Source organism: Penicillium antarcticum (genome assembly GCF_028974205.1).
Source record: "Penicillium antarcticum strain IBT 31339 chromosome Unknown utg000007l_segment0_segment0, whole genome shotgun sequence".
In the NCBI taxonomy this organism is placed as follows: domain Eukaryota; kingdom Fungi; phylum Ascomycota; class Eurotiomycetes; order Eurotiales; family Aspergillaceae; genus Penicillium; species Penicillium antarcticum.
This window is the reverse complement of record NW_026695305.1, coordinates 252,779-391,323: the sequence shown is the minus strand read 5'-3', so window position 1 is coordinate 391,323 and position 138,545 is coordinate 252,779. Positions and strand designations below refer to the sequence as shown.

The 138,545-nt window shown below is 48.1% G+C and overlaps 37 protein-coding genes across 37 annotated transcripts; 16 read left to right on the top strand and 21 right to left on the bottom strand.

The window, feature by feature from the left end:
• Positions 1–11,232: 11,232 nt before the first annotated feature.
• Positions 11,233–12,186, bottom strand: N7508_007381 (uncharacterized protein; the record flags this gene model as incomplete). The annotated part of the gene is made up of 1 exon (XM_058465445.1): positions 11,233–12,186. One exon carries the CDS (start codon positions 12,184–12,186, stop codon positions 11,233–11,235), a length of 954 nt encoding a protein of 317 aa, XP_058317847.1.
• Positions 12,187–14,751: 2,565 nt separating this feature from the next.
• N7508_007380 (uncharacterized protein) lies at positions 14,752–15,015 on the top strand (the record flags this gene model as incomplete). The annotated part of the gene is made up of 1 exon (XM_058465444.1): positions 14,752–15,015. The coding sequence occupies one exon, from the start codon at positions 14,752–14,754 to the stop codon at positions 15,013–15,015; it is 264 nt and encodes an 87-aa protein (XP_058317846.1).
• Positions 15,016–16,536: 1,521 nt separating this feature from the next.
• On the bottom strand, positions 16,537–17,184 carry N7508_007379 (uncharacterized protein; the record flags this gene model as incomplete). The annotated part of the gene is made up of 3 exons (XM_058465443.1): positions 16,537–16,637; positions 16,690–16,773; positions 16,839–17,184. Coding segments are annotated over 3 exons (531 nt in total), but the record flags the coding sequence as incomplete, so codon positions are not given.
• Positions 17,185–17,320: 136 nt separating this feature from the next.
• Positions 17,321–17,588, top strand: N7508_007378 (uncharacterized protein; the record flags this gene model as incomplete). Its single annotated transcript, XM_058465442.1, has 2 exons — positions 17,321–17,326; positions 17,364–17,588. 2 exons carry the CDS (start codon positions 17,321–17,323, stop codon positions 17,586–17,588), a joined length of 231 nt encoding a protein of 76 aa, XP_058317844.1.
• A 333-nt stretch (positions 17,589–17,921) lies between these two features.
• On the top strand, positions 17,922–18,439 carry N7508_007377 (uncharacterized protein; the record flags this gene model as incomplete). The annotated part of the gene is made up of 2 exons (XM_058465441.1): positions 17,922–18,196; positions 18,265–18,439. 2 exons carry the CDS (start codon positions 17,922–17,924, stop codon positions 18,437–18,439), a joined length of 450 nt encoding a protein of 149 aa, XP_058317843.1.
• A 695-nt stretch (positions 18,440–19,134) lies between these two features.
• Positions 19,135–19,834, bottom strand: N7508_007376 (uncharacterized protein; the record flags this gene model as incomplete). The annotated part of the gene is made up of 2 exons (XM_058465440.1): positions 19,135–19,712; positions 19,768–19,834. The coding sequence occupies 2 exons, from the start codon at positions 19,832–19,834 to the stop codon at positions 19,135–19,137; spliced, it is 645 nt and encodes a 214-aa protein (XP_058317842.1).
• A 5,021-nt stretch (positions 19,835–24,855) lies between these two features.
• On the bottom strand, positions 24,856–25,462 carry N7508_007375 (zinc finger BED domain-containing protein; the record flags this gene model as incomplete). Its single annotated transcript, XM_058465439.1, has 2 exons — positions 24,856–25,285; positions 25,443–25,462. 2 exons carry the CDS (start codon positions 25,460–25,462, stop codon positions 24,856–24,858), a joined length of 450 nt encoding a protein of 149 aa, XP_058317841.1.
• An 8,964-nt stretch (positions 25,463–34,426) lies between these two features.
• On the top strand, positions 34,427–34,709 carry N7508_007374 (uncharacterized protein; the record flags this gene model as incomplete). Its single annotated transcript, XM_058465438.1, has 2 exons — positions 34,427–34,635; positions 34,673–34,709. 2 exons carry the CDS (start codon positions 34,427–34,429, stop codon positions 34,707–34,709), a joined length of 246 nt encoding a protein of 81 aa, XP_058317840.1.
• Positions 34,710–37,654: 2,945 nt separating this feature from the next.
• N7508_007373 (uncharacterized protein) lies at positions 37,655–38,316 on the top strand (the record flags this gene model as incomplete). Its single annotated transcript, XM_058465437.1, has 3 exons — positions 37,655–37,688; positions 37,840–37,881; positions 38,090–38,316. The coding sequence occupies 3 exons, from the start codon at positions 37,655–37,657 to the stop codon at positions 38,314–38,316; spliced, it is 303 nt and encodes a 100-aa protein (XP_058317839.1).
• Positions 38,317–44,053: 5,737 nt separating this feature from the next.
• Positions 44,054–44,428, bottom strand: N7508_007372 (uncharacterized protein; the record flags this gene model as incomplete). The annotated part of the gene is made up of 1 exon (XM_058465436.1): positions 44,054–44,428. One exon carries the CDS (start codon positions 44,426–44,428, stop codon positions 44,054–44,056), a length of 375 nt encoding a protein of 124 aa, XP_058317838.1.
• Positions 44,429–45,530: 1,102 nt separating this feature from the next.
• N7508_007371 (uncharacterized protein) lies at positions 45,531–46,219 on the bottom strand (the record flags this gene model as incomplete). Its single annotated transcript, XM_058465435.1, has 2 exons — positions 45,531–45,941; positions 45,992–46,219. The coding sequence occupies 2 exons, from the start codon at positions 46,217–46,219 to the stop codon at positions 45,531–45,533; spliced, it is 639 nt and encodes a 212-aa protein (XP_058317837.1).
• Positions 46,220–46,872: 653 nt separating this feature from the next.
• On the bottom strand, positions 46,873–49,171 carry N7508_007370 (fungal specific transcription factor domain-containing protein; the record flags this gene model as incomplete). The annotated part of the gene is made up of 7 exons (XM_058465434.1): positions 46,873–46,884; positions 46,942–46,982; positions 47,020–47,577; positions 47,608–48,085; positions 48,182–48,508; positions 48,574–48,997; positions 49,107–49,171. The coding sequence occupies 7 exons, from the start codon at positions 49,169–49,171 to the stop codon at positions 46,873–46,875; spliced, it is 1,905 nt and encodes a 634-aa protein (XP_058317836.1).
• A 359-nt stretch (positions 49,172–49,530) lies between these two features.
• Positions 49,531–50,202, bottom strand: N7508_007369 (uncharacterized protein; the record flags this gene model as incomplete). The annotated part of the gene is made up of 2 exons (XM_058465433.1): positions 49,531–50,100; positions 50,149–50,202. The coding sequence occupies 2 exons, from the start codon at positions 50,200–50,202 to the stop codon at positions 49,531–49,533; spliced, it is 624 nt and encodes a 207-aa protein (XP_058317835.1).
• An 830-nt stretch (positions 50,203–51,032) lies between these two features.
• N7508_007368 (uncharacterized protein) lies at positions 51,033–53,288 on the bottom strand (the record flags this gene model as incomplete). Its single annotated transcript, XM_058465432.1, has 2 exons — positions 51,033–51,402; positions 52,180–53,288. 2 exons carry the CDS (start codon positions 53,286–53,288, stop codon positions 51,033–51,035), a joined length of 1,479 nt encoding a protein of 492 aa, XP_058317834.1.
• Positions 53,289–58,797: 5,509 nt separating this feature from the next.
• On the bottom strand, positions 58,798–59,246 carry N7508_007367 (uncharacterized protein; the record flags this gene model as incomplete). The annotated part of the gene is made up of 2 exons (XM_058465431.1): positions 58,798–59,007; positions 59,061–59,246. The coding sequence occupies 2 exons, from the start codon at positions 59,244–59,246 to the stop codon at positions 58,798–58,800; spliced, it is 396 nt and encodes a 131-aa protein (XP_058317833.1).
• A 993-nt stretch (positions 59,247–60,239) lies between these two features.
• On the top strand, positions 60,240–65,138 carry N7508_007366 (uncharacterized protein; the record flags this gene model as incomplete). Its single annotated transcript, XM_058465430.1, has 4 exons — positions 60,240–61,409; positions 62,417–62,923; positions 62,992–63,711; positions 63,759–65,138. The coding sequence occupies 4 exons, from the start codon at positions 60,240–60,242 to the stop codon at positions 65,136–65,138; spliced, it is 3,777 nt and encodes a 1,258-aa protein (XP_058317832.1).
• A 5,897-nt stretch (positions 65,139–71,035) lies between these two features.
• N7508_007365 (hAT family dimerization domain-containing protein) lies at positions 71,036–73,468 on the top strand (the record flags this gene model as incomplete). The annotated part of the gene is made up of 4 exons (XM_058465429.1): positions 71,036–71,338; positions 71,437–71,570; positions 71,622–72,907; positions 72,960–73,468. 4 exons carry the CDS (start codon positions 71,036–71,038, stop codon positions 73,466–73,468), a joined length of 2,232 nt encoding a protein of 743 aa, XP_058317831.1.
• Positions 73,469–74,055: 587 nt separating this feature from the next.
• Positions 74,056–75,480, top strand: N7508_007364 (ankyrin repeat domain-containing protein; the record flags this gene model as incomplete). The annotated part of the gene is made up of 1 exon (XM_058465428.1): positions 74,056–75,480. One exon carries the CDS (start codon positions 74,056–74,058, stop codon positions 75,478–75,480), a length of 1,425 nt encoding a protein of 474 aa, XP_058317830.1.
• A 611-nt stretch (positions 75,481–76,091) lies between these two features.
• Positions 76,092–76,287, bottom strand: N7508_007363 (uncharacterized protein; the record flags this gene model as incomplete). Its single annotated transcript, XM_058465427.1, has 2 exons — positions 76,092–76,121; positions 76,168–76,287. The coding sequence occupies 2 exons, from the start codon at positions 76,285–76,287 to the stop codon at positions 76,092–76,094; spliced, it is 150 nt and encodes a 49-aa protein (XP_058317829.1).
• A 1,449-nt stretch (positions 76,288–77,736) lies between these two features.
• Positions 77,737–78,116, top strand: N7508_007362 (uncharacterized protein; the record flags this gene model as incomplete). The annotated part of the gene is made up of 2 exons (XM_058465426.1): positions 77,737–77,820; positions 77,919–78,116. The coding sequence occupies 2 exons, from the start codon at positions 77,737–77,739 to the stop codon at positions 78,114–78,116; spliced, it is 282 nt and encodes a 93-aa protein (XP_058317828.1).
• A 2,725-nt stretch (positions 78,117–80,841) lies between these two features.
• Positions 80,842–82,111, bottom strand: N7508_007361 (uncharacterized protein; the record flags this gene model as incomplete). Its single annotated transcript, XM_058465425.1, is given in 4 exon segments — positions 80,842–81,411; positions 81,500–81,792; positions 81,882–82,012; positions 82,032–82,111. 4 exon segments carry the CDS (start codon positions 82,109–82,111, stop codon positions 80,842–80,844), a joined length of 1,074 nt encoding a protein of 357 aa, XP_058317827.1.
• A 291-nt stretch (positions 82,112–82,402) lies between these two features.
• Positions 82,403–82,663, bottom strand: N7508_007360 (uncharacterized protein; the record flags this gene model as incomplete). Its single annotated transcript, XM_058465424.1, has 1 exon — positions 82,403–82,663. The coding sequence occupies one exon, from the start codon at positions 82,661–82,663 to the stop codon at positions 82,403–82,405; it is 261 nt and encodes an 86-aa protein (XP_058317826.1).
• A 546-nt stretch (positions 82,664–83,209) lies between these two features.
• N7508_007359 (uncharacterized protein) lies at positions 83,210–83,824 on the top strand (the record flags this gene model as incomplete). The annotated part of the gene is made up of 2 exons (XM_058465423.1): positions 83,210–83,538; positions 83,665–83,824. The coding sequence occupies 2 exons, from the start codon at positions 83,210–83,212 to the stop codon at positions 83,822–83,824; spliced, it is 489 nt and encodes a 162-aa protein (XP_058317825.1).
• Positions 83,825–84,939: 1,115 nt separating this feature from the next.
• Positions 84,940–85,437, bottom strand: N7508_007358 (uncharacterized protein; the record flags this gene model as incomplete). The annotated part of the gene is made up of 2 exons (XM_058465422.1): positions 84,940–85,283; positions 85,329–85,437. 2 exons carry the CDS (start codon positions 85,435–85,437, stop codon positions 84,940–84,942), a joined length of 453 nt encoding a protein of 150 aa, XP_058317824.1.
• Positions 85,438–86,490: 1,053 nt separating this feature from the next.
• N7508_007357 (tubulin alpha chain) lies at positions 86,491–88,314 on the top strand (the record flags this gene model as incomplete). The annotated part of the gene is made up of 7 exons (XM_058465421.1): positions 86,491–86,502; positions 86,691–86,749; positions 86,809–86,962; positions 87,025–87,112; positions 87,166–87,237; positions 87,292–87,795; positions 87,845–88,314. The coding sequence occupies 7 exons, from the start codon at positions 86,491–86,493 to the stop codon at positions 88,312–88,314; spliced, it is 1,359 nt and encodes a 452-aa protein (XP_058317823.1).
• A 6,717-nt stretch (positions 88,315–95,031) lies between these two features.
• Positions 95,032–99,360, top strand: N7508_007356 (uncharacterized protein; the record flags this gene model as incomplete). The annotated part of the gene is made up of 2 exons (XM_058465420.1): positions 95,032–97,926; positions 97,978–99,360. 2 exons carry the CDS (start codon positions 95,032–95,034, stop codon positions 99,358–99,360), a joined length of 4,278 nt encoding a protein of 1,425 aa, XP_058317822.1.
• A 500-nt stretch (positions 99,361–99,860) lies between these two features.
• N7508_007355 (uncharacterized protein) lies at positions 99,861–101,054 on the bottom strand (the record flags this gene model as incomplete). The annotated part of the gene is made up of 2 exons (XM_058465419.1): positions 99,861–100,791; positions 100,837–101,054. 2 exons carry the CDS (start codon positions 101,052–101,054, stop codon positions 99,861–99,863), a joined length of 1,149 nt encoding a protein of 382 aa, XP_058317821.1.
• A 1,360-nt stretch (positions 101,055–102,414) lies between these two features.
• On the top strand, positions 102,415–104,688 carry N7508_007354 (uncharacterized protein; the record flags this gene model as incomplete). The annotated part of the gene is made up of 1 exon (XM_058465418.1): positions 102,415–104,688. The coding sequence occupies one exon, from the start codon at positions 102,415–102,417 to the stop codon at positions 104,686–104,688; it is 2,274 nt and encodes a 757-aa protein (XP_058317820.1).
• Positions 104,689–104,960: 272 nt separating this feature from the next.
• Positions 104,961–105,231, top strand: N7508_007353 (uncharacterized protein; the record flags this gene model as incomplete). Its single annotated transcript, XM_058465417.1, has 2 exons — positions 104,961–105,007; positions 105,063–105,231. 2 exons carry the CDS (start codon positions 104,961–104,963, stop codon positions 105,229–105,231), a joined length of 216 nt encoding a protein of 71 aa, XP_058317819.1.
• Positions 105,232–105,754: 523 nt separating this feature from the next.
• On the bottom strand, positions 105,755–108,436 carry N7508_007352 (ATP-binding protein; the record flags this gene model as incomplete). The annotated part of the gene is made up of 8 exons (XM_058465416.1): positions 105,755–105,904; positions 105,959–106,378; positions 106,429–106,501; positions 106,554–106,740; positions 106,790–107,621; positions 107,671–107,789; positions 107,840–107,943; positions 108,006–108,436. 8 exons carry the CDS (start codon positions 108,434–108,436, stop codon positions 105,755–105,757), a joined length of 2,316 nt encoding a protein of 771 aa, XP_058317818.1.
• Positions 108,437–109,142: 706 nt separating this feature from the next.
• N7508_007351 (uncharacterized protein) lies at positions 109,143–109,919 on the top strand (the record flags this gene model as incomplete). Its single annotated transcript, XM_058465415.1, has 3 exons — positions 109,143–109,316; positions 109,364–109,659; positions 109,706–109,919. 3 exons carry the CDS (start codon positions 109,143–109,145, stop codon positions 109,917–109,919), a joined length of 684 nt encoding a protein of 227 aa, XP_058317817.1.
• A 6-nt stretch (positions 109,920–109,925) lies between these two features.
• Positions 109,926–110,997, bottom strand: N7508_007350 (uncharacterized protein; the record flags this gene model as incomplete). Its single annotated transcript, XM_058465414.1, has 3 exons — positions 109,926–110,514; positions 110,604–110,866; positions 110,914–110,997. 3 exons carry the CDS (start codon positions 110,995–110,997, stop codon positions 109,926–109,928), a joined length of 936 nt encoding a protein of 311 aa, XP_058317816.1.
• Positions 110,998–112,511: 1,514 nt separating this feature from the next.
• Positions 112,512–113,783, bottom strand: N7508_007349 (uncharacterized protein; the record flags this gene model as incomplete). Its single annotated transcript, XM_058465413.1, has 1 exon — positions 112,512–113,783. The coding sequence occupies one exon, from the start codon at positions 113,781–113,783 to the stop codon at positions 112,512–112,514; it is 1,272 nt and encodes a 423-aa protein (XP_058317815.1).
• Positions 113,784–119,219: 5,436 nt separating this feature from the next.
• Positions 119,220–121,965, bottom strand: N7508_007348 (uncharacterized protein; the record flags this gene model as incomplete). Its single annotated transcript, XM_058465412.1, has 3 exons — positions 119,220–120,593; positions 120,647–121,366; positions 121,435–121,965. 3 exons carry the CDS (start codon positions 121,963–121,965, stop codon positions 119,220–119,222), a joined length of 2,625 nt encoding a protein of 874 aa, XP_058317814.1.
• Positions 121,966–123,818: 1,853 nt separating this feature from the next.
• Positions 123,819–124,286, top strand: N7508_007347 (uncharacterized protein; the record flags this gene model as incomplete). The annotated part of the gene is made up of 1 exon (XM_058465411.1): positions 123,819–124,286. One exon carries the CDS (start codon positions 123,819–123,821, stop codon positions 124,284–124,286), a length of 468 nt encoding a protein of 155 aa, XP_058317813.1.
• Positions 124,287–127,738: 3,452 nt separating this feature from the next.
• N7508_007346 (putative ABC multidrug transporter) lies at positions 127,739–129,312 on the bottom strand (the record flags this gene model as incomplete). The annotated part of the gene is made up of 2 exons (XM_058465410.1): positions 127,739–128,437; positions 129,310–129,312. The coding sequence occupies 2 exons, from the start codon at positions 129,310–129,312 to the stop codon at positions 127,739–127,741; spliced, it is 702 nt and encodes a 233-aa protein (XP_058317812.1).
• A 3,148-nt stretch (positions 129,313–132,460) lies between these two features.
• N7508_007345 (uncharacterized protein) lies at positions 132,461–132,673 on the bottom strand (the record flags this gene model as incomplete). The annotated part of the gene is made up of 1 exon (XM_058465409.1): positions 132,461–132,673. One exon carries the CDS (start codon positions 132,671–132,673, stop codon positions 132,461–132,463), a length of 213 nt encoding a protein of 70 aa, XP_058317811.1.
• Between the last annotated feature and the right edge of the window lie 5,872 nt (positions 132,674–138,545).

The window sequence follows — 138,545 nt, the reverse complement described above, 5'->3', positions numbered from 1 at the left end:
GTCTGGCCGACTGGACACTATCTTGCATACAAGAGCGCATATACACGTCGCATAACGTGATTGGTGTCAGACTGAGAAAATTTGGCAATGGGAATGATGATGATGATGATGTATTCATTTGCCCGATGTAGCTCGCTCTATATATATGCTGCTATGCGGGAGTGCTGTCAGGCCTGCCGACAGCTGGAAGGTGGTCACCAGCCCACTGGGCGACCGTCAGGGAACTCGCCTTGCGAGTTTCTGATCAATCGTCCTCGAATCGAAAGATGTAAACCAAACAAAAGAAATGCACAGATGCAAACATGATAAACACAAAGCCGACTTGTACGTCATTTACCCCTGGTCGCGGGTAGGACCAGGGCCCCGCTTCAACACAGCATTTCCACGCCCTCTTCTCTCCACCTGTCCAGTCTTGTTGGCTGCCGCTTGCGCGCTCGCTTGGATCAAGGGAGTACAGTGGACCTGGCACTGTACTCCTAATGGGCGCCATCCTTCTTCTTCCGTCACACTGTCTAAGGGATCATTATCTCCGCTCCTTGGTCGTCCCCTTCCTCGCCCAGAGCCGTAGGGTCGACTGTCTGAAATTGGCCTAGGAGGCCAGTCTTGACCATGAATTCGGCCACAGCCGTGCGAGCCTCCGGTCGTGTCAGGAGTTCGTCTCGACTAAGAGTAATTCCCTTGTCGGAAAGAGCGCTTCTCATCCAGTCTCGCTCGTCCTGGTGCGAGGGGCATTCCAGCAGGACGTGTGTTACTGTTTGGCTGCCAAGATCGCAGTCACACCGCGCTGTTTCGCGTCGGTTGATACGATTCAGGTAAGCCCCTAGGCCAATTCGCCCAGTTCTAAGCTGCATCAGAATCGAGCCCGTTGCTTTTCGCAGGCCCGACCAGTATTCTAGCGTCTTCTTGGTTGGTGCTTCAATCAAGCGTTTTGTCGGTCGACTGGTCGTTTCCTTGACCCACGTCCTGCCCCACTCCAGCTTCGCTTCTCTGCGGATTCGCCGTTTCGCTGCGGCTGCGAGGCATATACCTCGATCGTGAGGGTTCTGTGGGCCGTCCGGTTTTTGGGCTGCTTCTTTTGCGTGTTGGTCCACAATCTCATTGCCAATGACCCCTTGGTGCGCAGGAATCCATCTGAGCTCAACTCGGACGCATCTGCCAGCAAGCCGCTGGATCAGGCCGAGGCATCCTGCTAGATAGATCTGTCCTGACGGCATCCCCGGTCGCCTCAGCGCCTTCAGCGCTGCTTGGCTGTCTACAAAGATGACTATCCCGTTCTTCGCCTGCTTAGCCCATGGCTCTGTGCTTTCCAGAACCATTTCAAGAGCCATCTCAATGGCTCGAAGTTCTGCCGCATATACGGTGGACGTATTATCGTCTCCCATCTGGCTGTGAACATGTTGATCCTCAAGGCCCACGACCGCTGCCGCTCCGATCTTTCCATCAATTCCGCTCCCATCAGTGTACAGAATCAAGGGTCTTGCTCCTGGGTCTTTCGTCAGGATTTGGTTGTGATTGTTAACCGCAGCTTCTCTGTCCTCGATGATCACCTCTGGTGGCGCTTGCCATGGTGCCAGGACGAATGCCTTTCGACTCTCCCATCCTCTTGTCAAAGTATTCGGGGGAGCCGTAAGACATCCGCCCGCCTTCCAAGCTTGCGCCTCCATTGGTGTCCATCCAGCCCAGTCTCTCTCATCTGCCGGTCGGCGACGTAACATCGTTGGTGGGACAGCGGACTCTGGTCCTGTTCGTAGTCGAAGGGCCGTTTCTTTCACCAGTCGGTTCATGTGAACAGAGATAGGCGGTAGGTGAAGCTCGGTATTCAGTGCTTCGGCTGCCGTACTTTTGAAAGCCCCACTGATCAGGCATGCTGCCTGTTTTTGTATTGCCGCGAAAGGCTGACTGATTGTGCGTGCTTTGTAATTACTGATGAGCGTAGGTTGATACCACGCGGAAACCCCAAAGAGCATCTGCGGGATGATCACCGCTTGGTAGATCTTCCGCATTGCATAGAGTGAGGCTCCCCACGTTGAACCCGCCAAGCTTCGTAGTGCGTGGAGAGAGACGCCGGCCTTGGTCACCGCTTTCTCGCGGTGATGGTGGAATTCTAGACCCGGATCCAGCCAATAGCCTAGGTACCGCTCAGCTGTCCTCGTCGCTGTCACGGTGTGCCCTCGTAGAGACAGCGATGTGTATTGTGGGTCGACTTCCCTGGTGTTTACAAAATGCACGAGTGCATACTTCTTCGGGTCAAAAACTGATGCATGCTTCTCGGCCCATTGGTCGGCTTTGCGGCATGCCGCTCTGAGTTTCTTGATGGTTTCGCGTTCGCTGTCTCCCTTTGTCATGAAGCAAACATCGTCGACCCACCCGTTGCTATTCACACCGTTAGCGCAGTTCTCAACGAGGTCTGCGTTGTAGATGAGATATAGAATGGGTGAGATCGGTGATCCTTGAGGGATGCCTGTTGGCGTCGGGATTCGGCCGGATGTGCCCTCGGGCATACGGATTCTTGTGCTTCTATTGGTCAAGAAGGCCCTCACCCAGGGAACGAAATGTCCCAAGCGACGTTTTTTGAGGTTGTGTAGTAGACGTTCATGGGAGACGTTGTCGTACGCTCCGGACACGTCCAGCATCAGCAGAGATACCACTGGCTTGCCCTTTCCCCATGCGGTTTTGATTCGGTCGATGATGATGTGGATAGCATGATCGGTGGATATGCCCTTTCGTCCGCCTAGATGGCTACGTGGGAGCAAGCCATTGGTTTCTGCTGCGTAGCTGATCCGTCGCGCGACAACTGCCTCCAAAAACTTCCCGAGCGTGTTCAGCAACGCGACGGGTCTGAAAGATTTTGCGAGCTGGTAGTCGCTTTTGCCTTGCTTCCGGAGCACCACCGTGATTGAGCGCTGGAAATGTGACGGGTTGTAGCCCGTTTTTATGCATGCGTTGAATAACTGGACCACTGTTTCTAGAACCACCGGTATCTCGATAAGCTTGTGCCAGAGAGAGTTTGGTATACCGTCTTCTCCGGGTGCTTTCCCTGCTTTCGCTCCTCGCACCGCCTCCTGTATCTCCTGAGCGGTGACTGCTGGAAATTCGATCTGCTGTGGGTACTGGAATGAGTCTGTGTCGGATAGATCGGCTGGCGGCGGTTCGGGGAAGAAGGCAACCCGGAATGCCTCTGCTTTTCGTTCCACTGTTTCCGCGAGAGTTCCAGGTATTTGGGGATCTTGCATTTTCAGCGAAGGGGTGATACCCTTCTCGTAGGCCCCGTCTCGGTTCCTTGCCCATTTAGCCAATCGCCACATACCCTGTGGGCCATCTTCAACGACCTGCTGGACTCGGTGCCGGTGCGCTCTTGACAAGGTTTTCTTGACGAGTCGCGTTTTCTTGTTGCGTGCTTCCGAGTAGCACATCCAGTCGTAGGGGTCTTTGGTTTTCGTATGTCTGCGACGGAGGCGACGAACTTCTTTGACCGCAACTTTACACTCGTCGCCAAAGTCGGGGTTCGACCATGCGGATGGTTTTGCCCATGGGGTTGAATCCTCGATTGCTGACTGTATCACTCCCATCAGCTCCTGGCATGTGGCTTCTATCTTTTGCGGATCTGCCTGGTATAAGCCTCCTGTCTGTAGATCTCCTTCGATCTTCTGGATAAGTTTCTGATCATCAGTTGCGCTCCAGTTTCTTCTCTTCTGCTGTACGGCGACTGGTGTAATAATATCCAGCACAGTTCTGATCGGGAAATGGTCGGATGCATGTTCGATGTCATCCGCTCTCTCGCAATTGATAAGCCTGCTGACAAGGTTGGATGTGATGAAGGTGAGGTCAATCACTGACGACTGATCGTTTCGAGACCAGGTTGGTCTGCCTTGTTGGGTCGTCAACTCGAGTCCCCATTCATTGGCGATCTCTAGGAGTTGCTTGGCCTCTTGATCGGCCCTGGTCCCTGATCCTCCCCATCTCGGGTGATGCGCGTTCATATCTCCAAGGATGATGTGTTCTCCATGGGGACGTTTTGACAGCTCGTTTCTTAGATGTCTAAGGGTATTGTTGCCCGGCCTATTGTAGATGTTGTGTATGAAGAGATCTCTCCACTCTCTGCCCTGATGAGCCTTTCTGAGCTTCAGTAACTGGTAGTCCTGTGAGACGAGCTGACACGACCAAGTGCTCGGGTCAAGCCTTTTAGACACAAACAGGCATACTCCCGGTTGGGGGAGATCCGAGGCTTGGACCTGATCGTCCTGGCCTTGGGTTGATCCGCCGGCAGCTGCTTTTGGTGGGTAAATTAGCTGGAATGTTGCCGTCGCTGGTTGATGTGTTGTGTGTTGTAGTTCGTTCTTCCATGGCTCCTGCACCGCGACGACGTCCGCTGCGAGGACGTTTTTGTCTCTGAGAAACGTTGCCATCACTGGCCACGATTTGTGTACGTTATATTGAAGAATCTCAAACACTTTCATTGGTGAGTTTGCTCGTCATCACTTCGTTCGCTGGCCTCGTGCCATATTTCATCATTTGGGTCTTCGATTGTCGGTGTATCCGTCACAAAAATCGGCGGAGACGATCCGATTGGTATCGCTTGCCGCTGCCTGTATTTCAGAACCACCAATTTGCGGTATTCGGGTCCCTCCGGGTCCAGTTCCTCCTCGTCATCGGGCTCGGACGTGTTACCGGTCTCGTTGACAGTGGTGACCTCGTTGATGAATTGGGTAAGTTGGTGTTCCAGGCTATCCTGCTGAGTGTCAGGGTGGGGGAGATCGGCCGGAGTGGGTTGAATGCTGAGCCATTCATTGTCGTCTGGTTGCTCGTCCATGGTGTCGTCCGGCTCGCCTGTGCGGCGCCTTGTTGACCCTTGGCATGCTAGTGGTATCACTGTTGGTTTGGGATTCTTTGGCCTCGTTCTTGAGCCTTTTGGGCGACCAGGGCCTCTTTTGAGCTGAGTAGGCTGGATAGGCTCAGTGTTCTCCTCTGGTGATGTTTCTACTTCTATTGCTGCAGCCTCCCCGTCGATTACAGCATCTTCGAGGTTCTGCGCGGGTTCTTCCCCCCGCTGCCCCTCCGAGGCGTGTATCGACGCTTCGAGACCGTTCGACGCCATGGGGTCTGCCCTGGTCGAGGTTGCTTCTTTGCCGGTGCTTGCTGCCACTCGGAAGTGCATAGGAATGCGGTGATATGCAGGGCAGTTGGCCAGCGCTTGTTTAGCTTCATTCATCGCCGCAGTCTTCACTGGACATTCTCGACTTGTAGGACGGTGTCCCTCGCCACAGTTGGCGCACTTCACAGGTATCGCTTGCCCCTTTGTCGACGGACACTCCCAGGTCGGGTGTGCGTCGGCGCAGTGGCCGCATTTGAAAACGTTGGGACAGTGTGACTGGATATGCCCCGGCTTTTGGCATTTTCTGCATAGCTTCATCCGCCCCTCGCGGCAGAATCGTGATGCATTATGGATTTGCTTCCCCCACACGACCCCGGTGATGATAGCACGATTAGCCACAACTGGACTAGTGAACTCGATCAGAATCGAACCCTCCGCCCTTTCACCCGGACGCGTCAGCCATCCCAGATACTGGATCTTGGAGTCTTCGCCCCAGTTGTTCTGTCTGAGCAGTTCCGCTGCGACGTCGGCCATCGTCTCCGGTGTACGCTTCATCGATTTCACGGGGATGTGGTATGCCACGATGCCCCACGACGGCTCCTGGATCACCGACCCAGGCCCAAAAGCCCTCAACCATGCCGGGTGCTTGCGAAAGACCTCTGCCCCTGCAGCACTGTTAGCTATCATCGCCACGTCACCCGAGGGCAGTTTGCGGGCTGCGACAAATGAGGCCTGCTTAGCCAGTACCCCAGAATTCTTCTGTCGGGCATTTGTCGTCCTTTGTCGTTCGGCCCGTTCAACCAGATCCTTCGGCGTCAATCCTCGGATCTGCTCCCGGTTTGGCCCTACTTTGACGATGACCTCCCGATCCTCGCGAAGTTCGATTTCCGGCACACCTGGAGACGACGTGCCGTTGCTCCGGGTGTTGGGTGCCACAGCCTTGGTTAGGTCGCGTTGCCATTCTCCGGCTCGGAAGCTACGCCACGCTGCAGCAGAGTTCGCCGCGGGTGTGGATAAAGTTGTCGATAAGGTGCTCGTTGTCTTTTCGATGGTGTCGATTCGCTGGTTCAGACGTTCGGTGTCGAGGTTGATCTTGGTCAGCGCCTCGAGCACCTTGGCCATCCCCTGGCCGTCGCCCCGTTGGGCGTTAAGTGCGTACTGGCGGACGGAGCGAATATATCCAGTGACATATCGGTCTTCCGTGCCACTGTTTTCGATGTGGTTAAGCACCCTGCGGGCCCCTTCCGCGATCTCGTCCATGGATCGGGGCGGGTCCGCGAGGGCCGTGATTTTTGGTGTTCCTCTCCTGACAGGGGGCAAATTCTGTGCATTCGCACCAGTCGCAATCGCCGCTGCCATCTTCCCTATGAAGCAGGTATCAGATGGTAGCGCTTGAAGTTACGACTACGGTAAACTAATTCTTGAGGTCCTGCGACCTCTGGTTGGCTAGATATTCCAAGAAAACGTTTTTGCCAAGAAAGAGTTGTTCTGTTTCTTGTATTGCTTAGATACAAGTGAAGTGAAAGGTAGGTCAATGTATGCAAGTGAATCCAGCCTCATTATCTCAGCAATCGGGATATTCCAACAATTTCCTTACCCGCCCATGGGCAACCCACCGCGGGTTTTGGCCTTGATGAGCCCGCCCATGGGTTCTTGGCGGGTACCCGCAGGTTGCCCAAAATACCCAAAAACATGCATAAATCGTGGATAATCTTGATTAGTCATCTGGTGTAATTTTGGTCATTTATTTCTGTCACCCTTTTGAGTGGATATTACACTGAAACAATGAACGCCATCGACCTGGAAATATATATTCTCTGCATGTAGATCACTGCCCCCATCGCCCTGCTTTACACATCTGAAGGGATTACAGGCCACATTGATGATTTTATGTAAATTCATCAATTGAGAATCTGATGATGATGATGATGATGAATTCATTTGCCCGATGTAGCTTGCTCTATGTAAATGCTGCTATGCGGGAGTGCTATCGAGCCTGCCGACAGCTAAAAATGGGTATCCAGCCCTGTACATGATAGAGAGAGGCTCATCTTTTGAGCATTTCTCTGACCATATCGAATGTAGAATAAACTAAGACAAAAAGAAAGCGGGCTGCAAGTGTTCAACCACAGCCACTTGGCCCGCATGAAAATGAACGTTCCTGGTCCTCACCGCTTTCGTTGGGACCCCTGGTCCACCTCTGACCCCAGCTCTCCCCTTTCTCCACCTCCTCTTCCGCTGCCAGCAGACGCTTGTGTGCACGTTCGATTCAAGGGAGTACAGTGGACCTGGCACCGCACTCCTAGCGGGCAATATTCATCTCCTTCCGTCACACTGTCCATAGGGATCATTGTTTCTCTGTTCCGAGAGCTATTGGATCCAGCCCCTGGAACTGACCCAGGAGATTGGTTCTGATCATGAACTCTGCCACCATTGTGCGCGCCTCGAGGCGCGTCAACAATTCCTCGTGACAAAGCGTGATGCCCTGCTCAGACAGGGCATTGCGCATCTCATCGCGCTCTTCTTGATGCAACGGGCACTCAAGTAGGACGTGTGTCACAGTCTGGTTGCCCAAGTCGCAATCGCATCGTGCGGTCTCGCGCCGATTGATGTGAGCCAGATACGCATTCAGTCCGATGCGCCCGGTCCGCAATTGCATCAGGATGGAGGCAGTTGCTTTGCGTAAACCCGACCAGTATTCCAGTGTTTTCTTGTTCGGTGTCTCGATCAGCCTTCTGGTCGGACGACCGGTCTTCTCTGATGCCCATGCTCTCTCCCACTCGATCCTCGCCTCTTGGCGGAATCGACGCTTTGTCGCTGCCGCGAGGCGAATGTATCGATTGAGAGGGTCTTGTGGATCGTCGGGTTTTTGGGCCGCGTCTTTTGCGTGCTGGTCTACGATCTCGTTGCCCAGCACTCCTTGGTGCGCTGGGATCCACCTGAGTTCGGTTGTGATTCCTTTCTCCGCTAGTCGACGGATGAGGTCCAGGCATCCTACCAGGTATACTTGACCTGAGGGCATGCGAGGTCGGCGGAGCGCTTTTAGCGCAGCCTGGCTGTCGACAAAGATGACCAGTCCATTCTTTGCTTGCGCGACCCAGGGCTCTGTACTGTTCACAACTGACTCCAGTGCCATCTCGATCGCGCGTAGCTCTGCGGCATACACGGTCGTTGTGCTATCGTCGCTCATCTGGCTGTGGGCGACATGGTCTTCGAGGTCGATCACCATCGCTGCCCCCACTCTTCCTTCAATTCCACTTCCATCGGTATAAATTATCAAGGGTCGCTCCTTTGATGCCTTCACCACGATCTGTTCATGAAATGCTACTGCTGCCTCTCTGTCTTGAATGATCACCCCCGGCGGCGCTTGCCATGGTGCCAGGACGAATGCTTTTCGGTTCTCCCAGATTCCTGCCAAAGTTCCCGGGAGAGCCGTGAGGCATCCGCCCATCTTCCAGGTCTGCGCCTCCATTGGTGTCCATCCAGCCCAGACTCTCTCGTGTGCCGCTCGGCGTCGCACCATTGTTGGTGGTATACCAAGCTTCGGTCCTGTTCGTAGTCGAAGAGCCGTTTCTTTCACCAGTCGATTCATGTGGATCGAGATGGGTGGTAGGTACAGCTCTGCGTTCAGTGCCTCCGCCGCTGTGGTTCTGAAAGCTCCACTGATGAGACACGCTGCTTGTTTTTGGATGGCCGCAAAGGGCCGACAGATTGATTGGGCCTTGGTTTTGCTAACGTGCATAGGCTGATACCATGCGGAGACGCCAAAGAGCATCTGCGGTATGATTACTGCTTGATAAATCCTGCGCATGGCATACAACGAGGCTCCCCACGTCGATCCTGCTAAGCTTCGTAACGCTTTGAGAGAGATGCTAGCCTTTGCCACGGCTTTCTCCCGGTGATGATGAAATTCCAGGCTCGGATCTAACCAATATCCCAGATATCTCTCGGCTGTCTCCGTGGCTCGCACAGTGTGTTCTTGTAGACGTAGTGGGAGGTATTGTGGGTCGACTTCTTTGGTATTGACGAAGTGTATGAGGGCGTACTTTTTGGGGTCGAAGACTGATGCATGTTTCTCAGCCCACTGGTCGGCTTTGCGACATGCAGTCTTGAGCTTCTCAATGGTCTCGCGTTCACTGTCCCCTTTGGCCATAAAACAGACATCGTCTACCCAACCACTGCTAATAATTCCTGTCCCGCAGTTCTCAATGAGGTCTGCATTGTAGATCAAGTAAAGGATTGGTGATATCGGCGACCCTTGCGGGATGCCTGTAGGTGTTGGGATTATACCGGATATGCCTTCAGGCATGCGGATTCTTGTGCTGCGGTTGGACAAAAACGCCTTGACCCAGGGAACGAAGTGCCCCAGGCGTCGTTTTCTGAGGTTATGGAGGAGGCGAGCATGGGAAACATTGTCATACGCCCCAGAGACATCTAACATCAACAGGGACACCACTGGCTTGCCTTTTCCCCATGCAGTTTTGATGCGGTCAATGATGATGTGAATAGCATGATCTGTGGATATACCGCGTCGACCACCCAGGTGAGTTCGAGGGAGTAGTCCCTCCGACTCTACTGCGTAGCTGATCCTTCGCGCAACTATCGATTCCAAGAATTTTCCGAGCGTGTTTAGCAGTGCAACCGGTCTGTATGATTTGGCAAGCTGATAGTCACTTTTGCCCTGTTTCCTGAGGACAACTGTGATTGAGCGCTGGAAGTGCGATGGGTTGTATCCAGTGCGTATGCAGGCGTTGAACAGTTGGACAAGCACGTCCAGGATGACTGGTATCTCGATAAGTTTGTGCCACAGAGAGTTCGGAATGCCGTCTTCTCCTGGCGCTTTCCCTGCTTTCGCTCCCTTCACTGCTTCCTGTATCTCTTGAGCCGTAATTGGTGGGAATTCGATCGGCTGCGGGTATTGAAATGATTCCGTGTCAGAGAGGTCAGCTGGGGGCGGTTGTGGGAAGAAGGCAGTCCGGAAGGCCTCTGCTTTCTGCTCGATTGTTTCCGCCAAAGTCCCTGGTGATTGGGAATCTTGTATCTTCAGCGAGGGCGTGATGCCCTTTTCGTAGGCTCCATCTCGGTTTCGCAAAACACATACACGTCCCTTCAAATGTCCCATGAATGCATGCACCATGGGGTTTGCAACCCAAAGAGACCTCACGCGACACGAGCAATCACTCCATAAGGTCATTGGTCGCAGCATGGCCTATTGTCCTCATCCCGGTTGCACATATTTTGCAAACGGAAGGAGAGATAATCTCAAGCGCCATATTAAGAAAAAGCATCGGCTAGACTGAGCTTTGGTACTTGGGTCAGTCCAGACATTGATTTCTATGTGTATATAGCGTTCAGATCAGTTTTCTGATACGGAAATTTCTACTCGAACATCATCTTCGTGAAGTCAGCCTGTAACCATTTTGCTTTCTCCTATTATATTACGACTGATAGAGCCGAGCGGATCTGACTCGTTTGTCTAAAATATCTCCCTAAGCGAGGAGGTGCTCAAAACCCGATAAATATCAAAACAAAAAAAGCTCGACCGACCCTGGTTTCACCGGCGGTCCCTCTCGCCTTGCTGGTATTAGATTGAATTGCGACGCAGGGTTCCCCATCGAAACTCTCAATATGCGGAAGCAGTACAGCCTTTCTCAAAATCGGCTTGATCAATACACATTCGATAATTGTTGCCTAGCCCCACCGCAGAGTCTTTCGCGCAACTCAACCCTTAGGGCGTGCCACAACTGATTGAGGTTCACCATAACATGCAGCTCTTACTGTACAGTAATCATGACGGTTTATTTTTGGAAGGTAAGCAGACACCCATAAAGCGGGTTGATACCTAGGACATAAGTCGAATCGAGCCATAAGGGTGAGTAAAATTGGTGCCACCGCCCATATTCTTTGATTGATATCACTGCCATAATGCCAAGATGAGGTAAGCTATTTGGGATTTTGTCCTCTCAGACAAAGTCGTATTGTGTTTATATAAATTACGGTGCATTCTTGGAGAATGTACTCGATCTCAATTTCAGTGCTGTAAAACCACTCGGATGTCAGGTCATAATGGTGGGAAGGGGATGAGGATCAATAGTCGGGCACTGTCTCCTATTTTGATTGAACTTAGCCTGTTCTATATCCTAGTCAGAATAGTAGTAATCGTAGTCACAGTCATTGATAATGTCCCTGCAGCTGGTCGGACCGTCATCCTCCCAGCCATGGTCATCATCGTAGTCTTCAGGCCCATAGAAATCATCATCCTCGCAATGCAATGTATTATCCAGAATATCGTCATTCCATCGATTAATCGCTTCCTCAATAGACTTTCGATTCCAAGGCCCGCGGGCGTTGGACTTCGATGTTCCGTCAAATTCCGGACTTCGTGAAAGCTTGATCCGCTCTTTGGTTTCTTCCAATACATGAAGCTTCCAAAATTCCTCTCCAGGTCGATTTAGCTTAGCGCCATAAATGTTGAAAAGATCTGGCAACAAAGTAACATCTCCAACGCAGTATTTTGCGATCGCCGGTTGAATGGGTCGCTCGTTGAATATGTCGTATCGCCCGCCGAAAGCAGGATCGAAGAGTCGTCGAGTATTGCCTTTGGTAAGCCCCCATGCCTTTTTCTCCGTTGCAGAAATCGTACTGTCTTTCTCCACACATTTGTCTAGGCCGGCCAAGAAATCTTTCGGGCCCTTTCTCGTCCCGAGTTCCATTAGTTGGACATCCCTGATACCGTCAAGGGAGATTCCATAGAGACTGTACAACGCGTCTGAATCATGCCGAACATCAAATAGCACTTTCAAAATGACCGGAGATTCGAGTATGAATTTGAGAGATTTTTTGTCGCTATTGACAGTCGAAAATGCTTCTTTTCCCAGTCTGCATATATCGATGAGATATACACTCTTCCTGGAGGGCACATAGAGGGACATGATTGAGATTGAACCATGTCGGCCAAGCTGTATCCCTTCCAGGTCCATGAAAAGTGATGGAACGTCGGTCCGAAGCCCAATGACCGCCGCGTCTATGACCGATTGAAGGAGAGACACGGAGTCTACAACAATGGTTTCGATTCCAGCTGATTTAATGGACATGGTGAATTGCACGCCGAGGAGCCTGAATTCGTGCTGCGGAAACGCTGAAGGTATGGTAACGCAGAAGGAGAGTAAGTGAAGATTCAGGTGGGTGGTCACGCCCCATCTTCGTCCACTCTAAAATCCCGTGCTCAGATCCCTCGCCTCACGCATCCTCCCAACAAGACCAAGGTTCTTATTGGCCGGTCACTTGCATTGTTCGCCTCGCTGGTCGGTCGTTTAAGTATGATCAATCTCACTTGCCAAATAGCGCCCCGACTTTGTCCACATCATCCCACCTCGAGATTGACATTGCGCAAATCTAAACCCAAAAGCCTTTCTGCCACCTTTAGCTTTGCCGCTTACCTGTGGTTTGTACGCACTTAAATACTCCCAAGATTGACTCCGAACGCGGGTTCTGCTTTTTATGTGGCTGCAGGAAATGAGCCAGCTGCATATCCCTTTAGTTCAGCGATGGCTTCATGACAAACCAGCCAATGAATGCAGACCAATGTGCACGGTCAACTTTTCGCCTGCTACCCAAGCAACTCATTCCATCATCAAGGCGTATTCCAAAATACTATAAGCTGCGCATGAACCGCTTTAAGTGAACTAGTTCTTGCTAGAGCATCGAAGAGCTCCTAATCGGATATGTTACTGGATCCCTCCCCCGGGCGAGTCTGGGATCTTAGAATCCAAGGGCGCTTCTTGTTATTTTTTTTTTGCTACATCGCCTCCTTATCGGCATGATGGAAACGACATGGAATAGGTCATGGTGTATTAGTTCAAGTCTTGGAATACTAGGGACTTCGGGGACGAAAAAAGAGCGATGAATTGGAGGAGCGTTTATATGCAAACCGTGGCGAGTTCTCGTTTGTCCCAAAGCTGGATCTGTGCCTTGAGACACAATTGTCTGCGCATAAGATATCGAGCAGAGTAATGTACATGTACCAAACGTTCTTTTGCTTTATAGCCTGATCCAAGCTGCCTGGGTATTGATAGCAATATATGAATTTCTATTTTCCCAGCGCCACTCCGGATTGGACTAGTAAGCCTTGGCATTGGGTTCGAATCGAAGAGCGAAGTAGTTGCACCAGTTTTGGGACGTAGTATGACAAACAATAAGACAAACTTCAATCCGTGACGGACATTTGACTACGAGAGAAAGAGAAGCTCGGGTGAAGATTAACTGAGGTAGTATGGTAACTTGAGGGAGAGGCGAATTTGTAGTGAAGGGATCCTCAGATCTTTCGGGCCAGATCTTCTGGTGCTGGGCAGAGATATTTGAAATGTCAGTGAGCAGTACAGTACCTAAGGAAGCCGCTCCGTTGAGGAGTTGGCTTGACAACCGCGCGTATCCCACGATAGGCTATGAAGTATTTCGCGCTTTTGGCAACAGCCACCATAATCAATATGAAGCATACAAGAGTATGGGCTTTCTCTCAGGCTGATTAGTTGTGTTGACTTTTGAGGTAATTTGGAGAATCAAGGCAGGCTGGCCCTAGCTTTCTGCGACCGGTCGCTGAGGGTCCGACACCAAGGACGTCAACGTGGGAATCATCCTTCACCATATCTTCTTTCTTGAAAAGTCTTGCTATTTTTAATGTCGAGATATCGCATATCTTATCACCTCAAATTCCATCAGAAGCCTCATGGAAGTGGGGGAGTGGGGGTGGTGGTTGACTGAGTATCTGATCTATGGAAGAACCTTTACCCGGAGAGAGCTATCTTGGCAGCGGGACTGACGAATGACTATGATCGGTTGATTGGCCAGACTCAAATTGAGAATGGTTCTCAGATAACTTCAGTTACAACATTTCTAACTTACACAAGGGTTCCTTAGAACAAACAAAACAGACACACGGCCTAAGACGGCCGACAGTGAAAGCACGTTGTTGCCTATCTAAATTAAAAGACTGCCTCTGTGGTCGAGACTGGGTGTGTCACTAGGAGATTTCTATTTCTCGCAATATAAATCGAAGCAAATGCCTAAGGACTACGTTGCCGTTTCCTGTCTCGTCAAGATTATTACAAAAGATTTTGCGGGTTGTCCTGGTGTAATCTCGCAGTTCCTCTAAGCTATGGAAGAGCCGTAGGTCACTGTGCTCTCCCCTGCTGCGAGCCCAGTCAATCAAGTCAACGATATTGACGTATATCCCTCGCGCAGCCTATTGCTCGTTGTTAACAGGATGTTGCAGGAAATTTTGGTAACATCTACTACCTTTTCGCAGCCGAGACAAGTTCTCGGTAATGGTTCAATTTTCACAGCGCGGCAAAGTGAATGCCAAGCGGCAAGGTCATCCTCTGCTCCAAACCAGAGCTTGAACTCTTGACTAAGAGCTTCCTGGAACTGGTGCCAAGCTTGATCAGAGTCCTCTTCGCCTCTGCGCCAACCATAGTACCTTTGTAAAGACCAGTATGATTCACTCGGCGGTAACGTCGGATCATATACAAAGGTATCAAACGATAGGAAAAATCTGTCTAGCGGTGTTCTAGGCAGCTGGAAATGCGCGGGCGAGTCACGGAGATGCTGGTCGAGAGCGTCATGGCTGCCAAAAGACCGATCGCAAGGTTCGCAATCATATGATGGAGCATGCGCGGGTGAGTCACGAAGATGCTGGTCAAGAGCGTCCTGGCTGCCAAAAGACCGATCGCAAGGCTCGCAATCATATGATGGAGCATGCGCGGGCGAGTCACGAAGATGCTGGTCAAGAGCGTCCTGGCTGCCAAAAGACCGATCGCAAGGTTCGCAATCATATGATGGAGCATGCGCGGGCGAGTCACGAAGATGCTGGTCAAGAGCGTCCTGGCTGCCAAACGAACGATCGCAGAGCGAACACCACTTCATGATAACCCAGATTGAATAGGTTTCCAGAACAGCCTCGTAGAGGTCAATGAGACGGTTATCACTTGCTCTTAGCTACCCCGCATTGTTGAAACAAAAAATACAAAGACGCAAGGGTGCCCAACCGTACCAACCACTGACATCTTGTACCAAAGACAAAGCCTATTTGAGCACTCGAGTGGCCATGCCTCAATATATGTATTTTCAATGAAGATTTCGAATTTTGCAGCGTCCGTTGAGCTTGGAAATATACGAGCGAGCACGATTCAACCTTGACAATATGTGACTATTATCTTAAACCGCGGATCTCGATGGAAGTTGGCTACCTCTATTGGCGCCGCGCCCACCGGAGACTAACCTGTACGTCTGAGCCTGATTAATTTATAACACACAGACTCATTCATGTAGAACAAGCCATATGAGATAATATCCGACAGTTTATATATATAGAAATCTCGTGAATCGGCGTTTTGCTCCTTTGTTTTCTGTTGAGCCATCTTCTCGAGATTGTGACCTGGATACGGAACTCGTCCCATTAAAACATTGCCATTTTGTCCACATACCATCTAGGATTTTAGATGAGGCGACAAGACAGTGCTCTAGCATCGAGGGGGTTATAATTCGTCGTCGACCGACGCGAGTTGAAGGTACTCTGACACTTCCGAACCGGAGAATATTGCTGCTGATGTTGATGATTGAACGCTTTCTATATCCAGCAGTTTTGGCCGTTTGAGATGCAGTCAGTGATTTGCTCAATTTCATATCCTGAATCATTTCGAGCTTTGAGAGACGGATTTTTGGCGCCATGTTGCGAATATCTGGATGTTGGTAGATGAGAACTTCGGTAAGGCGGTGACAGACCGCCAATGGGGGATGGGAAGCGAATTAATTTGCTCACCCTTGCTCACCCCTCTGCTCAGTGAGCAGGTGAAATAATTTTGAGCTAAATTTCTGTGGAAGTACTAGGTGCCAGAAAGTGTACGTGACTCGGCGATCTCGCAGTTTCTGGGAGCTTGGAGGTCATTCTCGAAATCGGCTTAACCAATATACGCTGAGTAATTCTTCCCTTGTCCCACCACCAAGGCTTGGCCAACAAGAATATCATGGGCAAAGGGAAATGCTTCAGTATGGTCCGGTATCATGCCATGTGTAATTGCATTCTACTTTTTGACCATTGAACGGTAAACTTGGATGGTCACTGTACTATATGGCGGCATAACACAGATGGCATAATACTGCGGCTCTCACCTTGGTGCGGCTTGCGCAGTATATTATCTGCGCTATAGCCTTGATGTCGGGGCCACAGAAGGTTACTCAGCGTATATGGTCAAGGCAATTTCGAGAATGACTATACTAGTGAAGTTCTCAATTAACGAATGTTGGCTATTAGACTAATGTTCACCAAGGGCCAACGGCCCAAATCAATCTATTACTACCCACGTAGCTCTATCCTTTCTAAAGCTCTTCGAGGGGCTCTAGGGGCGTACATTACTTTATCTAGTAGTCTTAGACACTAGGTTCAAGGATCAATGCCAGGCAGCTAGAGCGTCCAAGGTCTTGCCACTACTGATAACGAACCAACTAGCTGTCCGTATCGCCATATCCATCAGGATGTACGGCACACAATCTAAAGCAATCTTAATGTTCCAACGAAGGGCGCAAAAAGGGATGAAAATTACCACAAACGGTGGCGTTCACCACAAGATCCCGTGTAGGTCCCTGCCGTCCGATAACAGCTCTCATCTTTGTTTTGTGAGGCTCTTCTGGTAAATGTCGTTCGCAAAACGAATTTTTAAGAATTTATCATCCATTGTTCGAATAAACGTACTTTCTTCACCCTTGGCAGACTTGGCGGTTTCGGATTCTTCCTCTTCTAGATGGGCGCAGGAGATTGATTCAAGGGAACAATTACAATCAGAGCTTTGGTCACATATTAATCGGCATGGTGCCAAGTCACAAGTTGAGTCCGTCACTGCGGGTTCGTCCTGTGGAACATGGTAGCCTCTGTCGCGCAATCGTGCCCACGATTCTCGCGTACTCAAAAGACTCAGTGCTCCCGGCAGAATTATGCTGCCTGGTGTGTGCTGTTCGTCACACTTGTCGTCGTCATTTTTAACGAAAGGGTTGGCTTCTGGTCTTCTACAATCCACAAAGCCACCTGAGCCCACCAGCTGCTCTTTCCATATCTCAATACAGTCATAAAATTCCAGTATTCAGGGTACCAGCCAACAGATCTCCAATCAAGAGGAGCTTTTCATAGGACATCAGGCCGTTGTTCTTCAGCGATTTGAAAGACCGCCTTCATGCACGATGGACGTAACTCTGACGTATCATCCGAAATCGATATGAATAGGGCGCAAGGGAGAAGGGCAAATGGGACTTCAGCCAAGTCACGTTCTCCCCGACTGCCCAACGAGCGGCTCGTCGGGAGACCCGTAACCAGACCCAACGGAACGCACGATTTTGTACCAAGCGATATTTCTGCGCTATGGGCAACAAGACGCACGGTCATGGCCTCAAACATGTCGACATGAATGATACGCTGCTGTTTGCGAGTGGAAATTTAGAAAAGGATTAATTCCATTGGAATCCAGGGACGTGGAAGAGGAGGTTGAAGAAAGAACATGCAGTTGCAGCGCGTGCTGCTGCCACGTCACGGATGCTGGATCACACGTATTGGCTATTCTGTGTCGAAATCCCACTGCAAGCAAAGGAAGCGCTATGCTACACTAAAGTGAAGAAAAGAGTAAGTTCCAACCAATACAGTAATTAAACTGTAACATACCGTGTTGAAAGTTTTACTCTACCCCTTACAGCATGCATTGTTTCTCTTGACAGTCTTCTACTCAGTCGAGTAACCCAGATCAAATGAACTACAACGTTCCGCTTCAAAACACCCCTGTCTAACAGAATGGACGACTTCAGCGAAATTGAGAAGGCTATTGGGGGTGTCAGTGTGGCAGTGGCAGACAATGAGGCTAACGACAATGGGACAGCCGAACCCAGCAGCACAAAGACGGTCCGGAGCCTGCAGGGCATGGTGAACACCCTCATGTCTGACAACATAGAACTTAAAAGGAGACTGAGCACAATGGAAGCCAAAGTGGCAAGTATGGATGCGGGCTTCATTAGGCCCTGGGAGAGGAGTAGCACCATGTTACCCAACGAGAGCACCGTGAGGGACAGGTATGTGAAGCAAGTCATGAATTTGGACAAGGTCAGGCCCTAAGGAAATATCCGCGCTGGCTTCATAGCCAATCCGAGCAGGTTGTATCCACGCGAATCCCCATAGCGACGACGTTGGACTTCAAGGATCAGATGATAGCCGATCAGCAAGAACAGCGAGAGAGGACGCATGAAGCTGTCGACGATGTTGAAGCTTATGTCGAGGGGCGAAACTGGTCGGTTGCATCATTCCGTCCGTTCTAAAAAGACGAATGCTGACAAGAGGATTTTATGTAGCCCATCATGCAAGAAAGCGATCACTAAATGGTGCTTTATCGAGGGCTGTTTCGACTGGTGCTTTGTGCATTCTGCTATCTGTACCGGTGCGAATGGCCAAACCACAGGTTTTTTGAAATCCAGGCTTAGGGATGAAACTGGCAACAGCACCATCAGAGAAACCACTTTTCAGGTGGATTTATGCAATTCTCCAGATGCAGGTGCAGATTGTGATATATTCAACTCTGGTAAGTTGGAAAGCAGTGCGTCATATGCAGAGCTGACATGGATTTGTTCTAGAATATTCTCGCTTGGGATGGCAAGAGGAGGAATTTATTGAGTGGACGGCAGGTCAATCACCATAGTCTGAAGTAGACCTCTTCAACTCCCACGGGACTGGTCCCTTGGGACCAGTCCCATGGGACTAAATGGGAGTGCAATGGGACCAAACCTCGGTCCCATGGGCGGGACCAAGACCCTGTCGGACTCCCATGGGACTAAAGGAAATCCCCATGGGACTAAAGTGTCAGCAAAATCGTCTCACCTGTGCCTTGCATAACTTATACAGCTTTGACTGTTTCTTTCAGTATTAGGCTTACAGCCTACGGGCTATAACTGAATGAACGGGGTCCAAGCAAACAGTACAATAACATAATAATCTGGGTTAATTCTTCGTCCAACATTCACATATAATACGTAAAGTCCTCATCCTCTCGTCTTGGACGCTTCTGCCTACTAGATACTCGTGTCTGAGTACTACTTCTAGGCAGAGGCTGAGCATCGTCATCAAATTCCGCCTCATCACCACCCTCCTGGCCCTGCTCGGGAGTACACTGTCGTCTCTTTCCCAGTGCCCGTTGAGTTAAGGGTCGTGTCTGTAACTCAACAGAAGGCTCATCCGGAAACGATAGTGATTCATCCTCTTCGTCATCACTAATCGGATCAGGAATTTGTTGAGGAAGGTCAGCTTCTTGACGCTCGTCTGCCTCTTGCCTTTCTTCAGAGGTGAGAGCTACGTCTTCTAAAGTATCGTCTTCTTTATCCTGCTTGTCGAAGCATCGGAATATCATAATATCTTGGATTGTTGCGGCATTCAGTGATCCCCGACGATAATGACAGACATCTCGAGCCGAGTTGAATACACGCTCGACGCCTGCACCAGTTGCAGGAATAGAGAAAATATCCCGTGCAACCCTTGCCAGTGTTGGAAATTCACGCTCGTGCTCTTTCCAGAAGGTTAGCGGAGCGATTTTCTTTTGGCCTACATCGCATGATAAGTAAAGACAGGTTGACAGAAAGGGTTTCGTGACGCTTACTTGTCCCAAGATACTCAGTCAATTCATCATTGGTATTTGTATTCTCTCGAGAGGAGACATCAAGCATATCCTCATCAAAAAGATCTTCCATATCATCTCTATTCGTTTGTGGGGGGTGTTGGTGCGGCCGCTGTGCATCGGAAATAGGCTTTTGGTAGGGTTCCATGAACTTTTGAAGGCATTCCTTGTATGTCTGACGAGACTCAGCGTCATCGCCATATTCTCCTCTGGAGAAGAACTGTAGCTTATGCTGTGGAGCAAGAATAGTACCGATTGCATAGAGATTTCCATGCACTTCCGCAGTTTTCCTATAGTAGAGCTTTAGCTTCTCCCTTCCTGCTTCAAGGGCATGAAGCATTGCTTGTTTCCAAGGAACTTTCTTCTTCCAGAGTCGTCGCATTGACCCCTCGAGGTGATCAAAAAGCTGGTAGTAGACCCGAAAGACATTATGAACAGTGACCTCCTTCGTTTGAGAGAGACGAGTCGTGAATGTATAGAAGGGATGTGTGATGCAGAGAAGATAATCAACTTGTCGCCATTCCTCTACGTTGAGCTTGAATTGAGATTGCGTATGTAGCTCGCAGTATTTGTCAAACGTCGTAGAAAGGCGCTTTGCGCGTCGAAGCATAAGGAATGTTGAATTCCAACGAGTCCTAACATCTTGAAGAGGAACAAGCTTTGGATCATCTGGCTGAAGACTGAGAAAGGCCTCCCTTCGCTGAGGGCTAGCATTGACGAATACCGCGAATCCACGAATCTGGCTGATTGATTAGCAATATATATATAGGGCAATACTAAAAGGACCCTAGAATTGAGTATTTGGACCCCATGGCCTTACGCTAAGCCTAATTAGGCCTAGCCTAGTAATTGTAATTCCAATGCATTAATCGGTAAAAATGCATCAGTTCTTGGCAGTGCTGGATGTCCCGGGTATCGGCGGTCATAAACCTTGGGTACTTCATTTACTATGCAGCTCTCTAATAAAATTAAGTCACCACCGTTTCTTACCAACAACCAACTGGACTCAGTAGCTTCTTGACCCCAAGATACTTCCATTTACTATGCAACCCCCTTATTAAATTAAGTACCGACCACTGCTCAATTTCCTAGAATCGCACTAGTCCTAAAAGGTCAGCACCACTAATTAATTACCCCGTAATTAGGGCATCGCCAACTCCATGTCTACGGCTTCATGCATCTCGCCAATTTCAACACATCACAACATCACCAATATAGCCGATACGAATTTCTAAAATTATTTCATCGCTCAGAAATGGCTAATCAGTCTCTATTGAAATTTTCAGCTCACAAATAGCGATACTGGCCCCGTGAGGGCGTTGCAACTATCACCATACTGTTTGTTGACATCCCTCTACCAAAACGTCGAAATGGCACCAAGAATCGGCTCCCACACCCCTGAATTCAATGAGACTGACTGGGATTCGAGTCTCGCAGGGTCGTCGGCCTCATCGAGTCGCTTCTTTACCCCTGATCCTATCGAAATCGGCCCTGAAATCGACCCTGAGCCGGCGGAGACACCTACAATCGAAGACGGGCAGCTCTTCGGGACTTTCCAGGAAGGAATTGATACGATAAATGGCATCCTCGGGCCTACTGGCTACGCAGTCGTTAAGCGCCGTACCAAATCCAACGCTACCGATGGGCTATACATCGTGGTTCTTCGATGCGACCGTGGTAGACGCCCAGACTCTAGCCGGGCGGCTTCTCCCGAGCTTCCTGTGGCGAATACGGCTTTATCTAGACCTTCTCGGCAGACATTCACGTCTATGACTGGCTGCGAGTACGGTCTGAATCTCCGCCTACAGCGGGAGACCGGTCTCTGGCGGTTACAGGTCGATCATGGAGAGCACAATCACGAACCGGGGCCTCAATCAACTCATCCTACGCTGCGCCGGCGAGCTCTCGAGCCTCATCTTGATACTCTAGATCCTCTTATACGCCAAGGGATCCCTCCACGCCAGATCATCTCGCTTCTAGCTAGCCAGGGCATTCATCTTAGGCCGGCGGACATCTACAACCGTGCTAGACGTCTTCTTCAAGAGCTTCTTGCCGGTCGGACGCCGATACAAGCCCTCTTCGAAGAGCTGCCGAAGCATGGAGACTGGATCTTACGCCATACCACTCAAGCCGACGGCGAGACAGTATCAGGCGTCTTCGCGATACATCGTACTGGCCTTGCGCAGCTTCGACAGTCTCCCTCGGTGCTATGGATGGACTGTACGTATCAGACTAACCGCTTCAATATGCCGTTGCTAGATATCATTGGCGTCAACTCGATCGGGAGGTCATTCTGTGTCGGCTTCGCATTCCTACCGAGTGAGCGCGAGGACGCGTATCGCTGGGCCCTACGCTGTCTACAAGGTATCTACGATGAATATGGCCTCGGGAAGCCTCTCACAGTATTCACTGATAAAGAGAAAGCCCTCCTCAATGCGCTCGCAGTAGCATTGCCAACGACAGCCTCGCTGCTATGCTTGTGGCATGTTATCTCGAATATCAAGGCGAAGGCTATACCGGCGGCTAGGAAACATGTGAAGGCCCTGATTGACGCCGGCGAGGTCGAGAAGGAGGCATACATCGCGTATGCCACTGCTTTTTGGCTAAAGATGCTGCAGCGCTGGAATCGAGTCGTCTTCGCTGAGACTGAGCAACGTATGAGAGAGCAGTGGCTATACTTTTGTAGCTGCTATAGTGAGCCAGTCTTCTCGAACCTCCTTACCTATATCGAGAAGCACTGGATCATCGAGTCCGGTCGGCAGGTGCTACGCTGTTTTACGAATAGCTTCTTCCACCTCGGCGAGACATCGACATCTCGCGTGGAGGGTGCTCATGCAGCTCTAAAGAAAGACCTCCAGAATTCGCGGCGTAACCTCCTTGCCCTGCTTCACTGCTTCGAGACTGTTATTCTTAGGCAATTCAAGCTCTCTCAGCAAGCTATCGCCGACGAGAAAGCGCGATCGCCGACCGTATTATCTGCTATGCGGCATCCGATCGTCCGTGACGTCTTACGGCTGGTTTCACGAAAAGCGATCGGGCGGGTCTTAAAGCTATACCATGCGCATCTTCCGGAGGATGAGGGTATACCCGGCAAGAGACCCTTCGCCGTCGGTTGTACGCCTGGCTGCAAGGCTACGGGCTATCCCTGCATCCATGACATCAAATGGGCTGACATGATAGGTGTCTCTGTCAAATTATCGCAGTTTCATACCCAGTGGCACCTCTACGAGACCGAAGCACCGCCGATCGGCCTTAGCCACCTTCTCCAAGAACCCGAGATCCTTACCAGCATCCGCGGGCGGCCTAAGGGCGCATTGAATAACCTTCCGACGTCTACGGCATCATCTACGCAGCGGGATCCGTCGCTGTTTGAGATCGTGGATGCCCAGGAAGCACGGGAGGGTCGGCGGATACAACGGGGGGGGACAGCGAGGTCGAGGACGAGGTCGAGGACGAGGACGAGGACGTGGAGGCCGAGGACGAGGACGTGGAGGCACACAACAGGTGGGAATAGCCTCGTCTATAGCCCAGGGAGCTCAGGCTACGGCCCCGACGTCGCCGGCGAGCAGTCCTACGTCGCAGGCGTCGGGAATCGCATCGACTACGTCGCCGGTGGCATCTCAGGCACTGGGAATAGCTTCGTCTACGGCCCAGGCATTGTCTGCAAGCATTCCTACGTCGCCGGTGGCATCTCAGGCACTAGGAATAGCTTCGTCTACGGCCCAGGGCGCGGCCCAGGCTCAGAATACCTGGTCCGACCGGCTCAGGAAGCGTCGGAGAGCTCTCTGAATAGCGTCAGAACGCATTGGACATATCTGTATATAGGAAATATGTCAAAATTTACTGCTTTCTCGTACGTTTTGACCACAATAGCTGGATTCCTTCAAATCTGCGGAGTTTTCAAATCAGCCTCTGTTTCCTAATTGGGACTAGTGCGATTCTAGGAAATTGAGCAGTGGTCGGTACTTAATTTAATAAGGGGGTTGCATAGTAAATGGAAGTATCTTGGGGTCAAGAAGCTACTGAGTCCAGTTGGTTGTTGGTAAGAAACGGTGGTGACTTAATTTTATTAGAGAGCTGCATAGTAAATGAAGTACCCAAGGTTTATGACCGCCGATACCCGGGGCATCCAGCACTGCCAAGAACTGATGCATTTTTACCGATTAATGCATTGGAATTACAATTACTAGGCTAGGCCTAATTAGGCTTAGCGTAAGGCCATGGGGTCCAAATACTCAATTCTAGGGTCCTTTTAGTATTGCCCTATATATAAGTATGTAGGGGGAGGGGTTACCTTTGAAAGGGTATAAGTAATATCCTGTTCACCCCGACTGCTGCGAAGGGACTGTTTTTGAGAATCCGACCAGACCCTGCCTGGGTTGTCATTTTTTGGGTTGGCTTTGATCCGACCAAGAAGATCCCGAAGACTAAGCTGAATGACATGAGCTAAGCATGGTATCCGGACAATAAGTGCCTGATTAGGTAGCCTGAGTGACTGGATAGACTCCTGGATATTTTCGATCAAGGTATTGTTGTTCGATGCGTTATCTGTTGTAATCGCTAGGACGCGATTGACAATATCGTACTTTTGAAGTAATTCCATCAGAATGGTGCTTAAATTTACACCAGAATGTGCACCATGGAGCGGCTCAAAGCCAAGCAGAGTCTCGCGATACTTCCAGTCTTTGTCGATAAAATAGCCAGTGATGGCCATAAAGGCTTGCTGAAACGGGGATGTCCAACAGTCGAGGGCAATCGAGAGCTTTGCAGTTGGTGGAAGGTCTAGGAGGACTCTTTCCTGGCCCTCTTTAACCATCGACTGGAGGCGGCGACGCGCAGTCACTGGGTTGAGTAATTGCGGCGTTGACGGGGCTAACTGCGCCAACTCAATGAGTTCCGCAAAGTCCTTATGGGCCAGAAACTGGAACGGAAGCGAAGATTTAGCAAGCAAGATCACTTGCTTACGTGCCCATTGTTCCTGAGTGAACACCCTCTTAGGCTGCTGAGGACTGAGCTGAGACTAGAGGTAATATTTTAGCCGTCGAGACTTGGAAGGATTCCTCATAGAACTCATACTGCAAACTCAAACGATTGTTGGATACCTTGCTGCTGAGACTGATCACTTGTGACTCTACGACATGAATTTGACCCGAGATGACGTTTCATGGAGTTTGTTCCATCCCCCTTCTCCTGCGGATGGGGAAGGACTTTGCCACATCTTCGACACATGACTTTTGCTTCTCCAGTAAGCTGATGAGCCACCTGGTCGAAATTATCCCAAACTTCCGAAGAATGTTTCGACTTCCAATTGATTCTCTTGCCATTGCCCTCCACGGTCGCATATTGTGTCTGAAGCCACCAAGCAATGAATTGCTCCTTTGACATATCGTTGTAAAGCACATAAATCTTTTTCCGATCGGGGCCAACCCGTCGGAGAGACTCAGGACCTGAAATCGGCTGGGGGACTTCAAACAGCGGAGCTGGTGTGTTCGTTTGATGTCTGTAGTTGAGATCGGGAGTGAATGACTGTATAGAGTCAGATGAAAGGTAAGGAAGGCTATCGAGATGTTCTTCGTAGCGGTTTGAAGGGCCAGCATCAGAAGACTGGCTACATTGATCCATGATACCGATCCCTGGGGGAGATAGAGAAGACTTACTTTGATTTCTCGCGAGGCATGATGGTATCTAGGCCACATTAGGCCTATTAAGCAAAATGACTATTTTCTCATGCTTGATGTATCACAAAGCTAGGCTCCAAAGATATGTCGCTGATTGGACGCAGCCCCTTAGTCCCATGGGGAATTCCCATTACTCCCACTACAATGCCCATTAGCTCCTACTGCAATCCCCACTAACCACACTTCATTCCCCACCAGTCCCATAGAAAATCCCCATCCTGTGGATTTGGGGGTCAGCCGCCTTCCCCAGCTGATTTCGTATGAAGTTTTCGTCCACCATGAGTTTTCTAGAGGGTTTGACCCAAGCCCTGGACAAAACTAAGGTGTGAGATTAAAGATACCCAACAATTAATAGCATCTACTAAAGAATAAAAGTAAATTTAGAGGCATAAAAATGAATGTTCCACACTTCATGGTTGTTAAAGACATAGACCAACTATCCTCTAGTGAATATATATATTTTTATGGGAACACATAGCACGATTCGCGAATTTACTTTGAAAAGCCAAGGATATGTTTGAAACATCAAAAACCGAATTTCATATCTCTAGTAGGGAGAAACTATGTAAGTCCAAGGTAGTGTCAAATAATTTCATACGGGATCAAGATGAACAGTGTGAACCCTCGCTTGCTTTTGGAAAACCAGAGTAGCGTTAGGAGCATGAGTAAGGATTTGCAAGATAATAAAACATACTTTAGCTTTCCAAGATGTCGGTATTCCTTCTGGCAGTGTTTACACTGAAGTAAAGAGACGTTGGCTGCCGCAGAAGATGAGGGATGCTGCTCAGTTTTTGATGAGGTAAAATCCACGTCGAAAACAAGATCTTCTGTTTCTAATTGCTCATCTTGAGAAAAAATTTTCTGGTTGCTGTAAGGTGGCTTGCTGCTGATGTTGCTCTCTATCATGGGTTGTAGTACTAGGATACCGGGGTTGGAATGTGGAAACGGGAAATGCACGGGGACCAGAGATGTCCGACACGTGTAGCCACGCTGGATCGACAAGTCCAGAATCTAGAAGTTGTTGTTGTTGTTTTTCAAGAAAATTGGACTGCCGGTCAGTGACTTTTGGTGGGGGTTCTGGTATGTGTGTTCGCCGCGGGAAAAGGTGGAACAAGTGGCTTCACTTTATAACTCCGGTACCCAGACTGACCACAAGTTGGAAAAAATAGAGAGGATGGATTGGAATCAGCCTCTCAGTTAAAGCAACACAGAGAATAATATTCTTTTCAATGAACGAACGAAAGAGAGAATCGAAAGGCAGACTCAGAGCCGCGGAGAACGAGTGGCAGTGGCAGCGAGTGGAGTAAAGAGCGAAGATGACAGGCCCGCTGCCCCTGAGAAAGAGAGAGCAAAAATAGTCAGGATAGGAATCACCATCCCTTTAAGCATTTTGAATGGCACGCTAGACTTAATCGACTAGTCTTAAGTATGTACCTAGTAACTACCCGAGATGCTCTCAGTCAGCAGAGGGACCGTGCGAGGAGGGCCTCAAAATGCGGTGTTCTGATTAGCGAGGGTCAGCCATGTCGCAAGCCTGCCGGGCTATCGAGCTACAATTCCACTATCGGCCCAGAATTTTGAGTTGGAGGAGATATGAATTTGGGCATCAAGAGAGACGATCAGAAGGGGGCCTCAAAATGAAGAACTGTGATTGAACGATCCACCCGCGGAATACAATATCTGTTGACAAATTACCGGATTAGAGTATGCATATGGTCGTCATTCAATAACTAAGTTGCTACGATTTCCTCCAAAATCAAGCTCCCTGAGCTAAAGGCGCCTTGGTATTGACGTCCATAAAACCGACTTGAAAGGCATATAAAGACGATCGTTTCCCTAGAGTAGAAAGTTTCAGTGATCATTCAAAAACCAATATAACGACCAAGGAACCACTCTCTAACAATGTCTTCCATTTTTTGTTGCCCTTCTCCATCTCCTTATCGACCAGCCTATCTAACGCACGAGGCCAAATTTGAGCCTTTTATTGCTTGGGCCAAAAGATCTGAATCATCCCCCTCTGCCGTTTCAGCTTCGTTCTTTCAGAATCCTAATATTTTGCCACCTTACGCGATTCAGTTTGTTCGACAAGTCAACTTTGGTGCTATCGAAGCCAAAAGATATTTCATCCCTCACAGCGAAGCAAGTGGCGATCGGATTGACTTCGTGGAGGTTACCGAGCAAGATTTGATCGCGGGGAATTTCCAGAAGCTCAATTCGTATGATCTTTATATATCCGATTTTATTGGAAATTGCAGCAAACTTATTGAATATAGGTATAAAAACTTCAAGTGTACAACGCACAACAAGTTTTTCGAAGTCAATCTATATCAAAAGGACCCTGTTAATCGGCACCACTGGCGATTGAATATTGCTCGGCCAGCTAGCGATATTGATCTTTAGATCAATCTATGACGGGGAATGCGGAGTGTAGAAAATGCACTTATTTTCTGATTCAAAACATAGTGACAATGTCCCAGACCAGGGTAATATTTGGATCTCTAACTTAGCGTTGAAGCTGACAGATCATGTAACCATAATCTAGACGAGAGGATTGTGTCGCGGAAACAACACAACATCGAATATTAGCCGGATTCCTAATGTACCATTTACCCACATATTTGAAGTTATGTTCCAACTCGCAGGGCGATATGTAGGCTACAGCAGTTATATATATCCGAGTATGTACATGCAACATGTCTCATTTCCTGAAAACGAACTTAAAGCCTATCGTGGCCCAATTGCCGCTCCCGTTGTTAGGCTGCCCTCATGGCGCGCGAATTTGAAATCGTTGTGACGCCTCGGCGAAGTCTAGCACAGATTCGACCGTCGTAGCCCGCGACATGCTGTCTGATTTAGCTCTCTCATCTTCTTTGGAGCCGGCCAACAGATTCAACACGCTGTTGAACGCGTCTCCAACTTTTCTCCTTGACTCCCTTTGCAATTGATTTAATCCTGAGTCCAACTATGACGTAAGCGACAGTTTCTTGCGCGCCGCATGCACCGATCGTCGTCACAGAAAGCAACGGTCTTGTGGTACGTGGATAACCAATTATGGCCCGTGCGTAGCTGCGACAGCAAGTACGCCCGGTTTCTGGGCAGCTTTCCGTATAGCTTTTTGGTGTAGGCCGCCGGCAGAGTGCTATCAGTTTTTCGTAGTTGACCGCCTTCCGTAAATGCTTTCCATTCCCGCTCCCACTGAGAGAGGATGCTGTGGGATAAGCGCCCTCTTCCTTGCCAGCGAATGACGAAAGGGGTGTGTTTTGCCCAGGCCTGCCGCGTCCTTGCCAGCCGTTCTGCAACGTCGTTTCCTGGGTTGTCGCAGTGTCTAGGTATTCGTTGGAGATGAAGTGCGGTTCCCTTTGCTTGAACCTCTGCGGTCACCTGGAGGATCGCGTGGATGATGCGTTGTTCTGGCTTCTTTCACGGGTTCAGGACTGCTTGCTTACGGTAGGAATGAGACATGGCACATATCTCATAGCCAATAACAATTTACCACGAGCTGGATATTTGGGCACAAATGCATGCATCTGCAGGCCATTATTGGCAGACAACGTGAATGTATATATACCCTATGACTTGGGTTTGGTTTGGGCCAGCAGGAAAGTGAGGCTGCGCACAGTTCAAGCCCAATACCATTCCCAGTCATCTTATCGGGCTGCGCAAACCTGACTTGTCTCTCAGTCTGCTTCTTTTCAATCCTTATAATATCCTCTCCCCTCTCCTCATCTTTCAGTCATTTTCCATTTGATCCATTGTTTCTGACAAAATAAACCACTATATTATTATCATCAGCATATTGACCAATTTCGATTCTCCGCCATGGTGTACCCATTTATCTCCAGTCCTTTTGCATTCAGCCATTCGTACCAAAAAAGGCACTCCCCCAATTGGATACCGCCTTCTAAAAGGTTTTCTTGGAATATCTAGCCAACCAGAGGTCGCGAGGCCTCGAGAGTTAGTTCACCGTAGTCGTAACTTCAAGCGCTACCATCTGATACCCTTTTTGTAAGGGCAATGGCAGCACTGATGGCGACTGGTGCGAATGCACAGAATTTGCCCCCTATCAGGAGAGGAACATCAAAAAACACGGCCCTCGCGGACCCGCCCCGATCCATGGACGACATCGCGGAAGGGGCCCGCAGGGTACTGAACCACATCGAAAACAATGGCTCAGAGGACCGATATGTCACTGGATATATTCGTGCTGTCCGCCAGTACGCACTCAACGCCCAACGGGGCGATGGCCAGGGGATGGCCAAGGTGCTGGAGGCGTTGACCAAGATCAACCTCGACACTGACCGTCTGAACCGGCGAATGGACACCATTGAGAAAGCCACGAGCGCCTTATCGACAACTTTGTCCACCCCCGCGGCGAACTCTGCGGCGACATGGCGCACCTTCCGAGCCCGAGAATGGCAGCGCGACCTGGCCAAGGCTGCGGCACCCAACATCCGGAGCAACGGCACATCGTCCCCAGGAGTGCCAGAAATCGAGCTCCGCGAAGACCGCGAGATCATCGTCAAGGTGGGCTCAAACCGTGATCAAATCCGGGGACTGACGCCGAAGGACCTGGTTGAACGGGCAGAACGGCAGAGAACTACGATTGCCCGACACAAAAATTCGGGGGTACTGGCTGGACAGGCCTCGTTTGTGGCAGCCCGAAAGCTACCCTCGGGTGATGTGGCGATGATCACCAACAGTGCCGCCGGTGCAGAGGTCCTTCGCAAGCATCGTGTGTGGCTGAGGGCGTTCGGACCGGGCTCGGTGATTCAGGAGCCATCCTGGGGAGTGGTGGCATATCATATCCCGGTGAGGTCGATGAAGCTCACCCCGGAGACAATGGCCGACGTCGCAGGTGAATTGCTCAGGCAGAACAACTGGGGCGAAGGGGCGAATATCCAATATCTGGGATGGCTCACACGCCCGGGTGAAAGGGCGGAGGGCTCGATCCTGATCGAGTTCACCAGCCCAGTCGTGGCCAATCGCGCGATCATCACCGGGGTCGTGTGGGGAAAGCAGATCCATAACGTCACAAGGTTCTGTCGCGAGGGACGGATGAAGCTTTGCAGGAAATGCCAGAAGCCGGGGCATATCCAGTCACACTGTTCCAACATGTTCAAATGCGGCCACTGCGCTGGCGGGCACCCGACCTGGGAGTGCCCGTCGACAAAGGGGCAAGCGATACCAGTCAAATGCGCCAACTGTGGCGAAGGACATCGGCCGACAAGCCGCGAATGTCCGGTGAAGATGGCGGCAATGAATGAGGCCAAGCAAGCGTTGGCTGAATGCCCTACATACCACCGCATTCCCCTACACTTCCGGACTGTGACAAGCTCCGAGAAGGTGACGACCTCGAGTAGCTCCAACACGACCAGAGAGGGGATGGAGGCGTCGATGCATGCCCCTGAGAGTCAAGAAGAAGAGGATCCCTCGGTGAGCCTTTCAGGAGCTGTGATCGATTTAGACGCAACACCAGCGGTAATCGAGACGCCAGTGGAGGAGCTCACTGAGGTCACGCAACCCAGAAAAGGCCCGGGTCGCCCAAAAGGCTCCAGGACTAAAGCAAAGGCCCCCAAACCACCGGTGATACCACTGGCGTGCCAGCGGTCGACGAGGTTCCAGGTTGCCTCCCAGAAAGCGACGCAGGAAGAAGCCAACTCCAAAAGACGACGCACAGGGGAGCCGGAAGATGTCATGGATGAGCAACCAGATGACAATGACTGGTTTAACATCCAACTCAACCCAGCTGACTTTCCCCAAACCAACTCCCAGCAAGATAGCCATGAACAAAGACTTTCTCAATTCATCACCGAAGTAACCACTGTCAACGATCCAGGCAGCACTCCAGAACCTGCCAGCGAGGAGCTGGACCCAGAGAGCCCCGAGTACCGCAAGCTCGTTGTCTTGAAATACAGACAACGACAGGTGGTACCGACTGAATCCTCTCCTCCAGCCTTTGGAACTGATGCACCGACGATCGAAGACACGAGCGACGAAGTATGGCACGAAGCTAGCGAGCGAAGCGATGACGAACAACGCCACCAATGAAGCCTTTCGAAATTCTTCAATATAACGTACACAAGGCATGGCCAGTAATGGCTACGTTTCTCAGAGATGAGAAGGTTCTAGCAGCGGACGTTATTGCGGTGCAAGAGCCATGGAAGAACCAACTACAACACACAAGCCACCAACCTGCAACTGCATCGTTCCAATTGTTGTACCCGACAAAAGGTGTAAGACAGGAGCAGAACCAGGAATCAGATCCTCCCCCACCAGGAGTGTGTCTCTTTGTATCCAAAAAGCTTGACCCAAGCACTTGGTCATGCCAACTCATTTCACAGGACTATCAGCTACTGAAGCTCAGGAAGACCTACCGAGACAGCGACTGGACAGACCTCTTCATACACAACATATACAACAGACCAGGCAGCGACACACTAGAACGACTGAGGTGTGAACTAGCAAGACGGCCGCATGGAGAACACGTGGTGTTAGGGGACATGAATGCGCACCACTCGTTGTGGGGAGGTGTAGGAACAAAAGCGGACACAGAGGCCGAAAAACTTCTCGAAATCACCAACGAATGGGGGCTTGAACTGGCGAATGAGGAAGGAAAACCTACCTGGACTCGCAATGATCAAACATCAGTGATCGATCTTACCTTTGTCTCCTCAAGCCTGGTTGACAGGCTTATCCAATGCGAGAGGGCAGACGACGTCGAGCACTCCTCGGACCATTTCCCGATCAGGACGGCACTTGACATCAAAACGCCAGCTGCTTCGCAGCAGATGCGAAGAAATTGGAATGCAACGGACAACAAAAAACTGGTCCAGAAGATTGAGGAAAATGTGCAAGTGAAGGATTTGTCCCAGGCAGACACACAACAAATAGAGGCCCAATACCAAGAACTACTGGAAAGCGTACAATCATCAATTGAAGACTCAACCCCGTGGGCGAAACCATCGACCTGGTCAAATTCCGATTTCGATGATGAGTGCAAGGCGGCAGTGAAGGAGGTTCGTCGTCTCCGACGCCGACACACAAAAACGCAGGATCCCTTCGATTGGATGTGCTATTCCATAGCGCGCAACCGAAAAGCACGTCTGATCAAAAAGAAACTGTCACGAGCACACCGACGCCGAGTCCAGCAGGTCATTGAGGACGGGCCGCAAGGCATGTGGCGGCTAGCGAAATGGCAGATAGCTAGAACAGGTGTAAATAACAGTAATTTTGAATGAGTTGTCAGCGATTTTATCCATACCTTTTTGGTTATTTATGCAAAATCTAGGTCTCGGCGGGAAATTGGGGAATCCCCATGGGAGCATACCCCACTCCCATGGGAGGGACTGGAAATGCTAGGTACTCCCATGGGAGTGGGGTGCACTGGGGTTTGGGACTAGGTCAAGTCTAGTCCCACGGGACTTGAAGAGGTCTAAGACTGACAAACTCTCGTGCTTGTTAACCTACTCTGGGAACCAATATGTTGGCCCTGGGAACCTCAAAAGCATTCCTAGGGGCTGTTTATCCCCTAGGAAATACTCTTGAGATCCTGGGGCTGTTTCTAATTCTAGGAAAACGAGATCTACCCCTGGGATCTTCGCCTTACGTTCCTGACTGAATACGGAACTGGCTCTGGGAATACATTGACCAGATCTGGGAGCTGTGGAGCCCCTGGGAGCTTACTTTAGGGTCCTAGAGTCACTATCTTGCCTTCCGAGATCGCCGACAGCCCTCACAAAAAACCTTCACCGGACCTGCGCACAATTCTGCGTCATTGGGTCACTCCTAGAGGGCCAAATTATAGCCCCAGGAATCAAAAAAATCGTCAACAGGAACGCGACTTTGATTCCCCGAGGTGGGGATACCAGACCCCAGAAGCTACATCGGGTTTCCTGGGGGCTATGTGGCTCCTAGAAGCTGCTTCTTTGCTCCCAGAAATGTTATAGGAGCCCCTGGGAGTAAGATAACTCCCAGGGTCAAGAGATGAGCTCCTAGCGCTGATCGAATCGTCAATAGGAGTGTGAGAAGTTTCTTGATAGTAACAGTGGATAGTCTTACGAGCCGCGAATAAAACCCGCGTAGTTGACTCTACGTTCACACTGGCCTACGGTTTCTAAATATTACGTATCGATGGCTTCAAATGGCGTTGGCTCTGAATATTCGACGTTGAGTATCAGTTATGCAACACAGATCCATCGCCGAGCGGAATTCAATAACTCATAGGATATTCATCCTACAGGATTTCATCAATCAATCATAGATAGTTCATAGCGATTTCCAGATCTCCAGAGCTCCCCCAAATCACGAAGCATAATTTGGATCACCCTGTAGGAATAGTTGAAGTGGATATGAACGTTCCTCGATCAATCTATCCAGTTCATGGGCTATGGCAAGGCTTGTTTGCAACCCCGCCATCCTCATTTCTTGGTTTGAGTAGGGGGGAAACGGCATTTCCAAATGGTATGTAAACTGTAAATAATCATGTACCTAGTAACAGATGTGGGCCCACCCCCGCACTCTATTTCTTGTGGACAAGTCTCTAGAGTTGCATATCTCTAAGGAGCCAACAGTAAGCCGGGAAACTATCCCATATTGTTTGATTTTGCTACAGTACGTTAAGTTACTTAGTTCCTCATCATAAATGTTGAGGGCTGGGAATGGACCGACCGATTGCATATCAACGTCTATAAATTTTCCACCTTGAGTATATATATTGAATCCACTCCCAGCGGAAAAAACAGAAAACCACACTAGAACTGGCTGCCTTCACATCAGTTTATAATAATGCATTGCAAAGATCTCTCACCTCGGGCTAGACATGGTTCGTATGTCCCTGTGGAATGAATACGCCTTGCTTACAGCAATCAGATTGGAAACGTGCGGAGGACTATTGCTTGGCCTTTGAATCACAATTCTTTTTGAAAAGGTGGAGAGAAGGTTATCGTATGACGAAGGCGATGATGATGTCCCGCGTTCAGATGTCGTCTCACGCCTTTGATCTTAAGATCGCGCATTACAAAGATGTTTCGTGCCAGGCTAAAGGCTTCCGACGCCAAGTCAAGAATGGGCTTTTAACGGCCAAAAAGATGGAAGAGAAAAGGCAAACTGTTTACAGTCTCTATGCTGATGCTATGAATGACCTCGAGAGATGGACCGGTAAGGGTCCTAAACTGTTAGTAACGCAACATTGGGAAACTAACTTTTTGCAGAGTACCGGTTCCCACTATATTGGACATGAGCACTTGAGCATAGACTACAGTGAACGATGGAGCCGCCATACAGTATTTTTAAAAGACCTACGCACGGCAGCGCGGTATGATCAAACAGCAAAGAAAAGAGAATCATCAAGCATCCCGTGCCATTCGCTTCCTACTCCAACAAGTATTCTGATTTGATAAAAACATGTTTTGCTTCTGTCTATTTACACTCTCCTGTTCTTCAAAAATCGAGTAATCAACACGTAAGCGGTGGAGGATCAACTAAATGTAGAGCACCTCTCCCCCCCCTCCCGCCCCAGCAATGAAGGATTTCGGTTGAGTGATCACCATGCGTTTTGAGCTACAGTATACTTGTCTCCACTTGCTTATAATCTACAGGTTGTGGGTAATGGAATCAGAGAATTGATGATAAGTCCGGCCTATGTTGGTTTGTCGACACATCTTGACAGCTAGAGCAACCGCGACACGATTTCTATCTGCAGTATTCTCCTGACTGATACGTACCAATTGTCTGTTAGGTGAGGCCACAGTGGGACTTTTCCGGAGAGGTAAAGACAGGCAATGTGTTCTCTGCAGTGCTGATGGAAACGGTACACGATGCTGGTGAGGAATACAAGATTCTAGAAAGTGTGTCAACGGTTTACTTTTATGATGCTCCTCATAAAAATAGTGTCAGCACCAAACACGGAAAACCACTAAATTGAGTGGATCCAAAAGATTCTTCAAGACCCGAGTAGCTATTAATGACCTGAAATTTATGATATATGGATGCTTTTCACCTCCGGGAGGCGTCGTGAACTCCAGTGACTAATCGTTGAGCCGTCCACTATTGAGCGTTTACTCACCAGTACACCAATCCACTTTGGAAACATAGTGAGTCTGGTATTCAAAACTCGCAGGATCAAACCAGGTCTTAAATCCTGATATGTAGGCTCTTCCCATTCTATCAAGCAAGGCAACCCTGAAAAGCCACCGCCGACCACATCACTCAGCATAGAAAGAAGAAAAGTATGTTTTATCTGATAAAACCACGTCCTCTGTTGGTAAAGCGTCCACTGGCTGGAAGCTTCGAGAACAGCGGGTCCTCAACCAGAAAATGAAGACTGTTCTCGATAGAACAACTAGTATTGGATCACCACTTTCCTGCTTTATAGACAAGCATGCTAAAAGCCGACGGCACCACATTCAATCAATATCAATAGTTGCCACAGTCATACTGTATATATACACCGAAAGAATATGATGATTGGTAACGGAAAGTCATCCTGCTGAAAGAAGTTTAATATTGATTTTGCATTGTCTCCTTCACTCAAGAGAATCCCAAGGAAGCACCGGGTGGTATTGATGTGGGTTCTATATATCCATATTGATTGAATTAACCCGGTCCTACCATTCAACCAACCTGTTACATTCCCTCGGACAACGATCTTGGGACATCCATAGTTTCAATACCAACAAGCCATCTTTGAACCGTCTCGGGTGCTTGTTCTTCGAAGACCAAAGGATGCTTCGCCATATAATCTTTCACGATGCTCAGCGATTGCAGAACTTGGGACTTTTCAAGATGCGCTGCCAATCCAGTGTAGCTTGCTTCCATATGACTGTGGCTCTGGCTTATCCTAAATGACAAGCTTGGCCATCGCTGCTGATTATTTGGCTGGGTAATGTGCTGGTGTAAGCCTTGGTGATCTGTTGGCCGACCACGGACTAGCGCTCCGGATGCATCGCCGGTCAAAACTGACGATTCGATCCTCGCTACGCTTGCAGAGCCATTTGCAGGCGGTATCGGTCCAGGAGTGAAGGTAGGGACTTGGTTGCTCGAGCACAAGTCGGACTCCGTATATTGGTTGCAGGGCTCGGTACTGTATTTTGTAGTTCTCGGGTCAGACGTGAAATAGACAATATCAAATGAATGAGAATCCAAACCTCTCTCTCCCAGGCTTAGTTGGAGATACCAAGCTGGTATCGGCCTTTAGTTGGGTGGGCTTAAGCTCGCTGCTTCTCTTTGGACGTTGGCTACTTCGGCGCATTTCACCTTTCTGACGTTTGCTAGACTTGGTTCGTACAACCTTATCAACCTTCCTGGCTTTGGAACCATCGTTCTTGGGTCGAGGTTGGATGACGCAATATTTGGGGCGCAAGGGTGGAGGAGAGGGAGAGAGCGCGGGAGTTGCCCAACAGGGTGATGGAACAGGTACGTGTAACCCGTAAATAAAGTCCCGGGATTGAAAGCCAGCCCCAAAAGACCTGTTGCCAACGGCTGAGTGGTATGATGAAAGGCATTGCGGTGAGGTGTATAAGTATGGGTAACTCATCTGACCAAATGCGAACTGGTCCCCGGTGTCCATGTTGATCCGGAGTGGAGAATCTTGAAAGGGCTCGTGATTCATTCCAAGCATATAAGGAGATAACTACCTCAGCACATTTCTCAACAGTGAACGGTATATTCAACAATGATTAAGAATGAAAGAGATAGTTCCAGATCGCCGGGGAGTAGGATGGATCTCTATTAACGAGAATTGGGGAAAGGATTGGCGCTTCTTTCTCGCTCTCAGGGCATTGCACTAGCGAAATGCTCTAACCACACAACATATTATGTGACCATGCTCTCATTCCTATTGGAAGATAGCGTAAAGGCACCAAACTTTGATCTTGCCGGAAATAGTTCGTCCGAGCAAGCCGCAACTGGCGGCAAAGTCGGGTTCTGAATCATAGCCGGTTGCATGATCTGGTCTTAATGGCTGAGCCTTGCTCGCAGGGCCCCGCGGCAACTGGATGATCAGCCCGTGTTTCCAGGTCGAGTGCATAGCAATAATGCCAAGCTATACGTAGACATTACTAGAGGTAATCTAGCACTTCGGCCCATGGTCGATCCATTGCCCCTCATATTCTGACTTCTCTTCATCTTCTTATTCTAGGGTATTTATCAGGATCACACTCTTTGGTATTCCACGAAAAGACTCAACTTCCAGAATGACCTTTAAATGGCTGAAAGGCAGCTCCGAGGGTGTGTCAGCCCAAAATGGACCGGATTCAGATGAAAGCCTGACAGTGATGAATGGGCGTATTCTGCCAGACCTGCATAGAAATGCTTTGGTACCAAGCTTTCATACTAGCCCTTCTTTTCTAGATAACCTTATGGCTAATAAAATGTCAAGGCCCAACCAACGTCGGCTCCGATGCACGACAGTCAGGACCAGGTAAGTCTACCCTAAAGCCAGCCCGTACGTTCTTGTACCTTCCAACGACTGTTACTGACCATTTCTCTTTTTCGCATGAAGCGACTATCCCATGATAGACATATTCCGTCTAGTCGGCTTCTTCCCAACCCCGATGAACGGAGACAACAGGGTACCTATGGCACGCCTTCTCAGTACGTGGCTTGAGTATTGACTTGCATTACTATAGCCACCATCGACTGCCGCCGCGGACCTCAAGGTATCGGTCATGAAAACCAACGAACGTATACCTTCAATGACTGCACATTCGATAACACAAGCATGGTAATTATTGGAAGCGCAAGCTCTAAGAACGAAACTGTGGTCCTCCGTGATGCTAAAAGTGGCCGAGGCTTTTTTGCCAATGGAGACACGGATAAAGAAACCTTCTTGAGGGAATTCTGTGGAAAGAAGTAGTTTTAGTGGAAGCCTAGGATATTATGCCGCTATTTTCTCTTTGATTTTATATGGATCAAGTAGACATGCAAAGCAGGTCGAAGCTACCGTTCAATACCTCCCAGCAAGCCTTAACTCCCCTTTGTATTCTGTGCTATTCCGCAAGGGGATGATCAAAACAGACCGAATATACTGGTTCTTATTCTATACCTCCCAAAGTCTTTTTAAGCGGGGAGTCCAAAGGAGGTAGCCGTGGGATAGTGGGTTTGGAAAGGGAGAATATTGGGGTTCTCTGGTATTCTCGACGACAAACGACTGCTGACATGCAGGTACGCAAAGAGAATTGGGGGCGCAGCTTGAGTATTGAACCGAGGAATGGACTTGGTGGCTACTGAATAGCCTACATGCAGTCTGGCAGAAGGATGCGCTCAAATTGCTTGAACTTGGTGCGAAGACTGACCATGCGAATCCTTCCCCACGACGTGGACTGCATTTGCCTATCAGACAGAGCCCTAGAGCCGAGTCAAGCTTTGAAGATTTATCACCAGTTGTACCTCCTTCTGAATTGATGACAGACCCTCACTTGCATCACGATACTCTTCATGAACGACCACTAATGTGATTGAAACTTCAACCGCTGTAGCTTCGGCTGAGGTTTAGAGACAGTATTCTAACCACAACGGATAACGGTAGAGTAGAGTATGCGGCGGTTTGATCATACGGGTGATGTCTATCACGTTCAAACAACAAAGCGGGAGAGCTGTCTGGTGCGGTCGCAGGGCTTCTGGCTGGCGTCCGACTAGCCCTTGGAACCAGACCAGGTCTTCCACCCTGTGGTATTGAAGAATTTTCTTACTCCAACAACACAAGGCCGACCCTTCTTGCCGATATTAGCTTTATGCAGTATTCTGGTTGAACAACCTCAAACAATCATGCACGAGGATCGGCCAACGAAGAGACGGATGGGAAAGGCCAGGAGCTCGGTGGGCCTGAGGATTGTCGTTTTTGGAACTGTTATTATTCAACGCAAGTTTGAGTCCCTTGTTAGCTGAAAGATTCTTGGATATCAAGGCATTTCGGTGGCTAGACCTTCCCGTCTCAAGCCCGAAGAGCTTCCGTTGGGATGGCTCGAGAGGATTCGGTGAGATTTAACTTACTGGCAAGGGGAGCAAGAGGATCAGGATTTGTAACACGGACACGCACTTTGTTGATCAAAGAGGACGGGGGATTGGTGATGGAAAGAGAAAAGCAGGGCTGGAATACTCAGAAGTGTGAGGGTGCGGTGAAGAGCAGACAAACCAAGGGTTACTTACCTAAAACAGACAGTTAGTGTTAAGTTTCTCCTTCTCCCAAGCTTTCTGCCTCGCATTCCCAGGATCCAGCAACAGCATGCACTGCATCAAACTGGGGTCTCCTTTGAATATGAGGAGCCTTAGCTTAACGGAAAGCAGCATTCGACACTTCCCAGCAACGACTGCGCACATAGCATCCACAAAGCGGCTCCGGGGCAACTGAAGACCCCTGGAAGATCAACCTCACTGAGCTGTACGACAAGTGACAAAGAGCATGACTCAACTGTTGATGTATGTGAGTGTCCAGAACATTCCTACTAATCGAAGATTTCTCCAGGCTCAGAAGTGCCATCTCCTTCCCGTTTCTCTGAATTTCATTTTCGCGAAGCCTCTTTCCTCCTTCCATCCTCCCACATCTATCGATGTGCTACAGGTTCACTTCCGCATTCCCGAACCCTGTCGACCTTACTTTTTGGAGACGAAGAGTTGGCTTCCTGGCCAGGTGCTGTCTCAAGCAAGCACGAGGGGAACTTTCCAACCTTTGGTATACGAGATGGCCGGTGGTACAAGAAGGAAAACACGCAGCTCGGTCTATTGAGCCTCAGAGTGCTGTATTATAGTGGAAGCCTGTTGCTAATGGCGATGGGGTTCGCGCAGGTCCTGCTTTGAACGGTTCGGTCCGACAGAATGTTCCATACGAACGAGAACGTACGGATGATGGATCCGGGCCACAAATACACCCCTATCGTCATATGGTAATAGATTCTTGGGGATGTAGAGTGTACGTGAGGCCTCAATCGTACCTCTGCAAGCCCCAAACGAAGGCTGTCATGACCAAACCGTGATCAGTGGAAGCACAACACCGAGCATATTTTGTCCGGACAAAATGGTACCAATCCTATATCCGGAGCAAGGCAGAAGCACCAAATGAGGAAATAAACGGATATTGGAAGCAGTGCCTTGGAATCCACTTCAAGGAAGTAAGAGCAATGATGTCCCGGACCCAGGGAGGACGGTACTGAACCTATTGGATGTGTAATGGCATGCTCCCTAATACCCAAAAGAGAGTGAAATATGCATGGAAATAACAATTCGTACAAAATGGAATGTAATAAACAAGAGACTATTCGCAAGCTTCGGAGAGAACAGCTTCATTTGACTTGCTCATTGAGTGTATCTGAGCTAAGCCTTTCTATCCATCTACCAACATCAAGATACAACCTTCGATTTTGGAATAGGTGGTACTCCTCCGCATAAATCTGTATATAATTCAACAACTCGAGCGCTTGGTCTCTGATAATATGGTCTCGCATGGGGCCTGGAACAGTGATGCATTTGGTGAGGATGACATTGAGGCTTTCAAATGGAGCAAGCAATTGGAGCACGCTATTTGATACTATAGGGATCAGTGTTGCATCAACTCCGGTGATTTCTACCGTCCACTTATCAATTGTCTCAATTTCCAGGTTGTATGAGCGGAACTCCCCAGCGATCACGCCCAAAATTTTCAGTGCCTGTAAAACTTGAGTCTTTAAGGCTGACTGGAGAGCCTCAACAAGAACATGAGCAGAGCCAGTTTGGTGGTCTGGAAGGGTTTCAGAGGACCAAGAGCGTGAGCACTGCGTGACTGAACTGGGTCGCGGCACTGGCGTTGTTGTCACTTGACTGCAATAGTCTACTTAGCACTGCAGAAAAGACAAGTTCGAAAGTACAGCAATGCAAACCTTGTTTGATCATCTCTGGCTGGTAAGTTACCCGCGCCAGTTTCCTCAAATACCGCCCGGCCTGCACTTTTTGCTGTCCCCTGGGCGCGACTGAGGCTCAACTGTGTTCTTTGCTTTGAGTGTTTCCGGCCCCCTAAGTCCTGGTCCCTATTGTGCTTCTCCTTTTCCCCCGTCTCCCGTGGAGGTGATGTAGGTGTTGATTTATGCGACAGCGCAGGACTTTTTTCCCGATGAGTCACATCTGGCCGAGAAGGTTGATACATGCTGCCAGAACAAGGAATTAGCTTGCAGTATTCTACGCCCAAGAAGACTGTGGAGGCGGTTTACCTGCAAGCGGTTTGTTGAAGCTGACTGGAATATGAGACGAGGTTGTATCCTGCCTCCTGGCCAAAATGCAGGTGCGGAGGTCGGAAGGGGCGATCAGAAATCTAGGGCATGACACTGATTTTACACCTGGCTGGGAGCACGACACCACCAGAGGCACTCGTGGCCAGTAGAATCCTAGCAACCAGACTTGGAAGGGTTAGTGGATCAAATGATAGGCGATCTTGCCTCACATAGGTGCCCCGAACTGACCCGGACCGACCTCAAGTTCTTGGTCTGAACCTTCACTTTACCTACTGCCTACATTCTTGGCCCGCGGCAAACGGGTCATTGGCCTGGTAAGCCATTTATAGTGTGACTACGTGGTTTTTTTTTTCTCTTTTTTCCCCTTTTGCCTCCATTACGACTGGACTCCAGCATACGCAATGAACTAGACGCTGGAAGGCCGCTTCACGCTCCAGCCTCTGCCCCCTACTCCTCGTTATACCCGTAAAATTAGCAGAATCTGATGATCAAACCACTCATCCATTTGGGTTTAGTGGAGCATGACTTGGGCCATCATTGGCCACCTTGCCCTCGATAGCCAGAGGCCCCATGGATTTTGGCCTGAATCCTCTTACGTTAACGGTCAGGTTGACCGGCGCCAGTGGCTAGCACTTTTGCTGCAAGCCCGCAGCAATTTTACAAAACATACCATCACAAAAGTTAATACGGTGTGTCCGTGGGTTAGGCTAGTGTTAAAATACGACACAAATAGGCAGCTAGCCTTCTTTCATCTTCACTTTTTCCATTGCATTTCATTATCTCATCAGTTTCAACTCTATCCACTAGAAATATTCTGGCCCTGTGACTAGTATTTTACACCACGATCATCAGGTACTCGAAGGGAGAGTTACCTCTTCGAAATGATTCATCTTCGGATCAGGATGTGCCGGTAGCCGGGGAAGCGATGTTGCACACAAACCAGGGCAATAAAGTATGTTTCTGCCAAAGCAAGCACTGCTGATCATATAGAGCTACGTGCTAAGCCTTAACACTAGACTTGTTCCTCCGGCTTCGTAGCTAACCAGACCGGCGAGCATAAAACGAACTCAGGTATTTCCATAACCGACCGGCGGTTTACCCCTTCCCAAAACGTGTCTCCTGATCGCAAGGTTTACAGGCCACACTAGCATACATTCCATGTCAAATTTCATCCTCAACGGCGGATCAATCATGAATGGCGGAATCAAAAATACTCGGCACAAATATAGAGAACAGCCGAAGCAGAATGGCCGGACGCCGGCAGTCAGGAAATCTAAATCGCATGCCCAGGACGTCAGTACGGTATGATAACATTTTCTGCGATTATTGGCTTGACTTGTCAAGTTGCTCATACTTACCGCAGGTTCGAAATATACGGTATGGTGCAGAAATCTCGGCCTCCAATCCCCGGATAAGCAATGTCAATATTAGCCGAGGAGCAAAATTTGCGAACCGAGACATGAGTAGAGACGAGTTCATGGACTACTACTGCTGGGGAATTTTAGGGGTAATCCAGACCATTAAGCTCTGTAGAAGCTCCTACCTATTGGATACTCATGGATTTCAGTGGATGGGTCAAGTTAGGATTGCTCTGTTCCCTAGGGAGTTGTCTAGAGTGGTCCTGAATGGAACACGGAGCTTGGTGCAAGTTGGCTTGAGTACTTTCGATAGCGGGTCGAGGATCACAGGTAATATGAGTCGGTTATAGTGAAATGGACCTTGTGATTGACAGGTCAATGTTGCAGCTAAGAATGCTACGTACATGAAGCGAACCACCGCATGCTCCAAAGCCCGTAAACTGTACAATACAGATCTCCCATCAACAGGTGGCCTATATCCAGGGAACCTAGGTTGTCCTTCTATTTCAGCTCGTGGAAGCCATAATAAATGAATTGTGATCTGTGGGAGATGCCGGAAGAGGGACGTGCAGTTCGCAAGGGGCGAAGGATTCTGGCATTGGAGCCTTCCCTATGGGGTATGGTTCAGATTTCATACCCTCCTTAGTGTGCTAAACAAACACCGGTTATAAGGGAAATGGTTGGAATTTCGGTTCAATATGGCAATCCGCCAAATCGCAATCTGTATCCCTGGTATGAGTACGGATCGGGGTCCGCAGCGACCCTATCGTAGTCATCGCTCTTGCTAGGTACGACAGTGGCGTCTGCGGGCGAGAAGCAGGATTCTGGTTTTTGGCGTGGAGAGCTACTCCCATTTTCCAGCATGTCCGAGTCTAAAGGTACATGCAAGGGGATTTTCATTTTGACTAACTACCCTGATGGCTTTCTTTGGATACCCTCGAATGGTTCTAGCTTCAAGTTTATACCAGGGAAAGGTCAGTCCAACCGTACGAATCAGTGAAGTTACATGTATCCAATTTCTGGTTTGTCGGGCAGTTCATGTAAATGTGTGTGTAATAGGCGCAAATTTTGCCACTGCATCCTCGCCCCCATCCATTGCCATCACGTCGCGATACTGCATACGCTTCAGGACCGTCTCCTTTGCCCAATCGAATTTGATTTCAACCTCCAATTCATCAATAGACAGGGGTTTGACTCGGTCGTTGAAAGTGTAATTGATAGACCATACGTTGACCACATGAGACTGAGCAACATCCCCCTCCCCGGCCCTGGAAATTTCCATCCTTTTTTCCAAACCTGGAGGGTCACTGACAGTGGTGCATCCACTGTATGAGATCATGGTATGTGCCCAATTTGTCTTTGGCTGGGTGCTGTCCGTCTCCTCCTCGAGGGAGGGCTCCCTTGCATCCATGAAGGCAGTTGTGCCCTTTATATAGTTTTAGCATGTATCAGGCGGAACGGATAATTCAGTTTTCAGACCTTTGAGAGACCAAAACAATGAAAAAATCGCAAAATGTTCATGGCAAGTGAAGATTCGAATGGGGGCTGGCTAAAAGTCACTTCGATGCGTGCACGCACAACCAACATCAATTGGAAGCATGAGCATTAAGTAGGTTTCATGGGTATGGAAGTGAGGACGGTCTCTTTCGTACTCAGGGGTAGTACAAAAGCCAGTTGTGCTGACATCGCACATTGTCTATGGTTCAGGTATAAATCCTGCGGCATGGTCTGATCTATCCTCTTTCTAGATGTGTGTGTGATAATCCCTGCCGACTGAACCCCTGCCGACCCCAGCCCATCTGATTCTAGGCACTCACGACCAATCCCGCCTGTCATCATGACCCCAGTCACCGCAGAAAAACTGCTATCAGACTTATCAACGCAACTGGATATTTTCATTCGTTTTCTCAGTATCGACTTGACCTCAGTCATCCTAGAAGGAGTTTCGGACCAAGGATGCCTGCGGGCTGCAGAACTCATAGCAACGGGAACGAACACCTACATCTGGTTACAACGCATCCAGGAAATCCATCAATGGACCAACCTGGCTTTGTGGGAGCAAGATTGGCTTCAACGGACTGGACGCAATAAGCCTACACCATGCTCGGGGTCCCATCGACTAGGCACCATGACCACATTCATCCAGGAAGAGAAATTATCCGACAGTCACAACACCAGGAAAGCACTCCAGCATGGGCGCAGACTGATACGATTTGAATATGAACTTGGACCTGGAATTACGCTTCTTTTCATACCAGTCCTTCCAGCTTTCCGTTGTTTGACCTTAGCTGAAGAAGCTAGGACAGTGGTGATGCTGCGAGATGGCGACTTTGCACAGATCATGTACCAGGCGCAAGCTCTGGCTTGCCTGAGGTTCAATTATCAATGCATCCATGGAATTTATCCCGGTAAGCTAATACGGACCAGCTACCTATATTGTCTAACTAAACTGTTCCCAATAGCAATGTCCTGCCCACCACATGCAGATCCAGCATGCCATAGCGCGATTTCCTCTAGATCTTCATGAAAGCAAAAGCTTCACGTGCTGATGATGTATCCAGCCCCCACGGGTGCTCAGAAAACCCTTGCCAAACAAAGGATCCTCCAGCAGGCAGTGAAATTACCATCTTGACTGCGCCTCGCACGAACAGTACTTCATTTGATCGTAAATCGAAAGACCTTGGTGTTCTTCTTTCCTGTGCGAATTCGGTGCTCGTCAAGTGGTGGGAGATCGGATAGAGCTTCAAGGTTGTCACTCTATCCTCTATGGTATCTGAGAGGGCCCGGAAGACGGAAAGCCCATTTCGGCAAGGATGGGCGGCATTGATTCCCCAGTTTAGGCGATCCGACGAGTGGACGATGACCGGGCCCTGGTGGAGACGGAAGGCAGGCCTCCCGATCACTTCTTCGACCTTCTTTGTGAACTGCCATTATCTTTAGTTTTGTACAATGACCACTGAATTGAAGGACACACATCATTACCCTGGATTCCAAATCTCAGGAAGCTCTCGCATGCATCATGATCCCCTCTCCCATACATGACGGGCCCCGACGCTTCCTTTGGTCGTGTTCGAAGAGATTTCTTCACATCCGTGACCATAGACTGGAGTGGCAAGTCGGCTGGAAGTATGCTATATCCCATAACCTCCATGGTCGAGGACCCTCTGTTGTCGTCACAGAAAATGGCTTGGTTGGATGTCATGTCTGCGGAGTAATACAGTCTAGCCAAATGAGGCTTAGTTCGGTTTGGCGAAATTTGTAGGACTTGTTCCCACTATAAAAGAAAGAAATGATTATTTCTTATACCAATGTGTAGCCTGCGGGGAATATGCCCTTTTATATTGCTTCGACTTAGCGATTAGACAAATGCGTAGGTGCTTCTAGCCTTCAACGGGAAGACGGAACTATTAGGACGATGGGTAACATGTCATTCTCCGCGCGTACTCTCACACCAAAACGTATCTGTTGGGAGACCAAGGCCGAGGAGTTTGTTGGTCTTCTAATATACATTGTGACCATTCAGCTATGGCCATTAAGAATCCATCCACTGGACTCATTGCAAGGCTTACGGTTCCACTCTCAAAGTTCTGTCTATCTACAATTCGAGGATTACAATTCTTCCAGAAAGAATAATATGACGATTTAATGAACAGACTTAATGGACGGGGGCTTGTTAACTTCATCAGAAAGGATACAAAAGCGTACATAAGGATATGGCATTTAATACAGGAATGAATAGCTGTCGTCTAAAACACTAACCCATACAATGTTTCAAGCGGCTCAAGGCGAAGACATGCCTGTCCAGTATCGATGATCATGCTCAGAACAGGTATCTTTCCCCTCTTCCGAAGAGCCTCACATCCGATCCTGGAACGAAGTTAGATAATAACACCCGGAGAATAGCGTTTGGGTGGTGAGGCATACATCGGTATTCGAGAATAAACGCTCCTCTTGCAGAGAATATGCTGCGTGCCGATAACTTAGAAAATATTTCCAGCGTACGGTTTAGTAAAGACTCGACCTCTTGGTCTTCCTTTCCTCCCTGGAGCCCTGCAGCGCCTCCGATGAGAGTATATGCTGATTGTTCAGCATAGTAGCTTCCGAGACCTCGCATATACCAAGCATATGATTTGGACTGCATGCTCTCAGCCAAAAGATTGAACACTCGCAACGTAGCCTTTGCAAAAGCAATACACTTCAATGCAGATAATCTTGTTTCTGGTGTCGTCTCCCCATCTAGGTATCGCTGAAGATAAGGCAAAAAGAGAAGACGAAGCAGATAGTTGATATAGCAGTGCAGTATACCATAGCCGCCTTGATGAGAGATTGACTGCGAACCAGGTCCACCGAGCTTGGTGTTAAGCTCGCTGCAGGCTTTCTCCATACGGTCTAGCTCAGTCTCAAGGACAGCGAGGGTACACTCTGACATCAAACCACGCTCTGCGCTCACACAGATCGTGTCTGATATCTTCAACAGTTGAGAATTCAACATGGTAAACGTCGTCTCCATGGGAGATAATTCTGCGGCACCAGTTGATAGGCTTGAATGTTCAGGATACTCTTTGCAGATATCAGTTAGTAGCTGTATACCTTGGGTGAGTACCGGGTTGCGGTAGTAGTCGTGCATCTGAGCGTTGAGCATAAACAGGGCTTTCAGGCTAACCAGAATACATCGGTATTCCTCGCAAACCTTGGGCTGGACAACACACTGCTCGGTATCCACATGACATTTGGTAGATATTGCCGCACGGCAGGCCAGTTGCAGGTCACTGAATACATCCTCTCCACGGTGTGTGCGACCATAGATTATGAGTACCATCGCTTTCAGTGAACTCCGTGATATTTCAAATGGTGGGTCGTTGGTCAACAGACAGTGCCAGGCAGCTTCCTCGCACCGCATCGACAAATCATCAGAGAAACAGCCTCTTCCAGAATCTTCTTCCGCACGGCAGGCTAGTGCTAGAATTGCAAAAAGCAAGGATAGCCAGGATTGCGGTGCGACATTAAAATTGCGGCAGAATGCCTCATACTCAGCTTCGAAGCTGATGGCGTCGATGACACAACATAGCTAGCGTGATGTTAGTGAACATATCTCGGCAGTTTGATAGGCCAACTTTACCATGGAAATAGATGTAAAGTATCTTTCTATAAGGTGGTCAATCACTTCACGGTTTGGGAGGACGTCGAGGAGTTGCTCATATGAAGCGCACCCTGCCAGTGAAGATGGGCCAACAGCACTGTCGGAACTGCTGACATCTGGGCTTGGAGTTCTGCCCAGCTCCGACGGGGCAGTCAAACAGCTGGTTTTGGAAAGTGGTGTGGTAACTCCCTCTGACTCATCGTGGAATGCTCGTCTCGTATCTATAGCAGCAAGAGTGGAGGTGTAGGATGACGGACTACTGTAAGACTCTTCATGGAGAGGGCTCTCAGCCGGTTGGACTGGGGCCTTCTCTAGTACTGCATTCCAGGATGACTCGGCGGGAATATCGGACTGACATAGAGGTGTATGCGGTATTGTGGGTTTCGTGTGAACTGGTTTTGCAAACTCACACGTACTTTCAATTCCACGAAGAGTACATGATACACACGGAGGTCCTTTGCCAGTGCAGCGGATTTTCTTGGCGCGGCATGGCAGGCAGGCAGATCTGGCCCTTGCCAGGTGCTTCTCGCTGCGCGAGCCAAGCTCAAACGTACATGCTCCATTTCCACGTAGAACGCATTCCTCACACGGCAGTCCTCCCCTGCAAAGTGTGCTGTTCGTGAGACACGGGCCGCATGCGTCACTTTCGATCCTTGCCTGCTGTGCAACAAGCTTCCTGCTAATTGCAGTGAGGACAAATTCACAAGACTCTTTCCCCCGTTCAAAACAGTTCTGACAAGGAGGTCCCCCAGCGCAGCGTTTCCTAGTAGTGCGACAAGTTTCGCATGCTGTACTAGTTCGAGCTGCCATAGTACACTGAGATTGCTGACTCCTCGAGCTCTTGGAATAGAAAGGTCATTCAATGAATAAAAATGAAGGTTCTTGTAATGCTGGTCTGGCGATTGGTAACTTTATAATTGACAGGAGACGTCGCGACTTTCAGACTTACCTTAGTGGAGTAGGATGGCTGACCTTGAACCCAGTTATAGCCTCTCCGCTTCTTCCGTCCAACATGATCGTTGGTTAATCCGTCATCTAGAGTACGTTCTAGAGATGGTGTATACTCACCCTTCTGTCGAACCGGGCAACCTATTATTATGTTGTAATAATATCTTGCCGAAAGAGGAGAGTATCTGCTTTGTAGCTGAATTTCTATAAACGCCGAAAAAGGCATGATAAGTAGAGATCTATCCCGACAGAGTGTAAGGTCTCGATTACCATCTCGAAAGTGTTCTAAATAAGGCTGGAAATCAATGGCCAGGTTGTTGCAAACGAGTAGTAAAAGGAATGATATTGCGTCACATTGATAGGTGACTTCGAGCCCGGTAGCCCAAGTTCATAGCCAAAAGAAAAAAAAAACCTAATGCGCACAATCACTCAAGTGGCTCGAAAGAGTTCCTAGACATCCGTTCCGAAACAGTATTTACCAGACCCTGGGTCATGACAATGACAACCAACAACAGTCGAGACCCACAAATGGCGATGCTGAGGATCAGGCGCCGGAAATACTTCCAATTTCCAATCAAAGCTGCTTTACAAATTTGGCGTAGTAATTGGACCTTGACTCGTAGCGTGTACTGGCTATCCGGATGCTCAGCCTGCCAAATCATTGTTCGACCAGGTGTCGTCATCTCCAGCACAGTGAATGGAACCAAAGCGGAAGTATTGCCATAGACGACAGGGCATATAGGCAGTCGTCCTTTTTGAGTTTTGCTGCCAACTCGAAGGCCTTCGATTCCGGATAGTGGCTTCCACTCTGAATTCCTCCAATGCCGCAGTGTGTGATAAACCATGCACCAAAAATACCCTCCGTGGTCGAGAAGAAATGCGCACCCGAATATGGAGCTTTTCATCTCGTCGAGGAGGAGTTCTAGCTTCCACCCCGTTGCTCCTATTGTCACAGCTTTTTCATCTTGCTCCCGGATGTGCAACATATCCCAGGGCTGGTTAATTGATTAGTAATTTTCCTCAACACGGAAAGCGAAGCTCACTTCTAATTTCAAGACCATCAGGTATGTAATTGCTGCAGAGAGGCATATCTCCATTTTGAGCCCAGAATAATTCAAGTCAGATGCCAATAGATATCCTCGCCTCTTGGAACGTAATCTTCCCCAGGGAATGGAAAGCATTTATATCCTTGCGCGTCATGGTATGGAATATAAAGACACAAATCAATTGGCAGCCTTCTCCTTATGCGGCACCACGAGCCGTCAGTATCGCCTTTTTCTCAAATAAAAATCAGGGCCGGTATCACAAGGTATATGGTAAGGATTTTCCTGGTGCAACATCGTCTAAACTTACGCTGCTTTTTCATTGTTTCCGGGTATTGCTATTTAGGGAGCGGAGATTAAAAAGTGCAGAGATAAAGTAATCGACAATGAAAAATGCCTTTCTCGAAAAAAAAAACGAGTATAAGAATCTTGATAACCAAAGCAGTATATCTTGAATATGAAGCACGAATGCAGTCCATTTTTTCTAATACGATCAGTCTATTTCCGTCCACTCAAAATTCTGAACTCTGGTTATGCGAATAATTTTAACCCGGAACAAAGAGAAATGCTTCTCCTTGGATCATGAGTTGCGAGTAATGGACAGTGAATAGACTTTAAGGTTTGTTTCTAAGACTCGATCAAGAAATTCTAGATACAAATTGGTGAGAGAGTGTCCTCACATCTCTTCTAGCCATGCCAACGCCCACGATTTCAGATTACGCGCTGGGATGAATGCTCTGCCCTGAAGCATCCCGAGGTTTAGGTCAACCTTCTCGTATGATATTCCTGATATCGATTAGCAAGATCCAACCTCAGCACAAAAAAAAATACTTACACCCGAGGATTCATTCCATGTCGATCTTCAGGGCCCCAGATGATTGTAATCAAGCCTCTGATAAAAATACCGCATCTGCGAGAAGGACCTGCGGCGTGACCGTAACCCAGTCGTCGTAGTTTCCAACAATGCTTGAATAGAAGTCATCCCAATCAGACTGAGCATTTCTATCTAGAGCTAGAAGCAGTGTTGATTTAAGCTCCGGCTTGGCCGCAATAATTTGTTTCGCCAAAGACATGCAATCTTCGAGGTCTGTATCTTCAAAAGCCTTGGAGACCGATTCGACATCTTCGAACAATGACTCCTTGACAAGTTTGAAAATATGCTTTGCCTTAGCTGATGGGTCATCGGGCAGCGTAGGTTCTTCATTTGTCTTGAGGTGATCCATCGTATAGTTCTTAACGTGAATCAAGGCAAGTCTGCCACGTGAAGTATGGTTAAGTATAGTTGAAAGAGAGGAAAAATGTTGCCTGGTAGGTGGGAAATATTGGTCCGGCCATGGTTTATATATTTTCTGGCTATGTCCCATTCATGCATCCAGACAGACAGATAACTATTAATGGCGGCAAACAGAAATGGCTAAAGAAATCTATGCAGAGTCTCTGTTACATGTTACGGTAATTGCACTATCCAGCGATAAGGGGCCTATCCGTGATTTTCCATATTCGAGACCGGTTACTTGGAACCTTGCATTAGATCGCAGGGATTCCGTACATGTTCGTACTAATTGAAGGACGGTGATTGAAAGATTAACTAGCAGATTGTATTGAAGGCGTCTCATACCCCAGGGGCTAGTATTAGCGTGTTGCAAGGCGGGTTTCCCGAAACGACCAGATTTACCACACAAAAGAATACGGAGGAGCGGGTAGCCGTTGAATCAGTTGAATGAACTCTGATTTGTACTTGAGATATCTATGTGCAATTGGTTGGTTTCTCTGGGTCCTGCTGTTGAATGCTGCAGACCTCCGGACTTTTGCTTGTGTCACGACACTAGGATTGTACTTCAAGTTCTCGAATACAAAGATAAAAGAAAGTAATGTGTACCAGGATAATATTCCTACCATCAGAAGTAAACCAGCCTCATGTTTAATCGCCGCGGGTAATTTTAAGGACCAGCCGGTTGTAGGTCGGTGGACTCTAGTTTCGCCACATTCTTGACTGCCATCACCGGGTCTTCATTGCACTGCAAGAAATACTCTTGCAGTGTAGCAGGTGACAAGGCCAAATGAGAGACGACATCGGAAAATTGACTGGCCAGCTGATCAAGCGTTGTATTCGGGAACTTTGCATCGGCATCATCATTACCAAAAAAGAAAGAGAAGTAGTCGTGTATGGTCGGTGCATCAGGGTTTCGGAACTCGAATTGCTTGTCTATCCGTCCAGGTCGAGTCAGAGCCGGATCAAGTGTTGGTTTAGCATTCGTGGTGGCAACGAGTATATGGCCGTTGTGCGCTCCGATGCCATCTAAAGCATTCAGAACAGTTGCCAGCGTTATTCCTTTCTGACGAGATGCATCTTTTTCTTCGTTCACTGTATTTCCACGCTGATCAATCCTGGTGGTGTCTATATCTTCAAGTACCACCATACAGCGTGCAGGAGGGGCCGGTAGTGTGCGGAACAATTCTTGTAGGCCATAATCATCAACAGTGGCGAGGTTGAATATATATATCGGAAGCTCAAAGTGGGTGGCAATCACCTTGCAGCAGCTGCTCTTACCAGTCCCCGGTGGGCCATGGAAGAGATAGCCTCGTCGATGCGGGATGCCACGTTTCCGATAAAAATCGGTAACGGCTTTGCTGAGGAATTTTTCAATATCTTCGATCATTTCTCGCTTCATTTCTTTATCCTGTGCTAGGCTGTCCAGGCTCCGAGGAATCTCGTCGCACATGTTTTGCCAGCCCGCATCCCGCTTATCTTGGCGTGCACAGAACACGGCCAATTGTCCGCGGCGGCAGTCAACATTGAATTTTTGGATATCCACCAGAAGATTTTCAAAAACAGCCTTGTTCCAGGACATGTAATAAATAGTGATATTCTCGGCATTTCTCGAGAAGGGATCCAGAGCATTCCGGTGCGGGTCACGGTAGAAGGCAAACCAACATTTCTGATACCGAAAGAAATGAAAGCGCTCTTGTCCCGGAGTGATGCGAAGCTTCTCTATCTTTCCTCGATATGCTGGGATTTCTGTCTCCACATACTTAAGAGAGTCGTCGTTGGAATCCCAAAGAAATCCGAATGCCTCCGTAATTCCAACGATAACCGAGCTTGAGCAGCTGCGAAACCTGACACTAGATACCCATCTCATAACTTGAGGGTATAGATTATTCCGGTGTCTAATTTCCGCGGAGGCGACAAATAGTGAAATAATGGGTTCCAGAGCTCTCGAAAGTGACGGCAGTAAGAATGTCGAAATGATCGGAAGGGCAACCAACGGCAGAACAGAAGACAATATGTTAACGCCCAGTGCGGCCGAGATTAACCGGATAAGCCATGAAAGCCCTGGTGCAAAGGTATCAAGGAGAGAATGAAGTGCCTCATCAGGTTGTTCGGACATTTTAGGTGGGAAAGCAAGAATCTCTGAGGGGTTTGGTATTTGGAGTGGAGATGAACACCGATAATCTGTTGATGATCTGTGATGTATTTCTTCGTTGTGTACAATGGCATAGGAACAGTATTTTGGGCAGCTAGTATTTATATTATATCCCGAATGGGGGCTGAAACTTCGTCTTTACTTTGGCGGTTGAGGTGGGACGCCTGGTTTCTTGACTCCTGTTGTATCGTATACACTGCGTCTGCAAAGCTTAGCCTGGTTTAAGATTACTACTAATTTAAATGAACATACCTGTATTAAATTGATCTTCGTCAGGAGGAATCACGGTTGGTATTTGCACTTCGACTAGCTCTCAATTGGAATAGAGTAGCGTAAATTTGGATGTGCTCGAGGAAGAAATACGATAATCAAGCCTTCTTCTTTAGGTGCAGAGCCCTACTTGCTGTGGGATTGAGGTGTAGATTTAAATCCTTGCGAGTAAGACAAATTACTAGCGATTCTGTATACATTCACGGTGCATAGACTATCATGGTCGAAAAGTGGTTTTGAATTTGAGCATAATTGCCTTGTGCTAGTCGCTTTCCCCTTGTGTAGGTTGGTCTATATTCAATTGGTTTTGGCCGACAGACAAGCCTGTCTATATGCATGATTCTCGGTGAAGAAGTCTGCCAAAATAAACGTTGCGAGCCAAGACCGCTAGCATGACGTCATGAACTTGGTTCTGATATGGAAGGTGTGGTGTGGTGCATTGTATGAACAGTATCGTTGAGGTAGAACAATCAATTTAAAGCCAGACAATGCAGAAACCAAAAAGCCCCAGGTTCCAATGTACCTATCCGAGATACTCGTTTGAAATCGCCCGTGGAAAACTCGACTAGCCATTGCTCAATTGTGCTGTCGGGGCTCTGGATAATATCAGATTGTTCCAAAACCGCGTTTTGTAAATAGTCTGGACTCATACACAATATCAAATCTATTGCATATCATAAAACAGGTCGCATGGGATCCAGAATGCTCATGAAAGGCCAATGAAGTATGCGTGACTCGATCGAGTTAAATGACCCTGAAGCTTTCGTTCTCACGAATTCGACATAAAGGTGCTTGGAAAAGCATACCCAGATTACTGCTGAGAATGTAGTACGTCGACTGTGTAGTCAGTATCAGATAAAATCAACCGACCTGGGTTATTTCACATTTAATGAAAGGGTGTTTGTTTTTGCACGCCGCCTTGAGCCTAGAAAGAGCCATCATGTAGTGGTCAGTGGCGTCATGCAAGGTAACGACTATTGATAGTTAGCACTGCTTTGACTGCATAAAAGTTATATTGACTGTGTGAAAATTCTTGGAACGTTTATATCTCCATTATGAGATTGAGGGAAGCTGTTTGCGGCTCTGGGGCTAGCTTGGGTCTATATCATTGTGGCAGTGGTTGTGGCTGAAGCGAATATAAGGCAAGATGGACTTTGAAGGGACGCCATGTGAACGCCGGCACTGAAGAGAGGATGGAGCGTTGACTCCTGGTCATTTCACTCCAGTACGAAGCCCGTCAGTGTTATGCATTTCTTCGTTTCCCTTATCGCGCGCAAGATATTTTCAGGAGCCATCGAGCCCTGTCTGGCGCACTATGGCCACGTAAATCAGTTCGCCCATAACAACTTACAAACTTCACACATATGTTGACAGTTACCAAGGTAAATTTTGATGATACGGTCAATTCAAGATTTGAAGCCATATTGACACACGGGTTTATCGGATGCCGCCAGTGTAGGGGTAACTGAAACCCTTGATATGGCAATCCGTTTTTGGGATCCCAAATTTCCTTCCCTAAAAGGGGATAGCTCAATCCCCGCCCGGGTAGGTACAGTGGTGTAACAAAAGTATTTGACCTCCTGTACTTCGGGGCCCGCCTTCAATACCGCCTACTCTGTTAGTACGTACTCTAACTCGCGTTTTAACGCGCTATAACATGTACGCTATATTTCAACGCGTTAAGGATGGCTTAGATATTGAGATATTTAAGTATCTGTTGGAAATTATGTCTGACAGGGTAGCTAATGTTATTAAGTATAAGGATTTGCATACTAGCTATCAAATTGAATTGAATTTATGAGGTTTCTGCCTCGCAGTATTAGGAAAGTGGGTCCTAGGCCTAAGTATTCGAGGTCAAATACTTTTGTTACACCACTGTATGAGTCACTTGTAGCTGGTATGATGTATTAGTCGTATTTTTGCGGAGTTGCGTGGGCCACAGTCCAATAATGCGTATGTAGATACAGGTCTAACCCGAGTGCATGAGTGCGTATCAGGATGACAGAACAATTTTTTCTAAATAGTTACTCCAGCAAATTCTGTCCGATCACAGGACGTCCGTACGCGCTCGCACTGAGGGAACCAACCTTGAGGTGATTGATTGGCTGAACTAACGGACCACTGCCGAGAGGGTCTATATCCATATCACTCCCGACATTAATACAATGCGTACCCGAGTTGATCAGGTTTACCGTACGGAACGTAGATTGTATTCGGAGTACTACTGATTTAGTCCAGACTAGTGGTAAAATACCAAATTTCCAGATTGGCTGAATCCAAATACGGTGAGATGACCAATCATATCTTTTCCTAGCCTTCCCGATGTCAGTCAGGAGTTGTATCTCATTTGCAGGTCACTTGCGCCTGTCACTAGACTTTTTCTAGCCGTAGCGTGTGGAGTAAGATTTCCTCAAATGGGCAACTTTCGCGGGGTGGGTCGACGGTCGGGTCGTCGGCTGAAACCAACCTTGTATGTGTCTACCAACGTCCCCATCATGCCCGTGCCAATGGCTGGGCAACGGATTTCAATACATCGGACACAACGTAGGTCGTAATATCTAAAAGGGCCAGGTGCTTACATAAACGTACACTGCCGGCAGATACATGGGAGGTGAACGCCTTTTGACCAATCATTGAGTTCATGCCAACCGTCCTCCCACTACCACTAGAAATTGGTTAATCACATTTGCACGCCGCTGCAGAAATCCTAGTCATTCCGAACTAGTTAAGCACATGCCTTGCGATATATCCCATTGCCCAATCAAATGCGCCATATAATTGCACAGCTACCTTCATTGGTAGACGGATCTTCTGTGCCGTCAATCACGCACCCGCAATAGCCGCCGGCATTCGACGAAGCTGGAAAGTATGTATGCACTGGCGCTCCAAATTCCCCAGATCATGTGATTGTTAAATCGCCCAAGCCCTGCGCCCGACGCTGCGACCCCATAATCCTTTCATATTTCACTGACCCGTTCAGGCTGCATACCTTGTACCGATCAACGCAGAAGTTCCAGCCTCATGGGCCTGACTGATAGCAAAATGGCAGCTCAAGCTGTGTTTGGAGCTTGCTCTGAAGCTGAGAAATCCGGCAAAAATGATATCAAAGCTATGCTGACCGACCCAAAGGTGTGTTTTGATCCATTCACCACGACCCGAGGTAGAGCTAATAACAGTGTAATATCAAAAAGATTCTTTCTTTACTCCACGGTCTTTGGTCTGGCTTACCTGATACGGCCAAGGAAAAGATTGATCCCGAACACGAAACGAAAAGAAAGAATAGCGGCAAACTAAAAGTCGACCGTCCCAAAAAAATTCGGAAACTCACAAAGTCTATCCATACTGAGTTCAAACTTGACAAGGAATTTATGAATAAAGTATTAGTTTGGAACAACAACCCGTTGTCATTTTTCCACGAAGGTGAAAGTCGGCTTGAAATGACAGAGTCCCCTTTCGATGGGATGAACGCCTATATGGAAAAATTGAGCAACCGTACTGGGATGGATAAAATACGCCTACGACTTCTCAAAGTGATGTATTATCGCCTGTCTGGGTGTGTTGGGTGGACTCAAATGTGCCAGAGACGTACACGGATGGCGCAGATAACAACTAACCCCGATATGTCGGGATGGGTTAACGATGGAAAGCGGATTGACAAACTGTGTCGAGACATTGGCAGTGTCAGACAAACCGAGCGCTTCGACCAGTACTTCCATCTGGGAAATCTTTTTTATTCACTCCAAGACGTTGCCGATTATTGGTAATCATTTTACGCTGTTATTGTATCTTCCATGCTGATATCCTTGCAGTATCATAGAGCTACCTTTGACGCGTCATCCTCGGCCACAAGAAGTTGCACGACTCAAAAACCGCAGCAGTATTTTGAATACCGAAGACAGGAGCAGTCTCGATATCTTGGCACATAAACTCACGGAGACTATATGGACAGTCTTACAGAACGCAGAGTCTGACTTGGGTTCGTTCTGTCTTTTCCCGAGCTGTTTGAAGCCGCATGCTAACGGGCAAGCACTGAATAGATATTGAGAGACACTCAATGGGAGACTTTCTTCGGCAAGGCTCTCAACAATCTAGCCATTGCACCTCTTCATCACAGCAAGGTGGAACGACTGGGAGAACCGTTTGCGATGCAGAATATTCACGACTCTCAGCCGCAAACACAACAAATGACGGGGAACACGCCACAGTCGACGAGAACCTCGAGTCTCTACTACAGACTCCTGCCGTTGGATCAATGTCACATGAAGGAAATCAATCCGAGCCTCATCCTACGTCCCAGTTCGGAGCACCTTGGTCAACAGACTCAAGAGAGATTCGTCCGGCCCATGGGCATGTCTCACTTCGACCTTCCCTTATCTCGGACTTCACAGGTAGGACATCGGGATCTATAGAAAATGGTTCTCCGGTACTTCTCAACTACACATCACTTTCTCCTACGTTAGTTTCGGATTTTCAATCATCCCTTCAAGGTGCACACCCCGAACCATGCCTTCCTGCGTCGATTTGTCCTACCTCCATCTCAGATTTCAGTACATGCATTCCGCAGGGAACACAAAATCTGTCCCATGGCGCAATGTCATTCTATCCTTCAGCTTTCTCGGATTTTACCACCGCTTCTAGGACGACAGAAAATCTCCAGCCTGGGTTGTTCTCAGAACCGTCCATCGACCCAACACTGTCAGACGAATTCACCATGATATCTCAAGACCTGCACACACACGTTGTCGAGCCATGTTACCACGATATCAATACGGTTGCTGGAAATTCACCCGTAGCCTATAATGAGTTATCCACGGCCTTTACAAACGGGGCACCTCCACAACCCGTCTCTGTACTTCAGTGAAGCTGTCTTTGAACCGTTACAGAAATATGCGGTCGGTTATGGAAAGTCTTTCTCGTGTTTGCTATGTGAATGTCCGAATGTTTGAACCAATACTTATTCCTCTTTCAGTCCCGGTACGACCACGATCAGACAATCCAAAGTTGTAGTCAGTAGTTGTGTCTCTGTTAATCGCAAGAAGTCCCCAAAATGCAGTTTTTGTCCGGCAATTTCAACATCCTGGAAAGGGAAAAATATAGTGTCAAACCCCTTCTCCTTCTCGATGCTCACTGTTCCTGATAATCGCAGAAGAGCGTAACCGTTACCCTGAAAATGTTTATTAGCTATTTTTACTCACGATAAGAATATCGTAGCAATACCTCTTTATGCAAATTCATTTGTTCAAGAAAAGGCGTCCATTTTGTAAAGCGACCATTGTCCACGCATCTTAGAATATCACCAGCAGCGTCTTTCTTCTCAACTTTGGCGACTTCGGCATCCTTAAACCACCGGGCAACCGAGCGTAACTCGTCAAAACTTTTTGGGTCGATAGAAGAAGGAGACATCAGGAATCTGTCAAGTCGATTCGCCGGACTGAGGGGTTTGGGCCTCTTCAACAGAGGCTTAAGGGTCAGATTTTGTTGTATAGTGTCTTCTGATAGAGAGTAGATGTAACTCACTCCAACCTAAGTTTGTTTGCCGCGGTATCGTGGCCGGCGTGCCGGTATATTGAAACGAAAAACTTCGGGAAAGGTGAGGTAAATAGAGGGGTCGGGAAAATGCCCCCCAGACAAACAAAACAAATACCTTACCACGTGATCACAGCCATCTGTTGGCGCGCAGTGGGTTCTCGGAATTATGGATATTCCGCATCGCTATCTCTTAGTGTTGTGATACGAGGCTGGTGCAGATCAGGAACAAAGCCCCATCGTAATTGATCCTTGAGGTCTCTATACAAAGCCAAAAGTTGATTTGGGATCAACTCGGCTACTCTGTTACGGAAAGACAGAGCCGCACTTCTGGTTAGGGTGGGATTTTACCTAGCGATTGCAAGATAGAACGGCTTGTTCATGCCCTATGAACCGTTTTGCAGAGCATTTTCATGGATACTAGACTTGGTTATAGCTCTTAGACCCAGTGGTTTATTCTCTTTATGGTGGCTAAGCGTTTAACTGCTCTCCTTGCAGATACCAGTGCATTATCTTAACTACATCGGCATGAGGGGCGGTTGACTGAAGAGTCTGGCTGAGCCACGCAGACAAGTCGCATGCCCTGCCGCGTTGATGTGCGTTGAGGTCATTCTATTCCTAGTTTGAGGAGGCAGCTCAGCTCAAGGCGATTTGCTTTGTGGATGACCTGTCGGCCTCGGCCCCCTTTTACAGCTAGAGACGACGCGCTTGCAGTCATGTTGCAGTGATTTTGACAACGTATCTCAATGTTCGATGACGTGAGCTTACCAGATTAACGTAATTCCCGTACGAGCCGCCCACCCCGAGAGAGCCGCCCACCCATCGAAAAACGCGTCAATAATGCAACTGAGATAATTTCAACCACCCACCATGCCACCCATGCGCAATCAGAATCGCCAAAAGTTAGCACAGCAGGAGGGTCCCCTATTATTAGCTATTAGAGCTATAGAAAAGGGCGAAATAAAGTCAATTCGTGAGGCTGCGCGCATCTTTAATGTCCCCCGCTCCACTCTCCGCGGACGCGTCAACGGCCAGACGTTTCGCCCTGATACGCGCGCAAATAACCATATATTGACCGTACAAGAGGAGGAATCCCTTGTCAAGTGGATATTTGACCTTGACTATCGCGGGCAGGCCCCTCAGCAATGTATGGTGCGAGAAATGGCCGATATACTGCTCGCCGAGCGCGTATCGAAGGCATCATCAAAGCGACCAGCGCAAGTCGGCAAAAATTGGGTAACCGGCTTCGTTCGACGCCAACCAAAGCTCCAAAGCCGCTTTTCACGCAAATATAACTACCAGCGAGCCCAAAACGAAGATCCAGAGGTTATTCGAGCGTGGTTTGACAAGGTCCACCAGACGATTTGCCGGTACGGCATCACCGACGCCGATATCTACAATTTTGATGAGACTGGCTTCGCGATAGGCGTTACAGCGACTAGTAAAGTCGTCACTCGGTCGGAATACTACGGCAAGCGAGCCGTTGCAGAGCCAGGGAACCGCGAGTGGGTGACGGCGATCGAATGTATTGGCTCCGGATTCGCGCTTGATCCATATATCATCTTTAAAGGCCGTGTTTTCATCCAAGGATGGTTCGAATACCTTCCGAAGGGCTGGCGGCTTGACAAAAGTGAAAATGGATGGACTACAAACGAGATTGGGCTACGTTGGCTATCGGAATCGTTCATTCCGCAGACAAAAAGCCGTCGTCAAGGTCGGTGGCTACTTTTGATACTAGACGGCCATAGTAGCCATTTGACACCCCGATTCCATAAATTATGCGCGGAAAATGATATCATTGCAATCTGTATGCCTGCACATTCGTCTCATATACTACAGCCGCTTGATATTGGCTGTTTTGCGCCGCTGAAGCGATCGTACGGTCGGATCGTTGATCGATGGATGCGCGCGGGTGTTGATTTTGTCGACAAGCTTGAATTCCTATCAAACTATCCCGAAGCCCGATCGGATGCATTCACCTTTGAAACCATCCAGAATAGCTTTAGGGCAGCTGGTTTACTACCATATAACCCTACCGAGGTGCTTGACAAAGTCAATATTCGCATCCGCACCCCTACCCCCCCTAGTAGTAGGGGGAGCAGCGTTCTACATAGACTGCGGCATATCCTCTCCATTGGATATTGGGTCACATACCATATCCACAAATTGAGGATAATGGATATTGCTTCAATACCATATCCTCAATGGGGATATCCATGGATATCCACTTGGATATGAGGATATTTTGCGGATATCCGCACTAGCATAAATCATCTACTTGGAGGTAGTCATGTGCCTCTTATACAGCTTACCAATTTATTTTTCAGAACAAAAGATATACATGTTCGGTCATGACCATAATTCCGACCTTGTTTATCCTATTCGGCAATGAAATAATAAGAAATAGTCTTGTATTGAGCAACATATATCGCCTTTATCATTACTTACAGTATTAATCTCACTTTTAAATGTATTAGAGGATATAGGTGAGTTTTTGTTATTCTATAGTACTTTACCGTAGAAATATATATTTACTCTATATAGTAGTAGAGAATACTTTAGCTGAACTCAGTAGATACGATTGAAATCGCTGTTTATCTGTTGAATCTAATAAGCTCGATATGAAAAAAATGGTTTGATCTACCTTTAAAAGTGTATTAACTTCTTAAAGTGTAATTTGTATAACATTATGAAGAAATCTTGGTCGGAAGCTCTGATATTATAGACTTCTGATTTATTTTCCCTGAAATCAATGCCTGAGGATAATTGAGGATATATAGCGGATATCCGCACAGATATCCACGGATATCCACGGATATCCTCAATTGTCCTCAAATATCCGCACTAGTGATTAGTAACAGCCAATCATCGCCATTGAAAGTTCAAGATATGTGGAAAACGCGCCCGTGAGTCGTGACTTTGTTTGCTATACCCCTGATACTCCCAGCTAGTCTTACATGTACGTTTCTCTCTCTCTTTTTCTCTTAATGCCTATTCCTAGGTAACCCGTGATCAAGTACAATATGTCTTACTCACAGGCATCTCAGTCCCAGTACTCCTTCTACGCCGATTCAGATCTAGGTCTGAATCCCGACATACTTCATTCCGATGACATATCCGCTCTTATTAGCAGCCAGACTGTATTGACATCTGTGTCGCAAGTTTCATCTCTAACTGCACCTCTCTCGCTTCCTCGTGTTGGCCCCCCTCTTCAGCAGTACTGGGTCCTCTATTCCTCTAAGCCTAGTCGGGAGATGGATGAATCCCGGAAGAGCTTTGTAACTTGGTGGCTAAACACAGAGTTTGGATCAAAGCCAGATATACAAGACTCTATCCGTTGGGATGGAAAAAAGACGTCTAATATATGGGATAACTTCAATCAAGTTGCACATGAAAAGACTGGCAAGCCAAAAGTTATGTGTACAACATGTCTCTGTACCCTTGTTCATCCAAGATTCCGCCGTGCTGGTTCATCGCCAATGAATGCACATATCAAGGCAGGCTCCTGTACTCGGAAGCCTGTCCAGAAGATTGATCAGATGCTCAAACAAATGGTATGTTTTTCATCTATAACCTGGACTCTCAATATCTCTCTTACTTATCTTTATATACTATCCTAAAGCCGACTTTCCCACAAAACCCATCCTTCTCCCAGGAGCGTCTAGCAAAAGCGATACTAGACTTTATCTCTACCGCTCACCTACCTTTCCGAATCATTGAGCATACCCAATTCAAGGATCTAGTAGAGGTTATCCAACAAGCCCCGAGCAAGGTCAATATCCCATCTGCGCGAAGTATGCGGCGTTATCTCGACTCCACAGTCAAAAGCAGCCAAAAAGAGATTCTTAGAAGGCTTCCAGATAGGAGTCGCCTTTCAATAGCCCTTGATTGCTGGACGTCGCCATTCCAGCAAGCATTTATGGCTGTCACAGGTTATTTCCTTGATCAAGATTGGAATTACTGTGAAGTTCTTCTTGGATTTGAGCATCTTCACGGATCACATACGGGTGAGAATCTAAGTAAGACCGTGATTCAGCTTCTGACTGATCATGAAATCACCGACCGCGTATTATCCGTGACCACAGATAATGCAACTAATAATAACACCCTGATGATGAATATCCAAGAGACAATTCAGTCACAAAGCCGATCGGATACGTTGATCTTCCGAGTTCCATGTATTGCGCATGTGATCCAGTTAAGCTTGAATGAGCTTCTTGGGAAGCTGAAAGTGACGCCACCGAATAAAGAGATTGAGCTGGAGTGGTCTGATGAACGAACCCATTCATTTCAGACTAAACAATCTAGCTCAACTAGACAAATTGCGGATACTCTAAAAAAGGTGAATTACTTCTCATCCTTAGTCTTTTAATTCATACTAATAAAAAGTCTAAGATCCGAGGTCTTGCTGTGTTTATTAATGCAAGCCCACAACGCCGGGAGGCATTTATGGCCCTGCAAACTAAGGAGCCTCGTTTGATCCCTATCCAAGATGTCCAAACCCGATGGAACTCAACCTTTATGATGCTTAACCGTGCTAAAAGGCTACAACCATTTTATGATCAGTATTGTACACATCATCAATATCTCCACTTCAAACTTGATCAAGAAGAGTGGCGACAGATTGAATATCTTCTTCTTCTTACCAAGCCTTTCTTTGACTTCACTACTATGCTATCAAAGACTAGGGATGTTACTACACATAACATCTATAGTATTTATAACAAGCTTTTCTCTCACCTTGATGAAGCTGAGAGAAAATTGAAGAATAAAGGGGTTATCTGGAAGAAGAGTATGCTCCAGGCTCTTCAGACTGCAAAGAAGAAGCTATCAAAGTATTACACTGCTACTGATCATGAATCGTACGGTGAAATATATGCACTTGCAACGATCCTTTGCCCATCAAAAAAGCTTCGATATTTTGCATCAACAGACTGGCAAGGTGAAATTGACTACGTCAAACACTACCATGGAGTCCTTAAGCGAGAGTTTCATCGATATAAAGATATGCTTCATCATGATTCAGATACTATGGTCGTGCAAGATGCCACTGGAGAGGCCCGAGATGACGACTATTATGATCTTGATACCGCTTGCGCTTCTCAGAACCAGCCACAGGATAAGCTCTCAAAGCCTGAAGATGATGAGATTGCGAGGTATCTTGCCCGCGGGATTGAGAGACAAAAGCCCCGAGCATTCTGGAAAGAGCATGAGAACGAGTTTCCTATTCTTGCAAGAATGGCACGGGATATTCTTTCTATCCCAGCTAGTGGTGCAGGCGTTGAGCGATTATTCAATTGCGCTCGCGATATCTGCCACTATCGTCGTGGCCAATTGAAACCAAGTACGATCCGAGGATTGATGCTTCATCAGCTCGCCACTAAATTTGAAGTTGAGCAGAAGGAGTTTGAGGTTATAAAGGAGCATCTTTCCGCCGGAGAAGCTGTATTGTTAGATCAAGCTCGGAAACCAATACCCCAGCTTGAAACTGTCGAGCCTATTAGTGATAATGAAGAGGAGGAACAAGAGCTAGGCATTGAGGATACACAACGGATAGAAAGCTACGATGAGAACTCAGAAGACGGGAAGACTGATAATCGAAGTAAGCAACTACAGCTTAAACGATCAAGGAAACGATTATCCGAGGCTTCCGATGACGATGACGATGGCCTTCCAGAAATGCTAATAGATGAGGGCATACAAGGACGGTCGGGGCGGATTCGGAAGCAACCAAGATTACCTGATGGATTTCAGTTTGATCTCAGATAGTCTGCGTAACATGAATATGCTACAATTTTGTTTACCAAATTAAAATCTTCAATAATGATTACACTATGAGTACTTGAAAAATACAATAGAATCCGCATAAATAATGCACGCTCAAAAAGGCCATGAGTCTTGGCATGTTTGGCCTGTTTTATATCCATTGGATATCCTCAAATATCCGGAGGATATTGGGTTGCATACCATATCCACAAAATTGAGGATTGCGGATATTAGGTGACATACTATATCCGCAATCTGCGGAGAGGATATGTGGATATCCGTGGATATTGAGGATGTTGCCGTAGCCTATGTATTGCTATTGGCTGAATTAACTGTATTGCTGTTGGCTGAATTGACTGTATTGCTGTTGGCTGAATTGACTGTATTGCCGTTGGCTGAATTGGCTGAATTGACTGCGTTGCCACTGGCTGAATTGACTGCACTGGCTGACGGCGTATCACTGGCTGACGGCGTATCACTGGCTGACGGCGTATCACTGGCTGACGGCGTATCACTGGCTCAATACTCCGGCGATATATCGGACTAACGGATCCGACTTGGGACCGAAATCCAATGGATTCGCTGTCACTTCGCTGGCCACTCGCTTCCGAATCGGCTGGAAACTGGCTCAGTTCTTCGACACCCTGACCTCTCTCCACGGAGCTATACTGGACGTCTTCCATGGGCTCCGTACATAATGCTTGCACGGGGGTCTCCGCTGACTGATTCAAAACATGGGACAAAACCATGGGATCCGATGCTGGAAATGGCCCATTCCTGTCACTCTCACGTTCACTGGCCGTTTCACTGGCTATTTCACTGGCCATTTCACTAGCTGTCTCACTAGCCGTTTCGCTCATCACTTCTTCATTGACTTGCCAGTTCTGATCACACTGATCACACCGCTGCTCCGTAGTATCACAATACTGCCGTACGTGGCCATCCAAATACTCATCCAATATCACCCGTCGGCAACATCCTTGATATATATATCGGTTCAGTCGGTCTTGCTCGACATCCGCCTTCACTGGGTCTTCGTGGATGGGATCCCACGTTGGCCGTTCAAACCCGTCGGGTTGGATGATAATGGCCTCACTGCGTAGCCCGTCTCGGCCAGCTCGTCCGCTTTCTTGCGCGTAATCCAATAAACTCCGGGGAAGTCCAATATGAATGATACTCCGAATATTGGGGATATCCACGCCCATTCCTAGCGCACTAGTCGCCACTACTACCCCCGTAGCGTTGGCCTGAAAGCGGGCAAGTACGCCCTTGCGGTCTAACGTGCGGCTGTGATATGCTTCACTGTCAATCAGCTGGGCCAGTTGCTCCACCGTCTTGGTGGTCGGCCCGTAGATCACGACTCGGCCTGTCTGCACACGCGCGCGCGTGATACGGTCTCTGATAAAGCTGATCACGTCGGGGCTCTCGATCCAATCGTAGCTGTTACGATATCGATTCGACAGCGTGGGCTGCCAGATCCGATATGCCACGTTTGTCCGATTCGTCCGTGCTCGAAACATATGGGCCTTCTCTCGCGTCGTCCGTAATCGCTGTAAAAGCTGATCCTCCGCGGTGGGTGGCAGCGTAGCGGTCAAGTATATCATCTGAGCCTGAGCCACGATCAAACGGCCTAGCTGGGCCATGGCGGGCCGGAAATTGGCCTGATCATTGAGCACCACGTGGCATTCGTCTATCACGATCCGATCAAGCCGATGGCCGAGACGCTGTCGGTTCAAAAACGTCATAAAATCCTCTGTAATAGCCGATTCGGGTGTCACGAGTACGATGGATGCCTGATCGGCCGGCCGACGGCTCTCCCACTCTACGCACGAGATGCCGAGTCGCTGGCACCGCTGGACCATGTCTCCGCGTAATGCGATTAGCGGCACGACCACCACCGTGACCCCACGGGGGCTGATCCACGCGGGTAGCATGAATAGCAAGCTTTTGCCACCCCCTGTCGGCATCACCGCCACTACCGGACTCTGGCCCTGCTGAATAGCTTCCAACGCCGGTGCTTGCACCCCCGAAGCCGCACCGCGCGATTCCCCATCATTCGTTGCATTTCGGACTCCATAGCCGCCTGGGTCAGTTGCCATCGACGTTCTATACGGCCAATTTCGGCTTCTTTCTGCCATAGCGAAAACTGGCCTAGTCCTAATGCGCTCTCGGCACCCCCGTCATCCGTGGACACAAACCCTAAAAACCGATGCCAATCGGTGCTGCTGAGCCGAAACATCTCTCGCCGGTGGGCCGTCGTACCGGGCTGTTCGGTGATCCCACGGCCGTAAATCATGCCGGCCACGTGGGATGAATGGGCCGCTTGCAAATCGGCAATATGGCCCATCCATTGCTCCGCATTCATGCTCTCTTCGTCATCCTCTTGGGATGCCTCAGCTCGTACATCCTGACGCGTGTTATTCGGGAATACGCTAGATGGCCGCATAAACCGACGGCTAATGCCAATAGCAATATCACGATACGCGTTCAAATTGATGGCGTGCCCGTTAAGTCCAATGGTGGTTTCACGCTTCAGCACTTCACGGAGTCGTTCGGATGACCAATCCCGGCCAGTACTGGGGTCGGGGGACCATAAAAACGCCTGTCTCTGATGACTGATTGGAATTAGCATCGAAACGTGATATAACGGATCAGTGGCCAATGGACCTAATATAACGTGATATATACTAGATCGCTGACCAGTAGACCAAGTAAAACGGTGATATATAACGCTTTAGTGGCCAGTTGCCCAATAAATCCTATATATAATGGGCCAGATGACTTACACTTCAATTTCGGAATGGCCCATCCTCCGCACCTTCTCCACGTACGCCTCCAGTCTCTCGACAAACGGCAGTACTAGCCACAAATACCAGACCACTAATTCACCGACTTCTCGGGGTAAATACCGATGAATCACCTTGGTGTCATTCGATGCGTAAAACCCTTTGTGATACTGCGTCACAAATGCCACTAGCCCATCCTCGATGAAAATATTGCGATGGCCGCCGCTATTCGTATTATAATATCGAATACTTAATAGCTCTGGGGCACGTGCTGGCTGGCCCCCACTGACATGAACGGCAATAGCAAGCTTCTCCCGAAAATGGGCCACCCGTTGAAGATACACGTCAATCGCCGTCATTCGTAGCCGGCCTGTATTGCTTTCAATAAAACGATGCCGTAGCGGTCCGTTTCGCACCTGATTCATTATCCATTCACTGCCAGCCACGGGCCACGGCGTACGGGTGTCATTCAAAAAACTCCATCCCTGGGCCGTCTCTGTGGGATCATCGCAGATATCCCGCCACGGAATCGCGGGAACTGACCCAGTCTCCGTGCTCAATAATAGCTCGTCACGGAGTATTTGCCGTGTCGAACTAATCAGCCCGTGGACGAAACCCCGGAAGTCCCCCATGGAAAAGTTGTATTGCTGATACAATAGCTGGTCTTGATTTATCCAGCCAACGTGGCCTGTTGTCGTGCTATTATAATGGATCTTCAAGCCGTAAGTACGGAGATCCAACAGCCATTGCATCGGGCTATTCGTTCCACGGACCATAAATTGACTGACCATCTCAGCCACCCACTCACGAAATGACCGCTGGCCCTGCTGAGCCTGGCTGAATTGGACAAAATGGGATGACTGGGTCGATACTGGAACTGGGCCAGTCTCGAAATTGTAAAAGTCATCGTCGGATATCGGCGTCGGCGGCGTCAAAAACGCAAATTCAGGTGAATCCAGTGGACTTTCGGTATCCCATTCACCTGCCATTTGATGCTCTGTAAGCTAAGACAGCATTATCTCCGCTGTCGGATCTAGCTTTAACGCCTTGTGGACCACTATGAACCGTGCGATCTTAATAAGCTTCGATAAAATGGGTGGATAGCTCTGCGCGGTACGCTAGCTAGCCTCGCCCTGACCAAGCACTGCCGTGGCACAAATCAGCGCACTTTCGTAGTCTTCCACCTTGGTCCGATGGTTCAGAAGCTCAATACAAAATTCTAGACACGCAGTGTCAATAGGCGCCAGTTGAAATAGCGAATTGCTATTGATGCGTCGATTCGCTATTGATTCGCTAGCGATTCGCTGACTATTATCATCTAAACCGGCCCTGTCGGAACTAGCACTGACTGGACTAGCTGGACTAGCTAGACTGGCTGGACTGGCTGGCGCGCTAAATCCTGGCTGGGCTAGTTTCCAAAGCGAATTCCACGCTAAACGCTGCCGTTTCGAAAACCGGTAATATGGACTGGCCTATTCGTGCGACGCCTGCGTACGTACGAAAAACATCAAGATTTGCTGCCACGGAATCGTATGTCTCTCGATGTTCTCGGCATCTATGTACGCTTGCAATGGCTGATGCGGCAATCGGTCCCGCTCCGTACGGACGGCCTCGGTGCGAATGGAATGGCTAGTTTTTGTACAAATCAACTAGCTGATTCGGGCTACTGTAGCCATCGAATCCCAAATAGCGGAAGCAGCTAATTCGGTCGGATCGGCCGATTCGGTATCGGGTGCTATGACGCTGTCTCGCAAGTCTTGGGGGTTGATTCCACGTAGATACACGGCCCACTGGGTCCGTCGAAGCCATGGATTCGCGTCGTCACGCTGACTAGCCTCGATCAACTGGGGCTGTTCTTGTTTTTCGATGAATGCTTGTTCGATCTGATCCAAAACCTGATCACTGAGTACGGTCGGTGCCGATTCGGCCTCGGGGACTAGACCTCTGCATAGCCCACAAATGGGCCCATACCCCCGGCCCAAAGCCCAGCCCACAGTGGGCTATGGGCCTAATATTCAAAGCCCAACCCAACCCACAGCCCATTAATGGGGGCCCATAAGGCCCCCATCAAAGCCCATTTCTACGCACAAATACAGTCTTGGCATGCATAAAGTAGCTGATTAATAGCTGTATTTTACGCAAGTTCCAGCCTGTATATTCAGTATCATTATATTATCACCATCAGAAGTACAACATTGTAGGAATTGAGTAGATATTATACTGAATTCAACATCATGATGCCAGATTTCATACAAAGTCACCCAAAAAGGATCCAATTTGACTATGAATTCATACTATTATAGCGTACTGAGTATCAGCATGAAGAGATATATATATTATCTAGATCAAACTAGGTGCATCTTTCTGTTGAAGTATAAAACCAAGTATCAAATTCATATTTTGTAGGTTTACATGATTGAATTTTATACTGACAGATAGCCCATCTCTCCTTCTTTATTTCTGCTTTTATAGATATGTGATTTTATAGCTCATCTCGAGGCAATAGAGGTTTAAAAATATATCTTGAGCCATCGGGTGAAATTTTTTGGATTATAATATTGCGAAATGGACCGGGAAATGGGCTGGGAATGGGCTATCTATGGGCTTTGGATGGGCTGAGCCCACTTAATATGCACGATGTAGTCAATCATATACGAGTATCATAATCATACGTTTCAATTCTGACTAGCACTATGATGAATCCTCTGTTTGTTGCATCAATTTGCTGTTTAATGCTACTATCAAGATTCAAGAAATGGCCTTTTGTAATGTATGACCTTGAAGCTATCCCCCTGAAAGCCTATATCCTTCCTACTATACATTTCTTACTATACATCTTCATCATTGAATCAATCTTCATTATTGAATCGTCAACTGATCATGTCGCAAAGCCAGCAAACCGAGTTTGGATCATCTCAGTTCGACCCATTTGAGCCTGACCTCGATACTATATCATTTACTACCTCTCATCAGGCATCCAGCAGCTACCACCGTAGTGGTTCATCGTTTCTTCAGCCGTCTGTTCCTTCGTCAATTGCCTTAGAAGCAGAACACTTTCAGTGCTTTCAACGAGTCGGTCCTGGTAGAATAGGCACTTATTTTCTTTTCGACGCCATGAATCACAGCAATTGGGTTGATTGGTGGTTACAGACCGACTATGGATCTACCAACACGATGATTCCATGGGACTCCCAGCATGGTGCTGCTTCGGAGACCTGGAAACAGTATGAACAAGTGGCGCATGTAGTTTCTGGGAGCCCGAAGGTGATGTGCAAGCGTTGCGGTCTTATCCTTGAGCATCCTTATGGCACTAAGAAACAAACTAGCAACGGTAAGAGTACTGAAAAGGTCAACCGTCATGGTACAACGACTATCACTCGTCATCTGGAAACTGCAGCTTGTAAAAAAGCTACAGGGGTACGGAAGCAAAAGGGGGTAATGAGAGGGTTTATTCAATCGGTATATACAGTCCTATCGTTTTTTCATACTACTTACTTATATCAATATCAATATAGGGTCATACCGAAGCGGAAGCATCTTTCTCGCAAGAAGACTGGAACGATCAACTCCTACAATTCATTACCATCAATCGACTCCCATTCCGACTTGTCGAAAACCCATCCTTTCGTCTCTTGATTTCGCAATCACAGTTAGCCCCAAGCCCTTTGGATATACCATGCGCTACTACAATTCAACGTAGGCTATCTCTTCGTGTCAAAGAGCGGCAAAAGAATATACTTAGGTTGCTACCGGAGCATGCAAGGATCTCAATTGCATTGGATTGTTGGACATCTCCATTTGGGCAAGCATTTATAGCCATTACTGGCTATTTTATCGATGCTGACTGGGTCTACCGCGAGGTGCTACTCGGTTTCAAACCCCTTCATGGAACACATTCCGGTGTGAACCTAAGTACAACTGTCATGCAGACGGTTACTCAGCATGAAATTGAGGACCGGATATTTGGATTGACCACTGATAATGCGTCGAATAATAAGACTCTGGTTGATACACTACAGCAATCTTTGCTACAACAATCTTTATCTAATGCACGGGATATCAACATCATCCGCATCCCCTGTCTTGCGCATGTGATCCAATTGAGTTTGAACCAGCTACTTGACCGTCTCAACGCAGTCCCTCAGAATGAGACTACAGAGACCAAATGGACTGAGCAACAAGTTACTCTCGCAAGGGCGAATACAAAAAAACGGGATATCTCGCATACTTTGAAAAGAATACGAGCACTTGCTGTATACATCCGCGCTAGTCCTCAGCGCCGAGATTCATTTATCGCACTTCAACCTTCAGGGCAAGGGATTATGCTTCTCCAAGATGTGAAGACTCGGTGGAATTCAACATATCTTATGCTCCGGCGAGCCAAGAGACTCCGTATCTTTATCATACAATTCTGTGATCAGTTCAATGAGCAAGACTTCGCACTAGATGATGATCAATGGCGTCAGATTGACTATCTTCTTTGTCTTACAAAGCCATTCTTTGATTACACACTTGCTCTCTCAAAGACACGAGATGTAACATCACATCTTGTCTTTGAGATCTATAATTTGCTTTTTGAGCATATTGAACGATCAAAAAGACAATTGAAACGAAAGCGGGTTGTATGGAAGCAGCAGATGCTTGCTTCACTCGATGCTAGCTGGTCAAAATTACGCGACTACTACAAGGAGACTGATAAAATGCGAGGGCATATCTATGCAGTTTGTACAATGCTGTCGCCGGATAATAGATTCCAATTCTTTCTTTCTGATGACTGGTCCGACGCTAAAGAGCTACGGGATCAGTATCGAGTAGCATTCCAGGATGCACTTACTCCGATCCAGGAACGTCTTGCTAGTGCTAAGGGCCCGCAAGAGTCTTCTACATCGACACCAAGATCAGTTCTTCACAATCTTGTTCGAAGCCAGAAATCTATCCCCAAGTCAAATCCGGTTGTTGATGAAATAACGCAGTATCTTGATGGCAGTAGGTTGATTCCTTCCGATCACTTATCTAATAGATACTAATGTTGATATAGATGTAACTGATTCGGAGCCGCTCTCATTCTGGAAAGAGAATGAATCTCGTTTCCCAGCTATCGCTTCACTTGCGCGGGATTATCTTGCAATCCCAGCAACAGGCGCTGGTGTGGAACGTCTGTTTAATACTGCACGCGATATCTGCCATTATCGCCGCGGCTCTTTGAAATCGGGCACCATCGAAGAGCTAATGCTATACCTCTGTACATCCAAGTTTGACCTTGATGTACAGGAAGCGGAGGAATTGAAGCAGTTCTTTACCTCTAATGAGATCGACGCATTGATGGAAGAGAAGGATGAGACGCCGGATGATGTTGAGATTGATGAGATTAGTGATACTGAAGAACAGGGTGATCTATCTGGGGATTTGATAGATATTGATAACTACAGTCTTGACGGAGATGATGATGATGCTGCTGCACCACAATTACCGAGTACTCATACTCAGCAGCGTACATCAGGGAGGAAGAGGATGCGAGTTGAGGATGATATGTATGAGCATTATTAATATAATTCAACCACCTAGCATCTATCACTTAATATCTTCTCAATCAATCATATAAGCTTATAAGAAGAAGAAGATGGTTCAAGTACGGCTTAGACAGTAATTAGAATACCCAAAAAAACCAGGGAAAAATGCATTACTTATACAGCTGCGATAAATTGGTATGTTTGTATTGTTTGGTGAATAATGGGGGCCCATTATGGGCCGAAATGGGCCCTGTGGGCTTTCACTCTGGGCCCATAACCCACCGATGGGCTCGAAGGATGGGCCCAAAGCCCAACCCATTCGTGGGTTGGGTTGGGTTGGGCTATGGGCTTTGTGGGCTATGCAGAGGTCTAATCAGAGACCTGCCCAACGAGCTTTTGCTGTGGATTGTGTCGTATTTGGACGGTAGTGCATTATTTGCCCTCGCAAAATCATGCAAAGACCTCGATTTTAGACTGCAGCCCAGCATCTGGAAATACAATATCAAATTTCAGAACAGCAATCTGTTGCACCTGGCCGTCAAATACGACAACGTTGGTCTTGCGGAGGTTTTGCTCCGGCACAACGCCAACATCAATGCATTTTACCGAGGCAAAACTCCTTTAATGAGGGCGCTGAAATTCTCTTCCGCTGCTGTGCGCGACCTCTTGCTCAATTGTCGAGATCTAGACATCAACATTCAAAATCAAGCGCGGGAGAGCGCCCTGTGGTATGCCATCCACTACGGAACTTTTTCCACCGTCAAGCGCGTTCTAGAACAACCCAACGTCCAGGTGGACATCAAGCACAAATACGGCCGAACGGCGCTCCACCTAGCAGTCTTCGCAGGCCGAATAGGGCTCGTGCATCTGCTACTTTCTAGAGGCAGCGACCCTGATCTACAGGATGATTCGGGCCACTCGCCATGGGACTGGGCATGTCGCTTCAATAGACCCGTGATGGAAATGATTTTTTCAAACGATCCGATGGCCGAGGTGTTTCTTGGTACCCAATCATCACAGGAGGCTGAGCTACCTCTTCACCATGCAGTATCCTATGGGTCGGTAGATGTTGTCAAACGGCTTCTCGGACAAAAGGGCCTGAGTTTGGACATCCAGAACCGGAATGGTTATACGCCGCTCCACCTCGCCATTCGAAACAAGCGCCTGGAAATGGTCAATTTGCTCCTAAGTCACCCCCGTGCCAACGTGAACTGCAAAGACAAAAATGGCAATACGCCACTTTGGCTGTCGACTTACTCGTCATGCGACGAGATAACCGAAAGGCTGTTGGCCGAGAAAGACATCAACGTCAATTTTGTTGGAGGCCGCGGGAGATTCGAGACGCTGTCTACATCTCTCCACCACGCCGCGGCCAGGTTGGATACCGTGCTCCTACGACGGCTGCTTGCGGTGCCAGGGATCAGTCTGAATCTCTGTGTTGGAGGCCACTCTCCATTCTCCGTGGCCGCATATCACGGACGCATGAGCACGGTTGCTTGTCTGTTAAGTGTGCAGGGCGTGGAGATCAATGGAATGGATGTAATAGATCCGCCCATTTGTCGAGCGGTTGCACATGGCCATCTCGATGTGGTAAGACTCTTGGTGCAGCAAGACGCACGTCTTAACATCAATGAAAGCACGATCGCAACTCACGACACTGCTCTCTGCATTGCCGCCGCTTGTGGTGAATTGGAGATGGTTCAGGCACTACTAAGCCATAATCGGATTGATGTGAACCTCAGGAATCAATGTTCTGAGGATCCATTGATGTTGGCGGTCAGGGGCGGGCATTCCTCGATTGTTAATGCACTTGTGGTCAATCCGAGACTGACATACTTCAGTTTGGCAAAATCCCTGCATCTAACAAGGAACGATTGCATCCAGAGGGCCATTGGAAGCAGAATGGAAGATGCCAACACTCCGCAAAGATTGCTGAAGCGGTCTCCGGGGAGAAGGTTTGGTGGTCTGGAAGAGCTGGCGACATCTACTTCGGGTAGCTGTCGTGATGCAATGCGGGACGGCCGAGTTAATCGACACTTTCTCCGCTAGCTACACTGCCCACATTGTCACTGGATCCGTAGTTTTTTGTTTATAATATATTGGGGTAATAAAAGCGATACTAGAACATGCGGGATTATTCGCAGAACATTCCACGAAGGCTATGCTATTCCAGATGTAAGCTACTTTCCATGCGGTAATTATCTCTCAATTACAATGTTGTCATATTATTGCCAATTTGGAAAAGTAAGACCTAGGGCGATCATGAATATGCAACCCTTCACCCTTCTCTTGCGTAATCCAAGAACCCTGGTACATGTAGATTGAGTCTGGACGGGTGGTTCCAATCATCAAGTACGCAAGTCAGTCGACCCCGAGATGATTCCAGTGCCTGCTCAAAAAAGCGCAGCCGAGACAGCTGCTTGTCGTGGCGCAGCTGAAGTCCATCCCTCTCTTTAGTCAGGTGTCTGCTAGCCTCCTTCAAGATCCGATTGCTCTGCTCTAGGTTCTGGCCATCGATGTGTTTGGACACGCACGAATCCCATAGGCGTCGATAGAGCCCGACAAGTCGAGCCGCGGGAAAGGAGATTTGGGATCGTCGCGTTCGAGGTCTTCTAGCACTTTTAAAATAGGTCGAAAAGGCTCGATCGCCCACGTATGTCTTATTTCTGCTTCCTGTTGCGAGGGGAGAGCTGTAATGGTCAGCAAGAGCATTCGAAGCTGAGCCGCCATACTTACCAGTGGAGAGACATGATCAGAAGCCTCCCGCGAATTCTCTTTTTCAGAAATGATTGGCAATGCACTGGGCTGTTGTTCTCCTTCTTTTCCCTGGTCTGGCGTGCTGTTAGGGGTATCCATCTTGATCGCACGGGAACGAGTATCTGGGCAATAGCATGTCCACTAATTCTTGGAGGCTTTTATAGACTAGAAGACATCGGTGGCTAGGTACTCGGTCTCATTTTCACCATGAAAGTCAATCAGCGTAGTCAGCTTTTCAATCTCAGCACTCTGTTAGCAGTCCGTTTAATGATGGTGCTGGTAATCAGACTCGTGGTGTTGATGGTTGGTGAAAATGCCTCATATTAGCGGCTTACTGGTGATGAACGGTCCAAAAGATATATATTCAATCACAACGCATTTTCCACAATCGTTGAGCTCAGAAACCCCAAACGTAAATAGAGTAAATCTAGAGGACAGAAAAAGAAAATCGAAAAAAGGATATCTATCTCAACCATGATCACAGGTTCAAAAGTTGACTCCCGTCAGCAAGGACGGCCAAGCTTCAACGGGTTGACGGGTTGAAGTACCCGTGCCCACGCGACCGCGGCCTGACGCTTTCCGCAGCCTAGAGGGACAGAACCATACACAGCGCAGACAATCAACACTCGAGCGAGGCCAGAAAAATTCCATGTTTTAGACGAGAATGATTGCCTCAGTATTAGGACCGTAGATTCAACAGTGAGCCAACGTTTCTTAACCGACTCACTTTGACTCCTTCTCAACATGACTCTAGCATTTCTTTTCTCCATGGGCATCTGACATGACACCAAAAATTTCGCTGCAAATAGTTGCGGTAGAACAAAGGCTTGAATTGCAACAGACCTCACTTAGGATAGTGTCGTGTTCTTGAACGTTTGGTCCATAATAGAGCACGTATGCGACGGGAGCCGAGAAACCTATAAATTCACCCTCTCCCCCCAGCAATTTTTTCTACAACACTGTCACTTGCTGCGCAAAGTCGAGCAGGCCTTCGGTTCGAGGCACCTGATAAGTTCTTCCCTTTGACCTACTGGATTTCCACTGTACTGACGTCTATAGATACAATGTGGACGGACAAGCTGCAAAGTTCTTGTGAGAGACGAGAAATTATCACCCCCAAGTCTACAATGCATCCATGCCAGGCGACCAATCTACAAGATCGTCAAAGTATCTATGCGAACATTTTGTCCACCAAATTAGTGGATTCACCGTGCCCCCTCTGAATGAATTGATGCAAAAAACCGAATTCATACAGTCGTAGATCTCAGCGCGACTCGTCCGAAACTGGACTGACTTCACAGACGATGCGAAAGAACTGGAACCGTGCATTCTGGCCAATATACACCAGCGTAGAAACCGTGTAACACTTTCCCGTGTCTTTTTTGACCTTCAGTACCTGTGAGTCATCTGCCCGATGCACAAGCTAATAATGGACAAGAAATCGTTGACAGCGCACCAGAGTGAGTCGAAACCAGCACTCTGTCAGTGCTCCGAGCAGGGTCATGGCTTACACGCCATTTCTGGCCCTGTCACTTCAAACCATGCAACATGTCCTATGTCAAATACCGCAGACTAAGGCCGCGGGCCAATAGCAGGATGCATAAGCTCCAGATGTTCGTTGCCCACGATGTGGTGAGTGGAATATCGCGCCTCCTGCTGCGCCGGTTTCGATTTTTGCCAAGTCTGTGCCCGAAAATACAAACACCACTGACATCTCCATGCCCTCGTAGGAGCAGCTCATCGCCAACCGCTCAAGGTCTCGTGGCGAGTTACCTATTCCCGCCGACTCAGATGAGACCAAGGGGGCGGGCGACCATCGCGTCTTTCCCCTTCTCACCGCCTTCACACACGACTTGAGTGCCTCAGCCTCTCGTCGCGTATGGGAAGCGGTCTCCATTTACGACTGTATAAGTTCTGGTCGCACGTGAATTCGGCGCTCGCCTTTGCTCTCTTGTGAACTTGCCCGGTGCATTCAGCGCGGTTTCTTGAAGCGACAGCCGGAGAGTGCGACGAACCTGGATACAACATGGCATATTGGTAACTGCATTGCAGGACAGAATTGGCAGTGATCTAGTTGGTAAGCTGGTATGATGACGATCCTAATTGACCATCTGTCTCAACCCTACACTCGGGGAATTCTTCATGAAAGACGTAAAGCACGACACCTCGTCCAACTGGATCAACACTTGCTGACTCGGGTCTCACCACAAGAAGACACCCTCAGATTCCCATCACTCGAATGCAAGCGAGCAAATCTCTTATCTACTCGAACTCCCCTGCACCAACACCATCGCATGCTCTGTTTCTTCCTTATGACTACCGGTGGCATCGACGAGTCTCTCCCTCGACCTTCTAGTCGATTTGGTTCATCAGGTCATGCGTTGTTATGTCTACCTAATTCAAGACCCAATGGAGCGCGTAGTAGCGTCTGTTTCTCGTCATTTGAACACCCTCATAGGATAGCCTACTTGCCGGCTTGGATCCCCGGAGTCCAGTGGGTGACCATCGTTGTCCTCTGATGGCGTCTAGCGTCTTTCGAGCCTGAAAATCTGAAGACACCGGGAGGAGCCGATGTGTAGTCTTGCTAGAGCCGTATTTTCGTACACGGCGAGGTTGTTCTTCGAGTCTGCTTGCAAAGAGAATGTAAGGCGAGTCCCGTCATCTCTAGCCGAATCAACTAACAATAGCCATGCCAGCTTCGAATCGATGGACGAAACCGAGGACGGCCAAACGAAAGAGAGGACCCATGGCCCAAGAACCCCGTCTGATAGAGTCCCTTGATCCCTCTTCCTCTCCGCGTTGCTCAGCTTATCGACATATTCGAGCGAGCGGGAACCACTCGGACATACACGGAGCTGCATGCTATCAGGATTGTTTGCTTTTCCCTGTTAGACAGAAGCTTGGTGATTTCATTCCTAAGCCTGTGTTTTTCTATCCAAGCCCGAGCACTACGTGCAAAGCCCATACACCTTGAATGTCAGAGCAGCTGGAGGTCAGTCAAGCCATCCAGTATCCTTTGTCCATTGAGAACCTGTCTAACATAACGCAATTGGAGGGGAAGCAGGTCTTGCCAGCAAATCGACTTCTCTACCTCCCGAGCTCACTGTGCTCTGACCATCTATGATGTATTTCTCCGCGCCCAAGGCGATATCTGGCATATGACTGTTGAGCAATTCACCGTGAAGGTGGGTTTGATGTCTGTAACAGCATCACAAGAGCCCTCGGGTTGTAGGACCTCTGAATGTCCCGTACAGCCTATACGAATTATCTGCCCCAATAAGCGCTCATGTTACATTTGCTTGGGGAGGATTTGAGTGGATGCCTGCTAGGGTCACACGTGGGTGAGAACACCCCCGTACAAATTACCAGGTCCCGAGCGGTGATCGTGGAGAGTGTCTTTACCAGTTCTGATTTCAGATGGCTCGTTGGGCCCCGATCAGAAATCAATCATGCTATATCAGCAGCGGAGCATGATTTATCGCATGTAGTGGGGAATAAGCCTCACTGAAGGTAACGACCGTTTCTTCGTCGCTGTAGTGGACTTCTACGAGAGATTGGTTGGATTTACTGGCGGGATATTATTCACAAAGTTGCGACGGCTCCTACATGTAGAAGGAGCGGATCAGATATTCCCGAGCCAAAGCTACCAATGACATGTTAACCTCGAGAGAACGAAACTCTCACTCTCGTAGTCGCTCTATGATGTAGGCATTCTAGTGTAGAATAGGTTCGAGTGACTAGCAATAGTCATTTCAAGCAATTTTTTTCGCGACGCAAGAAACTGAGCCTATCGCATAATCATCTTGGATTGAATCCGTGATTCGGATTTACGAAATACATCACATGGCTCTACACTTCCTAGTTCTGATCTTGAGTGTACAGTATATTGTGTGATCAGAGTTGCACAATTCTTGAATTAGATCATCTCAATTGAGTTGGAAGCCGTAGTCAAGACGTGTCAAACAGGGATCAAAATTGCTTTGCAGGATCAAAAAAAAAAAGCAATTAAAGTTTCTATGATGTGGGGGACATGGCAAGAGACCGCGTTGCCTCTGTGAGACGGTGGCCACCCCCCTTCACCGCCCGACCATTCACCACATCAACATCAAACACCAACATCAAACATCAACATCAACATCAAACATCAACATCAAACATCAACATCAAACATCAACATCAAACATCAACATCAACATCAACATCAACATCAACATCAAACATCAACATCAAACACCAACATCAAACATCAATATCAACATCAACATCAACATCAACATCAAACATCAAACATCAACATCAAACACCAACATCAAACATCAACATCAACATCAACATCAACATCAAACACCAACATCAAACATCAACGCGCATCAACACATCAACTCTCAGCTCTCAACACATCAAAACACCAACACATCAACACTCTCACCAATTCTCACCAACATGTTTGCCCTACGCCTGAATGAAGGGTGTCAATTTCACTACGCGAAAGGACTATCGGACCGCAAACTATCAGTGCAGAACATTTGGGAACCTCCCCTTTGATAAAAATGACACTTTCGTTGTTATATAATGTTGGCCATTGAATTTGGGACGATCTATCTAGGGCTCATTCTATCTGTCCAATGATGATCCTTCGGAAAAAGAAACAGACTATGAGGAGGTTGGGCAGGTCTTTGCTTCTTCGAATACTGTTGAATATCGAATACTGGTCTCTAACACCACGAAGAGGTGCCTGCACATTGCTAGAGGGCTTGTTAACGCAGCAATCCCCTGCAGAGCACGTTTGTTGACGCAGAGACCATCCTGCGAGGCACACTTGTTGACGCAGAGCCCATCCTGCGAAGCACACTTGATCACGCAGAGCCCATCCTGCGAGGCACACTTGATCACGCAGAGCCCATCCTGCGAGGCACACTTGATCACGCAGAGCCCATCCTGCGAAGCACACTTGTTGACGCAGAGCCCATCCTGCGAGGCACACTTGATCACGCAGAGCCCATCCTGCGAAGCACACTTGTTGACGCAGAGCCCATCCTGCGAGGCACACTTGATCACGCAGAGCCCATCCTGCGAGGCACACTTGATCACGCAGAGCCCATCCTGCGAGGCACACTTGATCACGCAGAGCCCATCCTGCGGAGACTCTTGTTGTCGCAGATGTCCCTGCGGAGACTCTTGGTGTCGCAGATGTCCCTGCGAGGCGCTTTGTTGACGCAGGACCTAGGCTGCGGAGAACTTGGTAATGCAGCGGTCTCCTGCAGAGAACTTGTTAACGCAGCGGTCTCCTGCGGGTCTCACTTGTCATCACAGCGCCCCCCTGCGAGGTAGTCTTGTTGACGCAGCACCTCCCTGCGAGGATTATTGTTGACGCAGACCTATCCTGCGGGGTAGTCTTGTTTTCGCAGCACCCCCCTGCGAGGATTATTGTTGACGCAGACCTATCCTGCGAGGTAGTCTTGTTTTCGCAGCACCTCCCTGCGAGGATTATTGTTGACGCAGACCTATCCTGCGGGGTAGTCTTGGTTTCGCAGCACCTCCCTGCGAGGATTATTGTTGACGCAGACCTATCCTGCGGGGTAGTCTTGGTTTCGCAGCACCCCCCTGCGAGGATTGTTGTTTACGCAGACCTATCCTGCGGGGTAGTCTTGGTTTCGCAGCACCTCCCTGCGAGGATTATTGTTGACGCAGACCTATCCTGCGGGGTAGTCTTGGTTTCGCAGCACCCCCCTGCGAGGATTGTTGTTTACGCAGACCTATCCTGCGGGGTAGTCTTGTTTTCGCAGCACCTCCCTGCGAGGATTGTTGTTCACGCAGACCTATCCTGCGAAGCACATTCTTACATCGCTGGGCTCGTGGCAGCGACAGCCGTGGTCACGGAAGCTCTCGAGCCCGCAGGCAAGAGAGGGACACTCCGATGCATCAAAGTGTGAGGACTGAAGTCCTGAGTTTTTTTGGGCCGGGAATCCGGCCTCTTTTTATAATTTTTCGGTCAAGTTTCTACCAAGGAACCATTGCGCCGGGGGTAGCGAGAATCACTGTCCTTTGATTGGCGTTGGAACAAGTTGAACGACGTTGAAACGGTGTTTGGAGAATTGGTGGCCTACAGACTCAAGTTTTGACCCGGATTTATTCCTCTCAAAAACTTGCGTTGAGTATGGTAAATCACTTTCATCAACTGTTGAAAGAAAGCAACGCCGCAGAAATGTGATTCCTACATATTGTTGAGTTTGCAATTAAATCGCTCAACGCGGTGACACTCTACATCTGTCTGCGATTTGGCACCAGTGCGACCCTGCTTCCGCAGGATATGGTACTTTTTTCCTCGTAAAGACTCAACGCTTCGATGCACCTGGTATTCTTCATAATATGCGTCGGAGAGAGCTTTCCACGACAGCTCCGGATGGGCATCCAACCATGGAAGAAGGTTTTTCTCCTCCCATTCTGGCCAGCCGCATGCGTTACGTGGGGACATGGTTATGCTTGGGTAGTTGGCAGAAGTGGTCAGAACAGGTGAAGAAAATTGCAGAAAGTGAACTTGAAGATGTAGGGTTGTTGAGTTTAAAAGATTGAAGTGTGGCAGATAAAATCGACTTCTGTATGTTTATGAGATTTGACCCAAACAAGCTCTCATTTTTTGATGCAATGTGTTTCGTTGACAATCAATAACCCTCAATCTTTGATGCAATGTATATCGTTGAGAATCAACAACGTTGAACGCGGCCACAAGAGTCCGTTCTTGTTGACAATTTCCCGTTGTTTCACCAATTGTTGAATTCTATTGTCTGATCCGCCTCTTAGTGAGTCATTGTTAAAAACATGTGCAGATTCAGAAATAGATATCTACGGGTAGAAAGTAGGAATGAAAAATGCGTGCACTTGCGATCCCCTCCTCAATTGCGAGCAAGCAAACAGTCAATCCTGATCCCGTGATACAACATGCTATAAAACCCGAGCGCCTTCTCCTATCACAGAAAACCAGAACTAGGACCACTCCTCACCCCAGCGTAACTCAGACAGTATGGGCGGAATTCGAAAAGTCTCGCACACTCCTCGAAAACAGAACTTTCGAAGCCGATTGCAACGTGCATTGTCCTTGTCGTCTTCTGAGTCTGAGGATACTGGTAGTCCATCCAGATCCGCTACAGGCGATACCACAGAGGACGATTCATCCTTTCAGGAGGAACACGACTGTGTCGACCAGGACAATAGCACCTCGGCCGATGAGAGTGAGCAACAAGCTGTACGACAGCGGAAGTCTGTGTTTGGACACCAAATGGGCTTGGAACCACGCGGGCAGACTCAGCTTTCCGGAGATGGCAATTCGGTTGCTCTGGAATGCCTGACGGAGTAAGTACAATCCTATCAAGCACATAATCATGATTGGCCTGCTAACAACATCTAAACTAGATAACCGGATGCGGTCAGTTGTGGTCCATCTTGAGTGACAATGTAAAGCGCTAACTGTCTCCGCAGGTCTATTGAGCGCTCATCGCAGGGCCAAGCAACCTGGAATGAAACCATTCGCAACGATCTGGCCGATATTTTTGGTCGATTGGCACTCGTCGAAAGTGAGATCCAAAAGGGGACACGGCCCGGTTCAAACAAAGCTACAGAGGGCCAGAAGATCGGATGATCCCTGCGTCGGCAGCAGTGATGCGACTGGAGGTTTACTTGGATGCCGAACCATGTATATCAGACCAAGATCAGTCTGTATTGGTTTTGAGGTATGATCACCAGCTCAACCAACAGAATATCAACACGGTCATCATCGATGCTGGATAAGACGGTCACTGGACAAGGTCGATAGACTCACTGCCAAGCTGATGCCATGGCGAGCGATGTATCGTTCGTTGTTTCATTGGGGTCTTCGTATCTCGCCTATGCTTCCCTTAGCTGTGCAGACGGAAAACTATGACTGGTATATGAACTGTGCCGAGGTAGCTCTCCTGAATCGATGGGCTATAGTCGCGAGCCACTATATGTTGCCGAGTAGATTAAATATTTGATTAGTTCTATCATTGCAGCTGATTTGTATTGCCTGGCCCACTAAGCTTGTACTCGGTCTGTATGAATGAGGAAATTCCCGTGAAGGCTAAAAATACAGTAGTGCTCAAGAATCATACACCATGTAACAAACGATCAAAGATTGGTTGCGCCTATTGAGGTGCGACCCTTAGCGGTCGATACTCGCACAGTAGTGCCACATCTATCGACTTGCGATATCCCACTTAACGAGAAACTGCTATTTGTGGTTGAATAGTACGGCAAGCTTTGGCTGAACGCCGAGAGGAAATAATGACTATAATGCGCAATAGAAGCGTGGGTTTCTGCGCGAAACCCAGAGCCCAGATATTAGCAATATTTAGATCGGTCAATTAGAGTCCGTTTCCTTTACGACATGGGGAGACCACGTGAGTAACAAATCCGTAGGCCAGCGAAATAAGGTCTTTTCTCTCATCTAAAGCGTATCTGAGCGTCTCGGCCTTGAGCGGTGTGATGCTGAGTACTGTATCGACGCACAGGTGCTTGCGCGTGCTCAAGTTACGAAAGCACGCAGCCTCCCCTTGGGGGCGATTAACAGAATTTACAACACTCACGATTTGGCACGGGACCTATATAATCCGAAGATAGAAAAATGATTCTTCAAGAACTATCTCCTCGTCGACCACTTTGCAAAGGCCGTCTTCTGCAGGACATTGGGGACCTACTCGGACCAACGCACCTTAATTTTCAGACAAAAGGTTCATCTCAGTCGGTGGTAGGTAGTTCATGTTGAGTACCAAGCGGAACATTGTCATTGTTCGATTGGGAGATGCTGGGGAGCATATCGTGGCCAAGAGTACCCGCGCCGCCCTGATCGGGCCATTCTGCCTGGATCATTCCGGAGCCTGGCAAATAGGATGCCAGTCGTCTGTTCTGGAAGGCGTCGATCGTGCTCCAGAATCGAGTGGTCGCGGAAACCAGCTCTGCGTGTGCCTGATCCAACACTAGCTGTATATCATTCCACGGGACCTGATCTTGCAGTGCGGTGTTGGTGGATTCCAGCTGCTGTTGCAATTGGCAAATCTCCCGCTGAAGCTTCTGCTGCTCGGCTAATGCAGCATCCCTTGCCGTAACTGCGATTTGCAATTCCTAACTCTTCTGCGCTTTCTCGGTTTTGATCTGGTCCAGCAACTGAGAAAGATCGTGGTTCTCTCCATCTCTCTCCTCAAGTACCTCTTGAAACTCCTCCTCAATATTGCTCATCACCCGAAGACACTTTCTATGCGTTGCTTTGTCATTTTTTCTTTTGGGCTTCTTCGTAATCGAGGATGTGTAGCATAGTCAGTAAAGAGTACATTCAAATAAAAGGCGTGCCACCGGGGCGGTTCTGGGCATAGCGAAGTACGAGCAAACAAGGTGAGCATTGGCGTACCAAACTTCTGTGTGATCTAGTCACCGGCTTGCGGGAATTTCGTTCATCCTTGGATTTAGAGCCAGTAGAACAAACGGAATAAGACGAGGGTGCAACACGCCGCTGTGCTCCGTCAGACCTGCGGTCTGCGTCGCCCTGAGGAGGCTTGGGATTCTTTGCCATCTGCGAACTTTTCTTTCCCTAAATAAACAGTGGTTCAACGATGTGTAGAAAGGTTGAGAGAAGTATCAGCAGTGACCTTCCGAGAAGCCGGCATTATATAGGAATAGGGAGCGTAAGATCTGAAACAGAGTAGGGGTGCTCTCACTCCTACCAAGCAGCTGCGTCGGGACCAGGATCGCGAACTCAAAAGATTGAGGACTACTTTACATACCGGGCCCCATGGAGCGTTAGCGCGAGCGCACTAAATATCTGCCGTTCGATTGTAGGGGATGCGAGCAAATGGTCCGCACAAATCTGTACATTGATGCGGTATAACGCTGTTGAGGCATAATAGAGTCCAATCGGCCTCAAATAATATCCCATGTTGAGATTTGGACCCTTGCTCCTGATCTCTCAGGCGTGGATCTCATTGTCAGTACTGAAACTGCCATCATGGTCTACTCAGTGGACTCTATGAAGGAGGTCCATTTATGAGCTCGGTAAGATCATGTAAATATAGGGGACCGGTAATTCAACACCCCTTTGCGTAACTTAACGTAATTCACTACCGAGCTGGACACACTACCGACCTCAGTGCCAAGGGCAGACCGCCCTGTAATTCTGCCACACATTCTTACCTACTTGTGAACATCGGGATTCTCAAAACATGAACCCTCACTTTTGTTCCTGTCACGCCTGTCTACCAGAACGAAACACAATTTGTGATCTTTGATCTATTCACCATGCGCGGCGAAGTACGTGCTATCCTGTTGCTGTTCAATGTCAGCCGTGGTGATCGTTGATCGTTCAGCCCTCACCCGTTCTATCCCAATCTTGAACCGCAAAATGCACGATCTTATCTCGCGGTGTGGCACTCGATACTGCTGCATTCAAGACTAACCAAACCCCTTTTATGATGGACATTGGTGTGCTGATCGACTAGATCTGTCATCTTCACCTCGGCCAGGCTGGTACCCAGTTGGGTAACGCTGCGTGGGAGCTGTAAGTCTTACTGCTTTGTGATCTATTCGTCAATGGTTGACCGCTCAATGATGATGCAGTTACCTGCACGAACACGGCTTGTTGCCCGATGGTAAGAGAGATCCCGATGTCACCGAGGACATCAGCCAGAGCAGCTCTTATGAGACCCTTTTCACCGAGACCGGAAACGGCAAATACGTCCCTCGTTCTATCTTTGTCGACCTTGACCCTTCGGTGTGTAGCATGCGAACAGAGAATTGCAACATATTTGGACTAACATATTGCCGGTAATATAGCCTATCGACGAGATACGCACTGGTACCTACCGCCATCTGTTCCACCCCGAGCAACTGATAAGCGGAAAAGAGGACGCCGCCAACAACTGCATGACCCCCGATGCTGGAAGACATCTGATCAAACAAGCTGATATTTAATAGATGCTCGTGGCCACTATACCATCGGCAAGGCGCTCGTGGAGAGCATTGTTGACCGAATCCGCCGTGTGGTCGGTGTGTACCCCAATACTCTCTTGATTCTTGACCTCTAAGCTCATTTGATTACAGATAACTGCTCTTCCCTTCAGGGATTCTTGATATTTCGCTCTATCGGCGGTGGGACTGGCTCTGGGTTCGGTGCCCTGCTGCTGGAGCGGCTTTCTGCCGAGTACGGGAAGAAGTCGAAGCTAGAGTTTGCGGTCTACCCGTCTCCTCTCGTGGCAACGGCCGTGGTGGAACCATACAATGCTGTCTTATCCACTCATAGCTCTATTGTAAACTCCGAATGCAATTTTCTCGTTGACAACGAGGCTATTTTCGATATTTGTAAGCGCAACCTTGACATCCCTTGCCCTGGATATGATCACCTCAACCGTCTCATCGCCCAGGTTGTTAGCTCTGTCACGGCTAGCTTGCGTTTCAATGGTGCCCTCAACGTCGACTTAAACGAGTTTCAGACCAACCTCGTGCCGTTTCCACGTGTTCACTACCCTCTTATTTCATATGCTCCTGTCATCTCCAGGAAACGCAGTGGCCACGAGAGCTTCAAAGTCAAGGACCTCACCTTTCAGTGTACATGCTTCCGTATCTCTAAATGTCTTCATACTAAATTTTTTGTTAGGTTTTGAACCTAACAACCAGATGGTTGTTTGCAATCCTCACAATGGCAAGTACATGGCGGTAGCTCTTCTATACCGAGGCGATGTTATACCTTATGACTGCACCCAGGCTGTAGCTGAGGTCAAGGCCAAGGCGTCTTTCAACCTAGTTGAGTGGTGTCCAACCGGTTTCAAGCTCGGCATCAATTACCAGAAGCCTGTAAGTGTACTCGATAGCGAGCTTGCTTCCGTCGACCGCTCAGTCACTATGCTCTCTAACTCCACCTCTATCGCCGAGGCCTTTGGTCGTCTCGATCACAAGTTTGACCTTATGTACACCAAACGTGCTTTCGTCCACTGGTATGTGGGCGAGGGTATGGAGGAAGGCGAATTCTCCGAGGCTCGCGAGAACTTGGCGGCTCTGGAGCAGGATTACAAGGAGGTCGCCGATGATACTGTCGGCTTAGACCGGGACATGGATCTCGAGTACTGATTGGACCTGTTTTCTTATTGAATGACTTTTTTTAGAATCTGCAGCAGATTGTGGTTGTTTTAGTGGGTCGACTTCAAAACGATATCACCAGGCGCTAGCGTCTTTTCAGCCCTGCTTGGAATATCTGTCACTATGGTGGAGTCTCACTGAATACGGACACAGTCAGGCCCGATTTCACGCTTTGCATCGTCGCGGCCAGGGCTTTCTTATCTAGAAGAAGATGGTTTGCGGATGAGTGTCCCGGTATTTGAGACTGTTCTGGTTCTTGCACTCTAGCAGTCCAATCCGCGCCATAATAGATGTCTAATCAACGGCAATTTATCCGCCTGCTAGGATAGTAAAGCTGTCTTCCATAAAAAATGTCATAATATAAGGTTTCGTCAATGTGTTTTTGTCCAAGTTCGATCTAGTCAAATACTTCGTTTCGCCATCAGAACACTCTGTCGATGGCACGTAGTCGCCGCAATTGTGACCACTATTAATGATGGCGGATTGCAAAACCAAGCGCGAAGAAGTAGCATCGTTCCCGATCACTCTGGGATTGGCCTGACAGCCGATGGCTGAGACTCGTCGAATTCAGTCTTTTAGAACGGCGAGCCGGTCATGCCAGAAGTTGTATTGACTGATCTGTCTGACCGCCGAGCCACCTCCTGGTACGTTTCCTTCGAGCTCATCGGGCCCATTCTGAGTCTTGTATTATTTTATGGTCTCCTTTTTGGTTTGTAGGAAGTTAAGGGCTAATTTTGCCAACGGATAATCCACCTTGCCATTGCCTCAGTCGGTTGATTGCTGAGGAGACGGATGGCTCCACCAAACTTCTTTCTGGGTGCTGCAAGGCAGACTGGCCCATCCGCTTGGATAGTTATAATTCTGCACATATTTGTGAGCTCGAGCATGAGCACTTTTGTTTCCGTTTCTTCTGATTCCGACCGTTGTTAATGCGAACAGGATTGTAGTGGAAATTCCAGTAGTGGTCAAAGGGAAGAACTTATCAAGTGCTCGACTTTGCGTAGTGAAGTGATTGAATTGTAGAGCAAATTGCCGACGGTAGAGGGCGTGTTTATAAACTTCTCGGCTTCTGTCACTTACAAGCTTGGTAGGAAATGTTGAGGGACACCTATCCTACTTGAGGCCTGTAGAACACCGAAAACAGTCATTATGCTGTGACGATTGTACCCACCCTTCTACCACGATCACACGGGCTTACAACGACCGTCGGTGGCTGGCCAAATATGCTCAAGTCCGCAAAGGTCATGAACATGAATACTTGGGATCTAAACCTCAACGCCGTGAGGCTTGATCAACTCCCCGACTAACGCGTTGATCACTATTGTTGTGATATGAGGCTGGTGCAGATCAGGAACCAGGCCGAACCATCGGAATTAGTCCCGAAGTATGTATACGAAGAACGAAGTTGATTGGAAATCAACTTGACCTCATAGCCCCGCGCCGCTGAATGTTATTTCTTCCCTTTCTACTCACACCCAGCTAATATTGCTTTTACTAGAATCTCTACTACCTGGGCGCACAGACACCGGCATACTTTCAAAATCAGGATGAAGATTGTCTTTCTTTGGGAGGGCATAACCAAAGTTCAGGCCGTATTGGAATGCCTACAATAGGATCCTGAGCCTGGTTTTCAGGACAACAATGTGAACTGTTGCAACCAAGGCTCATGAGCTAGGTTCTCGTGATCGCCACCCTCACGCAAGATTGCAACACTGCTATCACACTGATGAGACCCTGGAGATGAATAGCACCCGACGGACCAATCAAAAACCGCTCCTGAATTTAGACAGACGCAGGTACGGTTCTGCGATGCAGATCCGTGGGAGAGTAGATCAAGGAGATTCTATTTGTGGCCCTGAGAGAAACTGCGGAATTGGAAAGAATTGCAAAGGTCCAGTCACGATCCACAGGCCCAAAGTTGGCGGCCGTCAGTGTCCGATGGAACGGGACTTTGTTGCTTAGGAGGACTGCTAGGCAGGTGAGTATTTGGAATATCACACAGACTTTGGCAACAGAATGGTAGGCTCCAACCCGATCCGTGGTTGTGTTCCCCTGGTTGCAGTCACAAGAGAGCAAGTTCCCCTGTCAAGTGGCAAGGTGCTCTTTGTCTATCTGGTGTTTAGAACGAACGTTCTAGAAGCTATGTATCTTCTCTCTTCTCCTGCAACCATTTTCCTTTGATAATTACACTATCTTTGAGCCATAACACTTCCTCTCCATCTGCTCCCAGTCTATGGCCATTCCAATAACTTTAGTAGACAGCTTGTAAATATCTATGCCAATTAACTAACGTGATAACGTATTGCCCGAGCGACCGAATTGACCGAGCGGCCCTACCAAAAATCAAAAAACCTTCAATTTTTAACCACGACTAATGCCACAAAATTGACTCAAATTTTGCTATTTAATACGTGTAGGGCATTTAACATAGGTATGACCTTTAATCCCACATCCAGAGCAGGTGACCTGCCGCCTAACCGTAGGCATAGACGGTAAAGCAGGTTCTGCAGGTGGTTCTTCAGGCAACTCTTGCAAAGATATATCTTCACTGATACCATCATCCTCAACAACTACATCATCCTGACCATCCTCCCGACTCCCGAAAATACCCCTCTGGCTAGTGAACTTATGTTTGATGGCTCGTTTTTTGATCTGTTTCTTATTTGAAGCCTCCAATTGGTCGCAGCGATTCTGAAGAAAAATATGATGATGGACCACTTTTATGGTCATTTCATAGGTCCTCTCAATCTCCCGTTTGGTTGGTGAAGAAAGGATGGACGAAGAGGATTCCAGACCTTTTTTGATCCGAGATTGCGATTTTGAGAACTTTGAGAGAGTCCAGAGAGTATTTGGATCACTATCACTGCCAGAAGATAGTGGTCGCTTAGGAAGAATATCAAGAGGAGGAAGTTCATCCAGGCATACATTAAGCTTTTCCAAGACTCTACTAGCATTGAATGGTGCTAATCCAGTAGCTAAAAAGCTATTCTGGATAGTAGAGGTCTTAAAAGCTCCCTTTCTTGCATCTGCAATCAATTCAAGGAAATCTTCCTTATCAATAGAATTGACTCCATTCCGCATCATGGTTGAAACCGCTCCTCCATAAAGCCTCTTCAAAACCGAAAAACAACCCACATCCAAAGGTTGTAAAAGATGCGAGGCATGAGAAGGCATACAGATAGCAATAATATCATTTTCTTCACAAATTCGATCGAATTCAGGAGTTAAATGACTCCCATGACCATCAAGGACTAAGAGGCAGTATTTTCCAACTCTTTTCCCAATATTTGGAATAAACTGAGATTTCAACCACCATAAACCAATTTCATTTGTAGTCCAGCCATTTTTGCTCACAGTCAATCGAGATCCAGGTTGATTTGAATCAAGGGGGATGCGTAGATGTTCAGGAAAAAGTTTCCCCTTGAAAACGAAGAGTGGAGGATGAACACTTCCATCAGCTCTAATGCACTCAATTGAAGTCACCCACTCGCGATTCCCAGCTTGTAAGAGGGTTCTTTTCCCATGGTACTCAGCTGAGGTAATAATCCTTTGTGTGGTACCAACTCCCATGGCAAAACCAGACTCATCAAAGTTGAAAATATCATCCGAAGTGATACCCCATTTTTCAATGGTATTTTGGACCAAATCAAACCATGGTTTGATAATTCGAGGGTCCTCTGAAAGAGCCCTTTGATAGTCGTATTTTCGAGATAATCGTGTGGACAAATTTGGATGTCGTTTGACAAAGTGAGATGCCCAATCTCTACCAACAGTAGAGGGGATTGCTTTTTGGGCATGACGGAGTAAATTGGCCATATCTCTCAACATAGGCAATGTAAGAGCAGCACCCCTCGTATCCATATCCAAGAGCCATTTTTCAATCGATTGCTCTTCAACCTCAGAGAAAATAAAGCGATTGTGTCGTTTTTCAGAAGCAGCTTCACGCCCCTTAAGGCGGGCCTTCAAAGTTGAGACTGGTAAATCAAAAGACCGCGCAGCAGCTGCAGCAGAGGGATATTTACCATCTTTTATAGCTTTTATAGCTAATAAAAGACGACCCTCCTGTTCTAATAATTTTCTCCTTCGATCAGACCGTTGGGGGGGCATTATCATTGTGGTAAACAAGAGATGTTAATTTTTGAGATGGCTTTTTGGTGGGGCCGCTCGGTCAATTCGGTCGCTCGGGCAATACGTTATCACGTTATGGACACACATGAGCTTACGTAAATGTCTCCGGTTTTTGCACTAAAACCGAGAAACCGATTGGCTCCCGGACATGAGTCGAGCTGTGGGCCGGCCCACCTGCGGCACCTAAACTGTATTCCAAGCACCCTGCGCATCTCGATATGACGCTGAATTTAGAGAATGCCTCTGATAACATATTGGCCTTTCCCAGTAAATTTATCCTCCATATCAGCCGACGGAGATTTTGGTGATTCTGCTCCGGTTCTCTTTTCCTTTGGGCTGCAAGGCTTACTCACGAGCAGCCCAGAAAGAAAGTGGGGCAGAAGCCCAGGCTTGAATTCTTCATTACAACCGCATTCTCTCACCGAGCGAGGATTTCCATGGTTCGTCTAAACAAGCTCTTGAAATGATTTGCGGTTCCGCTCGTGGTTCCACGGTCTGTGTCAAACTTGATTTCCTTCTGACTTGGGCGTGGGTCGAAAGCAAGTCGCACGCTTCACTCCAAAGATCACTCTGCTTTCGACCACCAACCCAATCAAATCCAATCAGGCGTATTTTCTTGAGCTAACAAGAATCCAAATATTTTCAGTTTCCCCGAGTCCCCTTGCTACCATGTCCTATCTCCCCTATGGGAACTCATAGTACCGTGAATCCTTATACACTGTCCGCAGTATTTTGGAGGCCGCATGGGTCATGCCCCTGGTTTAACATGGCAAGGATGAAACCGTGTAGGCGGGCCTGTTACGAGGCACCACAATCGTGCTCGAATGTTCGCCTTTGACCTCGGAACTTCCTCACTATTGTTGTAATTCCAAACAGGGGTGATAACTCCTTCCCATACGAAATCCATGGAGTGAAATACAATAATGCTGATATTTCTCATGCTGATAATTCATAGTTGGGTAATCACAGCCTTTATGGGAATAACATACACCAGGACTATTCAATCGAGATAGTTAGCCACTGTTCCTTCGACATAGCAATGTAGCGCTCCAGCCGATGACATGCTGCTAGTGTGGACGTTCTGTTCGCCGGTATCTCCGTTCCTGGCGGCACAGACACGATGTACATAGTCCCACATCCAGGATGACGATCGTGTTCTTTTAGGCCGGTACGGAAGCGGTGCTGGCGTCACGCGGCCTGTGGCAAAATGTTAGCCTCTAATGTGGGAAGAATAAAGGTATTTCGTACGTACATAGCTGAAACTAGCTTGGACGGGGTTGGAGAATCGCGAGCGCCGGTCACAACATGGTCATTGGGATCCCTCCTAGGAGGCTTTCGACGCCATGCAGGACTTGCGTGGCGTGGTGAGATTGGAACTACCATCAAAGTTTTGCCGACGGCTCTCCTTGCGCTTTCTTGACATCGATCTATGTTTTGCATCAGTCACAAGATCATCCTGGCTTGCACGATCCCGAAATAATGATAAAGGCTCCGGGTACTCACCTCTGTCGTCTAGTGAACCGTCTCTTTCCCTTCTGCTTCCCTGTGATCTGTCTGCTCTTTAAATTAGAAACATGGCTTTCCGAGAGCCTGGTGTTGGAGCGCAAAGCGTAAAAAAGCACTCACCGTGGGCTGATAGACTGAGCCTGGTCATTTAGACTGAATTGAATGGGCTCTGGTGACTTTCTTCCTTCAGTGAGGTCAAATCTAACCCTACGGTTGCGTCTGCTCTCAGGCTTCGCAGCTGGAGGCAGTGCGCGACTGTGTTCTGTCGGTAGCTTCGTATGAGACGAGCTTGTAGTTCTCGAGGAGTCCGTATTTTCTGAGGCGCAGGTCTCTCCCTCCAAGTCATCACACCAATTTTTGTAATCCCTCAAAAGTTTTCTGCAGCGATATTCAGAGGATGTCTTATCCTGCTGTGTCATTGTCAACAATTTTCTTTTGACGCGGTTGACGATGAAGAGGGGTCAAAAAATAGGACTGTTAAGAGTAGATTGAAGGGGAAAATCTATCTGCTGCATGGAAAAGTGTAGGAAGGGAAATTTCTTGGTTGCCACCGACCCAAGCAGTGTTACAGTACATTTCTGGAAAATGGTAAGAAAGGCTCACGCTGAGGCCGTGAGACGTTGACCACCGGTCCACCACTCACCTTCACCGCCCGGCCATATACCACCACAACGCACATCAACACCCTCGTCAACGTTCATCAACGACCATCAACGTTCACCAACGACCATCAACACACATCAAAACCCTCGTCGACGTTCATCAACGTTCATCAATGCTCACCAACGCTCATCATCGTGTTGTGATATGAGGCTGTTGCGGTTCAGGAACCAAGCCGCACCATCGGAATTAGCTCCGAGATGTCTATACAGACAACCAAGTTGATTGGAAATCAACTTGGCTCCGTGTTGTATATATAGCCTTATCTTTCCCTCTAGAACAAAATACAATTAATACCTCTGAACTACAACAGGTTATGAGCCCGGGAGCAAAATCTCGGGTGCCGTCTCTACTCATCTGAGAATCGTCTTAACCATCTTGATTATATATTACCCCGCTTTCACTATCCTCACCATGTCTGCTCTGGTCCATGACTCGCCCGACCGAGCCGTCACGGCCATCGAGCCTTTGACGGGAAACGACAACTTCGCGACCTGGAAACGTCTCATGACCTCCTATCTCAAAGCAAGGCAGGTCTGGGATGTTGTGTCGGGCGATCTTCAGCGTCCCGACTGTCTATTCAAGTACGCCAAACCCATTACGGCGGACATCCACCCCTTGGTGGAGCCCCACCTCAATGGGGCGGTGAGGCAGCTAGCCATTGAAGCGCGCCTCGAAGTGGAGGTCCAGGCATTCGAGCGCCACCGTGAATGGTCGCGCCGCGAAGCTGAGGCCTACCACACCATCTTCCGGTACCTGTCCCCCCACATCAGCATTCATGTTCTGGGACTAGAGACGTCCCGTGATCTCTGGAATGAACTTGAAGAACGATACCGGCGGATGGAACTCGCCACTTTCTGCGAATTGTTTGCCCAACTTCGCGAGACAACCGGCGAACGATGCGCCAGTGCGCGTGATTTTGTTGATCGCGTACGGCTGCTCGTACATCGATTGAATGCCATTGCTCCAGGATCAATCGGTGACAAGACACATATTGCGATCCTGCTCACGCAGATCGGACCGGAATACATCCTGGTTGTGGATGCCATCCAGAATGACAAGGATCCGGTCAACCCGACCACGATCGGAAATCTGCTGTCCAACGCCGAGCAGACGGTCCGAAGAAAGGAGTCTCCCGCGCCTCTGCAGGGAGCCCTAGGACCGTCGATCAATGCAGTACAGAGAAAACTCAAGAAATGTACATACTGCAAGAAGCGCGGCCATGTGGTCGCGCAGTGCTGGAAGAAACAGCGAGAAGTACAGCCGTCCAGGGACCATGCCCTGAAGGCAGAACGGAGTGTTTCCGGCTCACCAAGAAACAATTTGCAAAATATACCATCAAGCCAGATGGGAGATCGGCAGGGCCCGCCGACTCCCAAGAGACCGAGGATCAATATCGTGAGGGCGAGGGTGACGACCCTTTATACCCACGCACCGCAACCCCGGTGGATCCTGGACTCCGCCGCCACCAGCCACATCTGCTGGGACCGGAGCTGCTTCAGCAGTCTGCGGCCCCACCGCGAGATGCTGGACACGGCGGGCGATCCAGTGGAAGCCGAAGGGATTGGTACGGTGAAGCTCACGCTCCGGGGGAAGTTCAACCAACCTCTGGTGTTAAAGAATGTGTACTTCGCGCCACGCGTCGGGATGAACCTGATCAGCGTGCCGAAACTGTTGCGAGACCGCTACTCGGTGGTGGCGCACCCGCAGAACGTCTTTGTGCAACGCCGAGGACGGACGGTGGGGACCGCCTACCATGCGGAGGAGGATCTACTGATCCTGCGGTGCCATGTGAGCAAGAGATCTCGAGAGCGAGTCCAACTGGCGAGGGCGCCGGCGACCCATGGCCATGCAGATTCCCTGGAACCGCAGGCGGTGGCTATGGACGTCGACGACCCTCAGGAGTCAAGTGGCGCAGAATGCGCAGCGTCAACCTCTGAACTCGGTGGTGAAGCTGTGATACTCGAAGAAGATGCGTGCAAAGGAGTGGACCAGGCCTCCGAAGTGTTGTGGCACACTCGGATGGGACATCTGAACCGGGGAGACTTGAGGGTGGTCCTCCGGCGGACCGGCACTCCGTACCGACCACTGACGCAGGCGCAGCTGCTGGCAACGCCGCAGTGCCAGGCGTGCATGTCGGGTAAGCAGTATCAGAAGAGGAACTCCCGTGCAAGACGGCCACGTCTGCATTCGACGAGAACGTTTGAAATGATCCATTCGGACATTATGGAGATGCCGATTGCCAAAGATGGCTCCAGGTACGTGATCACCTTTACTGACGATTATTCTCGTGGTTCGTGGGCATATGCCATGAGATGGAAGCATCAAGCGCTCCAGAAGTTCCGGCAATTTGATGCCTGGGTGCACCGTCAGTTCGGCGCCCACATCAAGAGGTTCCTCACCGACAACGGGAGAGAATACTTGCCGATCGGAACACACCTCGAGACCCAGGGAGTTGAGTTTGACACCTCGCCGCCATACTGTAAAGGGCAGAATGGTTTGGCCGAACGCACGAATCGCACTATCCGGGAGCGGACCAACACGCTCCTGTCCGATGCGAAACTTCCTCCTTCCTGGTGGACCGAGATTTTAGAAACGGTAGTCTATCTGAAGCTGCGCGCTCCAGCATCAATCCTACAGAAAACGACACCGTACGAAATAATTTACGGGAAGCCGCCCTCGCTGTTGCATTTGCGACGGATTGGCTCCCGCGCATGGGTGTTGATCCCGAAAGAGCATCGAGCAAAACTCGGACCCAGATCATCCGAGTGCCGATTGCTAGGTTATTGTGAACCGAACCAGTACAAGCTGTATGAAATTCATTCAGGGAAGACAGTGTTTTCCCGTGATGTCGAGTTCGATGAGAGGACCCCAGTGGCGCCACTCATCGGGGGGGAAACAGGCAACGACCTCCCGGACAATGCTCCTCCATCACCTGTCTTTCCACCACTGCCCTCATCAGCTAGCGGGCTGCCAACACCACCTCTATCGCCGAATTCCTCAAACGAGGAAGAGAAAATGCCATCTGGGCGTGTGGAAGAAACACCGTCCGTGGTCAACCCAAGCCAACAGGAAGCCGGCCTAACACCGGACCTGGGGTATTCGATCTATGGTCGTAGAAGGCGACCCTCACGCCGACTGTTGGAATCTCTCGACAAGGTGTATGCAGCAGGTACGCTGAATCCCACAGCGAAGAGTGTTGACCCATCCACGTTTCAAGAAGCCGTGTCCGGCCCGAATCAACTAGAATGGTGGGCCGCCATCCAGAAAGAATACGCGTCTCTTCTCGAGCACGGAACATGGGAAAAGGTTCTGCGAGAGGACGTACCAGCCGGAGATCATGTGATTGGCTGCAAATAGGTCTTCAAGACCAAAGCCAACGGAATGCGCAAAGCGCGACTAGTCATCAAAGGCTACCGGCAGAAGCATGGCATCGACTACCACGAAACATTTGCTGCGGTGTCACGGATGGACTCGGTCCGCTGCATTATCGCCAGCGCCGTATTGCGCGGATGGAAGCTTCACCAATTCGATGCTGTCACTGCATTCTTACACGGTGACGTAGACTCGTCCATTTACATGGAGTTGCCCGAAGGCTTCGAAGAGCCAGGATACGTGTGCCGGCTTCGCCGCTCCCTATACGGTCTAAAGCAGGCCCCCCGGATTTGGTACCAATGCGTTCAACGCGTCCTAGCCGCTCGTGGCTTCACTATGGCACAATCGGACAACTGCGTGTTCTACAAATCCAATTGCGTGATCTGTGTCTACGTCGATGACTTTCTCGTTGCTGCAGCAAACTCGTATGAGATAGACCAAGTGCAACGAGCATTGGAATCAGAGTTCCAACTGAATGATCTCGGTACCCCACGTTCATTTCTAGGCATCCAATTTGACTTCCAGGCCGATGGATCTGTGTCCATTCACCAACACCAGTACATCCAAAAGGTTCTCTCCGACTTCGGCATGGAAGCCTGTCAGCCGAAGACTACTCCGATGAATCCCAAGCAAGTCTTGAATCGCCATCCAGACGAAGAACCTCCGGACGAGGAAACAAAAGCACGATTTGCAACTGCCATCGGTTCGTTAATGTATCTGATGGTCGGAACGCGACCGGATATCGCGTTTGCGCTAGGCACATTGAGTCGCTTCACGTCTCAGCCGCAATCGCACCACCAGGTCGTCCTGCAGCGGTTACTTCGCTATGTCAAAGCCACACAATACCACCGCATCACATACCGCAGTGGTCAATTGATTGGATACACGGATGCCGACTTTGGTGGGTCCGTCGTCACTGACGGAGCCTACTCGACGTCCGGCTACGTATTCCAACTTGCGGGTGCGCCGGTTTCCTGGTCGTCCAAGAGACAAGGGGAAGTAGCCACGTCTACGACTCATGTCGAGTACATTGGACAATATAATGCCATTTTGCATCTACAGTGGCTCCGGACCTTCCTGGCCGAAACACAATTGTATCAGTCCCCGGTCACCAACATCATGGCTGACAATCAGTCCGCTATTGCCCTCTCGCGCAATCCTGAGTTCCACAAACGGACCAAACATTTCAACGTAAAATTCCATTATCAGCGAGCAGTGCTGAATACAGGCGAGATCAGTCTTCAATACGTTCCTACTGAGGAACAGGCCGCTGACGGTCTCACCAAGCCGTTGGGACCAACGGCTTTTGCCACGTTCTGTAGTCTCCTAGGAATCGAAGCCTTGAAGACTCAGAGGCAACAAATGTGACAGCGCAGGCGCTCTTTCCACTTTATTTTCCCATGAAGGTTTTTGAGTGGTTTTACCGAGGCTTGGCTGCACAGCGTTATTCCAGTATCGCCTTGCCAGCAAAGCGATCCTGAGGGGGAATGTTGTGATATGAGGCTGGTGCAGATCAGGAACCAAGCCGCACCATCGGAATTAACCCCGAGGTGTCTATACGAAGAATCAAGTTGATTTCCAATCAACTTGATCTTCTCGTTGTATATATAGCCTCATGTTTCCTTCTGAATTCAATTAATTTTCATTCCTCTGAACTACAACAAATGGGTCAAAGTGAGTCGGTTAAGAAACGTTGGCTCACAGTTGAATCTACGGTCCTAATACTGAGGCAATGGAAGCTGTTCATTCTTTGATTTTACCAAGAGCGCTCACATTTTCATCTAATGAAGATGGAAATTTTCTGGCCTCGCTCGAGTGTTGATTGTCTGAGCTGCGTGTGGTTCTGTCCGTCTAGGCTGCGGAAAGCGTCAGGCCGCGGTCGCACGGGCCGTGGTAGACGGTTCCAAAAGTCTATCGGCTTGTTCAATATCGCCCACCTGGGGGAAGTTCTGAAGGAGATTGACATAAATTGGAAGTAAAGTATGCTCGTGCATGTGCAGGGCACACTGCCATATTTGCCGCACCTGATCTGCCACCTCATACTTGGCGACCATTCCGTGTCGATCACGGCTGAACTTACCCAGAGCAAAGTTGTAACCAAACTTGTAGTGCTTGACCCCTGAAGTAGTCATTGGTAGCAGGATCCCATGAAGGAAGAGCTTTCCGTGGAACTGCGAATCAAGAAGCAAGTCTCCTCGGGGCGTTTCTACAATCGAGGGGGGATAGGAGAGCCCGCGAATATCGAGAGTGACTCGCAGCCACCCGAAGAATGTTTCAGACGATACCGGTCGACTTTGATTGGCACGTCCAGCCCCAATCATTACCGTGATGTCTCTTTCATCCTGGAACCGCAACTTTGCCATATCATCAGCTGGGTCTCGTTGAATGGCTGGACTCATCTTTCGGGAAGGAGTGATGACACAACGGAGAGACTGGGACGTCCCATGCAGACCAAAACTCCACCTACAGTGGCTTGCAGCCACGCTCATTTTATATCCGTCTCGACTCATTATTAACGCAGCCAGCTTGAGCCCGTCACCATGGGAGCCTGCCAGCTGGTCTTGGTTGTCCTTGGATGTGAACCCCATCACGAGAGACTCCACGGGAAGTTGCATGCAGGAATTGGTCAAGGTGACTCGACCGGTCTTTTTCTCATATTTTATGTACCCCAGAGCTCGCCGATTGCCGTTGTCATTCGAGGTAGTCGGGACTATGATGGAGAAATAGTCTTTCTTGTCTTCATAGAATGGCTTGAAATCCAACCGGTTTAGCTGAAATCTTCCTAGAATAGCATCTTTCCTATTCTGTCTCAGTGTTTATCCAATAGAAGAGAATGTCACATACCAATTTTGGTATAGCTCGCGAAATGCATCTGTAGAGTCCCAGCCTTTCACATAGGCAGGTGAAATCCCAACTGGAATAGTTTGCCGGGACGGCTCAGTCGCTGTGTAAGTGGTTCCTTCGCTTTGTTGTAATTCACGATCCAGCTGCAGATTCGCTTCGTCGCTCGTGCTTGTACAACTATCTTGATCCATGGGATCCTCATCGGTGTGATTACTCATCGTTAGGTACGCATTTGGAGCACTGCAGCAGAATGAATTATGGGTTTTTTGTGTCTCTGGGTCGTACGCCTGTTGTTTATATGGCGCCCCGAGCTTTCCTCTAAGACATCCTCCCTGAAATCGTTGATTGCGGTGAGCAAAGGCAGTGACATCCTCATTAATGATTTCATGAGGAAAAGTTTCAACTTGATATATCGAAAATGTGACAATAAACTGGTTTGCATTTGCATCCATGACTTACCAGACCTTTACGAATGACCAAACGGTGATGTTGAAGATCTTTACGGTTGACTAGCTAGGGCATATCCGGCAAACTCGACATTCAACGTTGAATACCGGGCATGTGAACCATGAAGGGCCACCGTGGCTCCGCATTTATATTAGCGTGCCAACTGTTGAGTTGAGTTCAGACAGAATGCCGAAGTCAGCATGTCCAAAGATGAGGTATGCAATCCGTTGAACTTATCAGCCTGCCTTTGATTTAATCAAGCATTCGTTAACGGTAGTCAACGGTGGATTGAGATCATCAATGAACAGGAAAAAGCTATTAAAACACACGATGAGAAGCTTGTCAGCTCGATTATCTTTGAGGTTGACGGATCGTGAGAAAGTTGAAGAGATGGGCTTGCTTCCAGATAAGACATATCTCCGTTCAAAATACGCTTTAGACCGCGCGAAGTTGGCGTTGTGGAAATACCAGGACGTATACACCGTGAATAGGGATAAGGTATGCGGGTATATTTCAGCTGGTGTTCCACTGATGAGGCCAGTCGAAACGACTTTGTCAACGTATGACGAGCATTTTGGAATCAGTGACTGAAAACCAGCACAAACCGCCAAGGGTGTGTCGGCAATATCATACGAATACTGCATGGATACCGGAGACACTATGATCCAGCCCGATGGATTAGTAATTAGACTAGGCATAAATAGCTTCAAATTAGCGGTAATACAATGCAGAGTCTTCGAGGTCTCCAATTGGGTGCTACGGTATAGGATTTCACGGAGATTCGACAGGGTGTGTCAGTGCTGCATTCATGAATACGGATTGAGAACCGGAATTATAGTAACTCCGAATGAGCGGATTACTAAGGATGAGCATAGCATAAATAGCAAGAAATAGCAAGTAATAAATGACAGAGATTTCAATGCCCTCATTGGCTGAGCAAGTTACGGAAGACAGCAAGTTCCGACAGGGTGTTTATGCCTGAGGCACCAGATGAGTAAGCCGGTAAACATCGTCATGCGTGTAGCCCGTGACGGTTAGTTCCCCTTAAGGCAGACGATAGCCCCCTGCTGTATTGACTGCGATCTTGTCATTAGAAACACAAGTTCTGACAGGGGATGAAGGAGACAAGGGATGGAGGATACAATCGCTGAGCTTCGACGCCAGCTTGAGGAAGCGAGAAAAGCGCGAGAAGAGGCAGAGTGGCGCCAGGAGGAAGAGAGACAAGCGCGAGAAGAAGAGAGGAGGGCGCGAGAAGAGGCAGAGCGGCGCCAAGGAGAGGCAGAGCTGCGAGTGCAGCCCAACACACTGTTTCGCCTTCTCGATCGTTGCCACGTCTCTTTATCTCAAGCGATTCGAGTTGAGACGGATGCGACCCTCACGACCCAGGGTGATGCGACTGACCCCGTCAACCGACTCTACCCCAAGCGCATTGTTCCTTGGCTTGACTTCCCCCGACTCCAAGAGCAAATCTGGAAGAAACTCGACCGCACGGCCGCCTTTACCTCGCGTCCGCTCTTCCCTTCTGACACCCAATTGGACTATGTCGCTACGAATATCCAGAACAAGCCGATTTATTCAGAAGCGTCCCTACGGAACTTTGAGCGCGACACGGTCGACAACTTTGTCGAAATGGTGATTGAGAAGTTACGAGACGATGAAACCCTTCGACACGAGTTTGGCATCCAGGGCCGAGTCGCTTTCTATGACCGCGCGAACCCAGCGGAACCCTCGCTGGAGAATAGCTTGGAGCAGATGAATCTCCAGGACGTGCGGCCCCAGCGACCACCGAACATGAGGCATGGGAAAAGCAGAGGAAAGGGGAGAGGAGCGGCGCAGAGCCAGAAGAGGGCTGCCACTGCACGAAGACGCAACCGCCGCGCCGACCAGTTCTGCGTGCACGTTGTGGCCAACGAGCGACAGAAACCGGTGTATGCGGTGGAGTTCAAAGCGCCACACAAGGTGACAATCCCCGAATGGGTGGCAGGTCTACATCAGATGGATCTCGCTCGCGATGTCATTGATCAGGAAGGCGACACGTTTGAGTTCTATGCCACCTGCCTCGTCGCCGCAGTGGTCACTCAGATATTCTCATACATGATCGACAGTGGAATTCAACACGGCTACATCTGCACGGGGGAGGCTTTTGTTTTTCTCCATATCCCGAAGGATGATCCCACTATTGTTCAATATTTCTTATGTATCCCGAATCAAGATGTGCAGGTGAACGATGAGTGGCGCCTCCACCGGACAGCCATTGGTCAGGTGCTTGCGTTCACCCTCCAAGCGCTGGCCGCCGAAGCTCCGTCTCAAGAGTGGCATGATGCGGCACACGACAAGCTGAAGACTTGGGAGGTCGAATACCTGGACGTATTGAGAAAAATTCCCGAAACGCTCCGCAAAGACCCGCCAGCCTCCAATTATCGGCCCTCGCACTGGAAACTAGAGCCGAAGACACACAATACACGATCCCGTGCTCACTGCCAACCAGGCATGTCTACTCCGAAGCATTCGTCGACCGAAGGCAGCGGCAGTGATGAAGAATCGCATTCGCCATCCATCGCAGCAGCTGCTCGCAGCCGCTCGAGCCGCGGCCGAGGCAACAACCGTCAATCGACTAAGGAAAGCGAAAACACACGAGCCGGTGGGGACAACAAACAGACCTCTCGGAAAGACGGGCAGTCTACACGACCCTACTGCACAATTGCCTGCATCCGTGGCATGGTCAACCGAGACCCGCTGGATAAAGAATGCCCCAACTGGAAACTCCACGGTAGCCAGAGACACACCATGGGACCACAGGAGTTCACACGCCGGCTTCACCGTCAACTTGCCCGAAACCGAAATCATGGGTTTGAACAACTCCACGTCTGTGGTCGGACCGGTTACCTCATCAAAGCCACTCTTCTATTACACGGATACACTGTGATAATCAAGGCTACCACGGCGGACAAGCAGCATCTCATTCAAGCAGAGGCAGACAATTATGGTTATCTCAGGAGCCTGCAGGGAAAACACATACCCGTCTGTCTTGGGACATTTACGCCACGAGTCTCATATTGGTACCACGGCGAACTAATGGAGCAGATGATGATCCTGAGCTGGTCAGGAAGCAGGCTTCAGCACGTCATCAACGATGACAACTCGAGTTTCTTCCACCAGGAGCGCGAGAAGGCCCTGGCTGTGCTCCGCTCACACGGGGTGGTCCATGGCGACAGTGAGTGGCGTAATATGTTGTGGGATGACCTGGGCGGTCGTTTGATAGTCATTGACTTGGAGGACGTGAAATGGGTGAAGCGCCCTCGGGCACTTGAACCAACCTCTGGCAACACGCGGCATGGTCATCGCGTCGGGGAAGGAAAAAGCAGACAAAGGCTCCTATCCAGCTCAACTGCTGTATGCACATGACGGCCCCTAGGCTCATGGACATTTACATCTGCACCTTCAGATTACATCATTTGTTCGTGATGTCCATAGGGAAGAAAGTACAGTGTCGATGGAGCTGGCGCCTTGATTTCGCTTGGAAATTCACAGATCGAATCAGGAAATCAAGGGGCCTTGGGAATCATTTACAAAGACTTTCGAGATATGAAGGTCCTTTGGAATGAAAAGCTCGAACGGGCAACAATCATCGACTTTTACGCCTCTAGAAAATTGAATTTTGGCCAGCTCCAAAGACCATGAGCAAAGAGACAACTGCTGCAAACGGAAAACCCAAGGGTCTGCTGTGCCTGTTTTCCTGGGCACGATCGACTTGGCCGAAATCTACTTTCTTTATGGAGCTGGAGAGATTCGTCATATGCTCATGATGGGCTGGCCGGGGGAGGGGGGGGCGGAAGTACAGCATCGATGGACTTGACGCCTTGGCTCCACCAGGAGATTCGCAAATCAACAAAGGAATCACTCACGAAGATTTTCGGCGTGACAATTTTCTTTGGAATAAAGAACTAGGCCGGGCATTAATCATCGACTTTCACCGGTATATATTGAAATGTCGACCGACTTTGCAGCGATCACGAGCGGTACAACGACAACTATGTCAACCAGAGATGGGAGATCCAAAACGTCTTTGTGTAACGGGAAGCAATATGCTTAGTTTTTTGGATTAGCAATTCAAGTATGCATGATAATGAAGCATGAAGCACTTCCAGTCCACATCCTCGTGAATCAACCAGAACTTCGACCTATTATCGATCCTTGATGCCCGCTTTTCCACTTCACCTACATTGCCCCAAGAGGGACTCCGCTTCTATATTTGTTGACAATGACAAACTGACCGTCCAATTCTGGCTCTCGCACTTGACTTTTGTGTGAGGTGATGAATGATATGAAAACGTTGATTCAACTATGAAGCTTCAGTAACGATATATTGGACTGTCGTGTGCAGTACTAATCGAACATTTTGCAATAAGAGACCGACTGCTCGACAACCTTCAGAAACGAGATAATCCACAGGACTTTCCCAGGTATGCTACTAGACATACATTCCATCAACAGGCCTCTCTTTGCCAAACTCCTTTGAAAACTTCTTATTGGAATCGGCTGCTAACTCCAAGTATTTGTAGGTCACCTGATTGACGTCAGCCTCAGCGAGAGCATGTGCGATTGCTGCGATGTTCTTGATCTAGTTCATGTTAGTCAACAAGTGAGAAGTGCAGAGCAGCTCTCTGGAACCCACCTCTCGCCCATTTAGAGTTAAAGACTCCAATCGTCGGAGATCGTACTCCTCAATGACGGCAGGTCCTTGCATCGTACATGCCTTGGACAGAAAGGTTGACCAAAGATCTCTGCGAAACTCTCTCGTCAAATTTTCATACTCGATGCTCAAATGGATCCGGCTTAGAATTGCGTCATCAAACTGGATACCCCGATTTGACGTCAAGAAAAGAATTCCTTGATAATATTCCAGCTTTCGGAGGAAAATGGTCACAAGGCGATTGTGGGTATCGTGGTATGAGGTACGCTGCTCCATGAAAGCGTCTGCCTCATCCAAGAGAAGGACGGCATCAAAGTGTTTCGCGATCTTGAATACTGTTTCAAGTTGCCGCTCGAGCGCGTTGGAATCTCCGTGGTCGACAACAAGTTCGCCTGCAGATATCTGAAAAAAAATCAGTGACGCCTAATCCAGCCGAGCTGGATAGTTCATACCGAATAGAGGGGGAGCTTGAAATACTCCGAGGTTGCCTCAACCGTGAAAGTCTTTCCGACTCCCGGTGGGCCACTAGCACGAGTTAGTTGGAAGTCTTGATAGCATAGGCGCTTCGCCGACATACTCCAGAAGAATGTTGAATCCTTGGCCCTTTCCATCAACTACGTCGTCGAACGGTACCATCGGTATCATCCCTAGGCGGGTTTTTGCCAACGACAAGAGGATGGTCTTGGTCTCTAAAGGGATCTTCAGGCAGTCGAACGACTCAGGTGACCAATCCACGTCCTCAAGAGCACTGACTGCGCACTCCACTGGAATCACATTAGTCGGGCGCCAAATATTGTCAGAAGACTTACATACAGAAAATCTTCTCCTTGAAGCTGAAACAGCATACTGTTGGGCAGGCGACCAAGAAATCGGTCTCGCTCAGCTTTTGTGCATCCACTCCGTCTCCTTGCATTCTCTCCTTCTCTCGCTCGCGGTCCTCCTTGAGCATCGCACCTATGTCAATGACTGCAATGCCATTGTTATCTTTTGTCCCTATGTCGCGGAGTGACGGTCGGGAGTAGTTTGGCTGCATTTCATAAAAAAATGCGGCGTCCACTGCCACTCGACTATTGATGTTGACTTTGATAGCCTTCCCCTTGTTCATAAAGAATGCGCTGCCTTTACAGTGCTGAATGTGTGAGCCGGCCAAATCCCGAAACTTTTGGCCTCTATCGACCAAGTTTTTCCGGATTTGCTCGTGCCTTGGGTGGTAGCAGAGGGGGAAGGCCTCAAGGGTCTCAATCGGCTTTGACCCCCGGAACTTTGGAACACGCAGAAAGATTCCGGTCTCGCCGAATTTGACTCCGTCATAATCAAGGAATCGGCACTCGAGATTGAACCACGTCTCGTCACTCTGTGTCACCTCTTCCCCTGCATCAACTACGACGCATCGCGGCTCTTTTGTGCCCAAGCATGTCGTGAAAACATGGGAACCCGGTTTGAAAAGTGCCCAGAGAAGGTCGTAAGTAATGTGACCGTGCTGCAGCATTGACGATAAACGCTGCGAGATGGCTGAATATGCTTGCTTGAGGTGGTCGATGAGCAAGCGGAGGTGCTGACGTGGGAATTCATACTCTGAGTTGTCCATATTTTCGGCATATTTGTCGAGCTCTGGGAGGAAATGGAAAAGGATATTTTGCTCGATCTAACCAATGTCAGCGATCTTCGTGGAGATAATACTCTGTCTCAATTACCGATGGCTTGTCTTCCATCAGGCTAATGGCCTTGATATCATGCAGCACCTCACGCAGGATGTCGCGCAGGCCTTCCGATTTGATGTCAATGTACGGCGTCACCTCCTCAGAATTTCGTTCTAATTATACCATTAGTCTGGTCTCGGTTTCCAGGCAAAACATTACGTACCAACACGTTCACGGACAACGAATGCATATTCAGCATAATCGTCCAGACCACTGCTGGTCTCCGCCGGTTCGACAATCTTGTATTTACATGCTTCTTTGTCCCAGCTAGATCCGGGTCAGCCATTTTCTGAAGGAATTAGAAGGGGAGATTGGCTGGTGGCTCATACGTTTCGACAACTGCTTTGAATGAGGGTGTAGATGCCCACTTCTCAAACAATTTGAAGTCATCCGGCGTCGTACTGATTGGATGTTTGAGATCTGTTCCATCTGCTACCGCAATGTCCTCCTGTTCATTGCTTGCAGGACAAGAATGATCAGGCTTGGCTGCCATGGAGAGTTCAGCCGAAGCACATTCATCACTGGTGAGGTTCACCAGCAGTTGCTTCAGTCGAACCATGTCAGGGCTTGGTGGGGACTGGTCCTGGGAGATAGGAGTGTTTGGAGGTTCTTGGTCGGTAAGATCAAGCAGCGCATTTTCAAGAAACACACCAAAGAGATGCATCAGGTCCTTCAAGGTGGCAAGAGGTATAGTCGACTCCTTCGTTGGGCTATTGGGTGGTGTCAAGCCTTGGTGGCAGGAAGGAGTCTTCAGTGCCATGTTGAGCAATTTGAACGACTGAAAAATATCGGTGCGATATGGGAAGCTGGTATGGAGTGGCCCAAGAGACTGGAATGCCAATGATGAAGGGAAAGATCAATAAGAACCTGAGGAATTGCTCCTTCTTATGTGTTCGTTACTCTGGACTTCTGTGTTTTCCAAGATTATACTCACAGCTCAAGAGGTTGCTTCCCCTTACGTTCAGCGTTTAGCTGCATAGAAGTGCATTGTACGGTGCATGCATGATATACGAAGTAAACTGCTAATTTTAATTGGATAGGCTCAGGTATTATTCAGTTGGTGGCGTCGCTTTTGCATCGAACCACTAAATCGTGGTGTCGTTCTAAGCTCTGTAGGTATCGGAAGCACCAGCTTAATGACGCGGTAGACTTGGCGACCAATTGCAGTGATGATCACAGAATTGTGATCCCTGTGGAACGGCATCACAGGATTGTGTTCCCTGACGGATAACTTCCCCGTAGGCAGTGGTATCACAAAACTGTGATCCTTGTAGAAGGGTATCACAAAACTGTGTTTCCTCTGACGTACCTAACTGCGAAAACGGACAAGTAGGAACGGGAACGCCCGAGACCGAAGTGGGGCTGGGGTTTGACGGTTATTGAAAATTAATTTTCCGGATAGCTTCAACCGACCACTGCCCCGCAGCTGTTTGCATCGTCGGCTTCAGGCACAGCCAGTCTCAGTTATGGCATCATCCGCATTCAAGCTAGATGTGGCAAGGAAGTTTCTCCTCGAGGAGGGATTTTTTGATTTGAATGACTCAACGGTTGGCGAGCGTGTCTTGGAGATGGAGAGGCGGGGCTTCCCATACCTCACCGAATATGGTATGGACTTTTGCAAGCAATTTGCCTTTGATGAAGTAAGCAGAATGATACATCTCCGTGGCTACCATCTAATCATCTTCAGCGAATCCGATCTATCCTCGAAACCTCCCTTGAACGGTGCAGCCTCGGACACTGGCTGAGATACGAAGAATTCCCTGGCCATGTCGAATGCTTCAGGAGGGGTGGTCTAAAAGCTGGTCGCCGTGTTCTAATGGTGCATCTGTGGGCCAAAGGATCGCGAGCGGAGTATTATACCCTTTCGCATCTTTGCGACTTGGCGACTACGAAGGGGAGAAGATCCTTATATGAGATTCCCCAATCCGAGCTGGATCGTGTGGGCTCTAAGCCCGAGGTGAAGGATTTTCCAGATGGTGGCTTGTAAGTAATATATTTATATTATAGTGTCAGGATCTAACAACTGTAGGGTGATTCTAGATGCTAGACTCGGTTTTAAGATCGAGCAGGGATATGCCATTACGTTTCTTTTTGCCACGGATGAAGTGATCGCCAACTGGGCGAAAATGATCCTTCCATACTCAGAAGGACTGGAACATAAAGTCAGGGAATTAGAGATGCTGAGCGCGAAAATTGGACTGAACTTCACGTTTGAGGGTTCTGGTGGAAGCACAAAGAATTAGCCCTCATTATTCACGGTATACTGCAGCTTCTGTGGTTATATCCACAAAATCATCTTGAGCCGCCCATCCGGTCGACAATGCTGGGATACTGTTCATAATCTGAAGGATAGGAGCATCAAAATCTTGTAGCAAGTCGAGATCTTGGGTTTGCCCTTCTCCGGGATTGAAGTAGATTTCCTCCGTTGACATGTTCGAAGAGCTGTTAGGATTGACGGTATCAACCATGGTGCTCAGCCGGGGTAAGGCTATGGGCGATTGCATCGGGATTAGGGGTGCAGATAGTTCATCGCGAGCCTGGCCGAGCTGGCGAAAACTGTCACCCTCATTGCTTTGGGAAAAAAGACTTTGGTCCAAAGCCGTCATACCGATCCTGTCAAACTTGGCTTGAGCTCCCGAAATATCGGAGCCCAAAGCTGCCACTTCCCATTTCCGTTTCTTCCCCACAAGAACGCTTGATCGACACTGGCTAATTGCGAGAGCTAGTTGTTTGTCGGATTGTTCGCGTAACTCATCACATGTTTTCTTGATGAATGACCGTTTTCTTTCGCATGCTCCATCATGTCTATCGGCATGTCTAATGAACTCGCTCACGAGCCTGAAAACTTTAAAACAGCACACACAAACTTCCTCGCATGTGACATCTGAATTAATAATTAATAGAAAGCAGCGTGTCAGAGAGGATACCACTTGCGTTGTTGGAAGTGCCGCCGGAGTCCCTGCATTTTCGGAAATGGCTTCGCACGTTCACAGGATGGACAGAAACGCCCTTTGGAAGCTCCAGTCTTCCTTATAGTGCTCATAGGATTTCCGGCATCTTTGTCATAAATATGTTGGTCATCGTCGCTCTCGCCTTGGTCGTTGTCGTCCTTCCCTCGACAGTCATCACCATTGGGCCTCGAATGGGCTCGACACCGCTCGAGTTCGGCTTGCAGGCGCTGTTCGCGGGACTGGAAGAAGTCAGCTAAGTGACACGACTTATCTTAGCGTTACTAACACGATATTCTTCCAAATGCTCGTGTAGATTTAATTCTGTTTCAAAGAAGGCTGAGCAAGCACACTGTGGTTGTGTGTTTGACATTATTGAGGATGGGGTGCCGAGGAGAGGTAGGTCCACCCGACTTTTCCCATGGTTCGGCGGAAGCTCGATTAGTCAGAATCCGAGAAATCGGCCGGAATCCAATAAATACCGAGCAGGGCCGCCGCCGTTGGGCAGAAAGAACATCAGCCTTTTGCTCACAGAACTAATGAGGTTTTCCTGACTTGCTCTTAAATTACCGCTCAAGCCATCAAGAATCTACTTCTTTACCTACTTTTCACCTTGACGAGGACGAAGATGGCCCCATGTGAAACCTGCGGAGGCAAAAAGACCGTGAACGGTATTGCATGTCCAACCTGCAGTGGCAAGAATTGAAGATCAGCTGGTGAGCTAACACTCTAGCCGAAAATACTTCTTCATCCTTGATATTGTTAACACCTAGGAGCGTTCAGTTAAGCCAGTCTTTGTCGATATAACTACAATCATCATGCTCACGCAGGAAGATCGTGCGGACTGATCAAAGCGACATGCAGCTGTTATCACATGATCGGATATATCATATTTTCCTGCCTGGAACTATGGTTGCCTGGCCTCGGGGTATTACATTGAAACGGCTACTCGTCCCCGCGCGGTTATGCGACCGACTTCTATTCTCTTAGAAGCATCCCTTGGAATTTCCTTTTTATAAAACGTGGGCTTGAAAAAACTAAAACACGGATGATTGAAGTTCAGGTGTGTAGACTTTTTTCCAACCACAGTATGCGTATTAATTCAAAGTCGGTCAGGTTTCCCATCCACCGTTTATGAAGAGGACTCGGGCTGTTGCAGTTGGATTGGCGATGCGGGTTTGCTGGAACAGTTTTATGCATTTGGAATTTTCTGACGGTACTACTCGGTTTTGAGTTATTGCTCAAATATCCCCGTTCCGGATCTTTGAATTTTTATTTTATTTTATTTTTTTGCCTTTTTGATATTGAGACATCTCCGCAGTAAGAATGCCAAGGTTGTATCGGTTGTTTTGGGCAAGCCACCGTAAAGTAAGACCATTTGCTAGTAAGGAGGAAATGGATGACAAACATCTTGGTAATGCTCTGATCGACACAGACTTCGGGTAGCGGTAATCAATGAGAAGATCGCGCGGAGGTTGCGTATTTTCTGGCAAAGAACTTGAGGCGAAATTTAGCGTTTGACATTGCATGGGTGATAGATAGATACGGGAAGAATATTGGAATAGGGGACTTACAAAACGGTTGGAGAACAGGATCCGTGTCAATCCGGCAAGCACTGTGAGAAGGCGAGTCGCTAGGCAAGAGGACTGGTGGCCCGGGCTTCAGATTACGATGATTGCTATGTCTAGATTTGGCCTCCTCTCTTGTCCGCCTTGGAGGGGCAAGAGGAGATCGACTCTAGACAAACCGTGCCTCCATGCGAAAAGGCCTTCTGGTTTTATACTATTGCAAGTAATTCTATGAGCCTAATTTGGGCGCAGTATTTAGATTCATACCGCGAATTGTCGCAATAAAGCGTATGTCATATGATTGAAAATGCGTCCCCTTTCATTCAGCTTCGGACAGTTTGAGGAGTTGCTTTAGCTGAAAATCTCCTCGATAGCTTTCCATGGCCTCCGCTTTCCAGGTTTCCCAGTTTGAATCGCCTTCGATGCCCAAGGTCTTGAGTAGCCCGAAAAAGAGCCCAATGAATCCGTCCCAATCATCGAGGTCATATCCACAACAGAATTGGATTCGATGAAGAAGCCGCCCATTTCTGACTATCTCCCCAAGATCTGGATGTCCTTTCTCTGCCAAGCACTTGGCAAAGAAAGCTTCATCTTCGCCGATATGATCAGCCCCTTCGTAAAAATCCGCAACCGGAAGAAGCACAATTGGCGAGTTGAAAGCTGCTGATTTCGAATCAGTCTGGGCCCATTCCCAGTCAATAATGCCTGTTATGTTGTAGTCGTTGTCAACGAGGATCTGATCCCCCTTTTCGTCCGCATGTTTCAAGTAGAACATCCCATCGTCGAGAGAGTTTCTTGAAAAGATTTTGGGGATAATTTCTAGGAGAAAACGATGTATCAAGAAAGCATCGACTGGGCGGTTGACGTAGGATTCTTGTCGTATTATCAAATCCAATATCAATCGAATGTGTGCGGTGAAGTATTCTTCTGAAGACGAATAGGGCCCAAGCATTTTCATATGCAAGTCCTGAAAGTCGGTCAATGACTCTCGTGCGATGGGGCCCACATGAGAAGAGTTCTGCTGATTGAAAGAGCCCATTACCGAGAAGGGATAACTTTTCAGTTCAATGTAAATATCCGCAAGCTGACTAGCAATTTTTTGCCTCTGCTCAGGGGTAGTAATTGACCAGCGCAATGATTTTCCAGGCAACTTCTCCATAAGGATATAACCAACACCGACAGGGTTTGATTCGTCTGCATTGAAGTCAAAAACCGTAGGAACAGGAACTTTTGTCTTGCTCAAGAACTGCAATGTTGAGACTTCGCTGCGCAGTATGTAATCCCGCAGCTCCGGGGGTGGGGAAGTAGCGTTGAATCTTCGGATACGCGCGAGCCAGCTTTTCCCATCCTCGAATAAAATCTCGATATGATAATTCATGCCTCCCATAACTGAGCTACGCAATGCTCTGTCATATTGTAGACCCTGGGCTACAGAGCACGCGAGACCGCCGCGGAGACTGCTAGCACGTCGAGTGAGCGCTAAAATATCAATCTTTTCAATAAGAGTCGTGATTTCTTTCTTTTCAGCCTCTTGAGCAGCAGGGTCGTAATGATGCTCATCCTGTTCAGACCGAAAAAAATCAGTAGCCATTTCAATTTGTAGGATTTGATTCACAAACCTCCCACTTTGGGCACGTATGATACTCTGGCCCCAAATGTTTCGCGCAAAGATGGAGATCACAAAGGACGCAGTCCCCATACGTGCGAACAGAAGGTTTGTTGCAACCGTCAAAATCACAATGCCAAATTGCCATTGTTCGAAATTGAACGGGGATATCGTGAAATAGCGAAGCAGAGACGATAATGTCGAGCCTTGTATCTATCTGTTAAGACCCTAGAACGACCCCTCCTGGTGGCTGGAATGACCCGTGCTGAATAAGTAATGTCAAACTTGCATAGACCGTGTACGATTGACACGTGTCCTTTACTTACGCAGTGGTCATCATCATATACGCACAGGCCTTGTCAGCATAGAAGACTAGATCCGATTTAGCTGCAACCCTTGTCACAATCAATGGTACGTGACTTTCGAGGGACATGAGCTTGCTCCTGGGCCCCGTGCTTATCAGGTATGATGATGGGACACTTTCAGCCGCGGCGCTGGGCTACCAGACTTCATAGGCCAATGTCAGGCTTGGCAGTGTGACTGATGCAGTAGCAGCGTCAGACCTTGGGAGGTATCGCATGCATCAGCAGGCAGCATTGCATTCGTGTTGGTGGACTGGACCTCAAATAGTAGGTTCTTCCCCGGAGCTGCTCGAAGATACTCTACTGCTTTCCTACTGCGTTTCTCTATTGTATTCAAACAATTTCTCCATCATAATCAATTTGAAGTCCCTACTTCACCAGCCCAAGATGCCAAGTCCCGCCATCAAGTGTGTTAAGCAAGGCTGTAATACGTGGGCCGAGAGCGGATCGAAGTTCTGCACTGCCCATAGTACGCTACATTTGCCTCGATACACCTGGAACACTTCACTGATTTTGGCTTACCATAGAGTGAGCACTAAACCCGAGACGTTGAACGTGGAATACCGTGTTGTTCGCGCTACATATTGGAGGACTTGGATGATGTAGTTGGGCTCTCCAGATTAGACAAGACGTGCTGGTGGCATTGGTGGCGCTGATTCAATGCCATATGTAAAGTTCAGGATCGGAACTCGGGCATTGAATGGAATTATTCTTGTAATCCAACACCGTGATCTTGTTCCTGTCTGGCTTCTGCCTCGTTACTTCTTACTTATTCCTGCTTTCGCCTCTTGTCTGCCTGCAGGAAAGGGCTCTGTAATCTAGGGAGATGTTTATCAAGAAACCAGTCACGTTCCTGTTGACGGTTCTATCAGTGCCAGGAGCTCATCTCTTGACCCTGGGAGTTATCTTACTCCCAGGGGCTCCTGAAACATTCCTGGGAGCAAAGAAGCAGCTACTAGGAGTGTGAGGGTCTCACGTATACATAGAGGTGGATAGTGTTTCACGATGAACAATCAATATTAAGAACAACTATAGTTGACTCTAGATACAAGACGTAGCGCGAGGAAGCAAAAGAAAGGTAGCTTCCTCGCGTTCAGGGGAACCCATGTACACCATGTGGGTCCCGTGCGGATCATATCTCCATCCGTTCCGCATGCTTCATCTATATCCTTGACATAGCTCCTGGGGCCCTTCATATTCCTGGGGAACTGAAATTTATTCCTGGGGCCTTCAGCCCAGTTCCTAAGTGAATAGGAGATTGGTTTTGGGAACACATTGGCTGGATCTGGGAGCTAGTGCACTCCTGGAACCCTAATTATGGGTCCTAGAGTCGATCTTTTGCCTCCGATGGTCGAGTAAAGCCATCACAAAACACCTTCACCAGGCCTGCGCACAAATCCGAGCCATTTAGTTACTCCCGGAAGGCCAGGCTATAGTACCAGGAACCGCACTTCAGGTTCCAGGAGTTAATGAAGCTGTCAACAGGAACGTGGCTTTGGTTCCGCGAGGTAGAGGTAGAAGGCCCCAGAAGCTACGCTGGGGTTCCTGGGGGCTGTGTGGCTCCTAGAAGCGGGTTGTAGGCTCCTTGAAACTGTAACAAAGCCTCCGGGAGCAAGAGAACTCTCAGGGCCGAGTTGTGTGTCCCCAGGGCTGTTAGATCGGCGGACCGATCATATCAAGAGATGAATTCGCCTTAAATCCAGTCAAGAACTTAAGTTAGTAGAGTATCTTAGCAACAAAGTAGTAAACACCCTCCGCCACATCTCTACCATTTTGGGCTTCCACCCGTCCTTCTACCATCCTTCAAAAGATTATCAACTCGCTGTAAAAACATGTACCAGAGTTACGATGATCAGTACAGCTCCAAAGGCGGCTTCGCCAACAGCTCCATAGTACATGATGGTATAGTATGGAAAAACTCCATCCCTGTCAAATAACTCAAAGGTGGATCGAGATTCGTGAACGCGGCTTGATAAGAACCCTCTGTAGCCTTGAAATGCGTTGGTGGCAGCGGCAACATGGTGTTGATCCCGCGGCTGATAATCTAATAACATTCGCAAATGACAGATCTCCGCATCTATCGTGATACTTTCTTGCGCCTCATAAATAGGTAGGAAATTGGTATAGCTGTAAACGGTTTCTGGAATATACAGGAAGTGTTGAACCTCGTCGTTGAAGCGGACTCGGTTCGAAAGTTCGCGGGAACGATGTTTTCGAGATACGCCAGACTGCATGTTTGGAAGAGGTTCAGTTGTGGTCAGGAGATGTTTCAAAATAAAGACGTACCTTGTCTTCGAGTGATTTTTGTATTTGACAACGCCGTGGAGAAAGTAATATGCTCTTTTTGCTAAGAAGTTCATCACCGGTTTCCACAGAAGTAAAATCTTTCTCGGAAGAACCAGAGAGTGTGGAAGCGTCCGATTCTGATCGAGGAAAAGCGCCCGATAGCTTGGCGGCGAAGGATTTGCGGGGCCCGAAAAGCCAAGTTGTATCGCTTTCTTTGTCCCTATAAAGGCAAGAGAAATTAGTAAGTATCGATTACATTCACACTTGATCATTGATTCTTACCATCGAAGCAGTACCGGTGAAAAACATGGTATCTTCTGCTCCTGTTGTGTCCATGCCCTCCAGAGAGCATTTTCTAGCCGCTTGAAGTTCGGCAGCGTTGCTCGTCGCTTGTGGATGTAATTTTTAGTAGCTCGGACGTCTTCCAATTTCCAAGCCGTGGATAGATAGTCGGCATTCTGAGTGGGTTCATCTTCTATAGAGAGATCGTCGAATGCTGTTGGCATTGTACTGGGCAGACTTCCTCTTGGAAGGGATGATGGTCAGAAAAGAAAGTATGAGGCAGATTGAAAAAGTCGGTTCTTATCTGCGAAGAAGTGGCGCTGCGGTTCAAATTTAAATGCTTCTAAGACCAACCTCTCGCGACGTTCACCTACTCGGCTCTTTTACGCAAGCAGAACGTCACATCAGCTCCGCAGGTTAAATCAGATTTTCCCGCTCCCGGTACATTTTAGTCTTTAGCCATAGCGATAAAGCATTTTATACAGCCAATGTCTTGCTTCTTTTACCGCTTTCTGGATATGGTAAATAGTTGACTGGTAGAACGCGAAGCAAAGTTTCAGGGTCTAGCTCTACATTGCGCTGTCCTTTTCCGACAATGACAGGCGAAATACTGCGAAGTTGAATGCCAACGACACATGTCCCCTAGTTAACGTATGCTATAAAACATGCCAAGAAAGAAATGAATGTCTCCTGCCAGACGGATTTAAGAGCTTGAACCATGACTGACAGCTTCAAGCTAGTCTGGGTCGGTCGGGAGAGCATATATGAACGAGGAAAAGGTCTTACGTCAGGCAATGCTATCCAGGGATGGCAAAAAGAGCCGCCAATGAACAGCCAACATCGACCATGCTGCAGGTATGTCCCGCGACTGAGGTTGCTTTCTTCAGTACCGTTAGAGACAAGAACCGAGCACACCGGATCGATTATGACCTTCATGAAGTTCGCAACGCAAGATTCTGATTGGTCGTCCTCGGATATAGTGATACAAACAGAACAACCATAGGAAATTGAACCCAAAGGAGCGTAGCCCCGTCCTCGCGCTTTCGGCTAGGGGCCCTTCTTCCACTCCTGCATCTCTCTCTGTCACTGGCTTCCTCGAATCACCGAGGCCCTGCATCACCAAGTTCGCCGGTCGCTTACTGCATTTCTGCATCGTCGTCCGCTTTCCTTGAATCACCAAGATCCCTGTATCACCGGGTACGACTTCTTCTACGTAACCATCCAACCCCTCGGCTGCCGCTCGCGCGGTCGCTTGGATCAAGGTGAGTACAGTGGACCGGCACTGTAGTCCTAATGGGCGTTATCTTCTTCTTCCGTCACACTGTCCTAGGGGGTCATTCTTTCTCATCCCCTTCTTCCACGCCTAAAGCTGTTGAATCGACTGTCTGAAATTGGCCACTTGAGGCCTGTTTTGACCATGAATTCGGCCACAATTGTGCGAGCCTCCGGTCGCGTTAGAAGCTCGTCTCTGCGGAATGCGATTCCCTGGTCGGATAGGGCGCTTCTCATCCAGTTGCGTTCATTCTGGTGCAGCGGGCACTCAAGCAGGACATGATTCACTGTCTGGTTGCCTAATTCGCAGTCACACCGCGCCGTGTCACGTCGTTTGATACGGTCCAGATAAGCACCTAAACCGATTCTCCCGGTTAGTAGCTGCATAAGTATCGACGTAGTCGCTTGACGCAGTCCTGACCAATATTCCAGTGTCTTCTTTGTAGGCGCCTCGATCAGGCGTCTTGTCGGTTGGCTGGTCTTCTCCTTTGCCCACGCCCTCTCCCACTCGATCTTCGCTTCACTGCGAAATCGACGCTTGGCTGCGGCTGCGAGAAGGATATATCGATAGTAAGTTTCTGTAGCCTATCGAGTTCTTGTGCGGCTCCTTTTGCGCGTTGATCTACTATCTCGTTGCCGATAACCCCCTGATGAGCAGGGATCCATCTGAGTTCTGTTCGAATGCCCCTTTCCACGAGTTAGCGGATAAGGTCTAGGCATCCTGCCAGATAGACCTGTCCCGACGGCATCCGCGGTCGGCGGAGCGCCTTTACAGCCGCTTGGCTATCTGCGAAGATAACTATCTGGTTCTTCGCTTGCTTAGCCCACGGTTGTGTGCTTTCTAGCACTAGGGCGAGTGCCACCTTTATTGCACGGAGCTCAGCTGCATACACGGTGGATGTATCCTCATCACTAGGCTACGGCAACATCCTCAATATCCACGGATATCCACATATCCTCTCCGCAGATTGCGGATATAGTATGTCACCTAATATCCGCAATCCTCAATTTTGTGGATATGGTATGCAACCCAATATCCTCCGGATATTTGAGGATATCCAATGGATATAAAACAGGCCAAACATGCCAAGACTCATGGCCTTTTTGAGCGTGCATTATTTATGCGGATTCTATTGTATTTTTCAAGTACTCATAGTGTAATCATTATTGAAGATTTTAATTTGGTAAACAAAATTGTAGCATATTCATGTTACGCAGACTATCTGAGATCAAACTGAAATCCATCAGGTAATCTTGGTTGCTTCCGAATCCGCCCCGACCGTCCTTGTATGCCCTCATCTATTAGCATTTCTGGAAGGCCATCGTCATCGTCATCGGAAGCCTCGGATAATCGTTTCCTTGATCGTTTAAGCTGTAGTTGCTTACTTCGATTATCAGTCTTCCCGTCTTCTGAGTTCTCATCGTAGCTTTCTATCCGTTGTGTATCCTCAATGCCTAGCTCTTGTTCCTCCTCTTCATTATCACTAATAGGCTCGACAGTTTCAAGCTGGGGTATTGGTTTCCGAGCTTGATCTAACAATACAGCTTCTCCGGCGGAAAGATGCTCCTTTATAACCTCAAACTCCTTCTGCTCAACTTCAAATTTAGTGGCGAGCTGATGAAGCATCAATCCTCGGATCGTACTTGGTTTCAATTGGCCACGACGATAGTGGCAGATATCGCGAGCGCAATTGAATAATCGCTCAACGCCTGCACCACTAGCTGGGATAGAAAGAATATCCCGTGCCATTCTTGCAAGAATAGGAAACTCGTTCTCATGCTCTTTCCAGAATGCTCGGGGCTTTTGTCTCTCAATCCCGCGGGCAAGATACCTCGCAATCTCATCATCTTCAGGCTTTGAGAGCTTATCCTGTGGCTGGTTCTGAGAAGCGCAAGCGGTATCAAGATCATAATAGTCGTCATCTCGGGCCTCTCCAGTGGCATCTTGCACGACCATAGTATCTGAATCATGATGAAGCATATCTTTATATCGATGAAACTCTCGCTTAAGGACTCCATGGTAGTGTTTGACGTAGTCAATTTCACCTTGCCAGTCTGTTGATGCAAAATATCGAAGCTTTTTTGATGGGCAAAGGATCGTTGCAAGTGCATATATTTCACCGTACGATTCATGATCAGTAGCAGTGTAATACTTTGATAGCTTCTTCTTTGCAGTCTGAAGAGCCTGGAGCATACTCTTCTTCCAGATAACCCCTTTATTCTTCAATTTTCTCTCAGCTTCATCAAGGTGAGAGAAAAGCTTGTTATAAATACTATAGATGTTATGTGTAGTAACATCCCTAGTCTTTGATAGCATAGTAGTGAAGTCAAAGAAAGGCTTGGTAAGAAGAAGAAGATATTCAATCTGTCGCCACTCTTCTTGATCAAGTTTGAAGTGGAGATATTGATGATGTGTACAATACTGATCATAAAATGGTTGTAGCCTTTTAGCACGGTTAAGCATCATAAAGGTTGAGTTCCATCGGGTTTGGACATCTTGGATAGGGATCAAACGAGGCTCCTTAGTTTGCAGGGCCATAAATGCCTCCCGGCGTTGTGGGCTTGCATTAATAAACACAGCAAGACCTCGGATCTTAGACTTTTTATTAGTATGAATTAAAAGACTAAGGATGAGAAGTAATTCACCTTTTTTAGAGTATCCGCAATTTGTCTAGTTGAGCTAGATTGTTTAGTCTGAAATGAATGGGTTCGTTCATCAGACCACTCCAGCTCAATCTCTTTATTCGGTGGCGTCACTTTCAGCTTCCCAAGAAGCTCATTCAAGCTTAACTGGATCACATGCGCAATACATGGAACTCGGAAGATCAACGTATCCGATCGGCTTTGTGACTGAATTGTCTCTTGGATATTCATCATCAGGGTGTTATTATTAGTTGCATTATCTGTGGTCACGGATAATACGCGGTCGGTGATTTCATGATCAGTCAGAAGCTGAATCACGGTCTTACTTAGATTCTCACCCGTATGTGATCCGTGAAGATGCTCAAATCCAAGAAGAACTTCACAGTAATTCCAATCTTGATCAAGGAAATAACCTGTGACAGCCATAAATGCTTGCTGGAATGGCGACGTCCAGCAATCAAGGGCTATTGAAAGGCGACTCCTATCTGGAAGCCTTCTAAGAATCTCTTTTTGGCTGCTTTTGACTGTGGAGTCGAGATAACGCCGCATACTTCGCGCAGATGGGATATTGACCTTGCTCGGGGCTTGTTGGATAACCTCTACTAGATCCTTGAATTGGGTATGCTCAATGATTCGGAAAGGTAGGTGAGCGGTAGAGATAAAGTCTAGTATCGCTTTTGCTAGACGCTCCTGGGAGAAGGATGGGTTTTGTGGGAAAGTCGGCTTTAGGATAGTATATAAAGATAAGTAAGAGAGATATTGAGAGTCCAGGTTATAGATGAAAAACATACCATTTGTTTGAGCATCTGATCAATCTTCTGGACAGGCTTCCGAGTACAGGAGCCTGCCTTGATATGTGCATTCATTGGCGATGAACCAGCACGGCGGAATCTTGGATGAACAAGGGTACAGAGACATGTTGTACACATAACTTTTGGCTTGCCAGTCTTTTCATGTGCAACTTGATTGAAGTTATCCCATATATTAGACGTCTTTTTTCCATCCCAACGGATAGAGTCTTGTATATCTGGCTTTGATCCAAACTCTGTGTTTAGCCACCAAGTTACAAAGCTCTTCCGGGATTCATCCATCTCCCGACTAGGCTTAGAGGAATAGAGGACCCAGTACTGCTGAAGAGGGGGGCCAACACGAGGAAGCGAGAGAGGTGCAGTTAGAGATGAAACTTGCGACACAGATGTCAATACAGTCTGGCTGCTAATAAGAGCGGATATGTCATCGGAATGAAGTATGTCGGGATTCAGACCTAGATCTGAATCGGCGTAGAAGGAGTACTGGGACTGAGATGCCTGTGAGTAAGACATATTGTACTTGATCACGGGTTACCTAGGAATAGGCATTAAGAGAAAAAGAGAGAGAGAAACGTACATGTAAGACTAGCTGGGAGTATCAGGGGTATAGCAAACAAAGTCACGACTCACGGGCGCGTTTTCCACATATCTTGAACTTTCAATGGCGATGATTGGCTGTTACTAATCACTAGTGCGGATATTTAAGGACAATTGAGGATATCCGTGGATATCCGTGGATATCTGTGCGGATATCCGCTATATATCCTCAATTATCCTCAGGCATTGATTTCAGGGAAAATAAATCAGAAGTCTATAATATCAGAGCTTCCGACCAAGATTTCTTCATAATGTTATACAAATTACACTTTAAGAAGTTAATACACTTTTAAAGGTAGATCAAACCATTTTTTTCATATCGAGCTTATTAGATTCAACAGATAAACAGCGATTTCAATCGTATCTACTGAGTTCAGCTAAAATATTCTCTACTACTATATAGAGTAAATATATATTTCTACGGTAAAGTACTATAGAATAACAAAAACTCACCTATATCCTCTAATACATTTAAAAGTGAGATTAATACTGTAAGTAATGATAAAGGCGATATATGTTGCTCAATACAAGACTATTTCTTATTATTTCATTGCCGAATAGGATAAACAAGGTCGGAATTATGGTCATGACCGAACATGTATATCTTTTGTTCTGAAAAATAAATTGGTAAGCTGTATAAGAGGCACATGACTACCTCCAAGTAGATGATTTATGCTAGTGCGGATATCCGCAAAATATCCTCATATCCAAGTGGATATCCATGGATATCCCCATTGAGGATATGGTATTGAAGCAATATCCATTATCCTCAATTTGTGGATATGGTATGTGACCCAATATCCAATGGAGAGGATATGCCGCAGTCTACCCCCATCCAATAGCATGGAGCTCGCATATACGCTCACGTATAGCAGGAGTAAGATCCTTAGAGCGAGTTACCATAGTGAGAGAGGGTAGCAGAAAGGGTATAGCATATAAAAAGTAGTAATTTCAAAGAGACAAATCCTGGGTTTTTGACAAAAATGCGCGTATGTTAGCGTGGTTCTATACTACGCGTTTTAGGTAGGCGGTATAAATCTATAGTGGCGGTGAGCTAGGTGGGGCCATAGGGGGATGCAAGAACTTATGTCCACTGACTGTAGCGTTCTTCTATATGGTACCAGACGCGTTCATTGGTCAGAAATGACTACCCCACCAGCTTTTGTGACATGGTCTTTGGAAAGGTCATTGTCACAAAATACGGGCGCCGATCTGAGAAAAATGTCTATGAATTTTAATCGATAATTCCAGAACACAGGCTCTGAGAATGCTTGAGCGAAATGAAAACACCCAGCTTATGCACGCTAGTGCCAATTGAATACGCAAACAATGAGACAATAGCCCTATCAAGCGATAACAAATAAGATCAAGTCGCTTCCTATCTTACTCTTTCTGCCGGCCTTTCAAGGTGTCTGTAGTTCAGTGTGCCTCCGCTCCAGTGCCAAGAGCATGCGCAATAGAAGACTAAACTTCTCGGTTGCCTCCGGATACGTCAAGGATAAAATTATGCTTTATGGCTGAGAGATTGGCTGTTTGTGCGATGATGCAGGACCATCTTCGCGACTTGGGCGGCTTGCAGATGAGCGGTGACTGCTCACCATTTAAAAAGAGGCTTCCCTTTGTAAGAAACCACTTGTCACCAAGGGAAAGTGGGTTTCGTGGAATATCAACCTAGGTCCGACACTACATGTTTCAACATGGAGTCTTTAACAGTCAGTATTCCTTGTCGTTCTACGACCACCATGTCACTGACATTCAGTATATAGACCATGCGTATCGCAGCTCCCCTTGACTGCGATCTTTGCACACAAGGCTCCAACGATTGCTATGCCCTCAATCATATCCAATCAGAGATTCAATCGGTGGAGCACGGTCTTCATGATGCGGTCCTCCTGGCCATTCCTCTGGGCAAAAGCCAGTTTGACTTGGCGGTTGAACAGAACACTGTTAGTCGAATCAGAGAGCACTTCACTGACATAAGTCATTTGCGTCTGCTGAGCTCTGACCCTCTTTTCGCTGCCGAACTCGGTCGCTCGTTTCCCGAAACCGCATTCGGTGCTTTGACGCAAATGAGACGTCAATACAACCTGGCGGCGAGTTCAATTTACATATCAAATGACCCACGCCGGATCCGCTGGTTCGAGACCGAAAACAAACGCATTGAAAGTCTCCTGGAGGTTTACCAACAGCAGTTGGTCGATCTAGCGGAAATGTCAATTTGTATCAAGCAGCAATAGACGTAATTCAATTGCATCCACAAAGCGGTCCCTTCCACATCTTGACTTATTACTCCTCACTGTAATGGAAGACGCTGCATGTTCACACACTTGACCTTATGCCAGTCATCAGCCAACTGCGGAGAATTTACTCATGCACCTTTCGAGGGGCACGAATGTTTTTTTTAAACGAGTATGGGGCGAAACGTATGCATATGTCTTACTCGCTTCAAACTATTCACATAATACTTTCGCGCAATACGGGAAGAGAGTTGGTAGGAAGACTGGGATGATAGTATTAATGTGTGACCATGTGTCAGCATCTTGCTCGGTAGAACTTCCAAATGCTGAAACATGTTATTGTTTCTGTCGCCCATGTTATATCGTCCTTCAACTCAAGAATACCTTCACTGGGCCTTTGTTCCGACCATCGCCTATTTCAGCCATCACGCCCCATGAAAAATAAATCCAACTAGGACTGTGTAGCTCACTCAAGTTGACGTGCTTTAGAGGCCAATGTTGTTCATGTTAGGTGTCCGCGGCAATACTTAGGATCGTGCAGCTCAGGAAGTACGATCCTCAACATCCTGGTTCTGAACGCCATGGCCTTGATGGATCCCACGGAGCCGGCAGATCCTCTTCGGAATTGGTGCTTTGAATTCTTCATCTCGCTCGCACGTTGCGGAAGAAAACCCAAAGTCAGAATGTCCGAACTGCGTTCTCTTCTGGCTTGGTACATTTGGACCGGGTGGATATTGCCGTGAATAGTTTGAATGGCGAGAGCTCTGACCGCTGGACAGCTGCTGGTGTTGCCCAGGAAGCTGTGGCGGAATTTGATAACTGTCAGTGACAGGTAATGCACCGCTAGGGTGAGCAAACCGTTGATCAGGGTGGCTAACAGATGACAGTATCCCGTCACTGCTATAATTTCCACTGGAAATCGCAAAATTAGCATTTAGAACAGGGCTGGTTGTGAGCAGTCCAAACTTCGGCCACACTTGGCGAGTAAATATAGCAATTGAAGGAAGAGGGGGTAAGGAAACGCTTACTTGACATATACAGGTAGCAGACCCGAGTCGAGTTGAGTCGAGAAGTCTGCCACTGCCCGTCCTGAATCCGATCCCTGGTTCGGATACAGTCCCACAGGCATTGGGGTAGAATGCGGCCCCTGGGTTCCATAATATCCAGCCGAGTCTATTCCTGAGACCCCCAAGTGGGGTGTTACACCGAAAGATCTTGAATGATTCATCGCACCCTCATTGGAATGACCAGACTCCGTGAGGTTCACATAAACTCCCATGCGCGTTTTGCGATACATCGTCTGTTCCCTGGGTCTCCCCATAAGAATGATCACCATGGATGTCGTTTCGAAATCATTTGAATGAGGGTTGCGAGTCACTTTTGCATAAGAATTTTCTTTAGCATAGACATAACTCCATATCATCCCGGGATAATCTGCTCCTCGATCTTGGACAAGTCGGTCGACTTGAGCGCGCTGGTCAGGGCTCAGCCTGTTGTACTGCCATTCAACAGAATATTCTTCTGCACGCAAATGGATCATCTCGCAAAGCTCTTTGCGTTCCAAACACAGTACAGTCCGCTCTGCGCATGCCCAGGTTGCCATTGCTCTGTAAAATTTGTATGCTTCGAAAATGGTGCTGGCTGCCGGAGAAATATATTGCTGTTGGTAAGGCGGAAATCTCCGGGGAGAAGCTTGCGTTGGCTCAACAGGAACGGTAGCAGTGGAGCCTGTTTGACTGTGTAATGATCCGAGAACATCGTGATTGGCCGACATTTGGGCTCACTGGAAGAGGAATTGAGCAGAGTCCTGCATAGCTGATTCTGGAAACGGAAGCAGGTTATATAGCGTTATTTTGATGAAAAGAATAATTTCCGGGAATACGCCACCATTACGCCCAGGCGACAGAACTGCATCTAGGCAGCGATGGACTCAGGGGCACGAGTCATGCTTGAGCATCCTAGTCCTTTGTGTTAGTTCACTACTGTCGGGCTGTGCTCCTAGGAATCAAAATCTGACCCCAAGCCCGTATTCTAGCCCGCAACCAACACCCAATTAGATTGAGATTCGATGAATCGAACATAATTAGTACTTACGTGTTCCAAGATGAAATGAGTGGCTAGACCAAGTGGACACTCTCATGATCGACAGGGAGGTTACGATAAATTGTACTGATTGGACCTTTGCAAAGCTGACTATGGTATTGATTAACGTACCTTTTCTGAGGTTATCCATTTATTCCATTCCACTATTCTTGGTATTCCTTTCCAGTATCTTGCTTGACTCCCGCTCCTCACTCCCAGGGACCAATGACAGGTAGACAGTCGGGGCGAAGGTGAATATATTAAAGGGGTACGTAGCCACCACACAAGAAGCAGGAGAGATAACTCAAGCTCAATCTACTTCCCGAGTGTGTGGTAGATCGCCAATTCAAGTCAATATGGTACTGGTAGGCATTAATAGAACCATTGAATCCTGCACCAGTTACGGTTTGTCTTCAGCCTCATTGGCAGGATCATAGCATGTAGCGTGTCTTGTTCCGTTACAGGACAAGGTCTAGACACAAGACGGACAGAGTCGATGCCAAGGGATCAGATCTCAATGCAGGCCTTAGTGTCCCGTTTCTAGAAGCCGAATGGTCCATTCATCGGAATTTGGTGGTTCCAGCTCAGGAGCAGGGTATAATTGGCTTCCTGCATCTTCGACCAATACAAGGGCTCCAAACGCATCGGACCGGTGTCCCCGGAGCAAGTCGAGGACTGGCCATTGTTTTAAGATACAATGCCACCCCTGTTTTTTCACCCTCCATTCTCGAAAAATACTTAATATCCCTCTGTGACCCTTTATCTCAGCATGCCCAGGCACAAGGTATTGGGGACAACCCAAATCTTTGTCAACTTGGTTGATTCTACAGGCCACTGCATGTATGGATCGTTTCCGATATCTTTCAAACCCAACGATTTGACCTTTTCCTGGATTGTGAAAGCTCTCGGAGAAACTCCAGAAACTGCCCAGCAGCTGCTCGAGCACTGTCATATCTCATACTTTGAGCAGTTGAACACACTCGGCAATATAATTCTGGGAGGTGTGACTGGTCAGACTCTTGCATCTATTATTAAGACTACCAAAAAAATGGAGACTTTACTGGTTTCTTGGCATTGGGTTGAACACTGCGATGGTGAGACAGAATTCCAAGAGGATAAACACCTTTTCGACCACATAATCTGACATGTCAGAACAGGAAGTTGCCCGTTGATAAACAGTTCCGCGCCTCTCAAGGAAAAAGCATATCGCACCTCTTTGCAGGAGGGATGCAAAGCCAGTGGGATGTAGCACATACTGAGGAAAAACCCTGGAAACCAACGTGTTTAGAAATGCCAATTGCCAGTTTACTATAGACATCAATTTGTGCCCTCAATCTCTTCCCCCTTATGGCTTTAGGGCTTAGGGTTTCCTATAGTGCTTTATTGACCTGATCACCACCAAACTGATGCTCCCAAAGAGTTTGATATCTCCCACCCTGATTCACCAGCTCCTGGTGTCTCCCACTTTCCACAATCTGCCCTTCATGCAAAACAAGAATCCGATCCGCTCCAACAATAGTCAAAAAACGATGCGCAATGACAAAAGTAGTGCGTCTAGCTCTCAAGCGGTCAAGAGCAACCTGGATCTCTGACTCCGTCTCTGAATCCACAGCACTGGTAGCCTCATCCAACAGAATTATTGGTGACTTCTTCAATAAGACTCGGGCAATGGCAATCCGCTGCAGTTCTCCGCCAGATAGCTTGACACCATTTTCTCCAACTGTAGTGCTGTACCCATCTACAAAATTCAAAATCTTCTCGTAAATAGCCGCAGCGCGACATGCTTCTTGGATCTCCTCATCTGTAGCTGATCGTCGAGCGTATCGCAGGTTCTCAAGGATAGACGCGTTGAACAGGACGGGATCTTGTGGAACGACCCCGATGGTTTCGCGCAACGAGCTGAGAGTTGTGTCTCGAATATCTTGACCGTCGATTTCAATATGGCCTGACGTCACGTCGTAGAGTCGGAGAAGGAGCCTGAGGATTGTTGTTTTTCCGGAGCCTGTCCGTCCAACTAGAGCGCTGCCATTGATGCTGTGTAGGAACAGGTTTCGTAATCGGACTGGAGGCTGGGATCTGGAAAATGCTTGGAATTTTTGGAAATAAATAACATTTCATGTAGCATAGAAGTATCGTGAATCTCCAAAGCCATTTCCTCTTCTGCCTGTCAGGTGCCATAACGGCGCTAAGGTATATTGGCATGTAACGCCGGGAACGCCTCTGGAACTCTCCATGTCCACGAAAGGGCGCTTAGAAGCGTAAAATGTAGTGATCCTCATAGGAGAAAGCCAAGCTCCTCCTCATTATGGCAATTTTCCACAGACTAAATATATCGAAGGATTCCAGTGGGTTCACCGATCTGAAATCTAGTCCTCGTCGACGATGATGCACATGCAAGAACTGATGCAAGCGATGCTCACTTCTTGGGCTGAAGCTAAGTTGTTGACCATCGATCTATTTGGTCATATTGGAGTCCTATGGCATTTGGTATCAAAAAATAGTAAATACAACCAATGAATCAATTGCAATGCCTGTTGAACGGAACACATTTCCGCCATATGTGGCAACAACCCAAAGACCCCATCAGGTAATTGATGCCGTGGTCATTCCCGTGGGGTAGTGGGGCCCGTTGAAAACACCTTTATAGATTGAGACGATTTTCGACCACCTGTTCTTGTCCCCAGGGATAGAAAGCATCTGAAAAAACGCGAATCTTGCATAAAAGGTTGTCGCGCACCATTTCGCGGGGATAAGGGACTATGCATCTAAGGCAAGTGATCAGTTTTTGCTCTATAGATTCATGCAGCCATCACGCTAGCTCACATCTCTTCTTGGGTTTTCATGACACGATAAATCTCATGAGGAAAAGTCTGCTGGATATCGCCCGAATGACCGGCTCTATCGATGTCGATGACGATATGAAACCTTGATTTTGCTGTACCATTTGAAGGTTGAAAGTGCCAAAAATGTTTCCCTTGCAGTGCCTCCTCTGCAGGGCGTCCAGTGAAGATCAAATACGCCTTCACACTTGCAATGATTTCTGTGTATGACATGTCTGGGAAGTCATCTTCCCGAAGTCGCAGTATCACTCTCTTAGAGCACATTGGAAAGTTTAGCTGGCAAGCGAATGAGTGAAAAGGTGTTTTGGTTGTGGTTCCACCCTCATTTATGATTATTGCAAAGCTCACCTGACCGCTGACCTGATCAACCCCTTGCATTAGTTGTCATCTAAAGTCAGGTGATTCCACCGCCGCTAGACTATGATCCCGGAGGCTTGGCAGGGTTTCTGGTCAGACTTTTGATGCCTCTGTATTAAGGCACCCACTTGGGCAAGTGGTAACTATAGACTTGCTTGGCAAGCCTGGCATGTCAGTTATGTAAGTAGGATTTATTTGAATAAGTTAGCTGATAGCGGCCACGTAATAAAAACCATGCGATCCACACAGTATCTCAACTAAAAGTGTGGCATTTCTGATACTAACATAGCGACTAACGTATTCGGTAAGCGAGCTGGACATGTAAGCGAGCTGGACACCCATCCAAAACGCGTAATTCCTATACTACCCTCTATCTTTAACCACCCACTATGCCACCAATTCGCTCTCAAAGCTCTCGAAATCGAGAAGAGCAAGAGGGTAGGATCTTATTAGCTATTCAGGCTCTTAAGAATCAAGAAATTGCTTCTACACGCGAAGCAGCGCGTCGATTTAATGTACCGAATTCAACCCTCTCTACGCGCCTTAAGGGTGTCCAAAACCGCGCGATTTCTCGCGCCAATTCACACAAATTAACGGATATCGAAGAGGAATCGCTTCAAAAATGGATTATCTCTCTTGATACCCGTGGAGCAGCGCCTCGGCCTTCTACTGTACGAGAAACTGCGAATCTTCTTCTCGCGGCCCGCGGAAGTATACCAGTTCAAATAGTCGGCGAGAAATGGGTCTATAACTTCGTGAAAAGGCATCCCGATCTTTTAACCCGATTCTCGAAGCGATATAACTACGAGCGCGCAAAATGCGAAGACCCTAAAGTTATTCGTGAATGGTTTTCTCTCGTCCAAAAAACGATCCTTTCGTACGGTATCGATTCCGACGATATCTACAACTTTGACGAGACCGGTTTCGCAATGGGCTTAATTGCGACCGCGAAGGTGATCACGAGAAGGGAATTCTACGGTCGGCGAGCACTTTTACAACCCGGAAATCGCGAGTGGGTTACCGCAATTGAATGTATAAACGCGTCGGGGTGGGCGCTTCCTCCGTGCGTGATTTTTAAGGGCAAAGTCTTCGTCGAGTCTTGGTTCGACGGCCTTCCGAAAGATTGGCGCCTCGAGGTTAGTCCGAACGGGTGGACTTCCGATGAAATTGGACTTCGGTGGCTCGAAAAGCTCTTTATTCCGTCTACTTCTTCGCGTACGAAGGGGAAGTATAGACTTTTGATACTCGACGGCCACGGAAGTCATTTAACCCCGAAATTCGACGAAATTTGTGAAAAAAACGATATTATTCCAATTTGTATGCCTCCGCATTCGTCTCACCTTTTACAGCCTCTCGATATTGGCTGTTTTGCGGTATTAAAGCGCTCGTATAGTCGGCTTATCGAAACGAAAATGCGGCTTAGGATCAACCATATCGATAAATTAGACTTCCTCGAAGCTTACCTATCCGCGCGAATCGAGGCATTTAAATCGGAGACTATTAAGAATTGCTTCGCCGCCGCCGGTTTAGTGCCTTACGACCCGGATCGAGTAATCTCGAAGCTCGATATTCGCCTTCGAACCCCGACCCCCCCTCCGAGCCGAGGGAGTGAATCGAGCCGTAATTTCACACCAAAAACCCCCTTTACCGAGAAACAACTACGTCGGCAAGCTTCCTCAATTAAAGCTTTACTTCGTACAAGATCGCGAAGTCCACCGAGCCCATCAGATCGCGCGTTAAATCAGCTTATCAAAGGCTGCCAGCTTGCAATGCATAACGCTATATTTCTAGCGAAGGAAAATAAGGAATTACGGGCCGAAAACGAGAAAAAAAAGAGAAAACGGACTCGGTCTACTAGGCAGATATCTCGAGAGCAAGGCCTATCAGTTTCAGAGGCTCTAGAGCTTATTCAGGTGGAAGAACCAGTAATTGAAGCGCCAATACCCCGTCAGCCAAAACCGCCTCCGGCACCTTTACAGCCGCGTACGAGGGCCTTACCGAAGTGTGGATCATGTGGAATTGAGGGTCATAAGAGAAATGCCTGTCCTAATAGACCTCGATTTTAGCTTATTGAATTTAATGGCGTTTTGGTTGAAATAATTGTATTTAAAAATAATTGGTTTGGATGGGTGTCCAGCTCGCTTACATGTCCAGCTCGCTTACCGAATACGTTACTGCGAGCGCACCATTGAGAAGATTAGATTAATATTATTCACACCAACAACTATTAGATAAGTGAAAAAGTATTTGCCCGACCTACACTCGACCTAGCAGGGAGTGTCCTTTTGGTCATCGCAGGTTGCGATGTCCGAGACCTAGAGTTGAAATTAAAGAACACGCTAATGGATACCCTAGCCAGCTATGCAGGGCTTTGAAGAAGTTACATTTCGACCATCAATAACTCTTGGTCAACCGTGTCAATATACAGGCTTGACTAAGCGGAATTGCGATACTTCCAAGGTGTAGAGACTATTGCATGCGGTTTGTCGAGACTGGCTGTGCAACAAATAAGGTAGTTTCTTGGTATTCACTATTGGTGCTTTTCCGAATAGGCGGCGAATATTGTAAGTCCGAGTGAGATGACCGTTTATGTTGTCCACATATATGATGGTGAGACGGTGATGCGGTCAAGCATGAGATCAATATGTCAGATATTAGGATTTACAACAAGTGTATGAGTAATGTCCTGGGCAAGACTTTCGTGGAAAATGTATTGAAGTAATCACAGTGAGTACATGTTTTCGACGAGGACAGAAACTCGCAAACGAGTTACAGCATGCCACAAAATTTCGGGCCTAGAATCAGATAGCAGCAAAGTGAAAATGAATTGGCAGCTGACTAGCCTTATGAGACTCTCCTCAGCTATACACAAAACAATGATACAATTTCCTGGTCTCAATTACTCTCCAAATTCAGAAAATTCAGAGCTGCTAGGAGTAATGCCAAGGCATACTGGGCATTTACCAGCGTGCCTTTTGTCTGCATCAGGATATAATCGAGGAAGATCTCGAACTTTGCCACTTGGTGGTTCGCAGTAGGCTCGATCGTGGCGCCCTTCAGACATAGTGCAACGCTGGACCGCAATGAAGAAGGTGCAGCCACAGCCATTCGGACCGTCGAAAGTCTTATACCGTAACCAACACATCTAATTGAGAAATTAGAATGAATGACAACCAATAAATGGCATGGAATTTGATACCTCCAAGTGAAAGACGCTTTTGCCGATAGATTGATAAGTGCTAGGATGTATCTCGTTGGAACTTTTAATACAGCATTCGAGTAGGGATCTATAGGACTATATATACTACCAGTACCTTCAAGCTTGAACGCGCGCACGGTTGTCGTTTATCACTCAATAAATCATTAGGGTACAATCCAACGGAAGGATGCCCACCTAGAAAGTAATGAGACTATTGGAGACTGAGCCTTTTGATCCCGTATTGCTTGTGGCCAATCAAACAAGTAACGTAATTCACATGCGAGCTGGACACACAAGCGAGCTGGACACCCCACCAAAAACGCGTTAGTTAATTAGATCTCTCTTCTTTAACCACCCACTATGCCACTAGACCTCGCTTTGGGTCGGGTTTGGGTACGACTTCAGGAACCGTACCCATGGGTCGGGTATGGACCCAAAACCCAAACCCAAACCCACGGGTTTACGGGTTCTTGGCGGGTACCCGCGGGTTACCCGCCAAGAACCCGTTTCAGCATAACTATCCTAAATAGGCCGTGCCAAGATGGATAAGGCTGCTGATTAAGTCAATTACATTACGGTTATTTACCTCTGTTCCAGTCACGTCTGCTGTTCTTTCCCGAAAGCCTCTCTTTCTTTTGTGAAATTTCAGGAAATTGCCTTGTTTTCAGAATAGTAAGTCGTGGTAATGTTATAGACATTGCTCTCGGCGTTTTTCTATATAATTGTGGTAGTGAAAAAAATGCTTGTTGGAATACTGCTCTGTAGATAGGAAATATATATATAAGACGTGCAGTGAACTCAGCGGATATTTATAACAAAGGCATCAAAGTTCTGACGGCCGTCACAAAAAGGGTGCCATAGACTATAAGCAATCGCACTAGTACTTTTGACGGCCGTCAGTTAATACGATTATTAAGTTATGGTGTTCTACAAAGCCTTATATACCGTACAAGCTTTTTTCGATGGCCGTCAGTACTTCGGGACCAACTTGAAGGGAATGTATTAAGTGTAGCGGGTAACCTATGGGTTTATGGGTTCTTGGCGGGTAACCCGCGGGTTACCCGTTCTGCATGCATGCGATAAACCAATTAACATGCCTTTTCTTCTTCCTGTGTAGGCCTTTATTGATATATCATCTTTTTGTCTTCGAAGAACAGGGGTATCGCGAGGCCCCCAAATATAAGTCTACGCGTTTTAGAATCTTCTGTAAGTCGTCTAACAGTCATCAGCGAGAAACCCTTCAATGTGTACAGTCCCTAATGTCTCAATTCACTAATGCCTACGCATCATCTGCGTATGACATAGACCTCCCACTACTAGATAACCTTCCAATTCTTCCTTCGGACGACCTTACCCCTGATCCATCGATTAGTCAACAGGCATTTCCTCCGGTCGCAAGCTCCGCAATCGACTCCGATTTCACACTACAAACCTTCTTGTCTCCGATTCCACCCAACCTCGAGACTGTTCGACCTAACCGTGTCACTCTATATGTGGTATATACTAAAGAAATGACTATCGAGTTCGTACAATAGTGGCTACAATCAGACTTTGGAAGAAAGAAGCGCCTACGCTGGGACTCACGGCACTTCTCTGATGTTTGGGATCATTTTGACCAGGTAGCCAGGGCTACTAATGGGGAACCGAAGGTAATGTGTAAGCTTTGCAAGGCTATTCTAAACCACCCAGGGCTTGGTGATGGGACTTCAACCATGAAGAAACATGTTGCAAGCTGCGGTGTAAAGAAGAGAGGCCCAAATATTAGGCAATTCATGCAAGCGGTATAATACCCTCTTTATCCTTATATACGTCGATTTTAATGATTTCTTAAGGCGCCAGTACCTTCTACCGATACCCCGTTTAGCCAAGAAAAGTGGGAATCATGTCTTCTTCGGTTTATTACTGAATCAAGACTACCATTCCAGCTCCTAGAGCACGCAGGCTTCCGGGATATTATAGCCATGGCCCAAAGAGCTCCTAAGGATGTCAATATTCCGTCTGCAAAGGTAGCACGGAGTCGACTACGCACTACAGTCTTCGAACGCCATCGGAAAATACTCGAGAGCTTGCCCGAAGATGGGAAAATCTCAATTGCCCTTGACTGTTGGACGTCCCCTTTTGCCCAAGCATTCATGGCAGTCACTGGATATTTCATTGACAAAGACTGGAACTATCGAGAGCTGCTTCTTGGATTTGAACCACTTCGTGGAGCACATTCTGGTGCTAATCTTAGTGCTATTCTACTTCGGCTTCTACGGAATCATAATCTGGCCGATCGAGTGCTTACTATCACTACCGATAATGCATCAAACAATAACACATTAGTGGCAAGTATTCAAGAATCGGTTCAGTCTCTTGATCTCGGTAATAGTACAGCAATCATTCGAGTTCCATGTATGGCCCACGTTATACAATTAAGTTTGAAGCAACTTCTCGGACAGATGAAGGCAGAACCAAAGAACAACACTGCCTAGGCCGAATGGACTGAATCCCAGGAACAGTCAGTTCGGGCTAGGCATCAGAAAAGGGAGATTATTGACACTCTGAACAAGGTTCGCCCCTGATTAATCTAGTAGATGTCTAATTCTAACATCGCATTAGCTTCGGGGCCTAGCGATCTTCATTAACGCGAGCCCCCAACGTCGTGAAGCTTTCCTGTCTCTTCAGACGGGTTCGAACGCTCTTGTTCCAATACAGGACGTCTGTACGCGCTAGAACTCGACATTCTTAATACTTCGCCGAGCTAAACGACTACAATCCTACTTAATTGAATTCTGTTCAAAGTATGGCTATCCCCACCTCCAGCTTGATTATAAGCAATGGCGTCAGATTGATTATCTACTCCTAATTACACAGCCATTCTTCCGATTTACGACTGCACTATCAAAGACAAAGGATGTCACTATCCACCTGATCTTTGCAATCTACAATAAGCTCTTTGATCATCTTGAAAAGTCAATCAGGCAGCTTGTAAGGAAGAATGTCGCCTGGAAAAAGCTTATGCTCACTGCTCTCCGCGCAGCCGAGGAAAAGCTAAGGCAGTACTATAGTAAGACGGAGGATATCCATGGTGATATCTTTGCTATTGGTACAATGCTTGCTCCGCACCTAAAGCTCCAGTTCTTCCGAAGTAGAGAATGGGGTGGTGGGCCTGAGTTAGTTACTCGATATCGACAGAGCTTTGAGGACTACTTTGAACCGTATAAGCAACGTCGGTTAAAAGAACAAACTAGCAGTGATCAAGAGCCTACTACGCAAGGCTTAAGCCTAGATCTTGATCAAATGTTCAGCCTCAACCAGGTATCTCAAGCTTGTCAGCAGAACGAACTTACAACATATCTTGATGGTGGTAAGTATACCTAGTCTTTATATTGTCAAACTTGGGTTAATCAATGTTCGTTAGCAACTACTGCTACTATGCCAGTTCGCGCGTTCTGGAAGGAGCACCAGGCTACATTTCCTATACTTGCAAAGCTCGCACGAGATATTCTCTCGATTCCTGCGACTGGCGCGGGCGTTGAGCGGCTGTTTAATACAGCGCGGGATATCTGTCACTATCGTCGCGGCTCACTGAAAGCTACAACAATTCAGGAAATCATGTTGTATCGTTACACGACCGAGTTTGAGGTCCAAGAAGACGTGATTGCTGTCTAGAAGGAGTACTTTTCTGAAGGCGATATAGAAGCGGATCATGAGGAGAGAGATAGTCCAGATGGACAACAGCTAGAAGATACAATTGAGCCAATTAGTGATAATGAGGAGGGGAACGAGGATGATACACAATCGGTTGTTATTCTTGTTCAAACCGAAGCAGCTGTGCAAGGTCATTCAGAAGGTTCTCTTGGAAAGAGGAGAAGGAGTATTGCATTGCAACAGGATACTGAGGGCCGTAAGGATGATGAAGAGCTAGAAGAGGATGATGTACCCCTACCTGAGACCCAACAGCGTGTCTCAGGAAGATCTCGAAAACGCCCACGGGTTTATGACGATCAGTTTATAGAGTATTAGTCTTTGATGAAATTGAAGCTATTCACACTTATTTTGCTATCCAGTATCTGTAAACGTGACTACCTGTAAGCAGAATACATATAAATACAGCCAAAAAAATGCACAATTTGTGTATGTCACGAGATTCTCCATGTTTGCACTGTTTATTAACCCGTGGGTAACCCGTGGGTCGGGTCGGGTATGACTATCAAAACCCATACCCGACCTCGGGTATAGACTTTGGACCCAAAACCCGCCAAGAAATGGGTATGGGTCGGGTAAAACCCGCTTACCCACGGGTATGGGCGAGGCCTATATGCCACCAATTCGTACTCAATCCTCTCAAAAACGTACGGAGCAAGAGGGTAGGATCTTATTAGCTATTCAGGCTATTCGGAAGCAAGAATTTACCTCTATTCGTGAAGCAGCACGCCAATTCAAACTACCGAATTCAACTCTCGCTACACGCCTTAATGGGGTTAAAAACCGCGTTGAATCTCGCGCAAATTTATACAAATTGACTGAAATTGAGGAGGAATCGCTTCGAAAATGGATTCTCTCAATGGATTCTCGTGGAGTAGCCCCTCGGCCTTCTACTATACGAGAAATAGCAGACTTACTACTCGCGGCGCGTGGATCTATCCCTCCTCCTTCGGTCGGCCAAAATTGGGTTACGAATTTCGTTAAAAGGCATTCTGACCTATCGGCCCGATTCTCGAGACGCTACGATTATTAGCGAGCAAAATGCGAAGACCCGAAAATCATTTCTGAATAGTTCTCTCTCGTTCAAAAAACGATTCTAACGTACGGTATCGATCTCGACGATATCTATAACTTTGACGAGACCGGGTTTGCAATAGGCTTAATTGCGACCGCAAAAGTTATTACGAGAAAGGAATTCTACGGTCGGAGATCGCTTTTACAGCCCGGAAATCGCGCGTGGGTGACTACAATCGAGTGTATAAACGCGTCAGGGTAGGCGCTTCCTCCGTATATCATTTTTAAGGGTAAAGTCCTTATTGAATCTTGGCTCGACGGCCTTCCGCTTGATTGGAGACTCGATATTAGTTCGAACGGGTGGACTTCCGACGAAATTAGCCTTCGGTGGCTTCAAAAGCAGTTTATTCCGTCTACTTCTTCGCGTACGAAAGGGAAGTATAGACTTTTGATACTCGACGGCCACGGAAGTCATTTAACCGCGAAATTCGACGAAATTTGCGAGAAGAACAATATTATCGCAATTTGTATGCCTCCGCACTCGTCTCACCTTTTACAGCCTCTCGATATTGGCTATTTTGCGGGGTTAAAGCGCGCGTACGGTCGGTTAGTCGAATCGAAAGTTCGGCTGAATATCAATCACGTCGATAAACTAGAATTCCTCGAAGCCTACCCGTCTGCCCGAAACGAGACATTTGAATCAAAGACTATTAAAAATAGCTTCGCCGCTACCGGTCTAATACCGTATAACCCCGATCGAGTGATTTCAAAGCTTGATATTCAGCTTCGAACCCCGACACCCCCCTCGAGCCGGGGAAGCGAGTGGTCGCCGAAAACGCCCTCGAACTACGTCCAATTACAAAAACAAGCTTCTTCAATAAAAGCCTTACTTAAACAACGCTCAAAAAGCCCACCGAGTCCGCTAAATTCCGCGATTAATCAGGTTTTAAAAGCCTGTCAAAGCACGATGCAATCAGCTGCCTTACTCGAGAAAGAAGTAAGCGATTTACGCGCTGAAAACGAGAAGAAGAGGCAAAAAAGGGCTCGTTCTACAAGGCAAATACCCTCCGGAGAAGG